Source organism: Harmonia axyridis, chromosome 1 (assembly GCF_914767665.1).
Source record: "Harmonia axyridis chromosome 1, icHarAxyr1.1, whole genome shotgun sequence".
NCBI lineage: Eukaryota > Metazoa > Arthropoda > Insecta > Coleoptera > Coccinellidae > Harmonia > Harmonia axyridis.
Genome location: NC_059501.1, coordinates 40,310,306 through 40,454,484, shown reverse-complemented (window position 1 = coordinate 40,454,484; position 144,179 = coordinate 40,310,306). Strand labels below are relative to the sequence as shown.

The 144,179-nt window shown below is 35.9% G+C and overlaps 6 protein-coding genes across 6 annotated transcripts; 3 read left to right on the top strand and 3 right to left on the bottom strand.

The window, feature by feature from the left end:
- The first annotated feature begins 47,749 nt into the window (after positions 1-47,749).
- Positions 47,750-51,958, top strand: LOC123688751. The gene has a single exon (XM_045627404.1). The coding sequence runs from the start codon at positions 47,750-47,752 to the stop codon at positions 51,956-51,958; it is 4,209 nt and encodes a 1,402-aa protein (XP_045483360.1).
- Positions 51,959-68,449: 16,491 nt separating this feature from the next.
- LOC123688722 lies at positions 68,450-69,190 on the bottom strand. Its single transcript, XM_045627364.1, has one exon. The coding sequence runs from the start codon at positions 69,188-69,190 to the stop codon at positions 68,450-68,452; it is 741 nt and encodes a 246-aa protein (XP_045483320.1).
- A 449-nt stretch (positions 69,191-69,639) lies between these two features.
- On the bottom strand, positions 69,640-79,329 carry LOC123681031. Its single transcript, XM_045619197.1, has 2 exons — positions 78,489-79,329; positions 69,640-70,119 (listed from the first exon to the last, which is right to left on the bottom strand). The coding sequence occupies exons 1-2, from the start codon at positions 79,113-79,115 to the stop codon at positions 69,640-69,642; spliced, it is 1,107 nt and encodes a 368-aa protein (XP_045475153.1). The 5' UTR covers positions 79,116-79,329.
- LOC123681038 (protein unc-13 homolog C-like) lies at positions 70,127-71,297 on the top strand. Its single transcript, XM_045619211.1, has 2 exons — positions 70,127-70,773; positions 70,975-71,297. The coding sequence occupies exons 1-2, from the start codon at positions 70,265-70,267 to the stop codon at positions 70,988-70,990; spliced, it is 525 nt and encodes a 174-aa protein (XP_045475167.1). The 5' UTR covers positions 70,127-70,264; the 3' UTR covers positions 70,991-71,297.
- A 33,120-nt stretch (positions 79,330-112,449) lies between the features above and the next one.
- On the top strand, positions 112,450-113,394 carry LOC123688706. Its single transcript, XM_045627341.1, has one exon. The coding sequence runs from the start codon at positions 112,450-112,452 to the stop codon at positions 113,392-113,394; it is 945 nt and encodes a 314-aa protein (XP_045483297.1).
- Positions 113,395-128,782: 15,388 nt separating this feature from the next.
- Positions 128,783-143,536, bottom strand: LOC123680989. The gene is made up of 9 exons (XM_045619143.1): positions 138,886-143,536; positions 138,676-138,827; positions 136,140-136,349; positions 135,354-135,563; positions 134,566-134,775; positions 133,980-134,183; positions 133,761-133,874; positions 130,274-132,292; positions 128,783-129,783 (listed from the first exon to the last, which is right to left on the bottom strand). Exons 2-9 carry the CDS (start codon positions 138,815-138,817, stop codon positions 129,551-129,553), a joined length of 3,342 nt encoding a protein of 1,113 aa, XP_045475099.1. The 5' UTR covers positions 138,818-138,827; positions 138,886-143,536; the 3' UTR covers positions 128,783-129,550.
- Between the last annotated feature and the right edge of the window lie 643 nt (positions 143,537-144,179).

Genomic DNA, 144,179 nt, shown 5'->3' with positions numbered 1-144,179 from the left:
ATGATCGTACTGGCCTCTCTTATATCAAACCACTGGCGTAGATTTCGCAGCCAAGAGAATCTTTTACGCCCGACGCCTCTTCGTCCTTCGATCTTTCCCTCAACGATTAATTGCAGAAAAACCAACAGCAGCTGAAAATGGCATTAACCGCATCCACTTACACCCTAAGGGGGCGGAGGGGGGTCAACCCATATAAATCAAAATGTCATATCTGAAAATCTGAACATAGAATCGATTTCATATTTTGTAAATATGCTTAAAACCAACAGCAGCTGAAAATGGCATTAACCGCATCCACTTACACCCTAAGGGGGCGGAGGGGGGTCAACCCATATAAATCAAAATGTCATATCTGAAAATCTGAACATAGAATCGATTTCATATTTTGTAAATATGCTTAAAACCAACAGCAGCTGAAAATGGCATTAACCGCATCCACTTACACCCTAAGGGGGCGGAGGGGGGTCAACCCATATAAATCAAAAGGTCATATCTGAAAATCTGAACATAGGATCGAACTCACATTATGGGGATATGCTTAAAACCAATAGCAGCTGAAAATGGCATTAACCGCATCCACTTACACCCTAAGGGGGCGGAGGGGGGTCAACCCATATAAATCAAAAGGTCATATCTGAAAATCTGAACATAGGATCGAACTCACATTATGCGGATATGCTTAAAACCAATAGCAGCTGAAAATGGCGTTAACCGCATCCACTTACACCCTAAGGGGACGGAGGGGGGTCAACCCATATAAATCAAAAGGTCATATCTGAAAATCTGAACATAGGATCGAACTCACATTATGCGGATATGCTTAAAACCAATAGCAGCTGAAAATGGCGTTAACCGCATCCACTTACACCCTAAGGGGACGGAGGGGGGTCAACCCATATAAATCAAAAGGTCATATCTGAAAATCTGAACATAGGATCGAACTCACATTATGCGGATATGCTTAAAACCAATAGCAGCTGAAAATGGCGTAACCGCATCCACTTACACCCTAAGGGGACGGAGGGGGGTCAACCCATATAAATCAAAAGGTCATATCTGAAAATCTGAACATAGGATCGAACTCACATTATGCGGATATGCTTAAAACCAATAGCAGCTGAAAATGGCGTTAACCGCATCCACTTACACTCTAAGGGGGCGGAGGGGGGTCAACCCATATAAATCAAAAGGTCATATCTGAAAATCTGAACATAGAATCGAACTCACATTCTGGGGATATGCTTAAAACCAATAGCAGCTGAAAATGGCGTTAACCGCATCCACTTACACCCTAAGGGGGCGGAGGGGGGTCAACCCATATAAATCAAAATGTCATATCTGAAAATCTGAACATAGAATCGATTTCATATTTTGTAAATATGCTTAAAACCAACTTCTTCTTCTTTGAGTGCCGTCTCCTCAACGGAGGTTGGCGACCATCAACTGGAATTCCTCTCTGTCTCGTGCCAAATGGATGATCGTACTGGCCTCTCTTATATCAAACCACTGGCGTAGATTTCGCAGCCAAGAGAATCTTTTACGCCCGACGCCTCTTCGTCCTTCGATCTTTCCCTCAACGATTAATTGCAGAAAAACCAACAGCAGCTGAAAATGGCATTAACCGCATCCACTTACACCCTAAGGGGGCGGAGGGGGGTCAACCCATATAAATCAAAATGTCATATCTGAAAATCTGAACATAGAATCGATTTCATATTTTGTAAATATGCTTAAAACCAACAGCAGCTGAAAATGGCATTAACCGCATCCACTTACACCCTAAGGGGGCGGAGGGGGGTCAACCCATATAAATCAAAATGTCATATCTGAAAATCTGAACATAGAATCGATTTCATATTTTGTAAATATGCTTAAAACCAACAGCAGCTGAAAATGGCATTAACCGCATCCACTTACACCCTAAGGGGGCGGAGGGGGGTCAACCCATATAAATCAAAAGGTCATATCTGAAAATCTGAACATAGGATCGAACTCACATTATGGGGATATGCTTAAAACCAATAGCAGCTGAAAATGGCATTAACCGCATCCACTTACACCCTAAGGGGGCGGAGGGGGGTCAACCCATATAAATCAAAAGGTCATATCTGAAAATCTGAACATAGGATCGAACTCACATTATGCGGATATGCTTAAAACCAATAGCAGCTGAAAATGGCGTTAACCGCATCCACTTACACCCTAAGGGGACGGAGGGGGGTCAACCCATATAAATCAAAAGGTCATATCTGAAAATCTGAACATAGGATCGAACTCACATTATGCGGATATGCTTAAAACCAATAGCAGCTGAAAATGGCGTTAACCGCATCCACTTACACCCTAAGGGGACGGAGGGGGGTCAACCCATATAAATCAAAAGGTCATATCTGAAAATCTGAACATAGGATCGAACTCACATTATGCGGATATGCTTAAAACCAATAGCAGCTGAAAATGGCGTAACCGCATCCACTTACACCCTAAGGGGACGGAGGGGGGTCAACCCATATAAATCAAAAGGTCATATCTGAAAATCTGAACATAGGATCGAACTCACATTATGCGGATATGCTTAAAACCAATAGCAGCTGAAAATGGCGTTAACCGCATCCACTTACACCCTAAGGGGGCGGAGGGGGGTCAACCCATATAAATCAAAATGTCATATCTGAAAATCTGAACATAGAATCGATTTCATATTTTGTAAATATGCTTAAAACCAACAGCAGCTGAAAATGGCATTAACCGCATCCACTTACACCCTAAGGGGGCGGAGGGGGGTCAACCCATATAAATCAAAAGGTCATATCTGAAAATCTGAACATAGGATCGAACTCACATTATGCGGATATGCTTAAAACCAATAGCAGCTGAAAATGGCGTTAACCGCATCCACTTACACCCTAAGGGGACGGAGGGGGGTCAACCCATATAAATCAAAAGGTCATATCTGAAAATCTGAACATAGGATCGAACTCACATTATGCGGATATGCTTAAAACCAATAGCAGCTGAAAATGGCGTTAACCGCATCCACTTACACCCTAAGGGGACGGAGGGGGGTCAACCCATATAAATCAAAAGGTCATATCTGAAAATCTGAACATAGGATCGAACTCACATTATGCGGATATGCTTAAAACCAATAGCAGCTGAAAATGGCGTAACCGCATCCACTTACACCCTAAGGGGACGGAGGGGGGTCAACCCATATAAATCAAAAGGTCATATCTGAAAATCTGAACATAGGATCGAACTCACATTATGCGGATATGCTTAAAACCAATAGCAGCTGAAAATGGCGTTAACCGCATCCACTTACACCCTAAGGGGGCGGAGGGGGGTCAACCCATATAAATCAAAATGTCATATCTGAAAATCTGAACATAGGATCAAACTCACATTATGGGGATATGCTTAAAACCAATAGCAGCTGAAAATGGCGTTAACCGCATCCACTTACACCCTAAGGGGGCGGAGGGGGGTCAACCCATATAAATCAAAAGGTCATATCTGAAAATCTGAACATAGGATCGAACTCACATTATGGGGATATGCTTAAAACCAATAGCAGCTGAAAATGGCGTTAACCGCATCCACTTACAACCTAAGGGGGCGGAGGAGGGTCAACCCATATAAATCAAAAGGTCATATCTGAAAATCTGAACATAGGATCAAACTCACATTATGGGGATATGCTTAAAACCAATAGCAGCTGAAAATGGCGTTAACCGCATCCACTTACACCCTAAGGGGGCGGAGGGGGGTCAACCCATATAAATCAAAAGGTCATATCTGAAAATCTGAACATAGGATCGAACTCACATTATGGGGATATGCTTAAAACCAATAGCAGCTGAAAATGGCGTTAACCGCATCCACTTACAACCTAAGGGGGCGGAGGAGGGTCAACCCATATAAATCAAAAGGTCATATCTGAAAATCTGAACATAGGATCAAACTCACATTATGGGGATATGCTTAAAACCAATAGCAGCTGAAAATGGCGTTAACCGCATCCACTTACACCCTAAGGGGGCGGAGGGGGGTCAACCCATATAAATCAAAAGGTCATATCTGAAAATCTGAACATAGGATCAAACTCACATTATAGGGATATGCTTAAAACCAATAGCAGCTGAAAATGGCGTTAACCGCATCCACTTACACCCTAAGGGGGCGGAGGGGGGTCAACCCATATAAATAAAAAGGTCATATCTGAAAATCTGTACATAGGATCGAATTCAGATTTTGGGGATATGCTAACAATCAATAGCAGCTGAAGGTGGCGTTAACCGCATCTACTTACACCCTGAGGGGGTGGAGGGGGGTCAACCCATATAAATCAAAAGGTCATATCTGAAAATCTGAACATAGGATCGAACTCACATTATGGGGATATGCTTTAAACCAATAGCAGCTGAAAATGGCGTTAACCGCATCCACTTACACCCTAAGGGGGCGGAGGGGGGTCAACCCATATAAATCAAAAGGTCATATCTGAAAATCTGAACATAGGATCGAACTCACATTATGGGGATATGCTTAAAACCAATAGCAGCTGAAAATGGCGTTAACCGCATCCACTTACACCCTAAGGGGGCGGAGGGGGGTCAACCCATATAAATCAAAAGGTCATATCTGAAAATCTGAACATAGGATCGAACTCACATTATGGGGATATGCTTTAAACCAATAGCAGCTGAAAATGGCGTTAACCGCATCCACTTACACCCTAAGGGGGCGGAGGGGGGTCAACCCATATAAATAAAAAGGTCATATCTGAAAATCTGTACATAGGATCGAATTCAGATTTTGGGGATATGCTAACAATCAATAGCAGCTGAAGGTGGCGTTAACCGCATCTACTTACACCCTGAGGGGGTGGAGGGGGGTCAACCCATATAAATCAAAAGGTCATATCTGAAAATCTGAACATAGGATCGAACTCACATTATGGGGATATGCTTTAAACCAATAGCAGCTGAAAATGGCGTTAACCGCATCCACTTACACCCTAAGGGGGCGGAGGGGGGTCAACCCATATAAATCAAAAGGTCATATCTGAAAATCTGAACATAGGATCGAACTCACATTATGGGGATATGCTTAAAACCAATAGCAGCTGAAAATGGCGTTAACCGCATCCACTTACACCCTAAGGGGGCGGAGGGGGGTCAACCCATATAAATCAAAAGGTCATATCTGAAAATCTGAACATAGGATCGAACTCACATTATGGGGATATGCTTTAAACCAATAGCAGCTGAAAATGGCGTTAACCGCATCCACTTACACCCTAAGGGGGCGGAGGGGGGTCAACCCATATAAATCAAAAGGTCATATCTGAAAATCTGAACATAGGATCGAACTCACATTATGGGGATATGCTTTAAACCAATAGCAGCTGAAAATGGCGTTAACCGCATCCACTTACACCCTAAGGGGGCGGAGGGGGGTCAACCCATATAAATCAAAAGGTCATATCTGAAAATCTGAACATAGGATCGAACTCACATTATGGGGATATGCTTAAAACCAATAGCAGCTGAAAATGGCGTTAACCGCATCCACTTACACCCTAAGGGGGCGGAGGGGGGTCAACCCATATAAATCAAAAGGTCATATCTGAAAATCTGAACATAGGATCGAACTCACATTATGGGGATATGCTTTAAACCAATAGCAGCTGAAAATGGCGTTAACCGCATCCACTTACACCCTAAGGGGGCGGAGGGGGGTCAACCCATATAAATCAAAAGGTCATATCTGAAAATCTGAACATAGGATCGAACTCACATTATGGGGATATGCTTAAAACCAATAGCAGCTGAAAATGGCGTTAACCGCATCCACTTACACCCTAAGGGGGCGGAGGGGGGTCAACCCATATAAATCAAAAGGTCATATCTGAAAATCTGAACATAGGATCGAACTCACATTATGGGGATATGCTTTAAACCAATAGCAGCTGAAAATGGCGTTAACCGCATCCACTTACACTCTAAGGGGGCGGAGGGGGGTCAACCCATATAAATCAAAAGGTCATATCTGAAAATCTGAACATAGGATCGAACTCACATTATGGGGATATGCTTAAAACCAATAGCAGTTGAAAATGGCGTTAACCGCATCCACTTACACCCTAAGGGGGCGGAGGGGGGTCATCCCATATAAATCAAAAGGTTATATCTGAAAATCTGAACATAGGATCAAACTCACATTATGGGGATATGCTTAAAACCAATAGCAGCTGAAAATGGCGTTAACCGCATCCACTTACACCCTAAGGGGGCGGAGGGGGGTCAACCCATATAAATCAAAATGTCATATCTGAAAATCTGAACATAGGATCAAACTCACATTATGGGGATATGCTTAAAACCAATAGCAGCTGAAAATGGCGTTAACCGCATCCACTTACACCCTAAGGGGGCGGAGGGGGGTCAACCCATATAAATCAAAAGGTCATATCTGAAAATCTGAACATAGGATCAAACTCACATTATGGGGATATGCTTAAAACCAATAGCAGCTGAAAATGGCGTTAACCGCATCCACTTACACCCTAAGGGGGCGGAGGGGGGTCAACCCATATAAATAAAAAGGTCATATCTGAAAATCTGTACATAGGATCGAATTCAGATTTTGGGGATATGCTAACAATCAATAGCAGCTGAAGGTGGCGTTAACCGCATCTACTTACACCCTGAGGGGGTGGAGGGGGGTCAACCCATATAAATCAAAATGTCATATCTGAAAATCTGTACATAGGATCGAATTCAGATTTTGGGGATATGCTAACAATCAATAGCAGCTGAAAGTGGCGTTAACCGTATCCACTTACACCCTAAGGGGGTGGAGAGGGGTCAACCCATATAAATCAAAATGTCATATCTGAAAATCTGTACATAGGACCGAATTCAGATTTTGGGGATATGCTAACAATCAATAGCAGCTGAAATTGGCGTTAACCGCATCCACTTAAAACCTAAGGGGGTGGAGGGGGGGTTAACCCATATGAATCGAAATGTCATATCTGAAAATCTGAACATAGGTTCGAATTCACATTTTGTGGATATGCTTAAAACCAATAGCATCTGAAAGTGCCGTTCACCGCATCCACTTACACCTCAGGGGGGTCAACCCATATTTTTCAAATCAAATTATCAAATCAAATATATTTTCAACCAATAGTCTGTACAAAATTTTATAACTATAATAAACTAAATTAGATTAAAATTTCCATGGACAGGCGTGAATCACCTAGGCAATGCCTGTTTTGTGTCCTTCTCACCCGTCTGTAATGGAGTGAAAATAATAGTACAGACCTGTGCAAAAAACAAATAGTACTCCTTAGTGCACCCAAAACATAGTAAACGGGATCATGAACAGCGATGAGGAGGAGACGAACAACAATAACAACATTAAAAAAAACAAAAATTCAAATGGGAAGGTGAAAATAACATGTTCAACGGCAAATGCATACACACCACGACTTCATCTAGTAGATATCAAAATCAGAACCATACTCGCCTATATATTCTTTAATTTCTCTCTTGAATTCTTCGATCCTACTGATATTTTTTAATCGAATTGGGAGTAGATTATATAATTTTGGCCCATGGAAAAACACAAACCTTTGTGTATGGCTTTTATGAAAAAGCGGTAATATAAGCTGTGAACTTTCAGCAAATCTAGTTTTTACTGTTGGAGGAGCTGTGATATAATTTTTTCTATTTGAAAACATCCACACAAGACAATGATAGGTATACAAACATCTCAAACTAAACAGCCCGGTTTCCGAGTACAACTGAAGAGTCGGAAATCGCCTATCCCTTCTTGAAATAATCCTGATCAAGGTGTTTTGGGCAACTTGTAAGTGATACAAACTGTTACGAAAAGCGCCCCCCCATACGATAATGCAATATCTAATTATAGATTCTGCTAGCGACTTATATACCAGAAGTAAATTATCGCGAGAAAGGATATCTCTGAGAGTATAAAACCTATACATTAAGAGTCTTATCCTCTTCAAAACAAACTCCGCCTGACTGTCCCATCTCAAATAATAATAATATATAATAATAATAAGTTTATTCAAAAATTTCAAATTTGAGTAAGTAATGTTTTTTACATGTCAAGTATAATTTGGTAAAAGATATTCTCGAATAAACAAGTATCCACTAAGGCAGAGCCTGTGCGTGGGCGAGTTACCTATTCTAAAACACCCATAAACACCTGTACAGGACACTTCAAAATAGGGTTCAGTTAAATTTCCATGTAAAAAATATATCTAAAATTATGGTGTAAAATTTGCTAATATAATAAAAGTTTATAATAAATAATAAAAGTTTATTTTACCCAACAGGAAATTTCCCAAAAACGGGGTAACATAATGGCAATGAATAATATGAACAATTATCCAAACAAAATTACACATTCAATGATACAACAATAAACAATAACCGCCCCGAACTAAAAAAACAAATTAAACTTAAGTTCATCAGCAGCCCTGCACAATCGATAGACCGGAGCCTGCTCAAGTATGTTAGTCCGAGGTTTAGGGAGTCGAAAAGTTGATGTGGTCCTCGCTTCAATTCTTGGTACACGAATGTCAACCCTGGACAGTAGATGAGGTGAATCAATTCTTCCAGTGACAAGCTTTTGCGCAAATTTAGCGCACTGTTGCTTCTGTCTCTCCTGTAACGTTGAAACTCGCATCTCCCGCATGATCTCCGACAAATCCGCACCACGTTCAGGATACCTGCCGGTCTTTCTATATTCAGCACACTTCAAGAATTTTCTATGAATGCGTTCAAGTGATGTTAGGTGGGAACTGTATATCGGAAACCAAACCAAGTTGGCGTACTCTAACTTGCTGACGACAAGAGAAAAATAGAGACTTCTGAGGACTGAAACATCAGGGAACTCCCTGGAACACCGGAACACAAAGCCTAAAGATCGACTAGCCGAAGAACAAAGCTCCTCGATGTGAGGAACAAAGCTGAACGTCGAATCAAATAACACCCCCAAATCGCGAAACCGATCTCCACTAGCGATAAGACAATTACCAATAGAATAATTGAAGGTGAGAGGACGTAAGCTTCTCGTGAAAGTCAGCTTAAAACACTTTTGTATATTTAAAATGAGTCCATTGCGCGAGCACCAAACATTAACTAACTCCAAGCTGGGCTGGAGCAGCTCCAAATCAGCAATTCCGCGTATCCTCAGGTAAAGTTTGAAGTCATCTGCATAGGCCAAGGCTAAGCAACTGAGACGAGCTAGAAGATCGTTGATAAAAATTATGAATAACAATGGTCCAAGATTAGATCCTTGCGGCACACCAGATGACAGACAAAATTCAAAAGACTTGAAGCCATTATAAAACACATGACTCATTCTTCCCTCCAAGTAAGATCTCATCAGGTCGACATATGCTGGACTGAGGCCAAAAAAAGAAAGTTTATTCAGCAACATACGGTGATCAACCGAGTCGAAGGCTCGTGATAAGTCTGTATAAATTACGTCGACCTGACCTCCATCATCCAGAGTTTCCGCGATAAACTGCGACAATGTTGCCAAATTCGTGACCGTAGACCTGCCCCGCATGAAACCATGTTGCATTGCTGATACATTTGGTCTAACATTATGACTGATATTAGCGTATAAAGCTTCTTCAAATACTTTAGCAAAGTTACACAGCACAGAAATTGGTCTATAGTTCCCTACTTGTGATTTATCGCCTTTTTTGAAAATCGGAACTACTCGGGCTCTCTTCCAAAAGGTGGGAAAAATGGAAGTACGCAAGCTGACAGAGATGATGCGATGTAGAGGCTCAGCAAGCACAGTGCCACAGTTTCTGATGAAAAATGAGGGTAGCTGATCGTCACCAGCAGTTGTTTTATCAGGAAATTTATCCATAATAGATCTAATTTCATCTTCAGTTATATAGGGCAAGACAACTGGAGGGAATTGGGAGAATGGAGTTTCGCTATAATCCCTGACTGCGTCTGGCATACGAACGTTTGAAAAATGCTTTGCGAACAAATCGACTATATCTCTTGGATCGTCATGTGATATTCCGTCGCTATGAAATATACCAGGAATTCTTGTGCCACTCTTCCTATGGTTGATGTATCCCCAGAAAGAGGAAGGATTTGACTCCAAATCACCTTGCACCTCAGCCAAGTAATCGTCGTACGCCTAAGAAATTCCAGACTTGACCAACGACCGCAAACGCCTGAAATCTCGGAGATATTTAGTTCTTCCTGTGGACCGCCATTTTGAACGATAATAATTCTTTAATCGGATGTTGCGCCTCAAGTCAGGAGTAAACCACACTGGAAAGCAGCGTTTCCCAGAGGCATAAGTCACAGTAGGTACATGATCTTTTATGACTTCGAACAATTTATCATAAAAACAGCGCAGAGCGTCATCAACATTATTGAATGTTTGGAGAATATTCCAATCAACGGAACCGAGTGACGAACGCAAGGCCGGAAAATCAGCTTTCCTGAAGTTATAAAACGTATTGTTGCGTGTTGGAAAATTTATTTGGCGTTTAAAGGAGCTTCGGCTCACAATAATGCTCAGCGCGGGATGATACAGATCCTCCGGGACAAAGGGCGACTCAGAATGAACCACAGACACCTCGACAGTATCTCCTGCAAGGACCAAGTCAAGCAATTTTTGGTCTCTGTTGTAGATGAAGTTGAACTGCTGCAACTTGAGGAGGTCACAAAAATTTCTGAGCAGCACCGACTTAGGACAAGAAGGCCCAACACTAAAATTGGGAATATTAAGATCGCCGATTAATACGACCGTCTTTCCAAGAAAGCTCATCTCAAGGGCAGATGTGAAGGTCTCGAGCTGAAAGACAGAAACATCAGGAGGAACATAAACCACGCATATGATGAAATCGTAAGGACAAGTACACTGACACAAAACCACATCAATCAGCGGAACACGATCAGTCAAGAATTCAGTATTCAACGTTTTGTAAGAAATATTATCTGAAAGTGCAACCAGCACTCCTCCTCCACGAGATCTGCCGACCCTGAGAAACTGTCTGTCACAACACACCACACTATATCCCGGCGGAACTATCTCGCAATCAGTCACCGAGTCACCAAGCCACGTCTCACCGATACAAATAATGTCATATGTATATTCACAGGCTGATTTGAAAAACTGAGGTAATTTAGAATTGAGCCCCCTGGAATTCTGGTAATAAATAGAAACACCAGGACGCTCACCGGCCGAAACAGAAGAAATATTCCTGTTGGAAGATACTAGTTTTTCGAGCCAGAGCTCACTATCGTAGGAACACCCCCTACATGTTTTATTTTGAGACCAGTCTCACCCTCGGCCACGCGCAGCTCCATCTCAGCCTTAACAGCCTTAAACATCCCCATCTGCTGTGGAGTCCTGTCCGGAGTTATGAATACTCCCGCATATTTATCCTTGACTTTCTGAAACCTGCGCAACAACATTGAAACCAACTCCGGGGAAGACAAACGCACCTTTATGGGACGAGATCGTACCTGTTTGGTGGGATCGAATTTTCCGAGTCTGATGGGAGTAACAACTTGATCAGGAACATTACACTCCTTCAACAGCGACTGCACAAGCGCCACGTCCTCCCTTACCTGTTCCAGCCTGCTGGAGCCCCCCTCAGAGCTGCCATGAATTACTACATTACTAGCACGTTTTGTTCTTTCAACAACTTCCGCAATCACCTGCTCACTCGATGGTACCGGCGCAGGCAACTGTGTCACGGAAACATCCACCGCGCCAGCCCGTTTCAGCTCGCGTATCTCATCCCTCAGCTCATTAATTAACTGAAAGATCTTGGGGATCTGATGAAGCCCCTGCTCACACTCATCACAGAGGTATTTTACCCGTCTTTTCGCACTCGACCGTAAGTCAAAGCATTTCAATTCTGCCGCAGTAAGCTCAGAACAAGCGAGATGTACAGGTCTATTACAGCCATCGCACCTGACAACCTTATCCACCTCCACTCTAATAGTGACATTACACTTTATACATGCCATAGTGGGCATCAAGTTAACTTTCAAAATATACTGGTGAAAAAAGGAAAAACGGGGACACCCTTCACAACGGCTGGGCCGATAGCCGGTGACTAACAGACACACAAGAGGGCCACGGAAAACACAAAGCAGGAATGGAATGGTTACACCAGTATTAAATAAAAAACAAAAATAGAAAGATAACTTCGCAACTAGATTTGAACAGTATCCAATAATACGATACCAAAAATGAACGTACCCCGTATACAAAGAACGAGAAACGCACACCAGCTGACACAGATATGATAAATAACTGGTAGCTAGGTACCACACGTGTCACCGGAGTCTAGATATTAACGAAACGAAATAAATATTATGAATTCGACAAAACAAAAGTGGATTAAACAGTGAATTATATTCTGAGTTTAATATCAGATATATTGTATAGGTACTTGCCACCACTTCTGTCTCGAAACAAACCAAAAATACTAGAATTCACACCATGAAAATCAAATTAAACGGGAGCAATCACTATTACATGTGCATCTCATGAACGCAAAGCAACATCATAATCATAATCATAACATAATGAAAGTCTACTAAATATAATAAAACAGGGATAAAGAGATACATGTAAATATTGAAACATAAATATCACAATTTAGGTAACGAACAATAATGATAAATAGATCTATAAGATATTGTACTATTCTAACACTTAAACAATGAATGGACAACCATACGTTTTAAAGAAAGAAGATAACATCTAGTCCTTTTTTTGAAGGAGTATATGTTTGAGACTTCTTTGATTTCAGTCGGGAGAAAGTTATAAAATCTACTAGCCAAAAAAATATGATTTCTCTGTCCTATTTTCGTTCTAGATGATATCATTCTCAGAGAGATATTCGTTTTTAGACGAGTTTGGTAGTTATGGCTGATGAGTGGTAGATTAAATCTGCTTTTGAATTGTCTTATCACAACTTTATAGAAATAGTGCTGACGCAAATCAAGAACTTCCGTCTCCGCAAATATCCGGTCGGATGAGTACCTGATTGGTTTGGATGATATAATTTTCAAAAATCTTTTTTGAATAACTTCGAGATTGTGCAAGTGTGCATCTGCTGCTGCCCCCCAAGCCAAAATACCATAGGTAAGTCGTGTTTCCACCAATGCTTGAAAGAGAATTTTAAGATATTTGAAATCCAATATTTGCTGAAAGTGTTTGAACTTATAAAGTAGCGAACGAAGAGTTTTGCAGACCTGCACCAGATGTTTATCCCACCGAAGATGACTATCAACTATAATGCCCAGATATTTCACGTTATTGGCTCTTTGTATCGTAATGGTTTCCTCAGAACTTATATCAATCTGTAAAGTGTCATATTCAGGAAGGCCACTGGCGTAACAAGAAAAGGGAACGAAACAGGTTTTCTCATAATTTATTGAAAGCACTTTTTGGCCAAAACACTTGATTAAATTTCCCATATCTCTTTCTGCTTTTTCTTTCAACCCGTTCCAAGTTTCATCCTCATATATGACGATAGTGTCGTCTGCAAAACTGGAAACCGTACCGGAGCTATTGAAGGTAAGTATGGAGTTTATATAAATTATAAAAAGTACTGGACCTAGTACAGTTCTTTGTGGTACTTCATATCTTATTTTTAGTTTTTTGCTCAATGTTTCATCAATTTTAACACATTGTTCTCTATTAAGAAGGTAAGTTTCCAACAATTCAAGGGCTTTTCCTCTAAATCCTAGATCCCGCAATACCTCCAACAACTGTGTGTGATTGACAGTGTCGAAGGCTTTTGCAAGATCTAAAAAAACACATAAGGATGGTCTGCCTTTATCCAAATCTTCATAGATTTTAGTTGTAAGTAAGTGAATTGCATCTTCTGCAGATTTACCATCCCGAAACCCGAATTGTCTATTTGATATCAAATCATCTTTTTCTATATACTGCATCATTCTTATTTTTATAACCTTCTCCAGTATTTTCGATAGATTACTTATAAGAGAAATTGGGCGATAGTTACCAGGGCTTTTTTTACAACCTTTTTTAAATAGAGGTTGGACAACACCTTCTTTGAAAATTGATGGAAAATGGCCCTCTATTAATACTTTGTTTATCAGATGTGTCAGCGGACTTGCAATTTCATTTCTTATCTCTTTCACTGTTTCCGATTTGATTCCATCAATTCCTGGTGCTTTATTGGATTTAAGGGAGTTGATTAGATTTATAACTTCTCCTTCATCGGTTGGCCGAAAAAACATAGACTGACGGGACGAATATCTATTCAGAGGAGGAGTCCCCGGAAGTATGACCTGCCTGGCAAGATTTTCACCGACACTTATATAATAGTTGTTAAAAACATCAGAAATTTCTTCTCTATTATCTGTGAGTTGGCCATTTTCATCCATTATCTGTGCTATCCCCCCATTATTTTGCTTTTCATCAAATGTTTTTATTGTGTTCCACAATGCTTTACTACTATTTTTATTGTTTTCAATTTTTTCCCTATAGTAATTTTTTTTCTGGTTTTTATCAAACAATTCAGTGTATTTCTATAGTTCAAATATTCCCCCTTCAAAACTGTATCAGACATGTTATTTTTGTACTCCCTGAGTAATCTATCCCTTTTGTTAATGGACCGCACTAGGCCATCAGTAATCCAAGCTTTCCTTTTGATAAATTTGTGTTTGATTTTTTTTGTGTTTTGTATTTTTCTCAATTTTTTTCTTCAACACGTCGAGAAAGAATACTGTTGCATCATCTATGTTATCAATTGACACGAACTGTTTCCAATCGAAATCCTGTAGGTCTTGTTTCAAACCTGGATAATTGATACATTTTGTCATTTGTTTACGGTGGTTTCGCTGAAAATCTTTATTCATTTGTATTTTTGCCATGATAGTGTAATGATCGGTTACGTTAGTTTTTATCACGTATGAATTGATATTACCGTTTTCTCGTTTTGCTTTAATAAAGAAATGATCCAAGCAGGTTCCGCTTCTTGGTCTCGTAACGTTATTGATGTACGACATAAAATCAAACTCGTAAAAAATATTCAAATATTCGGCAACCGCTTGATCTTCCTCTGAAATTTTCACATTCATATCACCCGCAAAAACATGGTAACTGCAATTTCTAGATGACGTTTTTAACAGATAGTCCCTGAGTTCCACAACGAAGTCATTCACATCATTTGCAGGCGATCTATAAATAGCTGAAATTAAAATATTTTGTTCAGCCTTGGATTTTACCTCCAATTCAACAGACTTGCATCCTCCAATATTTACTATTGAATAGTTGAAGTCGTAGCCATTTTTTATATACACAACCACGCCATCGTTTCTGTTAACATCACCTTCATTGTAAATCATATAATAATCATCCAAACCGAACACTCCCAGGCAGGGTAGCTTGAACGTCTCTGTTAAGATGATACAGTCAAACTGCTTATGAACTTGAGCTAAATAGATCTTGAGTTCATCCAAATTTTTGGAAAGACTGCAGATATTTTGATGTATTATATTAAATTCTGGAATATTTTCCAGTTGCTCCGAATGTAAGTTAAATTCACTGAAAGAATCAAACTCTTTAGCTACCTTCACTCTATATTCGTAATCGCGTATGTATGGGTTCATCTTTCGGCAGAAAATATTCACAGATAGTGAGAAATTATGAGAGAAATCAACCACGGAACAGAAAACTGAAGTCTTAGTACTGTAGAGGAATCATTTTTGCGCCTAATTTTTGTTTACTGACCTTGTTCTTGGCTTATCCTGTGTCGCTTTTAGGTTTGGAATCGGTTTTTTTGTTGTTGAGGCCTTGGGGGTACTGGGAGCTTTCGCTTGTTCAGGAACCACTTTCTTCAAAGCATCGATCGTGGGAGTGGAAGGTGCACTGTTGTGTCTAGGCTCCAAGTTTTCGTCTCTCTCGAGGTCTTCAATTCCATATGCAATTCCGTTAACGATGAGTTTGTTTCCTTTTATGAAACAATCCTTATATTTCTCCTCTTGCTTGGCAAGAAAGAGATGCTTCCTCAATATTTTAAATTCTTGTCTTTGGTTATGGGTTAGGTCGTTAGCTATAGATATATTTTTTCCCTTCAACTTGTTGCAACTCTTGAGAACCTCTCTCTTCTTGGGATTTGAGTTAAATTCAATTTTTATGGGACAATTGTCTGATTTTCCCAGTGGATAGAAGTCACCAAAATCACTACCTTTCAGATCAACACCAAGCAACTCCTTCAGATCCTTACATAGACCTTCCGCCGTAATCTCTTCTCGTTTTTTTTTCAGTCCGAATATCAATATATTTTTCTTGTTCTGAACTCTTTTGAGGTTTTCCACTTCTTCTTTAAGTTCCGTATTCTCTTTCTCAAGTTTTGACACTGTATTTTTAAGTTGCTCTATTTTCAGCTGAAGTCGAGCCTCACTAGCTTCTATACAGTTTTTTATGTCGATGCGGGTATTTAGGATCTCCTCTTTGATGTTTTTGACCGCAGCATCCAATTCTAGCATTTTACTCAGTGCCGTTAGACGTAGTGTATGGTCACCTTTATAAATCGATTGTGGTTCTTCTGTATGAATCGTTGTTTACGTTTTTTGTGGGTGAATTCTGATTTACACTGCTGAAAGTGTGAGTAGTTGGTTTCATTCAGGTGTAATATTTGCACGCTTCTTATGTATCACAAGGACCTTTACTATTATTCCAACTAAATATCAACTCTGAATATTTTCCTTTGATTTTATCAAACTTGAATTCGAACTTCTCACGAGAGCTGACTAAAACACCACAAACACTACAACATTAAGTTTAGAATATGCTGGTCAATTATCAGGTTCAAGTACTCAACAGTGGAAGTCTTCTCAATTGAATTACACTGACACAATGAATTGCGAGTGCAGGTGGATTCATGTATTTTTAAAATACCTACAGGCTGATCACTTGATAGGAGAGAAAATGCAACATATCTAGTCTTATCCACATTCAAGCTCAAAAGATTATTGCTCAACCAAATATGCAGCCTTCGAAGATCCTCTTCAGCAGCGCGATAAACACTCTGCCAATCCCTTCCCGTGACACAAAGTACTGTGTCATCAGCATAGCACACGATACTTCCATTTAAATTTCTTATTCTAGCTATATCGTTTATATACACCAGAAATAAGATGGGACCTAAGATAGTCCCCTGGGGTACTCCAATATCCACCACCGAAGCAGCACTCCGATCTCGACCAACTTTCACCCTTTGAGTTCTGTCACACAGGTAACTTCGCATAAGTTTCAAAGCATGTCCTCGAATGCCGCATTTGAACAATTTAGCCAACAAGATGTCATGAGATACAGTGTCAAAAGCCTTCGCCAAATCCAGGAAAACGGACAAGCACTTCTCAGAAACATCGAGGGCTTTAACGATTTTTTCAGTAAGATCTAAAATCGCGTTTTCCGTACTAGATTTTTTTATGAAGCCGAATTGACGATCTGTTATAATATGACATTTATCGAAGAAAGAAGTCACTCTTGTTTTCAGAGACTGTTCAAAAATCTTAGCAAAGGCATTGATCACAGATATTGGCCTATAATTATTCAAGTTACCCCGACAACCGCCCTTAAAAACCGGAGTAACGCTGGATTCCTTCCACTGGTGTTTAGTACCCTGACTAAAACATAGGTTTATAATATGGACGATGGGACTTTGAATGAACTCATTGATGTTTTTTAACAATTCAGAAGAGATACCGTCCGGACCTGAGGAACAATTATTTTTGAGACCAGAAATCAGTGCAGCAATCTCTTCCACATTTACAGGTTTTAGATAAAAAGAAGATACTTCAGATGACTCTTTTAGAAAATCACTCGGCAAACTACAGTTTCCAACACTCTTTACCAAATTTACACCCACTTCTTTAAAATGCTCACTAAATAAGTTTGCTTTCTCGCGATTACTTGTGACTTTCTCACCATTAATCCTGTTAAAGGAGGTGCTCTCCAGGGTGTTAACAGATGGATCATTACCTGAAATATCATTTATTATCCTCCAAGTTTGTTTAATGTTACCTCTAGCTAAGTTTAGTTTATTCCTGTAATATTCATTTTTTGTTAACCTTATCAAATGATTAAGGCGATTTCTAAAACATTTATACTGATCTTCAAGTTCCTTCGAATAATTTTTTAAGAGTTTTCTTTTCAAAGTATCTCTTGTTTTGATAGAGTTTATCAATCCAAACGTAATCCAAGGTTTCAACTTAATAATCCTCTTATTAAATAATTTATAATTCACGGTTGCGCTTTCAACATGTCTCAATAACTTAGAAATGAACACATTATAAGATTTTTGACTATCATTACTTGAGAGAACCTCCTCCCATTCTTCTGATCTAAGAATTGCTTTAAGTTTACTGAAATCGATTCTTTTATATGATTGACATCTATCCTGTCTAGGTTTCGACAATTTAAATTGGGCCACGCCCAAAAGCACCGGAAAATGATCTGTGGTATTGATATTAATGACGTAGGGCTTAAGTTCTATTTTATCATTCGAACAATTTTCCTTTCTGATGAAAATATGGTCAAGTATAGAGTTTGAGCCATTGACACTTCTCGTGAACTCATTTATATACGAAGAAAAACCATTCTCCGCCATCAAATTTTGATACCGATTTGTGTGTTGAGAATTCAAATTCAACAAATTTATATTTATATCACCCATAAATAGCTCTAACGTTATTGAAATGCTGAAAGAAACTCTCTAAATCCCCTAGATAAATCCCACAATCGGTAGAAGGAGGTCGATAGGAAGCTGTTATGCCAATATCACAATTTTTCTCAAAGAGGCCTACGTGGAATGAATCAAAATGTAGATGTATATTTTTTTCAGACATAAAAATTGGCGCATATTCAGTTCTTATAATTTCTATATTCGTCTGTAATGAATCAGAACTTTTATTTTTTCAAATCCAAATATGGTCAACATTTTCATCTCTAACGGACATTCTCTAAGCTAGTAAATCACTCAAGTATTAATATTACTCATAATACATTTGTTTCGGAATTCCTCATTCAATGCAGCTGTAGTGAATGCATAATTCACAGACATCTTTTTTCATTTCATTTTCGAATAAACATCTTTCATGAAATATTCTCAAACATAATTTACATTTTCTAGAAATTTCGTTTCGGGTACTTCCACAGATGAGGCAAATGTTCTCTACCGATACAGAAGACTTCAAGATGTCGGTCTGAAATTCCTTTCTGAGCTCATTCATATTGGCACATTCATTCAGAGATTCATTTTGTATTATCTGCTTGAAAAAGTATATTATATAAATACCACAATTATTGGCATAATTTTGTTTCAAATGTTTCCTACTTACGATTTTCCAACTATTGTAATTTTGTAGTGACTCCAGTTGTTTACTCTTTTTCAAATATGAACTACATGTGGAGAGTTGCTCGCCGAATGGATCTAAGTACGTGAATTCTTTTTTAGAGATACTAATTTCGATTGCGCACCAATGATTACCATTAACTAACAGGGGTATGTAAAGATGTTCCTTCACAATCTTGAAATTTTTAAGAAATGAATGTTCTGGTTCGTTAAAAATGAACTGGGCGTGAAGCCCAGCATCAATAATTCGATAAACTCCCTTCGTATTAATCATGTTCAAAATGAAATCTATTACGGCGTCACTTAGCCAATGTGTACCGTTCAAAGTCAAAAAATCAGCAAGAGGTAATTTTTTGTGGAAGCCATCTAGAATCGATACTATATAACCTCTTCCATTGGGAAAATCCTCATAATATGCATGATCTTTTATGAGGCCATTATCAAAAAAGTTGTATTTCACTGTTTTTGATTGTATTTCATTATAATGTATCCTTTCGGAAGATTTTTTACAGAGTTTACAAATGAATTCTCCTGTAAAAGTCCTATCTGGTTCGCATATCTGATGCACCCACATATTACATGCATCACATTGTACCCAATCGGTGGCGGTTGTTTCTAACGACCCTTCTGAACAGTACTGACAAATAAGCGTACTTGTTTCGTTCGGGCCTAGTGATTCTTCTTTTGGTAATCCTTCCTTGCGAGGAAAGTTTTTCAAATGCCGTCCTTCAAAATGTCCATTATAAATTGCCCTTCTTCTTCGCCATGTTACATGGTTCTGTCTGTGATTACGTCCTGTCAGATTACTCTTTGGTATTACGCAAAGTATTTCTTTGTATCGGGACAACACTAATTCTCTAGACGTTCTAATAAACCGTGAACATTTCCAATTCCTTTCTCCTCTTAATATATTATTTTTCAACGTATTGAAGTGATTTTCAACAGGAGCATTACTAACCCTGTCCCTATCAAATTTTTCCAGCAAAATCGCTGACCACAGTGGTAGGAATGGGATATATTTTTTCAAAATCAGTTCGTAAAATTTGGGGTTATAATATTGGTTCATTGAGTCATTCACTAGGTCTATTTCAATGCAATATTCAATCTTTTTAAAATGTATGAAGAAAAGGCTCTTCTTGAATAAAGAATCACTTGAAGGCTCCTGCGCTAAATTAATTTCAATTGATTCCAAATCATGCCCTTGATCTCTAGACATACTGTGATCTTGATCAGTGATTATCATTAACAATTTATCAATTGATGTTTGCACTGACGAATTATGATATGGACTGCATAATAAAATGAATATATTTTCCATCCATTCTTCAATTTGTTTAAAACTTTTCAGCGTCATACAGGCAGCCATCAAATCCTTCAAATGATTTCTGATATTGAATTGACTTATTGTATGTTGTTCAATGTCTTTACAAAACATTTTCACAAAATGTGCGCAACAAAGGTGAAGGGAAATCATGTTTTCTTTGCACATACCAGTTACATTAAAAATGTTGTTGAAACAATAATTGATATATTGGATTAATGGCATTTCACAAAATTCCAGTGATAACGCATTCAAACTGGCTAAGCAAAAATCGGTAACAACACCAGTGAAAGTTGGCCAAGCTGAATTTTCTTGAGCAAAATGCTTGAAATCCGCAAAAAGTTTACGTAGATCACTTGTTTAGTGTGTCCCCGAAATTAATTCCATTACTGGAAATATTCGTTTGTTACTAGTCTGAATTACCCCAGAATAAAGATAAACACGTTTGCATTCTTCATAAGGCTTTCTTATGATAGAACCTGTTGCATCGAAATGCAATAAGAAATTGGAATTATTGGTCCGTTATTCATATTTGAGTACTTGCAGTTGTTCTTTGCTGAAAAGTTTAACCATGAATGGAATGCTAACTTCTTGTATATACTCGCCATTACATAACTGCATCTTACGTAAATCGTTCCAATCATCTACATCCCTATCCAGATGTCTTTTTGCTTCGGACCTTATCTTTCGTATGGTTGTATCAGATTTGATATCCTGAAGGTTGCCCGCCTTGATCAACATTATGTTCGCTTGCAGGAGAGATTTTTTCTTGAATTCGGATGGCTTTCAAAGAAGCAATTTCTTTTTAGCCCTGAACCTCTCGTGACCTTTAACATAAGTAGTAACTAACTTTTCGTGATAGTAATCTTTAGACGAACTACATACAGTAACAAACTTTTTGGACTCTACTCTCATTCTAAATTTTTTGCAATTTCGCTTGTTATGGATGCAATAAGCTAATATGAGTATGTCCCCATTCTTCAATATTTTTTTATCTTTAATTGCTAAAGAACAAGTGTTATTCACATATTTTCGGATTCTGTTTCTTAGATAATAGTTCATATAGTTGTTATCAGTGGATTTTTCAAATAAATATTTTTTATGTGTGTCAGGTATGTCAAATTTACCCTCAAAAACTACGCAATTTTTATATGATAAAATTTTCCTATTTCTGCGAATATGGTTAGTACTCCCAAAAGGAATAAATTCTTTCACTATAGGATCGGAAAGATGCAGATCGTTCGATAACTCTAAAGAGTTAATGGTAACTTCCTTATAATCAATAGCTCCAATTTCAAATGATAAGGCACTGCCATTAGACATTTTTTGTATCGGAGATACAGATTCGTCTGAGTTTAATTTATTATCAATGACAATTCCTTTTTCAGGAGTTGAAGTAGGAACTAAAACTGCATTTTTATCTTGAGTGCTCTGATTCTCGTATTTCATCGAAATGCATGAATTTAAGGTATTAATCACTTCGTCTTTATTCCTCTTTATATAAAGACATAATATGCTCGGAAATATATTCAATTTGAATGACATGGCTTTTATAGAGTCATTACTCGGGTCAATGAGCTCATGATAGTTATAATTTCCATTATTTATTTTTACATATTCTAATATAGCCGATAACACGTTATATTTTTTAAAAACCATCTTCTTAGCTTTGATTTCAAATTCTCTTGGACTGAGGAATATAAGCAAATTGGAAATATTTGGATTCAAATGAGTCTGAGAATAATAGAAATCAATAAAAATAAACTTGAGTTACAATTGAAATGAATATCCCATAAAATTAATAATCAATATTACACAAGAATGAAATAAAGAAAAAAAAATTATAGATTCTAAAACAGAATGAAAAAATTCGTAATTAGAAAGAACGATAATAATGAAACAAAAACTGAAAATATATGGAAAACGAACTAAATACTGTCAATTCTGAAAACTAAAAGAAATGGAAATATAAGGCTTTTCAGCACAAAACAAAAGAAAATCCTAAATGAATAAAAAACCTACAAAACTGTTGGAAACTCAATTATATTCGACAATTGTCGAGATATCTAGGTAGACCAAGATATTAACTCTTAAAAAAAAATAAATCGTGCAAAGAATGATACTTCAATAGGATGAGCACCAAAACATAAACAACAGGAAGTTATCGAGAACTTGTCTTCGCCTACTACCACTATTCGCATAAAATCCGAGCTGCAACCTTCCTTTATATCGGCACGGAGGAACGTCAGGCATAAGGTAAACTTTAGCCCCGGTGCACACATCCGACATTTGCAGTTCCGACACCATTGCGGTGTCGTACGCTAGTGTGCATGCTCCCATTTGATTCTTTGTTCCACAGCCCGCTTGATGGCAGTTACGACGGCGGGTAGTGTGCATGCTCCCATTTGATTCTTTGTACCACAGGCCGCAAGTACGACACAGCAACGGTGTCGTAACTGCAAAAGTCGGATGTGTGCACCGGGCCTTATGCGGCGCGCGGTGGTCCGGTTCAACGTTATTAATCGCTCGTTCTCTGAACGGACCGCTCTATAATTTCGTTACAATGTCGGTTTTTTCGAATTTTGAGCTCGAAATGGTCTCAAATGACAGTGTTTGACTCACTGATGACAAATCTATGCTCAAATTCGATTCTATTCGTTCGTCCGGCTGTATATGTGATACGATATCTATTGAACGGGAGTAAATGAAAACTTGAAAACTATCTCGAATCCCTCGGCTGGGTTCATTATTGGATGAAATCTAACTGGGGTTTCGAGAAGATGACCGTTCGAATTTTGAGTTCCTGATAATTTCAAAACTTCATCAATTTGTCAAAATGAAATCTGCATTCAGATGTGGAATATAAATTTCAAACTTCATACAAAATGTTATTTTGATCGCGTCATCCAATCCAGACAAAATTGTTAGTGCTAAGAAAATTCGGAATTAATATTGAAAAAATTACCGCTAATCTGAATTCGATTTTTAGATATGACATTTTGATTTATATGGGTTGACCCCCCTCCGCCCCCTTAGGGCGTAAGTGGATGCGGTTAACGCCACTTTCAGCTGCTGTTGGTTTTAAGCATATTTCCAAAATGTGAAATCGATTCTATGTTCAGATTTTCAGATATGACATTTTGATTTATATGGGTTGACCCCCCTCCGCCCCCTAAGGGTGTAAGTGGATGCGGTTAACTCCACTTTCAGCTGCTGTTGGTTTTAAGCATATTTCCAAAATGTGAAATCGATTCTATGTTCAGATTTTTAGATATGACATTTTGATTTATATGGGTTGACCCCCCTCCGCCCCCTTAGGGTGTAAGTGGATGCGGTTGATGCCATTTTCAGCTGCTGTTGGTTTTAAGCATATTTCCAAAATGTGAAATCGATTCTATGTTCAGATTTTTAGATATGACATTTTGATTTATATGGGTTGACCCCCCTCCGCCCCCTTAGGGTGTAAGAGGATGCGGTTAATGCCATTTTCAGCTGCTGTTGGTTTTAAGCATATCCCCAAAATTTGAAATCGATTCTATGTTCGGATTTTTAGATATGACATTTTTATTCATATGGGTTGACCCCCCTCCGCCCCCTTAGGGTGTAAGTGGATGCGGTTAACGCCACTTTCAGCTGCTAATAAAAAATAATAAATAAAATAATTTATTCGACCTTAGGTTTTGAATAAACAATAATCACAGAGACATATTATGTCTGTTCGTGATGATTCAACTTAGTACTAATCCTACAACCTAAAACAAAAATCATTCTAAATTTCTTAAATAATCTTCATTGCCAGGTTAAACGTCTTGATCGGGAGTAAAGTGTCACTGTCGGGAGTAATGTCTGTCACATCCGGTGTTATGTCTCTTCCATTTCCATCATTTTTCACTATCTCGTCGATGAGCTATTTATTATTCTGAAATTGACTTCTCTGCCTGTCTCGAATATCCACTGCTTTGTCTGCTTCTTGAAAGTACTAAAATTCTTTATTTTTCTGATGTTCTCTGGTAATGTTGCATATATCCGTGGAGCCAAGTATGCACCACTTCGCTGGCCAACTCTTTTAGAGGCTATGGAACTCTCAAACTGTGACGTCTTTTCTCCTGTTGAATAGGGATGGTTCCTCAAATTAACAGGAAGCTTTCCGCTGAAAATGTTTGTAAGAATTTCCATTGAGAATAATTGATAAGGTTCCAGCATTCCTGATAATTGATAGATCTCATTGCTTGGGAAGATCAGTGGTTTACCATACATAATTTTCAAAATCCACTTCTGCAGAGTTTCGACTTTATTCATGTGGGCGTCATACGCGCCTCCCCATCCTATTATACCATATGTTAACTGAGACTGCACCAGCGAAAAGTATAGTTGTCGTAAGTGGGGAATGTCTAGATATTTTTTTAGATATCTGAATTTATACAATAGGCCTCTTAGTTTCTTAACAACGTTGTTGATATGTTTATCCCATCTCAGATTTTGATCAATGGTAATACCCAAGTATTTGATCTCCGTTGCTTCCGGTATATAAGTTTCCTCATCAACTCGCAGACATCCAAAATTGGGAGCGCCAGATCTGTAAGACACGAACGTAATGTACTTTGTTTTCTCTATGTTAAGTGTCAGTTTATTGTATTTGAACCAGTTTTTAATTTTTTTAAACTCCACCTCTACCATCCGCTTTAGCCCCTTCCAAGTGCCGTTCGTGTAGAGGATCGCAGTATCATCCGCAAAACTGATGATTTTTCCATTCTGTCGCATCAACAAAAGGCTGTTCATGTACACCAAGAAGAGGACAGGTCCGAGAACGGTGCCCTGGGGTACTCCAAATGTCACAGACCTAGATTTGCTTTGATACCCTTCTATTTCTACTATTTGCTTCCTGTTTTTTAAATAACTCTCAAACAGGTCGTATGATTTACCTCGAAACCCACACACGTACAATTTTCTGAGCAGCTTTTCATGAGAGACAGTATCAAATGCCTTTGGCAGGTCAATAAATATGCATAATGCGGCCCTCTTTTGATCCAACAACTTATAGATCCCATCTGTCAACTCGAATATGGCATCCCTTGTTGATTTGCCTTTTCTGAACCCATGTTGACTTTCTGCGATAATTTCATGTTTTTCTAGAAACTGCGTCATCCGTGTTTTAATGATTTTTTCAATAATTTTACCAAAGTTTGAAATGAGAGAGATGGGTCTATAGTTTTGAATATTGGTTCGACTTCCAGCTTTATGAAGGGGTTTTATTATAGCTGTTTTGAATATTTTTGGAAATGACCCTTGTTCGAAGCAGAGATTGATCAAATATGCGATGGGTTCTGATACTTGGTCCTTAATTTGTTTAAGAGTAGTAGATCTTATCCCATCAATACCCGGAGCTTTTCCCTCTTTAAGGTCGCTTATCACTTTTTTCACTTCGGTTGAGTCTGTGGGATAAAGAAAAATGGTTTCCTCCAGAAAATTCTCATGCTCCTCAAATTCCTTAGGTTCCCTTATTTTATCTGCATATTCTTTTCCAATTCCACTAAAATACTCATTGAATGCCTCAGCAACGTCCTCCCTTTCTGTTACTTGACGACCTCCCACCTCTATGTGCGATATATCCGTTTCAGACTTTGACTGGTTGCATATATCACTCACAAAGTTCCACAGTGCTTTCGTAGATGATTTAGTTTTGTGCATGTAATCTTGTAAATGTCTCTTTTTCGCTGTTCTTATAAGTCTGTGTAACTGGTTTCTATAAGCGATATACTCCAGTTTGAGTTCTTGATTATTTGGGTATTTTGTGGTCCTTAGATATAATTCATTCTTTCGGTTTATAGATTTGAGAAGTCCGGTCGTAATCCACCCCTTCTTACCAGTTTTCTTAGTATTTATTCTTACTGTTACAGTGTTTTTGTTAATATATTTATAAATTTTTGTGAACAGTTCCGTCGCAAACTTATCAACATCTAGAGTGTTCTCTGAACTGTACCAGTCAATTTTCTCCAAGTCCGTTTTTAATGCATCATAATCTATATATTTTCTAGTTTTCACATTTTGTTGTTGATTTCGTAGTTCTGAACCTTTAAGACACAATATAATTGGGTAATGATCAGTGATGTTAGTGTTTACAATGAATGACTTGACTTCATCAGCCTGAAGAGGGTTCTTTGACTTCACAAAGAAGTGGTCTAAGCATGTTCCACTTGATGGTCTAGTGGATTTATTAATGTACGAGACAAACCCAAAAGAGTCCACTATGTTTAAATATTCAGCTATGAAATCATTATTTACCAAAATATTAATATTTAAATCGCCTGTTAGGATATGATAATCGGCTCTTTCAGTTCTTTCTAAGTATTTATAAAGGTTTATGTTGAAAACACTAGGACAGGAATGCGGAGAACGGTATATACATGTTAACTTTATGGAATTTTCTTCTGTCTTCATGTTTACTTCAACTGCCTTGATGTCGCCAAATGCTATAATTGAGTAGTCAAACTGCAAATCCTCTCGTACAAATACAATGACTCCGTCGTTTCTATTGTATACCCCTTCGTTGTAGATTGTTGAATAACCGACCATGCCAAATATCTGCGGATCGCTCACCTTAAATGTTTCAGTGAGAACTATGACATGAAATTCTTCTTCCATATTCTTCAAATGAATTTTTAGTTCGTCTATATTCTTTTCTATACTTCTTATGTTGATTTGTAAAAATTTGAGATGATGCGACAAATTATAACTTTTTAGGTCGATGAATTTACTTAAATATGAAGTTTCATGGGTATTTATCTCATAGTCCCTTATATAGGGATCCATTGTTCTCCAAAAAAAAAAAAAAAAAAAAAAAATCTATGGAAAAACAAACAAAAAAGAATAGCTTCCGGATATTTAATTGTTCTTGTCTGTTGTAGACTTGTGTCGCAGTTTCATACCAATCAAATTATCCTTTGTTGGGGATTTCTTCCTATTAGTAAATATTTTTCTGTGTGTAGATAAATGTGGCGTAGAAAATTTTTTATCCCCGCCGTTTTTCAATTTGTTCGATAGTCCCGACTCTGATTTCAGTTCGTTAGTGTTCGATTCATCTTTCTCAAAGATAATATTGCTAGTTATTGTAGGTGTATTTGGAGCACTGTTCGATTTGGTTTCCTCCTCTGGACCCTCCAGTTCCTCCAGAGTGTACGTTCTTTGACCAACAAACAGTCGGTTTCCTCTTATGAATGATTTTTCCGTTGAATTTGCTCTGGCTTTCACTAAATATGCTTTCAATTTATTTATCTCCTGGCGTTGTTGTACCGTCAAATCGTTCGAAACTGATACATCTGTGCCCTTCAGACTTTTGACGTGTTCGAAGATGAGCTTTTTATTTTGATATGAGCAGAATTCTACCTTCACTGGACTGTTTTCACCTTTGCCCAAAGTATAAAAATCACTAATTTGTGACGCGTCAACACACACATTCAATAAGCGATTCAACTCTCGGCAAAGAAAGTCTGCCGTTAAGTCAGACTCCCTCCTTAATCCAAAGATTACTATGTTATTTTTTCTACACCAACGTTCTGTTCTTTCTAGCTTTTCCTTCAAACAATTGTTTTCTTCCTCTAATGCCACATTTTTATTTTTTAGATGTTGTATTTCTAACAATAACCTAGTTTCCGTTGCTGAAATGCAGTTCTTGACCTCTTTTCTCGTATCTCGTATTTCCTCCAGAAGTTGTTTCAGTGATACCTGTTCCTCGTTTGGCATTATCAACTTATTAACGTTTATTAGTTTCCCAATTTGAGATTTTTGGTCTTATTTTATGGATAATTTACAAAGGACACAAGCTTCACTCCACTGAGACCGAACAGGGAGACTTTACTTTATAACACATACAGGAAGGTCTAGGTTCAATAAGGTTATAAATTACAAAGGTAACATGCAGAGGAAAACGACCAATAATCTACAAATCGTGCAGTGTATGGAAAACTATACTCCCCAAGGATGATCCGATCTATGTGTAGAACAGATGTCACGCCGATGGATACACGAAATGCGGCAAGCAAATCCCAACCTTATAACAATCTCAAGATATAAACAATATTATTTCTACGTAAAAAATCTTACACGCAATACTGTTGTGTTGCCAACTGAAATCTCACCCCGATCAAAAAACTCCTATTCGTTTAGGTACTCACGTAGATATAACGATCGAGAAAACACTAAGAAATCACCAACTCAAATATTAAGCAACTTGTTCTCTCGATGCTACAGATTGAAATGAAATGCTGTTGGTTTTAATCATATTTCCAAAATGTGAAATCGATTCTATGTTCAGATTTTGAGATATGACATTTTGATTTATATGGGTTGACCCCCCTCCGCCCCCTTAGGGTGTAAGTGGATGCAGTTAATGCCATTTTCAGCTGCTGTTGGTTTTAAGCATATTTCCAAAATGTGAAATCGATTCTATGTTCGGATTTTTAGATATGACATTTTTATTCATATGGGTTGACCCCCCTCCGCCCCCTTAGGGTGTAAGTGGATGCGGTTAACGCCACTTTCAGCTGCTGGTGGTTTTAAGCATATTTCCAAAATGTGAAATCGATTCTATGTTCAGACTTTGAGATATGACATTTTGATTTATATGGGTTGACCCCCCACCGCCCCCTTAGGGTGTAAGTGGATGCTGTTAATGCCATTTTCAGCTGCTGTTGGTTTTAAGCATATTTCCAAAATGTCAAATCGATTCTATGTTCAGATTTTCAGATATGACATTTTGATTTATATGGGTTGACCCCCCTCCGCCCCCTTAGGGTGTAATTGGATGCGGTTAACGCCACTTTCAGCTGCTGTTGGTTTTAAGCATATTTCCAAAATGTGAAATCGATTCTATGTTCAGATTTTGAGATATGACATTTTGATTTATATGGGTTGACCCCCCTCCGCCCCCTTAGGGTGTAAGTGGATGCGGTTAAGCCATTTTCAGCTGCTGTTGGTTTTAAGCATATTTCCAAAATGTGAAATCGATTCTATGTTCAGACTTTGAGATATGACATTTTGATTTATATGGGTTGACCCCCCACCGCCCCCTTAGGGTGTAAGTGGATGCTGTTAATGCCATTTTCAGCTGCTGTTGGTTTTAAGCATATTTCCAAAATGTGAAATCGATTCTATGTTCAGATTTTCAGATATGACATTTTGATTTATATGGGTTGACCCCCCTCCGCCCCCTTAGGGTGTAAGTGGATGCGGTTAATGCCTTTTTCAGCTGCTGTTGGTTTTAAGCATATCCCCAAAATTTGAAATCGATTCTATGTTCAGATTTTGAGATATGACATTTTGATTTATATGGGTTGACCCCCCTCCGCCCCCTTAGGGTGTAAGTGGATGCGGTTAATGCCTTTTTCAGCTGCTGTTGGTTTCAAGCATATCCCCAAAATTTGAAATCGATTCTATGTTCAGATTTTGAGATATGACATTTTGATTTATATGGGTTGACCCCCCTCCGCCCCCTTAGGGTGTAAGTGGATGCGGTTAATGCCATTTTCAGCTGCTGTTGGTTTTAAGCATATTTCCAAAATGTGAAATCGATTCTATGTTCAGATTTTGAGATATGACATTTTGATTTATATGGGTTGACCCCCCTCCGCCCCCTTAGGGTGTAAGTGGATGCGGTTAATGCCATTTTCAGCTGCTGTTGGTTTTAAGCATATTTCCAAAATGTGAAATCGATTCTATGTTCAGATTTTCAGATATGACATTTTGATTTATATGGGTTGACCCCCCTCCGCCCCCTTAGGGTGTAAGTGGATGCGGTTAACTCCACTTTCAGCTGCTGTTGGTTTTAAGCATATTTCCAAAATGTGAAATCGATTCTATGTTCAGATTTTGAGATATGACATTTTGATTTATATGGGTTGACCCCCCTCCGCCCCCTTAAGGTGTAAGAGGATGCGGTTAATGCCATTTTCAGCTGCTGTTGGTTTTAAGCATATTTCCAAAATGTGAAATCGATTCTATGTTCAGATTTTGAGATATGACATTTTGATTTATATGGGTTGACCCCCCTCCGCCCCCTTAGGGTGTAAGAGGATGCGGTTAATGCCATTTTCAGCTGCTGTTGGTTTTAAGCATATTTCCAAAATGTGAAATCGATTCTATGTTCAGATTTTGAGATATGACATTTTGATTTATATGGGTTGACCCCCCTCCGCCCCCTTAGGGTGTAAGAGGATGCGGTTAATGCCATTTTCAGCTGCTGTTGGTTTTAAGCATATTTCCAAAATGTGAAATCGATTCTATGTTCAGATTTTGAGATATGACATTTTGATTTATATGGGTTGACCCCCCTCCGCCCCCTTAGGGTGTAAGAGGATGCGGTTAATGCCATTTTCAGCTGCTGTTGGTTTTAAGCATATTTCCAAAATGTGAAATCGATTCTATGTTCAGATTTTGAGATATGACATTTTGATTTATATGGGTTGACCCCCCTCCGCCCCCTTAGGGTGTAAGAGGATGCGGTTAATGCCATTTTCAGCTGCTGTTGGTTTTAAGCATATCCCCAAAATTTGAAATCGATTCTATGTTCGGATTTTTAGATATGACATTTTTATTCATATGGGTTGACCCCCTCCGCCCCCTTAGGGTGTAAGTGGATGCGGTTAAAGCCACTTTCAGCTGCTGTTGGTTTTAAGCATATTTCCAAAATGTGAAATCGATTCTATGTTCAGATTTTGAGATATGACATTTTGATTTATATGGGTTGACCCCCCTCCGCCCCCTTAGGGTGTAAGTGGATGCAGTTAATGCCATTTTCAGCTGCTGTTGGTTTTAAGCATATTTCCAAAATGTGAAATCGATTCTATGTTCGGATTTTTAGATATGACATTTTTATTCATATGGGTTGACCCCCCTCCGCCCCCTTAGGGTGTAAGTGGATGCGGTTAACGCCACTTTCAGCTGCTGGTGGTTTTAAGCATATTTCCTAAATGTGAAATCGATTCTATGTTCAGACTTTGAGATATGACATTTTGCTTTATATGGGTTGACCCCCCTCCGCCCCCTTAGGGTGTAAGTGGATGCTGTTAATGCCATTTTCAGCTGCTGTTGGTTTTAAGCATATTTCCAAAATGTCAAATCGATTCTATGTTCAGATTTTCAGATATGACATTTTGATTTATATGGGTTGACCCCCCTCCGCCCCCTTAGGGTGTAAGTGGATGCGGTTAACGCCACTTTCAGCTGCTGTTGGTTTTAAGCATATTTCCAAAATGTGAAATCGATTCTATGTTCAGATTTTGAGATATGACATTTTGATTTATATGGGGTGACCCCCCTCCGCCCCCTTAGGGTGTAAGTGGATGCGGTTAATGCCTTTTTCAGCTGCTGTTGGTTTTAAGCATATCCCCAAAATTTGAAATCGATTCTATGTTCGGATTTTTAGATATGACATTTTGATTTATATGGGTTGACTCCCCTCCGCCTTCTTAGGGTGTAAGTGGATGCGGTTAACGCCATTTTCAGCTGCTATTGGTTGTTAGCATATCCCCAAAATGTGAAATCGATTCTATGTTCGGATTTTTAGATATGACATTTATATTCATATGGGTTGACCCCCCTCCACCCCCTTAGGGTGTAAGTGGATGCGGTTAACGCCATTTTCAGCTGCTATTGGTTTTAAGCATATCCCCAAAATCTGAGTTCGATCCTATGTTCAGATTTTCAGATATGACATTTTGATTTATATGGGTTGACCCCCCTCCGCCCCCTTAGGGTGAAGATGGTTGCGGTTAATGCCATTTTCAGCTGCTGTTGGTTTTAAGCATATTTCCAAAATGTGAAATCGATTCTATGTTCAGATTTTTAGATATGACATTTTGATTTATATGGGTTGACCCCCCTCCGCCCCCTGAGGGTGTATGTGGATGCGGTTAATGCCATTTTCAGCTGCTGTTGGTTTTAAGCATATCCCCAAAATTTGAAATCGATTCTATGTTCGGATTTTTAGATATGACATTTTTATTCATATGGGTTGACCCCCCTCCGCCCCCTTAGGGTGTAAGTGGATGTGGTTAAAGCCATTTTCAGCTGCTGTTGGTTTTAAGCATATTTCCAAAATGTGAAATCGATTCTATGTTCAGATTTTTAGATATGACATTTTTATTCATATGGGTTGACCCCCCTCCGCCCCCTTAGGGTGTAAGTGGATGCGGTTAACGCCACTTTCAGCTGCTGTTGGTTTTAAGCATATTTCCAAAATGTGAAATCGATTCTATGCTCAGATTTTTAGATATGACATTTTGATTTATATGGGTTGACCCCTCTCCGCCCCCTTAGGGTGTAAGTGGATGCAGTGAACGTCACTTTCAGCTGCTATTGGTTTTAAGCATATCCCGAAAATCTGAATTCGATCCTATGTACAAACTCTCGGTGATCACCCTTACCATCACATGGTGCAAGTTGATTCCATAACTGCTTCTGTTTCTTGATGTGGCTTAATTAATTGTGGCTCAAAATCGGTTTCCGATTACTTCCTCTCAATCGTATGAGCATTTACAATGGCTTAAACGTGACTATTCAATTTTGTTTGCATCGGCATCCGCTCAATTGTACAGTGGCGTACGAATTATTCAAGGTCAAATTCGGCTAACTCATTCGGCTGTTTTCACACCGGTGTCCATACTTGGGTGGGTGGAGTATTTGGTGTTATAGTTGAAACATATTCTCTCCATGAATTTTGCTTGCTCTCTTTCAGTACTCTTCTAGCAAAGGCTTTGCGTTTTTTGAATTCAACTAAATCTACCAAGTTACGGGTTCGTCGGTATCTATTCAAGGCGGTTTTGCATTCTTTTACAGCTGTTTTACAAGATTCGTTCCACCACGGAACTACTTTCTTGGTTGGATTAATTACAGTCTTTCCAATGTTTTTATCTGCGGATGAGATAATAGCATCATTGAGTTGATTTACGGCAATATTGATGTCATTTGAAAAGTTTGTATTTATTAATCGTATGTTGACATCTTCTCTGAAGAGTTCCCAATTGGCGTTGTGTATTCTCCATTTTATGAGATTGTCTTCAGGTTGGGATTTGTTGTCTGTAATTATTATTGGGAAATGGTCACTGTCGTAGAGGCTATCAAGTGTATACCAATTCAGGGAAGGTGCAGTACTAGGGTCACATAGGCTAAGATCTATTGAAGAGAAGGTTCCTGTCGAAATGTTGAAGTGGGTATGTTCTCAAGTATTGAGGATGTTGATGTCGAGATCATTAATCACCTTTTCCACTATCTTTCCTTTTCCAAATGAGGTTTTTGAGCCCCAGATGGTATTGTGCGAGTTGAAATCTACTAAAATGTATGGGGTAGGTAGTTGATCTACGAGGTTGACTAGCTCAGCATAGGTGGGGTTGTGGTTTGGGGGTATATAGATACTGCAGATTGTTAGTTTTTGCGGACACCAAACGCAAACAGCTACTGCCTCAAGTGTGGTATTGAGTTTAAGTTCTGCATGGTACAGCTCTGATGAGATGAATACGGAAGCCCCTCCGCTAGCTCTGGTGTCAGTATTCCTCACAAAGTGGTAACCGGCGTAGTTCTTCAACTTCGGGTCATGATTAGACTTAAAATTAGTCTCTTGTAGGCAGACGATATCCGGGGAGGTTTCGGTGATGACTTGCTGAATACGCTCTAAGCGAGGGTAAAAACCATCGCAGTTCCACTGAACGAGCTTGAAGGGAGATTATTATGATGTTTTCACCGATACAGAGGTGCAGTCGGATAGACCATCCTCATTACTTGTTGTATCAAGGCTTTTGAGACTCTCAACATCCACTGCATCATCCTTTAGTTCATTTCAATTTTTTTTCGATATTCTAGTTATTCTATTCTTAACTGATCTTTCTAAGTGAGGATAGATGTTATGAAGGTCTTGGAGAAGCAATTTCACATTGTTTGTGAATCTTTTGGTTCCAGAATACGGAGTGGAACTTCCATAAGAATTTTCTAAAAATGCCACGAGATGGTTGTACGGCAGATTAAATGATCTCGGGTCTTCTTGGTAGGCTTTGGCTATCTTATCCTTTGTTGGTTCACTCAGTATATTTTCATCAGCTGGTGTCTCTAATTTGCGCTTCTTCTTGGTTCTTTTGGTACCAGCATGGTCGGTAGCAGGAGTCTTGGGTGGGGGCATAGAGTTTTCTTTTACGAGCATAGGGTTTCTTCTTCGTTTATGATTTCAGGATCGGGTTCTGGTTGACTAGTTCTGTCACTTGCAGATAAAATTTCTGCAATTCCTCTCTTTATGGGTCTTGTCTCTTCATTGTGAGGTCTCACTGGGGACAAAGTAGTTGTTTCCATTTGAGCGTAGGTTTGAGATGTTGACACAGGATAATCATTGTGTGAAGGTTGTGAATTAGGGCAGCTCGACGCAACATGGCCAGACTGTCTACAAATGAAACATTCCATTTTATCAGTCGACAGAAAAATACGATTTTCGTTACCATCGTGTTGAATAAGAACAGAGGTTTGCAGTTCGAAAGTATCATTTGGGGGAAAGATGTAGGCTTGTCTACGAAAACTGAGAATGTGGGAGTATTCATCACCGGGGATACCGGCCTTAAGAAATGACACGGGGGATGCAAGTTGAAATCCAAGATTTTTCATTACTTCGGTAAGTTTTTCATGTGGAATGCAGGGAGATACATTTCAAATAACGATTCTTTTGGTTGGGGACACTAATCTTCTGATGTTTAGATTTATATTTTCAATGACTATCGATGGGTGAGTTTGTATTAATCTGTCAACCAGTTCTTTGTTAGCTAAATAAATGCAAATCCTGTTGTTCGATATTCGAGAAGCGAAGGAAATGTTCTTGGGCTGGACAATTTTACCAATTGCTTGGACATAGTCGTGAAGTTTCAAGCTTTCTTCAGAATGTAGCACTATGGCTTGATCCCTTTTTGGAAAGTTAACTTTCGGTATTGTTTTTGCTGCAGATACATACGAAGTACTTTGAGAGATTGTAGTGTTTCCTGTGTTTTCTGACATTTCGGGAATAGAAACGTTAGTGGGTTCAGATGTCATTATCAATGCCCTTGTAGTCAAGAGCTATTGAGATTTCTATATTATGTTTTGTTAAGAAATGAGTATATGCAAGATTAAATACACCATATTGTAATGTGTGTTGCCTGTAGTCAGGAGACAGGCGGTGGGCCTGGGTTGTATTTCCAACAACAATAAGAATGTGATGGAACACGGCAAAAAAGTGACTTGTTGGTTTACCTGAGGAGAAGGTAAATCAAAGATATCAAGATTCTGGTTTGAGTTCGTAGCCACAAAATCACAGATTAACTCGAAAGTGAATCGATATTTTGACAGCACTTTATCAGGAATTAATTACTATAATAATAAACACCGGAGCGATGTGAACACCAGGAGCGTAGACTCGCGAATCTCCCTTTTTATAGAGCGGTTTTATAATAGCGAACTTCAGCATATCTTGGCAAAGAGGAAATTTCATGGAGTTATTTATGATATAGCACAATATTGATGCAACATGTTTCACTGTAATTTTGACAATACATGTTGGAATATCGTCATATCCACTGAAATATTTATTCTTCAGGTTTAGGGATAGCTGTATTAGTTCCTCTACATTTACTGGTCTTAAAAACAGTGACTGGTTATTCTCCGCTATGTTACACTCAAAAGGTCATGTTGCTTGTCTACTAAATTTCTGACTACCTCAATTAAATGTTCATTGAAATCGTTTGACAATGACATCCTATGCCTGAATACCTTGTGATCCACCTGATTGTTCTTTCCTGTCAGTTCTCTGCATATTGTCCACATATATTTCATTTTGCAGTAAGATTTTTTGACTCGATCTTGGAGCATTTTTTGTTTTTCTTTTTTTAAAATTGATCATAATATTTCTTGGTTTCATTGTACTGAGTTCTATAAGATGGTTGAGTTGTGAAAAGCAATAATAAAATATCCAGATGTTGTTTGATTTCCTCAATTTCTTTACTTTTTTGTATTTTTTATTTTTAGTTGTACGTATCAAGGTAAGTGGAAAGCACTGGTTGAAAATATTTATATAGTTGTTGATGAAAATCCGCCACTGTTCATTCACATCTCTTTTGTCAATTGAAAATACATTCTCCCAGGATTGCAATTTAAGTTCCTCTATAAACTTATTCTTAGATTCATCAGAAAATAATCTTTTGCGTTCAGCTTTGACTTTGCTGCATTTTTCTACAGTGAACTCTAATTTCTGCCCATAATGGTCGGATATATGAGCTACAAGTATTTTGGCTCTCAGATTATACTGTATGTTCGTGAAAATGTTATCCAAGCAACTTTTCGAATGATCAGTGACTCTGGTATCCTCCATGACTGTTGTTCTTATGGAATAAAAATTAAGTAGGTTTAGAAGACGGTGTTTATTATTATTTCCCCTAATCATTTCAATGTTGAAATCCCCTGCTATGAAAATAGTCTTACCAGGCATTATATTGCTGGTTAATATGCTTTCTAGTTTTCCGAAAATTCCTCAATATGACCACTTGGAGGTCTATAAATGCAAAGTATAATAACATTTGTGTTATTTATGCAAAATTCAACAGCAGAACATTCAAACTCACCCAGTACAGCGCATTCATCTGCTTCCTTACATGCTCTTCCTTTTATAGAATTATTTATGTAGATCGACGAACCTCCGTGCTTTCCCTCTTCTCTACAAAAACTGAAAATAAGCCTGAAGTTTTTGATTCCTATCTGCTTAATTTGTTCTCTTGATTTCCAGTGTTCTGTAATATATAATATCACAGTTTCTTTATTTTCATTCAACAGTTGTTTCAACTTGTCAACACTATTCCCTAATGATTGCAGATTTTGATTGATTATTCCAAAACATCTTTATCCTTTTCTAATTCCTGTCGTGAAATCCCTGTTTTCCCATTTCCATTGTTTATAAAAAATCTGCACCTGGTTTGTACTTTTGGAAGAGTCCATAATTAAATCTTTTTACTCCTGCGTTTTGAGGCCACAAGGAGGGATCATAAAGTTCATCCTTTTTTTCAAGAGGTGCAGTCAACAGAAAGCTTTTCAACTGTTTCGAATCACTTGGTAGTTCTTTCACTTTAATACTCTCATTGGCAAACGACGAGTTTTTCCTTATATGTTGTTCCACTTGTTCAGCTGTGACATGTCGTTTAATTCTGTAAAGGTATATCCATGCTCTTCTTTCTGCTCCAACAAAACCCGTTTTCTCCTCTTCTTTAGATACCCTTGTTGTTCCGAGTCTCTTAGGACGTCTTCGTTGTACCTTTTCGAAACCCTCTTCATCTCTATTTGGTTTATTTATTTTTTCTACCAGGTAACGGTTGCTGGTAGATGGTTCTTTATTGCCGCTAGTTTGGAATTTCAACATATAATTACGATGTTCTCGTTTGGGTACTTTGAGGTTAATATTTTGTTGTTGTTGTTGTAGTTCTATGACACTTTCCTCGTCCTCAGACATTTGAACTACAATTTCTGGCATTATGTTGCTGTCACTAATTTTCTTTCTAACTGCATCTGAATATTGTGTTTCTGTTTTTTTATCATCTTTTTTTCAATTTGTTCCATTCTTTGAAGTAACAATCTATTATTTGCTTTCAAAACTAAGTTGTGTTCTTTCAATATTTCAATTTTATTAGTAGCTTCTAATAGTAACTTACTGAGATACTCGATTTTCAATTCCAAGATTTTCCCCTTTTCCATATTCAACTGCTAATCAGCAACTTCATCACAACATTGGATGTACCTATGATTGATAATTTTAAAATTTTTCCTTTTAACGCACGAACTGTGGTATAAACCATCACAATTTATACATATTTGAGCCTTGCATACTTTTTTAGCACCCTTTTGAAATTATCTCTCAATAAATTCAAATCTTCTTCGCCTTTTTCGCTCTCGCCATCACTCAGGTCATCTTCGTTCGACGCCATCTTAACATATTATGTAGCCTTAGAATATAGATAGAAGGAACGGAAAGTAAACATTTGTGCTCGATCCCGAATACAAGAGAGATGGGGGTTTAGTGTCACCAATCACAATCGAGCTAGCTGATTGTGTGAGTGAGCCATAGGCGTGGAGAATCCTGATTTGATTGATGAATGCTCTATCAGGAATCTTTTTTCAATAACTTTACAATAGCTAAATCATTAAACTGAGAAAAACATTGACCCGTTTGAAACCGTGTTTCAAAAGGGTTAATTTTTTTTTATGAATAAATAAGATTGTAAACTATTTTTGAGCATGAATTGATAATTTCGAAATTATTGATCAAATTATGTTACGCTACTGCTTTAGTGACCCGTCAGACAAGGAGTGACGAATGTTGGCATCAAAACAAATGCATCAGTAACAAGGCAATTTCTGTTCCTCTTATTAATGTTCTAAGGGTGTAGCCCGTTCAATATGAACAGAAAAAAATATTTTAAGAGCATTCGTCTGTATAAATATATCAAGCAGAAATTTCTGCATCCAATTCAATATGGTTTATAATATTATTGCTAAGATCAGGTTCATGAGTCAGTAAAATACCATATATGGTCCTAGAGACTGTATTATAATTATACTGTTTGTTGCATTTTCCCTATATTTGAACCAATAAAATGATGTTATAATAATCTTACCAATATAAACTGCTCTTTGCTCCCACACAGCACCGCACTGTATAAGGATGTAAAGGAACAGGGTATAAGGATTGAAATGGAACAAAATGGGACTTATACAATGCAAACTGACCTTCTAATGGACTGTTATCCTACTATATTTAAAATGTCCGTTAATTACACCAAAAACCGTTATAATAAACACCGTAAACTTTATATTACCAAACCTTAACTTTTCTTTCCGACCGCCGATACATACCATTACTTAATCTGACAAAACATACGTCTCGAATTCCCAGAATGCGCGACGTTGCCAAAACTAAAATCATAATAACTTAAAAAGGGCTAAAACATACCCCCCGCCCTGAAAACTCAATTTCAGTCACTTTGAAATCAAATACCTTTCAATAATGAACTTGTCAAAATCATCCACTATAAAAAAAAAATTCACCAAAAAAAGAAACAAAAACTAACCTACCAAAAAAAATATATATATAGTAGTCAACTCTTCTGACTACTGGGTCGGTAAAGGACATACCTTTACTACAGGTCGTGTATAGGTACCTTTACTCGTTTTCAGCGTTACATTACGGAATATACCATCTTTTCCGGGATGGACCGCTGTGACCAACGCCAATGGCCAATGCAGTGGTGGCGAATTTTCACACTTTAATATGGCTACCGTGCCAACTTCAATATTTGAGCATTTCAAATGCCATTTCTCCCGAGTTTGTAAAGTCGTTAAATACTCTGATTTCCAGCGCTTCCAGAAATCCTGAACCATCTGGTCAATCAGTTGAAAACGATCAAGCCTATTCAACTTGATATCCGAAAAATCATGCGATGGAATATATTTTAATGGTGACATTGTCAAAAAATGTGAAGGTGTTAATGCTTCCGGTGCACTTGAATCTGATGACAGACGACAAAGAGGGCGTGAATTCAATAAAGCTTCAACCTGCGTAAGAAGAGTGCTGAACTCTTCAAAAGTTAGTATCTGAGTACCTATTACCTTATAGATCAGATTCTTAGCCGATTTAACGTTGCTTTCCCACAAACCGCCCATGTGGGGTGCCCCGGCCGTATTAAATTTCCACTCAATACCATTCAAGGCTAATTCATTTTGAAAAGAAGTTATAAACTGATCCGAATTAACAAATTCATTAATTTCGCGAAGAACTTTTTTAGCACCCACAAAGTTAGTGCCCCTATCTGAATACAGAACATTACAAGTACCCCTTCGAGATAAAAACCGTTTGAAGGCTTGCAAAAAATGATCCGTAGATAATGAACTGACGAGTTCCAAATGAACTGCTTTAACGCTCATACATATAAACAAACAAACATATCCCTTATACACTTGCGTTTTTCTATTTTTACCGAGTGATATTTCGAACGGTCCAAAGTAATCTACCCCCGTTTGAGAAAACACTTTTGTAGGATTCACTCTTGAAACAGGCAAATTCGCCATTAGAGGATAATTATTTCTGGGCTTTAACCTAAAACAATGATTACAGGCATGTATTTGCTGTCGTATAACATTACGACCACCCACTATCCAATATTTTTGTCTCAACAACGCTTCTAAAAGAAATGAACCTGTATGGAGATTTATTTTATGATAGTATTGAATTAATTTTACTGTAAAAGGATCTTTGCCTGGAAGTAGAATAGGGTGTTGGCTAGTAAACTTGAGCGAAGAATTTTCTAATCGCCCCCCCACCCTGAGAACTCCATCTTGGATGAAGGGAGTCAATTTGCGTAATTTTCCATAGATCTCTTTTTCTGATTTCAATAACCTTATTTCCGATCCGAATGCTTTATTCTGAACAATTTTTATCAATACGATCTCCGCTTTTTTCAAATCATCTGCTATAATAAATTTTCTCTTGGGAAGCTTCTTCAAAAATCTAAGTACCCAAACCGTAATCCGTAAAATAGACATCCACGACGAAACTCTCGAAAACATTGTGTGAAACGATTCATTCTCTACATTTTGAATAGATACATAACACCCAGTATGCTCTATTTCTTTTTTAGAATCTCTTAAACAAGTCTCGCTAGTGATAGGCCACTCTCTGTCTGAGGATTGTAACCAAATTGGACCGCACATCCATAAAGGATTATCAATTAATTGTGACGGAATACAACCTCTAGACAAAATATCAGCGGGATTTGTTACTCCGGAGATGTGAAACCATTGTGCTTTTGGACAATTTTCTTTTATTTGGCATACCCGATTCGCCACATATATGTCTTTTAGAAATACAGTATTCAACCATTGAATAACCGTCGAAGAATCTGAAAAGGCTATTATTTTCGAGATGATAATTCGTTTTTCATACTCTTCTGTAACACGTTTTACTAATTGGGATAAAAGTACAGCCGCAGCTAATTCCAATCTAGGAATTGTAATTAATTTAGTCGGGGATACTTTAGATTTTGCGCATAATAAATTAACAACGATTTTACCATCATCTCCGATTGTTCTCACGTAAACAACCGCACCGTAACCATCTTTACTCGCATCTGCAAAAGCAATCAACATAATAGGAGACGTTGTCACAACACCAGAATGTCGTGCAAACTGAAATTGCTCAAGTATCTGCCATTCTTTTCTCAATATTGACCAACTTTTCGATATATCCTCCGTTACATCATCATCCCAACCCAAAGTCCGTTTCCACAATTCCTTTATCAAAAGTTTTAAGTGTAATATAAATGGTGCAAGAAGTCCCAATGGATCATAACATCGAGCCACAGTGGACAATATTATACGCTTCGTACATTTTGAATCTGGAACTTGAAAGAAAAATTTTAAATAATCCGTCTCCGGGTTCCAGTACATACCCAAAATTTTTGTGTCCGTTTTAAATGTCACCGAATTTACAAGTTGTTGATCATTAGGAATCAACTTCAATAGATCGAGAGAATTAGAAGACCACTTAACTAACTCGAATTTTCCTTCTGCGAATAATGACACTGATTGTGAATACAAATTGAATGCTTCCTCTTCCGAAGGAATGCTGCAAACCAAATCATCTATGTAAACATCTGTCGAAACTATTTTCGTTGCTAAAGGATAACTACATCCATTTTCTTTTATCAATTGCTTTATAGTACGAAGAGCTAAATATGGACTTGATTTCACCCCAAACGCTAAACGATTAAATTCAAATACCTGAACCGGATCATCAGGACTGAAACGCCAAAGCAATCTTTGAAACCTCCATTGATGATCAACTAATTTTATTTGATGATACATTCGTCGAATATCCGCTGTAATCGCTATTCGAAACAACCTAAAATTCAGCAATAAAGAAAATAAATCGGTTTGTAGTTTTGGACCACCATGTAAAATGTCGTTCAACGAAACATCATTATCGGATGATGTACTAGCATCTAAAACTACACGAATTGGTGTACTCGAACTACTTTGCTTAACAATGGCATGATGAGGAATGTAATACGCAGGTTCCGAATCTTTTAAATATTCATCCTCAACCAAATGCATATAACTGAATTGCTTCTTTCATTATCTCATTATAACTCAAACGAAACTCCGGAAATTTCGCCAACCTTCTTTCTAATGAATAGAGCCGAATCAATGCCGTTGTCTTAGAATTACCCAAAGTATTCGGAGAATTCTTAAAAGGAAGCGCTACCGTGAAACGTCCCTCATAATCTCTACTAAAAGATGTAGAAAACAAATTTTCGCATATTACTTCTGCTGGGTCCGGCAAAATATTCTTTGGAACTTGTTCCATCTCCCAAAATTTATTAACCAAGTCATTTAACCGACACTCCTCCCTTAAACTGAAGAATACACCGAACTCTCCCTTTGACTCTAACTTACGAACCTTTCCCATAATCATATGACCAAATACCGTTTGTACCGCCACTGGAGATCCCGATGCTGATGGTACCGAATTACCCACAATAATCGAGAAAAAATCCGCCCCCATAATGCCATCAACTTCAGCCGGTTCGTCAAATTTTTCATCTGCCAATTGTATATTTCCAAAATTATTTAAAACACCGCGATCAATTTTGGCTATTGGAAGTTTATCCGTAATTTTATCTACTAAAAATGCCTCAATAGATTATTTCTTAGTAAAATCATACCTAGACGAAACAATAATACTTGTAAAACCTTTAATTGAATTTGAACTGAATCCAACCCCATGAATTGACGTTGAACATTGTGAAAACTTCAATCCTAATTTCTTACAACACCTATAAGTAAGTGAGTTAACTTGACTGCCACTATCTACTAAAAACCTAGCTGTTTTCAAACCACCCGAACCGTTTAAAACATTTACCACAACCGTCGACAATAAAACCGTATGAGTATCCCGATCACCCAAAGCAGTAGCACAAAAATTGTTGGTTGAAATCAACGTATTTGTATTCGAATCCGATTTCGAATTTGGATATTTTTCCAGTTCACCCTGTATACGTCCCAAATGTAGGAAGTGGTGTTTTCTGGAACACTCTGAACATAATTTGTCTGAAGGACAGTTTCTTACCCCGTGATTTGGCGATAAACAATTATAGCACCAGTTGTTATCCCGTACTGTAGCATATCGTTTAGATGGCGACAGTTGTTTAAATTTATCACATTTACTCAACGAATGTTTCCGATTACACAAAATACATATATTCGACCGATCCATTCCTACACAAGAATTATTTTGATGTACAAAAAAGGATTTCGAATTACGAGTTTTATAGCTATCACCTCTACTAATGATTGATTGCTGATTTAGAGCCAAAATTTTCGATTGTTCCTTCACAAACTTAATCACATTTTCATAGGTAGGTATTCCATTACCCCTAATAGTCATTTCAAACGATCTCACCGTATCAGAATCAAGCTTAGAAAGGGCCTGATGCATTAAAATGAAGTCCGACATATCATCTAATTTAAGCTTCTTCAAAGCCTGTACCGCACAATCAAATTTTTCCAAAAATATATTGAGACCCTTAGATGACTCACCCTGTATCGATTTGAACTCTAAAATTTGGCGTAGATAATTAGTTGCAAGAGCGCGCTTATCCTGATATTTTTCCACAAGCGAATTCCAGATGATTTCATAATTTTCTCCAGTAGGAGCTAATGAAGAACAAATAGCCAACGCAGAACCTTTCAAACGACCTACTAAATAATTCACTTTATCAGTATCCGTAAGTAACTTATTTTCATGTATCAAACTCTTGAATATTGAATAAAAGGTTTCCCATTCTCTAATATTTCCCGAAAATTCCGGTAATTCAATCTTCGGTAATGTAGGAAGATTACGTATCAATCCCAAACTTCCCTGAGAATCAACATTAACCGAAGAAACATCTTTTTGAATTTGTTCTCGTTCTAATTTAGCCGCTGAAAATTGTATGTGACAACACATTTCATCAATCGTTCTGAATATATTGAAATCTGGTTCGAACTCATCATTAATTTCAAAACTGAACTCTGTTATATCGTATATTATTTTCAGTAGGTCATTCTTTGTTGAATTGATTGAACTGACCATTGTTAAAAATTTAGTTTTAGCTACTTCACTTGTTAATGATTTTGACAAATCCAATAAATTCTGCAGTATCGAAAATAAAGATTCTTTCTTAGCAATAAGCATCTTAATTTTCCGTTCAGTTGACGTTCCACCCATTGTGTTGGAAGTCAAGTGCGCAGAATACTCGAAAACTAACCCCGCGAGTCTAAACTGTGAATTGAATACTTTTGTGTACGCTTGGCAACAAGGCTTACTCTGGGACTCGAATCGTATTTGATAACCGCTGAAAAAATACAAAAACTACCGCACGTTTTTACTTCGCTCAATACCGTATGAACGAACAAAATAAACTGAATTAATATTTCCGAATACAATTAGGAATGAAATGAAACTCTGTATACCGATTTAAACCTAAATAAATGTAACCGAAACTTGACTTAAAGTTCAAAAAACCCGTGCTCGAAGAACCAAAAAATGTTGCATTTTCCCTATATTTGAACCAATAAAATGATGTTATAATAATCTTACCAATATAAACTGCTCTTTGCTCCCACACAGCACCGCACTGTATAAGGATGTAAAGGAACAGGGTATAAGGATTGAAATGGAACAAAATGGGACTTATACAATGCAAACTGACCTTCTAATGGACTGTAATCCTACTATATTTAAAATGTCCGTTAATTACACCAAAAACCGTTATAATAAACACCGTAAACTTTATATTACCAAACCTTAACTTTTCTTTCCGACCGCCGATACATACCATTACTTAATCTGACAAAACATACGTCTCGAATTCCCAGAATGCGCGTCGTTGCCAAAACTAAAATCATAATAACTTAAAAAGGGCTAAAACACTGTTGTATTATTATTCTTGTCCTCCCTATGTACCGAAGTACCCCTCAGAAGCTCAATGATCTTGTGTGAGCTTAGAGGTCAGTTATGTACTGCGTTGACTTTGTTAATGTGCCCTTATGCCACCTTAGGCATAGCACTGTTAATTTTATATCCAACAAATGTAAAATAACAAACTAAAGTTATATGGAATATTTGTGATTTTTTTTCAATACAATCTATTGAAAGTTTCTAAAAAAATATTGAATTAATTTCACGGCATTCAGACAATTTTTCAATTCTGGAAAAAATACCTTCCCGAGCGGGTAGGAAGATTTGATATGTTAATATACAGACGTTAAACCATTATTTCTCTAGAAAAAGTTGAAATGGAATTTGAAAGAAAAGTTAATGATACAGATGAAGAAGTCAATATAATTTTGCCAATTTAGAATAATGTTTAGATTTATTGTTTTATATTCTATCATTATGTTCTTTCGTACAAGAAATGCGCATTCTTGATATTGAGTAAGCATTGAGTGCATACTTGGTTTTGATGTTCCTTACAACCCATCACACTTTTAGGTGAGAAATGAGATAACCTTTGCAATACTTCCAGAAGGCAATTTCTGTTTAATTCTCTTTAAAAAATGTCTGATATTTGTTTTTCTACTTCGTGCAAACAATTTATTATCTTCTGTGAGGGAAATGTTAAATACCCTCTACTGATATTTTTTATAAATGAATTGAATTTCTTATTTCCCTTTCCTATGATTGTATTTATGCAAATCGGACAATCTGTGGAGTTTTTAGTCTTTCTTGCCACATATCCACAAAATAAGCAAATGCTTCTTCCACTTCTTCAAATTCCGAAAAATTTCCCTCAATTTATAGATCAAAAGTGAACTTTTTTTCCTTCCTTTCAGGTCTCCAATTTCAAGAAGAGATTTCATCATGTCCCCACCTTTCATGTTACCCCCTAGGTGGTTTTATGAGGGAATACAGGGACATTAGACGAAATATTTGGCCAACCTGTATTGACTCAGGATGGCTATTACAACCTCCAGCTGCCCTCATATTCCCAAAGAAATGCTGAAAGTTACAATTATTGCTGATAAGCATTTCAATAATAACCAAAATTACCTCCAAATGGTCTTGGTTTAGCCTTGAAGTCATCAAGTATTTGAAGTCTAATTCAGATAAATATCTGCATAAATCTAGAGTGCAGGATACTGTGGCTTGAAATTCCTCATATGTTGATTTTGATATAAAAAAGTGAGGGGAGAACTCTGCTTCCATAAATCTAAATATACTGAGAAAGTATCCAGTTCCTGTAAATTAATTTATGGAAGTTATTAACATGTATATGAATTAATAATTAATAGTTAATAATAAACATTCTTATCCACCCTTGTTTTTTTGTCTATTGACAAGAAACCAACAGTGGGTTAGAGTGTTTATTACTAACTATTAATTTGAAATTAAGTTCACAGTTACTCAATATCTCAAAATGTGGAACATGGATATGAGTTATTTTATTTTTTTTTGTCAGTTCATTAATATCGAACAAATGAAATTGAAAATTCATGGTTATTCTGTTCAGTTTTCTCAGTGATGCAGTGCCAACTTCTTTATTGTAGATATTATTTTAAATGATAATCACCTCATATTCTTCAGAGTTTAGTTTTAGACCAGTATTAGGTTGTGAGAAATTCATGATATCAATTAATTTGTTGATCCTCTTGCAGAATGCTACTGTTGTGTTACAGTTTTATATAGTTCAATAGTCAGTTGGCTTTTCAATCATTCAAATATGAAAAAGTTTCCATAGTAATAGTAAAAGTTGTTATTCTAAGTTAAACTGTTTTTGTATAAGTCACAGCAGTAAAAAGTTATTTATTAGCCAAAAAATAGTAATTATTAGCCGACGTACAATAACATTTGGTCCTTCGAGCAAAAAACTGCCTAGTCCGTGGAAAAATAGTCAATAAAGTATTCGGGAATAATCATGTCTGTCAGAAGAAGTGGTAGGAAGAATTTGGGAGTACCTCCAGTAAGATATGGGGATGATAGCCAACCCAAAGCAATATCCGAACCACAAATTATTCATCGACGTGAACCCGAAGAAATTCCAAAAGATCAAGAGGTTTTGAGTGAGAGAAAATCATTATCATCGAAAGCCTTATCGAAGATGACGAGAACCAGCACAATCCGAAGACGAGAACTAGAAATAGAACTTGAAGCCCATCGCCGGATCGTGCAATTGGAAAAGTCACTCATTCTGAAAGAAACTGAACTGAAAAAAGCAGAGTTGAAAGAACGACAAGACTTAGGACATTCTGAATCGTCAGAAAAAAGAAGTGAATGTGGAGATCAAGAAACCGAAATATGTTACGCCTCCAAATGCAGAACATATACTGCAAGTATATGTCGCAGTAACTTCAAGCAGTTGGATTCAGACAGAAGATGGGAATGGGTAAAGAAAAATAAAATTTGTTTCTGTTGTTTGCGTAACAATCATCAGATTAGGTTTTGTAGAAAGAAAAAAGTGTGCAACAAAGATGGTTGTGATGAATTCCATCACAGCTTACTCCATCCAAATCCTCCGAGAGAATATATTGCCACAGCACCAATTTCTGAGACTGAAAATGTGAGTTATCATACAAAAGACACAGAAAAGAAAGTTTTATTGCGCATAGCTCCTGTAATTTTAAAAGGACCTGAGAACGAGGTTCATACATATGCGTTATTCGATGAAGGGTCCACTATTACCATGATAGACAAAGAGTTAGCCTCATTTTTGGGAGCAACAGGTCCAACTGATCCTTTGAGAATGTGCTGGACAAATTCAATTGTTAATGAAGAGAACGATTCTCAGAGGATCAACTTAACTATCAAAGGCAAAAATGAAAATAAAGAATTTTTTATGACGAACGTAAGAACTGTCAGCGATCTGAATTTACCAACTCAGACAATTAGTTACGAGAAATTCATGAAAAAATGGAATTATTTGCCACCAATTAACCTTCCAGACTTAATAGATGCGCAACCAAAAATATTAATCGGGCAAGACAATATTCATTTAATAATTGCACGTGAGGTTATAGAGGGTGGAAAAAATTCACCAATATTGTCTCGTACTAAGCTTGGTTGGGTTGTTCATGGCAATATGATGCACCGTGGCCGTGTTGACAATGCATTCATTTTACATGTCGATAGGGATGAAGAATTGCATGAATTAGTTAAAATGTCTTCTGAAATTGATAGCCTTGGAGTGAAGATGGAAGAGAAAATATCAGTAGAAGAAGCTAGAGCAATGAAAATAATGGAAGAAACAGCTAAGAGAGTCGGAAAGAGATGGGAGATAGGCCTTCTATGGAAAGAAGATGATGTTAAAATGCCTCAGTCGAGGTCAGCAGCAGAAAATCGTCTCAAAATGATGGAAAAGAAATTAGCCCGGAATCCAGTATTTTCCAAGGAATATTTAAACAAATTGAATGAATATGAAGGCAATGGGTTTGCAAGAAAGGTCATAGATATGGAAATACAGGATGAAAAATCATGGTATCTACCTCATTTTGGAGTTGTGAATCCCAAAAAGCCTGGAAAGGTAAGATTAGTTTTTGATGCTGCCTCTAAGGTAAATGGTATCAGTTTAAACGAAAAATTATTAAAAGGTCCTGATTTTTTAAATTCCTTACTGGGTGTACTCTTCAAGTTTAGACAAAAGAAAATTGCATTCACAGGAGACATCAAAGACATGTTCCACAGAGTATACATCAGAGAAGAAGATAGAAAATTTCAAAGATTTTTGTGGTGGGGAGAAAATGGACAAACGACGGAATATGAAATGACAGTGATGATTTTCGGAGCAGCTTCTTCTCCAGCTTCTGCACAGTTCATAATGAGAAAAAACGCGAAAGAGTTTGAAGAAGAATTTCCTGAAGCAGCAAGGGTAATTTTAGAACAGCATTATATGGATGATTATTTAGATAGTGTTGATTCTGTAGAAGAGGCATTAGATTTAATAACCGGTGTCGAAGAGGTTCATAAGAGAGGTGGTTTCCAAATAAGAAATTGGACAAGTAACTCCAAAGAAGTTTTAAAGCTGATTCCGATAGAAAAAAGAACAAGGGAATTGAAAGATGTAGAAATAGAGAAAGAGCTTCCAACAGAACGTGTTCTAGGACTTCACTGGAATCCGAATGAAGATTGTTTTTTGTTCAAAGTCGAACCCAAGGAAATTATGAAAATTTTAGAGAAGAAAGCAACAACTACCAAAAGAAAAATGTTGAAAATTGTAATGTCAGTTTTTGACCCTCTTGGGTTTCTATGTCACTTCACTGTCAAAGCAAGAATTTTGTTACAAGAAATTTGGAAAATGGGTTCTGGATGGGACGACAAATTAGAACATTCGGTAAATGAAAAATGGCTCAAATGGTTGCAAGATTTAAGAAAAATTGAAGGTGTGAAAATTCCTAGATGCTATTTGGATGATAATACGGAACGTAAAATACAATTGCATACGTTTTGTGATTCCAGTTCGAAAGCATACGCCGCAGTTTCGTATTTTCGAATTTTATCATATCAAAAAATTTATTCCAATATCGTTATGGCAAAATCAAGAGTAAGTCCTCTGAAAACCTTATCTATCCCTAGATTAGAACTTCAAGGGGCAGTGCTGGGAGCTCGTTTGGTTAGAACAATAAGAGAAAATCACAGTATTCCTATAAGTCGTCAGTATTTTTGGACGGATTCCCGGACAGTAATCAGTTGGTTGAAATCAGATCCTCGCAAACTTAAGCCATTTGTGAGTCATAGAGTTAATGAAATATTGGATATATCTGAAGAGAATGAATGGAATTGGATTTCAACAAAGGATAATGTAGCAGATGAAGCAACTAGGGATAATATAAATTGTGAATGGTCGAAATTAAGTAGGTGGAACATTGGTCCATCCTTTCTTAGATGCGATGAAGACACGTGGTTCAGAGAAAACGAAATAGAGATAGACAAAGGAGAAAATGAAGAAATGGAAGAATTTTTCAGGGAAATGAAAGAAGAATACGTTGCTCTGACAACGGAAGGAGACAATTCAATTGAGTCTATTCCGAAAATTGAAAGGTTTTCATCTTATATTCGACTCATAAGGTCAACTGCCTGGTTGTTGAGAGCAATTCAAGTTTTCAGAGGTACCATAATATCGTTATCTGAGTTATTACCAGATGAAGTAGACAGAGCTGAAAAATTATGGTTTAAACTTGTACAGGAAGCATGTTTCAGGGAAGAAATTCGAAGTTTAAAGAATAAGAAGCCTGTCGATAAAACGAGTAGACTTTATAAATTATCGCCAATGTTGGATAGTGAAGGAATTGTAAGGATAAACGGAAGAATAGGAGAATCAGAAGATATCTGTTATGAAACAAAATTTCCAATCATTCTTGATAGAAAGCATTATTTTACACGTCTTTTGATCCTTCATTATCATAAAAGAGCCAGTCATCAGGGACAAGAGTTGGTTTTGAATGAGTTACGACAGAAGTTTTGGATTTTACAAGCTCGAGCTGCTGTCAGAAGTACATGGAACTCTTGCTATAGGTGCAGGAATTTCAGAGCGAAACCCATAGTCCCAGAAATGTCTCCACTCCCAAAATGCAGGGTAAGTGCCTTTGTAAGACCTTTTACTTTTACAGGTATGGACTACTTTGGTCCAATGAATGTCACCATTGGCCGTCGATACGAAAAACGTTACGGGGTTTTATTTACTTGTATGAGTATTCGAGCCATCCACTTGGAGATTGCAAATTCTCTAACTACCGACTCCACCATTATGGCCATCAGAAGAATGATTGGACGAAGAGGTTGTCCTAAAAAAATATTTGCTGATAATGGTACGAATCTGAAGGGAGCCGAGAGAGAAATAAAGAAGGCGTTGGAGGAAATGAACGAAAATCAGATTTTAGCCGAAATGACCACTAAGGGAATCGAGTGGGTAAGGATACCACCGCTTACACCACACATGGGAGGTTGCTGGGAGAGGATGGTGAGATCCGTAAAAACGGCCCTATCAGTCACTCTCAAAGAGAGATCGCCAAAAGAAGAAGTTTTGTCTACACTTCTCATCGAAGCTGAAAATATAGTAAATAGTAGACCCTTAGTCCACGTTCCAATAGATGCCGCAGATGGAGAAGCTTTGACGCCGAATTATTTCTTATAGGGACTTCAAGTGCTTCTGTAGTTATTATTTTAGTTAATACGCAGTTTAAAAGAACTGAACTGAACGCAATATTTTTATTACAACTTCTACTAATGACATCAAAACAACAACTGTCAAATGTTACATAAGGTAACTCAAAATAATAAATAGCAGGAGTGTATATTTAAAATGTATTAATTCCAACACTCCTCCTCACGAACTGCTTGAGTAGAGTCCAATGCCTTTTAGTAACACAAAATGACGATTTCCATTCAAGGATTTTGTTAAAATCTCGGCTAACATTTCATCGGTTCTTTTGTAGCCTATTTGAATATCACCATTCTTCACAAGATCTCTTATGAAGTGTTCTTTTATCGATATATGTTTTGATTTTGAACTGACAATCGGATTATATGCCAATTTTTGTGCAGCTTGATTGTCATTGTGAATCAAAATAGTTGTATGATGGCATCCCATATCATTTATCAGATTTTTGAGGTGTACTGCTTCTTTTGATGCTTCTGTAAGTGACATGTACTCAGCTTCTGCTGTTGATAATGCTACGGTTCTTTGTTTCCTCGATTCCCAACTGATTGTGGAATTGGCAAAAATAAAACAATAACCAGTGTAGGATCTTCTATCAATTTTACATGCACCCCAATCTGCATCAGCATATCCGATTATGTCTTGTCCAGTACTCTTGAATTTTAGTTGAAAATTTTTTGTACCTTGTAAATATCTCAGTACACGTTTTGCAGCAGTCCAATGTTCTAAACTGTAGCAGTTATTAAATTGGCTCAAATAACTGACTGCAAAAGATATATCTGGTCGAGTTGCTGTTGATAAGTACATCAATGCTCCAATTAGATTCTGGTAGGGAATATTTTCCAATTTATCTGGGTTTCCTTTTTCCAATTTCAAATTTTCTTCCATGGGGCTCTTTGCGATTTTGCAATTCGACATACCAAATTTGATCAATACATCATTGATGTATTTCTGTTGGTTAGCGGTTATAATGTCACAGTCTTGTTTGAATTCAATTCCAAGACAATAATTCAAAGCTCCCAAATCTCTCATATCGAAACTTGTCAAAATTTGCTGTTTTATGAAATTGAAAGTGTTTTCACTGGATGTTGCCACAATCAAATCGTCCACATATACTGCAATAATGGCTTTTTCTCCTCCTTCGCGGTATATGTAGATACATGGATCTGCATCTGATGATTTGAATCCAATTTCATTCAATTTTGTATCTAACTTTTTAAACCATTGCCTTCCGGCTTGTTTTAATCCGTAAAGAGCTTTCTTGAGTTGACACACTTTTTCCCTTGAATTTTTTTTAAAATCGTCCAACATTTTTAAAGCTTTCAAATAAAAATCTATATCATCTTTCATACTTTCTTCCAAAATAATATCTTGAAGATATTTTTCAAAATTGTTCGTAATTTTCATAAAAATTTCTTCTTCTATTTCACCATTTAAAAATGCTGTGGTGATGTCTATTTGATTCAATTTTAGTTTTTCTTCTGCTGCTAGAGCTAATAGTAGTCTTATAGAGCTTAATTTCGCCACAGGTGCAAAAGTTTCCGTGAAGTCAATTCCTGGACGTTGACTGAAACCTCGTGCTACTAATCTTGCCTTTCTTCTTTCTAAACTTCCATCAGCATTGAATTTTTCTTTCAATATCATCTTATTTGCAACTATATTTTTATTTTCTTTTTTCTCAGTAATTGTCCAGGTACCATTTCTTATGTGGGCCCGTATTTCATTTTTTATAGCTTCGTCCCATATTTCATCTTTATCTTCTTCAGCATCCTTCTCCCCAAAGAAATATGTAACATAATCTTCTGTCCATTTAGGTGCTTGAATGTTTCTTTTGGGTCTAACTTCTTGTTCTTCTAGAATTCCTATTTCTTCTACGGATTCTCTCTGACATTCTTCTTGATTAACCGGATAACTTTTTTGCGTTTCTTGATTTTTCTGAGTGGTTCTATCTATTTTTATGTCAATCTCGAAGTTTCTGTTTTGCTTATCTTCTTTTCCCACTTCTTGTTCTTCTTGATCATAATCTGTTTCATACTGAATTATATCATAATCATTTTCTTTCTTGTAAAATTCAGACATTTTGTTGTCTAGTATTCTTACATCTTTTGAAACTACGATTTCTCTTTGACGTGGCATCCATATTCTAAATGCTTTAGATTTTTCCGAATACCCCATGAAAATACCTTCTTCTGAACGTGGTGAAAACTTTCTTCTATTTGGTTTTTTATTCAATACAAATGCTTTAGATCCGAAAACATGTAGATGTTTGACTGATGGCAAACGATGAACCCATTTTTCAAATGGTGTTTTACCATCTATTGCTCTTGATGGTGATCTATTTATTAAGTAGTTAGCTGTGTTGATGGCTTCGGCCCAAAAATTTAACGGAAGTCCAGCTGCAATCATTAAACATCGTGCTTTATCAAGCAATGATCTGTTTTTCCTTTCAGCAATACCATTCTGCTGTGGCGTGTATGTACATGATAATCTTCTTTTGATACCATTTTGCTTCAGAAATGTTTCGAATTCTTTATTGACATATTCACACCTTTCATTATCACTTTGGAGAAATTTTATTTTTCTGTCGTGTTCATTTTCTACCTCACTTTTGTATTCTTTGAAGATCTCTAGAACTTCATTTTTTCGTTTAAGGAAATAAATTTTGCAATATCTGGAGTATTCATCCGTAAACGTTACAAAATATTGAGAACCACCATGTGACTTCATTTTTATTGGTCCCCATACGTCAGAATGAACTATTTCCAAAATATTTTTTGTTTGATTTTCTCTTGGAGGAAATGGCAACCTCGTCATTTTTCCTTTTATACATATTCCACAATCATTCAATTTGTCTGATGTATTAAAATCTAAACCATTTACTATGTTTTTATTCATAGCAGATTTAAGATCAGTTTCATTAATGTGACCTAATTTTTCATGCCACAACATCATTTTAGGTGAATAAAATGAAATTTCTTGTTCATCATTGGATGAAATTTCACTCTGTATGTAATATAAATTATCTTTCCTTTGTGCTTTCAGTATTGGTTGCCCTTTTTTATCTTTTATTATTGCATTATTCTTCTTAAATAACACCGTGTATCCTTTGTCGGTAATTTTGCTAACAGACATTAAATTAGTTGTAAGATTTGGTACGTAAAGTGTATTTGGCAAGTTTATTATCTCATCTTCATCTGGAAATGTCAATGTGACTTCGCCTTTTCCTTCTATTGGTGTTGTTTGGTCTTCTGATGCCAGTTTCAAACAATCGTTTTCGGAATTTTCATCAATTTCTCTGAACATTTCTTTTGTAAAACAAAGATGGGATGTACACCCACTATCGAGGCACCAACTATTTACATGTCCTTTCTCATTTCCAGTGGCTAGATAAATTTCTTCGGTGTTAAAAGATTTAGGATTTTCATTCTTGTTTTTAGCCCTGCATTCTATGGTTCTAACGACCACAATTTTCACAGTTTGTTCTATTTTCTTGTCGGAAGGTTTTCTTCTTAGAAAATCTGTTTTCTGTTCCAAAATTTTTGAAACCTTTATTTCGATATCTTCGGTTTCTTCCAAGATGAGCTTCTTCTCCATGATTATTACTTGGATAAGTTTTGGTCCTGGCTTCACTTTCTTCTAGAATTTTTATCTTTAAATTTTCTGGTGTAGGTAAATCATCTCTGGATTCTATGGCTATTCGGAAATTTTCAAATGACACAGGAAGAGAGTATAACAACATAATACTGAGTAAGTCATTGTTAATTTGGATATCCATTTCGGATAATTTATCTACTGTATCAGCAAACTTATTCAGATGTTGCCGAATATTGTCCCTTTCATTCATTTTTTGCAAAATTAAACTTTTCAATAATGTTGCTTTACGAGCAGGTCCTTTACTTTGGTAAATTTTGCTCAATGTATCCCAAATGTCTTTTGATGTTGAACAGTTTTTAATCTGTCTCAGTTCATTTGGTGATATTATTAAAATAAGTTCTGATTTTGCGTTTAAATCATCGTTAATCCATTTATTTTTAGTCTCTTCGTCTGCTGTGTCACCGGGTTTGATTTTCTTTCCAGACACATAATCCCATAAACCAGCTCTTGTCAAAATTGCTTGTGCTTGAAGCTTCCAAGTATCATAGTTATCATTTTTCAATGATTCTATTTTATAACTTGTTGATGCTTGAGCCATTTTCTTCGATTTCTTTTATGATATTTCAATTTCTCGAATTTTACGTTCTTTATTTGTTCAACAGTTGCAAAAAAACTTTGGTCTTTTTATGCAAACTGAATGCCTGGGCCCATAACCTGTAGTTATTATTTTAGTTAATACGCAGTTTAAAAGAACTGAACTGAACGCAATATTTTTATTACAACTTCTACTAATGACATCAAAACAACAACTGTCAAATGTTACATAAGGTAACTCAAAATAATAAATAGCCGTGTATATTTAAAATGTATTAATTCCAACAGCTTCTCCACTTCCTTGCCTCTTGTCGGAAAGAGATCTAGTTACGAGAAAGCAGTGGAAGATATCCCAATATTTTTCAGACTGTTTCTGGAAACGTTGGATCAGGGAATATCTTCCAACTCTCACAAGAAGGACGAAATGGCACAAGAAGACGAAAAATTTAGTCGTAGGAGACGTAGTAATGATAATCGATGGTGACTTGCCCAGGAACTTCTGGATGAAAGGGGTGATCGAAGCTGTTTTTGTTGGAAAAGATGGACAAGTCAGAAGCGCCGACGTCAAAACAACACTGGGAACATACAGAAGAGCAGCTGTTAAATTATGTCCCCTAGATATTCAATGAAGTTGTTGTTTTATTAATTTTTGGGGGGGAGAATGTTACAGTTTTATATAGTTTAATAGTCAGTTGGCTTTTTAATCATTCAAATATGAAAAAGTTTCCATAGTAATAGTAAAAGTTGTTATTCTAAGTTGAACTGTTTTTGTATAAGTCACAGCAGTAAAAAGTTATTTATTAGCCAAAAAATAGTAATTATTAGCCGACGTACAATAACATGTTGCATCCACATTTTCAAAAACTTTGTTGGATTGTTATTTTATAACAAAAAGCTACTAAAAGGAACTGGTATCGTTATAACTGAAGATTTAACTAAAATCAATCATGAACTCTTGAAAAGTGCCGTAAATAAATTTGGAAGAGGAAAAGCTTGGTCTAATCATGGAAGAATTTATTTTAAATTAAATGGTAAAACTAAAAAACTTCTATCTACTGAAAATCTGAAAATGTAAATTTTATGTATTGTAGGAATGGAATATATTTTCGTTGGTGCATACACATACTTTCTTTTTGTTCTTGAACAGCTGTTTGTTCTTATTCTTTTTATATTTAACTGCTTTTCACTCATATTCCTTTGAATTTTCAAAATATATTTATTTATTTTTTTTTTTCATACATAATAAAGTGGGATAATTTCTTGTACTATAAATAATTCCTATTTTGTGTATAACTTATGTAGAATGAAATGAGAAAATTATCCATTGCCTTTTACAATGTCAGGTCACTTGTACCTCATTTTTCCGATTTTAATTTATTCTTGACTAGTCAAAAATATGATATTTTAGGCTTGACCGAGACATGGTTGTCATCAGATATTTCTACAAGTTTGGTTAATATAGATCAATATAACTTTGTGAGAGTTGACAGAGTTGGACGAGGTGGGGGTGTTGGAGTGTTTATCCGTTGTGGGTTGGATTTTGAGGTCTTGCTTGGGGAGTCTTTATCTCATCTTGAACATTTATGGCTCAGAATTAAGGTTGGTGGAAAAAATATTGTAGTGGGAACTCTATATAGACCACCTAATGGTTCAATCTCACAATTTTTTGATAAAATCGAAGATTCAATATCTAATTTTTATTCATTTGGTCACGATGTTGTTTGTGGTGGCGATGTAAATATTGATTTTCTTGATGTGAATGACTCAAGGACAATAAAATTTAATGAAATAATCGACATTTTCAATCTGAAACAAATTGTCAATGATGCCACACGGATAACTAAAAACTCTTTCACGTTGATTGATATCATTTTGGTAACTTTTGGTGATAACTGTAGAGCGGGTGTAGAATCTGTGGACAATATTTCTGATCACAATTTGGTTTTTTGTAATATAAATATTATATGTGAACATAAACAAACAAAAATATTCAGGTCAAGAAATCTACGTAGTGTTGAACAAGAGTTGCTTCAAGAATTTTTGTTGATTACACCTTTTAATAATATTCTCAATATTGATGATGTTGATTCGAAGGTCTCTTGTTTCACCGAACTACTAACTGCTCTATTTGATGAAGTTGCGCCCTTGCGAATATATAATAGTGAAAGAAAAAGAAATGCCTGGTTTACTCCAACAATAAAAGAAATGGTGAAACTTAAAAATAGGTTTTTTCGTAAATATAGAAAAACTAGGACACCTGAAAGTTGGGAAGGCTACAAGCGAATGAAAAATCTAGTTACTAAAGCTATCAATCGAGAGAAAAAAGCTCATCTCGTACATTGTCTCAATAGTTCCCAGACTGACACAAAGTTATTGTGGAGAAAACTAACAGAATTAGGTATTTATCGCAAAGTCAATAACCATTCATTGCCCAACAACCTAAAAAGCCCAAATGAAATAAATGATTTCTTCTTGCAGTATACACGTTATGAAGAACCAGATGATAATAATAATAATAATAATAATAATAATAAGTTTATTCACCATACTCTGATTAATTATTATTCTAATTCACTTTTGATGGACTTTGATGAAAAATTTGATTTTTGTTTGACAGATGAACAGGAAGTTTCAAAAATTATAAATAATATAACATCCAATGCCACTGGCCCAGACCAGTTGAATATCAATATGATTCGCTTGTGCTGTCCCTTCATTCAACCGTATCTTGTAAATATTTTAAACTCCTCTATTTTGGCATCGGAGTTTCCTGCGACTTGGAAGATATCGAGAGTCTTACCAATACCCAAGGTCAATAACCCGGAGCAATTGAATGACCCACGACCTATTTCCATCTTATCCCCTTGTTCAAAAATTTTAGAAAAACTCTGCGCGATTAGAATACGAAAACACCTAGATAAGTTCAAAATCTTGCCCGAAAGACAATCTGGATTCCGAAAGGGATACAGTTGTTGCACGGCTCTGTTGGATGTAGTTGATTCTATACTGTCTGATATTGATTTGGGGGCGACGTGTGTGTTGACCTTGCTTGACTATTCCAAAGCCTTCGATAGAATGAATCACGATTTGTTATTCGCAATCTTGATGCATATTGGGTTTTCAGTTGATGCTGTAAATTTCGTTAAAAGTTATCTGATAGGTCGAAGACAATATGTGGAAACGGAAGAGGGTAATTCGGATATTGGAGTTGTGGGAGGTGGTGTACCGCAGGGTTCAGTACTGGGCCCTCTGCTTTTCTGTATATATACATTTTACATCACGTGTGACATACAGTACGGTAAAGTATTTCGATATGCTGATGATATACAGGTCTTACATTCTTTTCATTCATGTGATGCCAACAGAGCAAGTTCTATAATAAATACTGACTTGAATGCTCTTGCAGAGACCTCTAAAAAACACCAACTTTTGCTCAACCCTAAAAAAACGAAGGTTCTCATATTCGGAAAAAACAAGCAGCATGTTTCTGCCAATTTAGAGATCAGATTGAATAATGAAATTCTTCCGAGCGTAAGGTCCGCCGCCAATCTGGGTGTTGTAATAGATACGGAATTGAGATTCAGTGATCATGTTTCATCGTGTACACGCAAAGCCTTTGCGAGTTTGAGGATGCTTTATCCTCACAGGCATTCCCTTACAACTAAACTCAAGATATTGCTGACAGATTCTTTGGTTTTGAGTCATTTTAACTATTGTGACGTAGTATACGGTCCATGTCTCACAAAAGCAGATAAGAATAGGATTCAGCGGGTTCAGAGATCTTGCCTTCGATTTATTTATGGAATACGTAAATATGATCCGGTAATTCATAAACTGAAGTGTTGCAATTGGTTGGATATGGATAGAAGACGAGAACTTCATTCGGCTGTGTTGTTTCATTCCATCATAGTTCACCAGAGTCCACCTTACCTATACAATAAAATACGTTTTCGATCTGATGTACATAATCTCAATTTGAGGCATAGGGGACTGATTTCACCACCTGCTCATTCAACAGCGTTGTTCACTAGATCTTTTTCTTACCAAGTTTACGCTTTGTACAATCAGATACAGAATGACTTCAAGGATCTCGGTCTAGCCAAGTTTAGGTACAGGATGAAGCAATTGCTTCTTGGACGATTAGTGTGAGGTGCAAGTGGTATGATTGCATGTTTTCATCTTTTTTTTTCTTTATTAAGTGCATGGAATTATGGGGGAACTTTTTTATTTTTTTCATGTAACTTGTGGAACAAACAGTTTGTGTGAATTTGGAGCTTAATTTCATATCAGTTTTTACTGCCTTAAGCTCCGGTTTGCAGACGTTATTTTTTTTTTTTTTAGCGTTATATTTTCTTGAACATTTATCTGTTATGTAATACTTCTGCAAATAAAGAAATTTATTATATATATCCAAAGCTACAGCTGTTGTATTACTGAATATCTAGAAAATGAAGTATATTTTCATTTCTACCTAGTGACAAAAATTTGATCCTACCTGAAATGCTAACCGAGAATTGATTTTTTCTCCATACTTTGGATAAATATGACTACATGTCAATTTGTGAGCCATTTTGAACATTTTTGTTGACTCATATACAACCAAGTTTTGAAAATGCGCAAACTTCACGCAACCTCCTGGAGTCTGGAATAATGGAGTGTGGTGATTTTAAATTGAAGGATATTATATTGATGTAACCTGAAATTTTTCTTATTTTTCAAATTATTGCTCAAACACTTGACGAGGTGTGGAAAATCAGAACACATCCTTAGAGTGCGGGTTTCATCCATGGGGTGCTCACACCCCACTGGTGTGACTGGTGTTCTCTATATTTAGATGTTTCCACATTTTCCTATTCCAGCTTGCCCAATCACTGGTAATAATGTCTATGTAGAGACCCGCATTTTCGCATAAAATAACACATTCAAGCATTATTTTTGCTAAAATTTCGCCTGATATATCACCCCCGCTTAAAAAGAAAGCCGATGCTTGGAGACCATGACCTGCAAATGGCTGAGACATCATGACCAAAGCATGATCTCCAAGACTATTTTCCATTTTATGTGGGGTGTGACGCCCCGAATCGATAAAACCAATGAATTCCATTATGTTTTTAACGAATTTTTTAGAAACTTTACACTCGTCCACAAGCAGCATCCATGTCGCTGCCACACTTCCATAGGCTTGGTTTTTTCTTTCATAATTTCAAAAACTTCTGTTCGGAATCCCAAAAGAGCCATTAATATTTCTGATATATCTGAATAAAAGAAAAATAATTTAAAGTTTTATAACTCTTTATGATAGAATTATCGCTGTAGATATTCACCTTGAAAGTGTGCTTGGACATGGCAATGGTAAAATTTTTTTTTCCCTAATGTGATTGTATAATTTAGAACTTTTGATTTTCATGAGGATGCAGGAATATACCCAATCAAGAGTATGACGTACTCCATTCTTTTTACAGCGACGTGAGATGTAACAAGCTGTAACCATGTTCTTCTGAGCCAAAGGTAGATCTTTAAGAAGTCCAGGTTTTTAGTTTCATTTTTTTCCCTTTTCAATCTGTTAAGGCCAAATTCATTTTTTAATTTGACAGACGAGTGAACAGGAAATCAAAGGAGTTTCGTTTTTTTGATAGTTCTGAATTGTCAAGTTTTTCTAATAAAAAGTTATTGAAGAATTTCACATTTGAATTTACATTTGGTCCTTCGAGCCGGATCTGAATCTGTGGTGGACCTGTATTCGTTCAGATTTGCCGATTTGCCATCCAGAGGTTGCTCCGCGAAAAAGCTACTGAAATCAAGATGGTGGGAGGGGCCGCAGTGGTTGAAATTCCCTTCATCAGAATGGCCGAGTCAGAATTTTAGTTTTAATGAGGAGGATATAAAGAATGAAACACTCAAAACTTTAGTTTGTAATCTTGATTTCGCAGATTCTGGTTGGTATTATTGTTGAAGATGTTCTCAAATGTTATATATAGTTTATCACATAGAGTAATCTTTGGAACAAAAACTAATCAACTGTCAAATTAATTAATGTAATAAGAATCTTTTCTGTCAGAACCCAGATACTTTTAATTGAATAAATCCTACAGAATTACATAGTTTTAATAGGTTATGGGCCCAGAACGCTTCTGGAGTGTTTTCTGTAGATGGTGAGTGAATTAAAAGTTTAAGAAATGGATCTTATTCGCCACATCAAACATTTGAATGGGGAAACTGATTGGCCTATATGGAAACATAAAATAAGAGACTTACTGGACTATCATGAAGGAGCTCTAGAAGTTATAGATGGAAAATTAGTAAAACCAGTTCATCCAGGATTTGACGCTGAATCGGAAGAACTGAAGATATACAAAGAAAAAGTAGATTTGTATAGAAAAGCAAACAGTTATGCAAAATCTATGATAACAAGTGCTGTAAGTGATGTGGTATATCAGAAAATTATGGACAAAGAGAGTGCTCGTGAAGCATGGGTGTCCCTGAATCAGCAATTTGAGGCTACGTCTCAAGATCAAGTATTTCATTTATGTACGGAATTCTTCTCATTCAAGTGGACCAATAGTGAAGATGTTTCCACACATATTGCCAAATTGAAACGCATATTCAATGATCTTAATAATGGTTTGAGAACCAAAGGAGAAAATGTTCTTCCTTATGATTATCTGTAAAATTCTTTATATTCTTCCGAGTTCATATGAAACTTTCCGTTCAAGCTGGATGCTTTTAACAAAAGACCAAGACAAAACGATAGATGAATTGTCTGTCCAGCTATGTATGTATGAACGTAATTTCACAAAATCTGAAAATCAGGAAACAAAAGAAAATTTACAAGAAGCTCTAGTTTTCAACGCAAACAAAAGCCAAGAAAAACAAACTGCACAAGGTAGGAAAGAATTCATGAAGAATAGTTTCTGCAACTATTGTAAGAAGAAAGGTCACTGGGTTAAAGTATGCAGAAAATGGATTGCCGATGGTAAACCACCGAAAAATAAGCATTCCAACACTACCTCCACGAAAGGTCACACTTCAGTAAATGTAAGCATGTTCACATCTGATGAGGCAAATATTGCTGAAGAAGACGGTAATACTTGGTGGATAGACAATGGCGCCACTAGACATGTAGCTAATTCACTGGAATATTTCATGGAGTACGAAGAATTTGAATCAGTTCAACAAATAAGAGCAGCTGGTAAAGAAGTTCTCAAAGCTTTAGGAAAAGGCAGTATAAAAGCTAACTCAAATGTTGGTTCGACGAAAGCAATTACTTTACGTGACGTATGGTATGTGCCAAATATTTCCAGAAATTTATTTTCAGTTCTTGCAGCGCAAGACAAGAACTTAAATAGTATTTTTGAATCAACTGCTACACACTGTTCACTGAAAATAAATGATGAGATAATGGTTACTGGAGAACGATCCATAGGAGGTGGCTTATTCAAAAGCTCAATTAACCCTGTAAAGAAAATGCCTGATAGTGAAAATAATGTATATCACGAACGATGGGGACATCAGGATATTCGCCATGTACAATCAAAACTCAAGAAAGAATTGAATATAAATGTTAAAAATGAAAAAGTCACTTGTGAACCTTGCATATTTGGAAAAGCTCATCGTTTGCCTTTTGGTACAAGAAACAAAGTGAATGAACCAGGTGAACTTATTGTAGCAGACATTTGTGGACCGTTCGACAAATCTTTTCAGAAGAAAAGGTACCTGCTTGTCATCAAGGATGTTTATACACAATATCGGTATGGATATTTCCTAAAAGAAAAATCTGAGGCAAAAACTGCCTTAACAGAGATGTTATCACATTGCAGGACCTTGAATCACACAATTAAAGAAATGTTGAGTGACAATGGAGGAGAATTTGATAACCAAGAAGTGAGAGTCATTTTGAAACAGAGGAATTGTTCAAAGACTCACTGCACCATACTCTCCTCAGCAGAATGGAAGCGCAGAGAGGGAAAATTGGACGATAATAGAGATGGCCAGGACGCTGAAAAACTCGAATCCTGAAGCTGATTTTCATCCTAGTCTCTGGGCTGAATTTGTTAACACTTCAATTTATATTCTCAATAGAACTGGAAAGTCATCAGTAGATGGTGTAAGTCCATATGAATTGTGGCATGGTAAAAAACCCAGAATAAAACATTTGAGAATAATAGGTTCGAACTGTTATGCTCTTGTTCCTGCACAAAAGAGGCGTAAAATGGATAACAAGGCCGTTAAAGGAAATTTAGTGGGTTATGATGGAGATGAACGATATAGAATTTGGTTGAAGAAAGAGCGGAAGGTAATTCTTTCGAGAGATGTTACTTTTGATGAAGAATTGAGTATATGTAACCAAGTTAAGAGTCCTCCTGAAGAAATAATTCAAGAAAATAACGCAGAAAAAAGTGAAAGTGTTCCAGAATATATACAAAGAAGTAGCCTGAATAATTCAGAAGAAACCATAGAAGATCGAGACAGAGATTTTCAAGCTGATATTGAACAAGATATTAACGAAAGAAATGAAGAGAGTGAAGATGAAGAAAGAAGATATGATCTCAGGAACAGAAGTTCTATTCAAACTCCGTCATATTTAGGAGATTACGTCTTATATGCTGAAGAAATATTTCAAGCAGTTGGTATTCCCGAAACATATCAAGCAGCATTAGCGAGTGATGATCATGAAAAATGGATAGAAGCAATGAATAGTGAGTTCAATTCATTGAAAGAAAATAATACTTGGGAATTAGTTGAATTGCCCAAAGGTAGGAAGGCACTACCTTGTAGATGGATATATAGGATCAAGATGAATCCAGATGGAAGTGTAGAACGATTCAAAGCCAGATTAGTAATTAAAGGGTATAATCAGCGGCAAGGCATAGACTACAATCAGACCTTCAGCCCAGTAACAAGACTAACTACTGTGAGATCGATTCTCAGTATTGCAGCAAGTGAGAAAATGCACTTGAGACAATTCGATGTTTCAACTGCCTTCTTATACGGAGAATTAGAAGAAAATATATACATGAAACAACCTGAGGGTTTCAATGATAGATCTGATAGGGTATGTAAATTAAAACGTAGTCTTTATGGCCTGAAGCAAGCACCTCGCTGTTGGTATAACCGATTAAATCTATATTTGAAACGTTTGGGTTTCAAAAATAATGACGCAGATTCTTGCTTATATATTCGTGCAGTAGACAATCGAAAAATATTACTAGCTTTATATGTCGATGATGGACTCGTTGCTGCATCATCAAAAAAAGGATTTGGACCAATTTATGGATGAATTGAAGCAGGAATTTAAAATAACCTACAAGCCAGCCAACTTTTTCTTGGGACTAGAAATCACAACTGATCCAGAGGGAGTCATCAAAATAAGTCAGCAAGCATATGCGAAGAAAATTTTGGAGAGGTTTAATTTCTCTAATTGCAGACCTGTTTCGACTCCAATAGAAACAGATTCGGAGATCCTCAAATCAGGGAAAGTTACTGAAGGTACAAACTTTCCCTACAGACAAGCAGTAGGTGCATTGATGTACCTCATGGTTGGTACTAGACCAGATTTGGCATATGCAATTGGTTTTCTGTCGAGAAGTCTGGAAACCCCAACTAATGATCATGTAGTGAAACTGAAAAGAGTTTTCAGATATATTTCTGGAACAATGAATTTTGGAATTGCATATAAACCAGGTCTAGCTAAAGAATTGGAATGTTATAGTGATGCTGATTTTAGTGGATGCACAAAAACTGGCAGATCCACTTCAGGAGTTGTTATTAATTTTGCAAAGACAGAGTATTGTTGCTACTTCAACATCTGAAGCGGAACTTGTTGCTCCGAATGAAGCCACAAAAGAAGTGATATGGTTGAATAGACTATTCTCAGCTATTATCAAACTAAATCACATTCCAGTACTGCAAATAGATAACTCTGCAGCGGTGAGATTAGCGCAAAATCCAGAGTTTCATCACAGAACAAAGCATATTGACATAAAACATTTTTTCATAAGAGAAAAGGTTTTGGAAGAAAATTTAGCTGTTCAGCAGATAAGTTCTCAAGAACAAGTTGCTGATGTTCTTACTAAACCTTTGCCCCGAACAAGATTGTTAATAATGTGTTCAAGGATGGGACTTTCTTAATTTTTGTTTTGTGAGTTATAAAAACTATTCTAACAAGGGAAAGTGTTGAAGATGTTCTCAAATGTTAGATATAGTTTATCACATAGAGTAATCTTTGGAACAAAAACTAATCAACTGTCAAATTAATTAATGTAATAAGAATCTTTTCTGTCAGAACCCAGATACGTTTAATTGAATAAATCCTACAGAAGTACATAGTTTTAATAATTATAAATATTTTAGTAGATTTTCTAAGGTTGTTCGAATGGTTGCTTGGATGAAACGTTTTATTGACAATTGTAGAACTCAGAATGACAAATTACGAGGTGAATTAACGGTTCTGGAACTTGATTTGGCTGAACTGATAATTTTAAAATTTATTCAAAAAGATGGGTCTGCAGATTCGGACAATCTTAAATCGATTAATTGTTTATTGCCATTTAGAGATGAATCTGGGTTACTGAGAATCAAAACAAAATTGATTTACAAAGAGGATTGTTTAGATTTCAGATATCCAATAATACTTACCGCTTCACATATTTTAGTTCATAGACTCATATTCGAAGTACATGTTAATACGTGTCATGCTGGAGTTCAAATTTTGATGAATACTCTGAGGGAAAAGTATTGGATACTTGGAGGACGTCGAACAATACGATCAGTTATTTCAAAATGTATTCGGTGTAAAAGGTATTCCACAAAGCACTTTTCTGTTGGTCCTTCATTTCTTCCCGAGACTAGAGTTCGTAATGCATGCACTTTTGAAGTTGTAGGTGTTGACTTGGCTTGTCCACTTTTTGTTGAAAATGGTGTAAAAGTATGGATAGTATTTTTCACTTGTGCAGTTTATAGGGCTGTCCATCTTGAACTAGTGTCCACATTGTCTACAGAGGTCTTTTTACAAAGTTTCCGCAGATTTGTAGCAAGAAGAGGAAGACCGAGTATCGTTTATAGTGATTGTGGGAAAAACTTTGTCGGTGCTTCAAATCTTCTAGAAAAAGTCGATTGGGAAGAAGTTGTCAAGAAGACAGCTGTTGAACGTATCGTGTGGAAATTCAACCCACCATCTGCAGCATGGTGGGGTGGCTGGTGGGAGCGTCTCATAAGGTTGTTGAAGGAATTATTGCGAAAAGTGCTAGGTAGAGCAAATTTGAATTACGAGGAACTTTCAACTGTGGTCTGTGACTGTGAGGCTGTAATAAATGGAAGACCAATTTCATATCTTTCTGACTCTGAACAAATTTTATCGCCTTTGACTCCCGCAATGTTTTTAAAAAATATAAAAGAAACTGGAATTCCAGATTTTGAGTTTTTAGATCAGGAAAGCCTTAATCGAAGGATTAGATACAGAAATAAGCTGAGTTTAGATCTGAAAAAACGATTCAGGATAGAGTACTTAGGTGCTTTGAGACAACATTATAATCAAAAAACAGAAACAAACATAAATTTGGGGGAATTAGTGTTGATCGGAGATGATAATAAGAAACGCATAGATTGGCCTTTAGCAAAAGTGATTGAAATATTTCCTGGCAAAGAAGGTGGTATTCGTGTTGTTCGAGTTCGGACTGAAAAAGGAGAAATGTTAAGACCGGTCCAAAAAATATATTCACTCGAAATAGGTAGTAGTGACACGGAAGTCTCATCCTCGACAAATCCATCTTCCTCCAGTAATGTTTCTGAGAACACAGCAACGAGTACAGGTACACTCAAAACTCGAAGTGGACGATGTATTAAAAAACCCACCAAATATTGTTTATAGTGAAGATTGATTGCAATTTATTTGAAATTGCAAGGTGGTAGTGTTGCGTTTTGAGTTGAATTGATTTTGATTTATTTATAGTAGGCTTTGATGAAAGTTGTCAGAATAAAAAAATAAAAGAGAACAGTCACGTTATTTCAAAGTCCAAAAAAGATTTGGTATAATTTCCACTTTTAAGCACAATTTTGAGTTTTTCTATTTGAGAAAGTTATATCAATGTGAAATTCTTCAATAACTTTTTATTTTAAAACTTGACAAATTCAGAACTATCAAAAAAACTAAACTCCTTTGATTTCCTGTTCACTCGTCTGTCAAATTAAAAAATGAATTTGGCCTTAACATTTCTCCCCCCCGTGAAGAACTTAAATCTTCACTAAGTGGTCGGAAGGATGCACAGCTTCGTAACAGGTCTTTTATAAATGCCTTTCTTCGTTTGAATTTTTGCCACCCTCACAATACCATAATTTCATTGGTTTTCTCAAAAACGATGGTCCGCTAAACCAATCTCCATCTTGTTTAAGATTAATATTTTTCAATTCTTTGGTAGCCTGATCTGCTACATTTTCTTCAGAAGGAATCCAGTGCCACTGGAAAACATCTGTATTTTCATGGATTTCTCCTATTCGACATGACACGAACATAGGAAACCTTCTCGACTGGGATCTTATTCGTTTAAGTACCACCAATGAATCAGTCCAATAATGTGTTTCGCGAATTTTATATTCAACTTCTTCCCATATTTTCTTGGATAGTCTGCATGCCAACACTGCTCCTTGTAACTCTAATTTGGGTATGGTTTGCTGAGTCAATGGCGCAACTTTATACTTAGCAGTAACAAAGCAGACATGTATTTCATTATTATCCTCCTTTTCTTCTGTTCTGAAGTAAGCAACAGAGGAATAAGCTTTATCACTCGCATCACAAAACACGTGCAGGTCCACTTCTTTTACACAAGAAATGCTTGGAAAGTAATATCTGTCCACTACAATAGGAGCCAATTCTTTGAGTTCATGAAGCCAGTTTTGCCACGCTGGTAATAACGTCTCAGGTATTTCTGAATCCCAATCCACGTTGCTCCTCCAGATATTTTGCATCAATATCCTCGCCTTTATGATCAAAGGTGCCAAAAACCCGATAGGATCAAATATTGACATGATGATCCGCAAGACCTCCCGTTTCGTTGGTGCTATTGATCCTGAAGTTTTTTCAATAGGAATTTTGTGAAAGTTCAGCGAATATATAAATTGGTCAGTTTCTGGAGACCAAGACAATCCAAGAACTCTTTCGATTTCTTGTGAATCAATTTTAATGTTTTTTTCTGATTCAGCACGAAGACATTTTGGAATTGATTCTAGAACCCTCTTGGAGTTATTAATTCATTTCACCATTTCAAAACCAGCTTGATTATGAACATAAATTACATATCTCACTCTTTGAATAGCTTCCTCGTCTGTGCTACATGAATCCAAATAATCATCAACATAATGTTGTCTCTTCATTGCTCTGCTTATTCCTGGGAATTTATCTTCGAAACATTCAGCATTCCTGTTCTTGATGAATTGGGCTACGGATGGAGAAGACACGGCATCGAAGATCATAACATTCATTTCATAAACATCCGGAATTCCACCAAGGTTATTTTCATCATGCCAAAGAAATCGTTGGGCACATCGATCTTCCTTTTTATCAACACTTGGTGAAACATTTCCCTGATGTCCCCACTAAATGCAATTTTTCCTTGCCTAAAGCGCCATAGAACGGAAACCAAGGAAGGAACAAAGTCTGGACCTTGTAGTAAAAAGTCATTGAGGCTATATCTAAATGATCTTGCAGCAGCGTCAAAGACAAGTCTGATTTTACCGGGCTTATGGACGTTCCACACTGCAAAATGTGGTAAAAACCAGTTTCTCGGATTTTCTGTGATTTCCTCTAACTCTAATTTTCTTGCATAACCCTTGTTGATGTAATCCTGGATCCTTTCACGGTACTGCTTTGCAAATGCACAATCTTTCTTCATTTTCCTCTCCATACAGGAAAGACGGTTGAGTGCGTTTACTTTGCTGTCAGGAAATGCGACATCCATATTCATCGCATATGGCGCGTGGCGAGTAGTCCTGTTTATTTATGCTCCGTACCTTATAAAGTTTTCGAGAAGTATATAAAATAAACTAAGTCAAGAAAATTTAGAAATAAGTTATATTGCTGGCTATTATTATTAATTGATCAGAATGGGCCCAAAAATCACCAATGAAATAAAAACATCCATGAAAGAAACATTAAAGGAAATCGTAAGTGACGACGAATTTATCGATAAATTATTATCGAAGTTCACAGATAAGATCCACACCTTGCAAGAAACCATAAATAAACAAGAAACATTAATTCAACAGCTGGAAAATCGAATCGATCAGTTACAACAGGTCAGTAAGATGAATAATATTTGCATATACAATTTAGATGAGGAGATTGAAGAAAAAACATCGGAGCAAGTAATTAATCTACTCAATAATAGGATGAAAATTAACATTAAGAAGGAAGACATAATCAAGGCGCAGAGAGTTGGCGTGAAAAATGATAAAACTAGACCAATTATTGTGAAGTTTGAGAAATACCAGCATAAAGCCATGGTTTTAAAAAATTGCAAATTACTGAGAGGAACAAAGATTGGAATAGCTGAGGACTTGCTAAGAAAAAAAATTCATCTTTATAAAGAAGTCACCAAGATGTATGATAGAAAGTTAGTTTTTACTCATTTCGGTGATATATTCTTGAGAAAAGATAACCGCATTAGAAAAATAAAGGACATTGCGGATTTAAAATTACTCAAATCTAAATAAATTAAAAAAATTTCTTGTTGATATGTGATAATACACTTGGGATAAATATTGATATTTACTTTAGTTGTTTGATTTTTTTCATAATATTGTTTTTGTGTTAGGTACGGAGTCGCTTGATTTGATTGGATTTAATTGCATATTAATCATTTACATTTATGTCACTGGACTATTTTAATGGAGTGGATGGGTATGGTAGTCTGGACACAGAGATCTTTGATGGGATTCAGAAGGTAAATTATTTTTCTGAACAAGAGAATTTCAATATATTGCACTTTAATATTCGTAGTATACGTAAAAACTTCGATGAGTTAATTTTATATTTGGAACAAATAGAATTAAATAATATTGATATTCTTGTACTATCTGAAACCTTTAGAGTGGATAACTTAGATCATTTTAAAATTAGAGGCTTTAACAGTTTTTATAATGAATCGTTGAATAATAAAAATGATGGACTAATTTTATATGTCAGAGATACAATAAATGCTAAATGCAATAATAGTATATATCATGAAACAACTATTCTGAGATGTATCTTTAAAGTAAATGGTGAAGATTACGGCCTGTCTGCCTGTTATAGATCGCCTAATTTGAACCTCAGCAGTTTCTTGGACGATTTACAAAATCATTTCGGTCAAATTGAACCACTAAAAACTGAAATATTCATAGGGGATTTAAATATAAATATTAAAGATAAAAAAAATTTCGAAGTTAATACCTACTTGAACGTTTTGTCTGAAAATGGTTTGTTTTCATGCATCAATAAACCAACTAGGGAAAGTGAAGTCTCCTCTACCATAATTGATCATTTATTCTTTAAAACAACTGATTTAGATAATAAAAAAGATAGCATAAAACCTTTTATCATTCGGAGTTCAATCACTGATCATTACTGTATTGGTTTAAGTATAATTAATAAGAAAATATCTGATGAAGTAAACAAAACACATAATAAAAGGGAAATTAATCATAATAAACTATTTACAAAACTGAAAACTGAAACGTGGCGAGGAGTGTATGAAGCAGATAAATCTGTTGAAACAATATATGAAATTTTCATTACTAAACTGTTGTCAAACGTGAACCAATGTACAATTGAAAATCAAATTAACAGCAAAAATAAAAAAAGGAAACCTTGGGTTACGCAAGGTATCGTAAAATCGATAGAACATAGGGATAATTTAAAAAAACAGTTGATTAAAAATTACACTTCTGAATTAGCAACCAAATATAAAGAATATAGAAACTTTTTGCATAAATTAATAAAGATAACCAAGAATACATACTATATCAAAAAAATTTCAGATTATAAAAAAGATTATAAAAAACTTTGGCAGACTATTAATTTGATAACTGATTCCAATAGAAACAAGTTTGGTCCCAGAAAATTTAGTATTTTTCAGAATGACAAGTGTTGCGATGGAGATGAAGCGGTTGCAAATGCTTTCAATGAATTCTTTACCAACATACCTATGAAAACAAAAAACAGCGTCGATCAAAATCTGGACCTACCAAACTCTGTCAGCCAACCTATGAAACATAATAACTCAATATTTCTTAATCCTGTAACGGAGGATGAATTGTTTTTGCATATCAAGTCATTGAAAGCTCACTCAGCACCCGGCGAAGACGGAATTGCGGTAACTTTAATTCAAAAATATCAGAAATTTTTAATTAAACCATTAGTTTATATATATAACAAGTGTATAGAGTCAAGTATGGTACCGAGTGCATGGAAAATTTCAATTGTTACACCAATCTTTAAAACTGGTGATCAAAGTCAACTTACAAATTATAGACCAATATCGGTTATAAGTAACTTTGCAAAAATATTTGAAAAATGCATAAAACAACGGTTGGAAGATTTTTTTGAGGGGCATAACATTTTATTCACCAATCAATTCGGCTTTAGAAAGAAAAGATCTACGGAAGATGCAATATTCGAGCTGATAAAAGATGTTTACATACATAATTCTAACAACAAAAAAGATTTGATGGTTTTTTTGGTCATATCTAAAGCATTCGACAGGGTTGATCACAACATTCTTTAGGATAGATTGGAAAAATTGGGTATACGGGGGGGCCCACTACTTTTATTGCAAAATTATTTAACGGGTCGAAGACAAAAAGTAAAAATAAATGATAAGTTCAGTAACTACGCATCAATTACCACGGGGGTACCACAGGGCACGGTATTGGGTCCTATACTCTTCCTGGCGTATATAAACCAAATTGGCAGCCTAATCCCAGACTGCAAAGTGGTGTCATATGCTGACGATACGGCTCTTCTGTTTTCTTCTAATTCATGGAAAGGAGTATATAATTTGGCAGAGATTGGTTTAGAAGCGATATATCAATGGCTAGGAATGAGTAGGTTGGACTTAAATTTTGAAAAAACAAAGTTCATGACAATATCTCCAACTAATGCCAATCAACCTAAAGCGGAGTATCTTACTATCCATGCTTCATCTTGCAATAATAAAAAAACATGTAACTGTATAAAAATAAAAAGAACTAAAACAATAAAGTACCTGGGAATAATTGTAGATCAAAATTTGAAATGGAGTGAACATGCAATATATTTAACATCAAAAATTCGCAAGATAATGTACAAATTTTTCCAACTTAGGGAGATATTGGACAGAGAATTAATACTCCTGTTGTATCGATCGCTCGTTGAGTCCATCTTGAGATATGGCATTGTTGTTTGGGGGGGTCTATACGACGCTAACCTAAAAATGTTGTCAACATGTCAGAACAGCATTCTGAAGATATTGTCTAGTAAACCACGAAGATATCCAACATTAAAACTATATGAAGAACTAAATATCTTAAATATTAGAAATCTGTATATTCTTTCGTGTTTGACTTACTTGCCGAAAATATATAATTGTTTTCCTGTAATTTTACATGACTATTCTACCAGAACAAATATAAGTGAACGTTTATATATGCCTGGAGTAAATAATTCTTTTTGCTCCAGGTTCGTAACTTTCTTTTTGCCGAAATTCTATAACGTGCTTCCAAGCACATTGAAAGAGTTGATTATGAGAGGTAGGAATAGAAGACTAATAAGATCTTTTATTGAGGAGAATAAAGAAAGATTTGCAAAAGTGTTTTCAAACTAAAAAGTATTTTAGTAGTTGATTAAAAAAGAAGTAGATTATAACAATAAAAAAAAAAAAAAAATTCATATTCATAGTTGCAAACTAACAAACATAAGTGCAAACTCAGAGATTCCAGTTACACCTATTTGTCCATTATCGATCTCCTGGACTGCCATCCCAAAAGCTGCTTGTTTCAGGCGTGTCATATATATTTTTATTTTCAGCATGAGGGTGATCCCGGCACACAAATTCTTAAATTTAGGCTGGATCACTTTCCTCAATATTAATTTTGAGATAATGAACTTAAATGAAATATGTAATCCATTTGGTGGTGAATAAATTTATTATTATTATTATCGACTTTTGCCTATACGCGTAGGATTTCTCCTCGCCGTCGGCTTCTCACTCCTCGCTAAGAGGAACATTCACTCAATCCCAGATATTTAAAATATCAGAAGGGCAGAGCTCGGTCGTGTCCGGTCCTTGTGGTCCCCTGGGTCTCTTCGAACTTCTGGTCCTCTTACACGCGATCCTTGGACCTGTCCTTCGCTTCCTAGGAATTTTCTCACCGTCCTTGCAGTACCTAAAAGAACAGCTTTTTGCATTATATTACATATATACTCACTAAGTCCTAGTTGCTTGATATTTCTTTTGAGATTTTTGGGTACTATTCCTGTTGTTGAGATGATAATTGGAATAGTTCTCGTTGATATCATTCCCCACTGGCGCTTTATCTGAAATTCGAGGTCCCTATATTTTGAAATTTTTTCGACCTCTTTTTGACGCATGTTGTTGTTATTGGGTATTGCTACGTCGATGAGTATTGCTGCCTTTTGATGTTTATCAACTAGCAATATATCTGGCCTGTTGTGAGGGACTGTTTTATCAGTCAAAACTGTACGATCCCAATACAGTTTATAGCGTTCGTTTTCCAGTATGGTTTCCGGTCGGTATTTGTAGTGTGGCATTTTTTCAGAATTAATTAGTGTTAATTTAGTTGCCATTTCTTGGTGTAGTATCTTTCCTACTGCATCGTGTCTCTCTTTATATTCATTTCCTGCAAACATTTGACATCCTCCCGTGATATGTTGGATTGTCTCATTCGTTGGACACCCATAACGGCATCGATCGTCAGTAATTGTTCGATCCTTTATGATATGCTTGCAGTAATTTCTTGTTGAGATCACTTGATCTTGGATGGCTAAAAGAAATCCTTCCGTTTCTGGATACATCACACCTGATGTGAGCCAATAGTTCGACGCTTCAATGTCGACATGATCCTGGTTCACCTCGTTGAAATGTCGTCCATGTAGGGGCTTTTCTCTCCATCTTTGCAGTTTTTCTTGGATTGTCTGGTGGTTGTATGACAATTGCTCCTTGTGCAGTTGTAAAGGTGTTGATTCGTCTGCTTCACACAGTACTTTGTAGATCTCTGACGTGCCTGATTTGTCTTTAAAGTATGTTCGTAGGCATTCAATTTGACCATTGGCAAGTTCCATGATGTCTAGCAGACCTCTGCCTCCTTTATTTCTCGGCAGTGTCGTCCTCTCAATGCTACTTTTCGGATGATGCTTGTGTGCTTTCGTCATCAAGGTTCTCATTTTGCGTTGCAGGTTTTCCATATCTGTTTTGGTCCATGGAATGATACCGAAAGAGTATGTAAGAATTGAACATGCATATGTGTTGATGGCTCTCGTCATGTTCTTGCTGTTGAGGTTTGTTTTTAAAATTTTGTTGATTCTCCTAATGAACTCAGTTGTTAAGTCTTCCTTCATTCTTTGATGGTTTATTCGTCGGTTTTGTTTAATTCCTAGGTATTTATAAAGATCGTCCGATTTCATTGCTTCTATCTCCTGTCCATTGGAGAGAGCTATCGGTTCATCTTGGATTTTTCCACGCACTACGCTAATCGTACGACACTTGTCCAATCCGAATTTCATCCCCACGTCTTTCGAAAAATTTTCCACCAGTTCGACCATAATTTGCAAGTGGTTTTTGTTGCCTGTTATAAGTTTTAGGTCATCCATGTATAGCAAATGATTGAGTGCAATCGTATTTCTATTTCCTTTGACATTGAAACCTTTTTCAGTAGCATTCAGTTTTTTAGAAAGGGGGTTCAGCGCCAAGCAGAACCATAAGGGACTCAATGAATCTCCTTGGAAAATTCCCCTTTTTATTGGAATCTCTTTAGTAGTTATGTTCGCCGTAGAGAGTTCGATATTCGTTCTCCAGTTGCACATTGCATACTTCAGAAAGTTTATTGTAATTGGATTGATCTTGTATATTTCCAAAATTTTTGTCAGCCACCCATGTGGAATAGAGTCGAAGGCCTTCTTATAGTCAAAATATGTCATAAAAAGATTTCTGTGTTTTTTAAAGGCTTGGTTACATATGATGGAATCTATTATCAGCAGTTCCTTCGATCCTAGTGCATTTTTGGAACATCCTTTCTGCTGTGCTGTCATTATGTTATTTGTCTCGCAATGTTTGTAGATACGAGATGCTATACATGAAGTGATGATTTTATATATTGTTGGTAGACATGTAATTGGTCTGTATTTTGATGGATCCGCTGTATTTTGCAGATTCTTCGGTAAGAGGTAAGTGGTCCCTGCTGTTAAAAATTTGGGCATTTCCGTTGGATTCCTTATAACATCATTTATGGTTTCAACTAGCCTGTCGTGTATACACCAAAATTTCTTCAACCAAAAGTTGTGGATTCCATCTGGGCCGGGTGATTTCCAATTGTGTGTGTTTTTTAATATTTCATGGAATTCTTCTATGGAAACTGCGTTATGCGGCATGTGTTCTATTGTCTCACAGGATTTCTCTTCACTTCTTATCCAATCAGCCTGGGAGTTGTAGGGGGTTGGTGTAGCCAGTTGATCTGTCCAAAAATTCTCAATATCCTCGACGGTTGGATAACTTCCTGGTGTTGCTGACATATTATTGTTTAACATTCTATAGAATTTTCTTTCGGAGTTTTCAAAAATCATATTATCCTGTTTTCTTCTATAGCTCTCATTGTATCTTCTGAGTCTTTCGGAGTACACACTAAGTTTTTGTTTCAGTGTGTCTAAAATTTGTTGAGCATTTTCATTGTTTGGATCATATGTTGTATGTTGCCGGTGACGATCCATTATTATATTCACCATTTTTTGTAATTTTCTAGACGGCGAACCTTTTGCAAATTGGGTGAGCCTGCCAATATCTTGGCGGATGCTATGAACTTTATTTTCTAGCCTTTTTTGCCAATGTGGTTTATTTTGTTGTTTTTCTCTGGCTGGTTGCTGACTTTTAGGTTTTGGCTTCACACCCAGCACTGTTGCTATTGAAAATGCTGCACAGTATATGATGAGGTGTAATGATTCGAGATCATGGTAGTCAGAAAGATACTTTGGTATAATCTCCTTGTTGGTCATGACCAGAAGATGAGATAGTTTCTTGGATGTCCTCAATCTTGGTAGAATCGGTCTTCTCAATGGATCTGTGCCCTCGAAATCTATAACGCATCTATTCATTGTGGCAGATAATCGCTCCAGTATTTCTCTTTGGTCTTCTTCTGGATTTTCGACGGGTGCAGCATATATATTCCGTCGTTGAGCATCACTTATTGCTATCACATCTGCATTGTTTTGTTCCTCAGTGTTCATTTGTGCATTGATGTTGTGTTGGTTTTCAGCACAATCGTAGTTTTCTTCAATTGTCGTTTCGTTGTTAGTGAAGTCTCTATTCTGTAGCCTCAGTTGGACTTCATTTTTTATGATGTTAAGTCTCTCATCGGGTACAAGTTTATTTCTCAATATGACCCGGTATTGGTCGGCTACTCTTTGCTCCGAAACTTGGAGTTCGGGATAGTTTCTGTGGAATTCTGCAAATAATTTTTGCCGGTAGCCTATTTTATCCTCTTCCATATTAGTCACTTCATAATATATGCGCATGATCGTTTCATTTATCGAACTTGTCCATTTCATGCGTCTTCTTGGTAGACCTGCTTGGGTGAGTGCTGGTTGTGGATCCTGCGCAGCACCTTCAGCGGTCGGAGAAACTCGTGTTATTCTTCTCCTAGAATGTTGAGATTGTGGAGGCGTAGCATTTTGTTCGACAGACGCCCGTCTCCTTAGCACTCTGTCACCGACGTCCCGCATACTGTCATGTCCAGCGCCGGCTCCAGACACGCCCTGACGAACCTCAGGCAGCGGCTCTATATTCCTATTCCTCAAATTCACCATCATTCATGGGTTCCTCCGTGTCGTGGGGGAGACGGCCTTTGATCGCTTTTTACGATCCGCAGAGCTACGGTGGGAGAATTCTTGAGCTGCTTTCCACACGGCTTCGTCCGTTACCCTGGACAGGGACCCTTCGACAGGTTTCAGCTTCCCGGGTCAGGGAGCTCCTGGAATCTGCGGTGGGCAGGAGTCGATTCAACTCTCCTGATAGGTGAATCGCTAGGGATTCACCTACCGCTACCCCATTATTATTATTATTATTATTATTATTATTATTATATTTCTCCAAAGGTGTCCAATTTCCCAACGGTTACCAATTCTTTTAGCTGTGCTATTCATGATTTCAAGTGCTTTGCGATCTTCTACTGAGCTGATGATTTTTTCATTCACTCCGAAAGCTTCTAACTTGAAACTATCTTTCACCATACGATGGAGTTCATCATCTTCAATATGTCGGCAACACAGAGTTTCATGATTCATTTCATTTCCATCAGTTGAATCAGTGAGTGCTCCATGAATAGTCCAACCTAATTTGGATTTGGACACAATAGGTTGATTTATTCTTGGTTGTATAACCTGACGTGGTATAATTAGTCCGCAATTGTCTTGGCCAATGAGAATTTCTGGAGTTGCATTCTCCACGGCCTCTAGAATTTTTCGGTTCAAATGTGGGAAATTCGGAGACAAAAGATCTACATTGATTTTCTGGTTTGGTATACTCAAGTTTTTAACAGTCCTCAAATTTTTCAGATTATAGAAGATTCGTTTATTGCTGTCGGCAGAAATATCAACATCAACCATTTTCGATTCATCCTCGAAATGGGTAATGTTATTTGTCCATTGAAAACAGAGTGGAACGATGGGTCCAGAGAGGTTCAATTTCATAGCTAAATTTTCATCCATCATCGAGCATGTGGAGCCTTCCTCGAATAAGGCAAATGTCTTGATTTCATTATAAGGCCCACGAAGTATAACTGGTGCTATTCTCAGCAGAGTTTTTTGATCTACATCGTTCAATTTCACACAAAATTCACTCGAAGCTGCTGTTTTATCTTGTAAAGTTGGATATGAGCTATGGATCTCTTGCCAGATGAAGAAGACTGCTATGCTTTCCTTTACAACCCATTATACCACATCTCGTTCTGAGGAAACATTTATTAGCCATGTGGCCCAATTGGAGGCATAGAAAACATAATCTCAAATTCATAACTGATTGTCTTCTTTCTGGTATAGTCTTCTCTATGAATTCACCACATTCCTCTATTTTATGATTCGCTCTCTTGAAAAATACACAAACTTTGGAATTTTCTGCCTTTCTCGGCCCGGACTTTTTTGAAAAATTAACTGTTTCTTTCCTTGACATGTGTTTACTTCTCTGGAATGGATTACTTGTAGAAGCCATAGAATTTACCTCTTCTTCGTACCAATTTGCAAAATCTTCAAGGGATGTTGGTATTCCCTGTAAATCTTTCTGATATTTATATTTTCCCCAGTTGTTCTTTTGTATGGTGGGAGGTTTTTCAACAATATTCACTAACATTTCCGGATTGAACAAAAATAGTGAAGAATTAACATTTCTCATCGTGACCACCATATTAGTAACTGCGTTTGAGAAAAAAATACAGGATTCCAAACTGTCTTCTTTTACAGGGCTGATTTTCTTCACTTTTTCCATGAGAGATAGAACAATCCATTCAGGTCTACCAAAATTCATCTCGAGCATATTGATTATCCTTGAAACATTGCTCGGAGATATTAGAAGAGCTTTAACAGTTTCCCTAGCTTTTCCCTTGAGTGCTCTATCAAGACGAATGAGGTTATCCTGGTCTGATAATCCAAACTGTTCCGTGGATCTTTTGTACTCACTGAAAAAATTCGGCCAATCTGTGAGTTCTCCTGAGAAATATGAGAGTTCTTTCACTTTCTGTCTCATCAATAACTCATTCGTTTTTGCCATACTTACAATACACTGATACATTGATGGATTTTCACAAATGTCTCTGGATTGTGAGCATTGTTCATCGTTGTTACATTTTCTTGCATTCTCAATCCAATTTCTTATGGAAAGTGGATCTTCGTAAAGGTCTTGAGAGGATAGTGAATTGATGTCACCATTCGTTGAACTCTTGGTTTCTATGATGTTTTGCTGAATTTACATTTCTTTCAGAACATTTTCTCTTTTTCTCTCAATGGCTCTCAACTTTTCCTGAGTTTCTTGTTCATCAAGCTCCTTCTTCTGCTGGATAAGCTTGAGTTCCAGATTTAACTTTGAAATGCTTGACTTTCCCGAAATTACAGATTCTCCCGTCTTTGTGGAATCACGTAACAAAGGTTTGAAGCAGGGGTGAATTATATCTGACCTGGTATTTCTTTCGTCCTTTCGGGCAACAGTTATATTTTCCATCGATTCAGCAGAAATAATTTTGCTCGCTACACTTTTGCAGTTCTTTTTCATTCTACTGGTATTGGCATTACCAATAGGAACTGCATTCAATCCAAGTTCAGCGTCTCTCATTTCTGCCAATCTTCCCGGCGGAACAACCTTGTTTACCCGACGACTTCTGCGAAATCCCGTGTCTTCCGTTTCACCACCATTATCTTCAAGTGTTACTTTCGACTGTTCCATAGCGTGTTCTATTTGATTATTCGAAGGACCAAATGTAAATTCAAATGTGAAATTCTTCAATAACTTTTTATTTTAAAACTTGACAAATTCAGAACTATCAAAAAAACTAAACTCCTTTGATTTGCTGTTCACTCGTCTGTCAAATTAAAAAATGAATTTGGCCTTAACCCAATCTATTAATGACATAATCTAATGTTTTGTTTCTATTTCTCAAACAAATTTCTTTTTTATTTGCTCTTCTAGATACCAGTCTTTTTTTTTTGTCCTTTATCCTTAATCTATATTTGAAACTAGTGCAAGCGGTACATTCTTTTGCATTAGCAGAAACAAATATAAAATTAACATAACAAGTAATAATATGAAACACAATTAACTAAAGACATAAAAAATAATAAGGGAATACAGAACTCCTATACAATATATTACTAAAGAAACTTCAGTCATTTTCAGAAAATGTAAACCGTCTAGGTTTTCTTATTTCTCTCCCACATCTAGTGCGGGGTGGACTATTACTATTTTCTGCTTTATGAGCAGGACTGTGAATTGCATTAGACGATGCAGGCAAACTCAAATTTTCATCAGTAACAGATAAATTAGGTTTGATATGCGGCTTGAAAATATGTTCTCTATTTCTACGATACTCTACACCCTCGGGTGTTTTGACCATGTATGATCTTGGAAAAGGACATATGTTTACAACTGTGGCTGGAAACCAAGGAGATGAAGGATTCTTTTTATAATAGACATCATCTCCTATATTCAGATTGGTTAAGTTCCTAGAACATCTATCATGATACTTTTTCATCTCTTCCCCTTTCTCTTTCAAATACGTACCATAATGATCATAATTGATAACTTTTGGTTTGAGACTATTTTCTGTTATGGGCAACTTCATTCTTAAAGGATGAGACATTAAAAGTTGCGCAGGTGAGTATCGTCAATATGTCGTTGCCGAATGAAGACGTACTAGAGAATCGCTCCGCGATTTCTCGTAAGAATGTAGATCAAGTGGATAAATTGTGTAATTTTTGTAATAGAAAAGTGATTGATTTCGTTCGATGTTCAAAATGTATCGAAATTTTTCATCCGTCCTGCCTAGTTAGAGATGCAAACAGAGGATCAACTGTGTGCCAACACGAAGCCATTAGATCCGAAGAAATAATGTTTATTCCCGAAGATTTACGCATGGAAAATAAACTACTAAAACAACAGGTAGAATATTTGAATGAAAAGAATAAAATTCTATATGAAAACAATAAATTGTTGCATAGTGTTATAAAGAATTTCATTAACAGCAATATAAAAAATAATGATAAACAACAAAAAAAGACGAATAACATAAACAACAAAGAGGTCATTTCCTACGCCGACAAAGTATCAGGTGAAGGAAAGAGAGCTGAATTCAAGAAAGACGCAGAAGTCACAGAAAGTCGTAAAATGACACATTCCAATTTGAGGTTAAACAAACAACAACAAACAGTTAACGTGAATGTAAACAAAGAAATGGAACAAGATGAAAATTTTAGTGAAGTGAATGGAGAAGAATGGAAGCAAATAACATATCAAAAGAAAAAAATCAGACCGTCTAACCCCATGAAGTTGAAGAATGAGTTAGTCTGCAATGGATCAAAAACAAATAATCAAGAAAATACTATTTCAGGTGCTACAAAAAGGAAATGGCTTTATGTAGGAAGAATTGCAGGAAAAGATGTAAAGGAAGAAGATGTGGAAAAGTTCTTGAAGAATACTGATGGACTAGGAGATATAATAGTGAAAAAACTTGAAACAAAAGGTTCAAATTCTGCATTCAGTGTAGGTTTAACAAAAGATGAAGATTATAAAACTGTATACAATAAGGATTTCTGGCCAGCAGGTGTAATACTGAGAGAATTCTCATTTAAAAATTTTTTTTTCAAACAGAAAGGGAGCAAATTCAGGCAAGTAATAGATTCCCAAAAAATTTCTGTATAATCCAACAAAATGTTCAAGCCTTAAGTACAGCGTTCAATAAATTTAATTTAGTAATAAATAAAGAAAAACCTGATCTATTCGGAATCACGGAACATTGGCAAGATATTAATGAACTTACAGCATTCCATTTTGAAGAATATGAATTGGCTTCAAGCTTTTGTAGAAAGAAAGGTAAACATGGGGGTTGTGCTCTATACATACACAACTCCTGCACTTTTAATGAGAGAATCGATATAACAACAATCAGTGTTTCCAATATTTTTGAGTGTTCAGCAATCCAATTCAACTTAGGATCAACTAGAATTATTGCAGTTTGTATTTACAGGTCTCCTCAAGCTGATGTTAACATATTCTTTGAGAAAATAACAACCATTCTTCAGAAATGTTTACAGGAAAAAGCAGAAATTCTAATAATGGGAGATTTCAATATAGATATACTTTCTGATAACAATGAAACACGTGAGTTTATTTCTATTGCAGAATATTTCAATTTAAAGTTCACTATCAAAGAGCCTACACGTTTAGTCTCAAGATCATGTTTGGATAATTTCATAACGAATATAGAGGGAGATACAAAAGTAACTGAAAATCATATATCGGATCACGCTACCTGTGTTTTCAGGTTTGCTCAAGATGTAAATGAAGGTATTAGCAAGACAAAATACTTCAATCGAAAAATAAATGAAGAAACAACAGCAAAATTTCTAAATTGCCTCTCAGAACAAAATTGGCAAGATATTTTTGAATTTGAAACACATGAGGTGAATGAGATGTGGAACAATTTTGAAAATAAATTCAAAATTTTATTTAATGAATGTTTTCCTTTGGTGAAAAGAACTATAAGATCAAAATCTAACAAATTTATAGAAACTCCAGATTTAAAAAAAATGAAAAATGTTTTAGATTATTTACTGATTGTATCAACAACAAGACAGGATTTGAAGAGCAGTTACAACAGAATGAAGAAGAAATATGATAGGGCTATCTCAGAAGCAAAACGTGCTCATACAGGCAAAATAATAGCAACGTCAGACAATAAAAGTAGGGCAACATGGAGATTAGTAAATTCATTAACAGGAAAAAAACATAAGAACAATGAATGTCCCATAAAAACAAATAATCCTAAGCAATTGGCAGAAGAATTCAATGAATTTTTCGCTAATGCTGCACCATCGTTAGTTAAAAATCTCCCTATGAAACCACCACATAAAAATAAAAAACAGAAAACCATAAAAAACTCCTTTTTTGTCTTTGACATTACAAATGCAGAGGTGATGTCAGCCTTAAAGAAATTGAAGAACACTAATACATGTGGTTATGATGAAATTCCAGTTAGCTTGTTAAAAAATTGCATCTCTCAGATAGTATCTCCATTAACACATATCTTGAACTGTATTTTTAAGGAAGGAATTTTTCCAGATGCTCTCAAGGTAGCTATTGTGAGACTCCTATTCAAGAAAGGAAAGGAAGATGAATTTGGGAATTACAGACCAATAAGTCTACTTAGTTCCTTTTCAAAGATCATTGAAAAGGTTATAGCAACCCGTTTAATAAATTTTTTCAGGAAATTCAATATAATTTCAAACTGTCAACATGGCTATATGAGAAATAAAAACGCAGAAACGGCCATGTATGAGCTAACATTGGCAATATTAGATGCCTTGGAAGGGGGAGACATTACCTTGGGCTTGTTTCTGGATCTATCGAAGGCCTTTGATTGCGTTGACCATCGAAAACTTTTGGACAAGCTTGAAATGTCTGGTATTAGAGATAAACAACTTAACCTAATGAGAAGTTATTTACGAAACAGGCTACAGAGAGTGGTTATATCTAAAGATGGTGAGAAGTATTCCTCAGAAGGCATTGATGTGAATGTGGGCATCCCACAGGGCAGCATACTGGGACCACTACTTTTTCTAATATACGCTAATGACATAGGCCTAGTACTACCTGAAAATTGTGAACTCGTAAATTTTGCAGATGATACTAACATCTTGCTGAGGTGTAACAACCTCCAAATATCAATGGACTTATTCAGTTCGGTGATGGATGAGATAAGCAGCTGGTGTTGTGAAAACAAGCTAATCTTGAATATGCAGAAGACTGTTTGCACCTACTTCTGTACGAATAGATGTACACAAGTATTTCCTAACGCTCTGAGTTGCAAAGATGGTGATGTCAACGTCAAGGAGGTGGTGTCTTTCTTGGGTATTGCAGTTGATAAAAATTTGAAATGGAAGGATCATGTTGAACTGCTGGGTAAAAAGTTGAACTCAGTGATTTATACACTGAATTTTTTGAAGAGAATGGTTGATGATGATGTGCTGAGGACGATATACTTCGCCAATTTTCAGTCGTTATCAACATACAGCATCTTATTTTGGGGTAGTTCCAGTGTCATGAATAGAATCTTCTTGAAACAAAAATGGGCGATCAGAGTAATTACTGGTAAAAAATATCGAGAGAGTTGTAGAACTCTTTTCAAGAAGAACAAAATATTAACTATTCCTGGTCTATATATATATCGATTAATGTTATTCTTTCATAAGCATAATGACTATTTTTTCAAGTACAAAAATCACAATAATACAAGACGTATGTTTCCTTGGTTCTTTCCTGATCATACTTTAACTTGTTTTGAGAAGCATCCATTATATATGGCAATAAAAGTTTTTAACGTGTTACCAAAAAAATTGCAAAATATTCAGGTTTATAATGTATTCAGAAAGGAGATATAAAACTTATAATGAATTGTGAACCTTATGATATTGAAGAATTTTTTAATTTTTGTAGTTAGCTGAGGGTAATTTGACTTGTTTCATTTTTGTAACATGAAGTTGTTTTCAATTATTGAAATAAATATATCTATCTATCTATCTATCTATCTATCTATCCACATTCTAAAGGACTATTTCTGTATTGTAGTAAACCAATGTATGGATCTGACTTATTGTCAATACACTTATTGAAAATACCCTTAATAGTTTGTACTGTTCTCTCTACTAATCCATTACTTCTGGAATAATGTGGACTTGAACTAAGTTGTTCAATATTCCAATCTTTCAAGAATGTTTGGAACTCTATGGAAGTAAATGGAGGACCATTGTCCGACATTACCATTAATGGTATACCATGTCTTGCAAACATGGATTTTAAAATTCCTATGACTTCTTTGGCAGTGGTATTGATCATAGGAGCTAATTCAAAATATTTTGAAAAATAGTCAACAAGTAAAATATACATTAAGTTATTATATGAAAAGAAATCAATAGCTACTTTCTGCCATGGTAAAGTAGGTAGCTCATGTGGTAATAATGGCTGCCGACTGTTAGCTCTGCGGTATTTAATGCAAGACTGACACTGTTCTACTTTATTTTTTATATCTGCAGACATGTTAGGCCAATAGACCGCTGAGCGTGCTTGCTTCAAGCATTTTTCAACACCTAAATGACCTTCATGAATTATATTCACAATGGTTTGATGCATTGATTTCGGAATCACTACTTGATTTCCTTTAAAAAGGATACTATCAATGCTGTGAATATCTTCACGCAAGTTATAAAAGCATTTGATATGTTTTTCTACCTGATTCTTTGAATTTGGCCAACCGTTTTTATAATAATTTATTACCGATTGTAGTACTGAATCCTTTTCTGTTGCGGACTCAATTTCTTCAAGTTTCTGAGGAGAAACAGCAAGATTATTCAAAAGAAAATTAGCATGAATACGTAAATCTTCTCCTAAGGAATCAGTAATATCTGCTGGTTCCGCAGGGGCTCTACTCAGGGTATCAGCAATATATAAATATTTTCCCGGAGTATATTTAACATCCAGATCATAAATTTGTAGATTCAACATCATTCGTTGCAACCTTGCTGGAACCTCTGCAAGAGGTTTCTTAAATAGACTAACCAATGGTTTATGATCCGTTTCTACATCAACTCTTCTAAAATTATAATCGTTCATTCCAACGTCCTCCGTTAGTGAGCAGTCATCGACATGAGGGTTACAACAAGAATCCACACAGGTCAACCCAGAGTAAGTCGCAAATTACTAATTATTCCTGCTGCTAAAATTGTGGACTTGTTCATAAAGAAAAATGTCCAGCAGTGGATATAATTTGTCATAATTGTAAAAATAGGGGTCATTTTGCCAGATACTGCCAAAGCCCCAAAATTAATTCCATAAAAAAATGTCTTAAAACACAGATCGCATACTCGTTGTAGAGTTGTCAACTGTACATAAATATAAATATATAACAACGGACAGCCAAGCCACGCTGAGATCCCTGGAATCGTGCTGTCAGGGGTCTCTGTTGACTTGGGAGTGCCGTTACACCATAAAGCAACTGGCCAGAGGAAATAAGGTGACTCTACTATGGGTACCAGGGCACTGTAGGGTTGAAGGAAATGAGAGAGCGGACGAGCTTGCAAAAAGTGCATCAAGGTTAAGACCTGCTGGACCTGAGCCTTTCTGTGGGATAGGAAAAGACCAATACAAAGCTGCGGTCCAGCTATGGGAGTTGAACAGTAGGACAATCCACTGGACTAACACTTCTAGACTTGCTCAGGCAAAGAAATTCGTTTAGATTTCACCTACTTACACCAGAAAACTCCTGAAGCTGTCACGAGCGGAGCTTCGGGTGATGGTGGGACTGCTGACGGGGCACTGTCGGTACAAACATCATTTGTACCGTATGGGTAAGTCAGCAGACGAGATTTGCAGGCTCTGTGGATCGGAAGTAGAAACGTCTGAACACTTGATATGCAAGTGTCCAGAGCTGGCTGGCCTAAGAACCATTCACATGGGCAAGCCGGTCCTGGATACCAGAGAGGTAATGGCCAAGGCCCCTAGGGAGGTTGTCAATTTTATTAACGTCGTTGACGACCTCCCTGGGTTTCTATGAATGAGTAGGGTAGTAAACAAAAGATCTGCATGGTCACAGTTCCCGGAAGGCTTACCGAAGCAAAACGACCCCAGTTCAAATAATAATAATATTAGAAAGTAAAACCAAATGGTCTACATGGAAATTCAAACTCTCTATTCTACTTAGAAGTGTACCAGGTGATAATGAGGTGTTAGTGTTGAAATCAATGATTCTCTTTTACATTTTCCCTAATTTTTTTGGTATATTAAATATACTTAGTAGGTGTATAAGGTCAGATAGACAAGTTGTCATTAAAAAGTTGCGTTTGATGAACGTATTTTTCATAATTCATTTTTCTTTCTGAAAGCTGAAGATATTCCTGTTTCACAGTTATAGAAATATTTTCTTCAAGTCCAAACTTCAACAGGTTATGGCCTCAGTGCCGCAGGACTAGTGAAAAAATTTCTTTTTTTTTACCGAAATTTTGAGTTGTCAACTGAACTGATCAGTATTCGAATTTGCGTTTTGTAAGAATAGACAGTTATGGAAACAACAAGAATCAAAATTGGTCTACTTGAAGGAAAATCTAACTGGACGACTTGGAAATATAAGTTGTGCATTCTACTACGAGGAATTCCAGGCGTGATTGATGTCATAGAAGGTAGAATTGGGTCTCCAACACCTACGGCAGCAAACGCAAGAGCAGAAGATAAATCGAAGTATGAATCCAGTTTAGCATTTTTCACGAAAGCAGATAGTAATGCACTTCTAATCATGACAACCAATATGACGGAGGAGATGCTTCAGAAAGTTATCTCAATAGCACATGAGGTATGGCTAGAACTGCATAGATTATACGATGGAAATGCAGAAGATAAGACTTATGATTTATGTACGCAGTTTTTCAGTTATAAGCGACAGCCTGGATATGACATTGCCACTCATACGTCAAAACTGAAAAATTTGTGGAATGAACTACAAGTTGAGATTGCCAAAGATAAAGAAGCAGCCAATAGTTCATGTAAATGTAACTTGCCAGAGATTTTACTTATATGTAAGATTTTGGGTACTTTATTTGTTCAGGTCGAGCGGGATGCTGATGGCAAAAGCTGAAAGAAAAATCGACAATCTCACAAATCAGTTGTGAGGGGGCGTTAAAGTAAAGAATTACCCAGTTGTGTGCTCACGAGAAAGCATTGTTGATCAAAAGTGAATACAATCAAGAAGCTTTGATTGTATAAGGTGTGTGAATAAGTCTTTCCCGTTTTTTTTCAAATTTTGAGCCTTTATTGTGAAAAAATGGTTACAAATGAATTATTGAAAGTATTGGCCATCGCTAGCTACAACTTTTCCCCATCTTTCTGGCAATATACGAATCCCACCATTGCGAAAAAATTCGACCGGTTTGGCCTCTATCCAGTCATTCACCCATTTTTGGCTTCCTCGTAGGAATGGAAGTGCTGGTCAGCCAGGCCATGCGTCATCGATCTGAAGAGATGGTAATCAGACGGAGCAATGTCTGGACTATACGGCGGGTGGGGTAAGACTTCCCATTTGAGCGTTTCTATGTTTTCACCGGCTGTGCAACATGTGGGCGAGCATTGTCATGTTGCAAAATAACTTTGTCGTGCCTGTCGGAGTATTGTGGCCGTTTTTCTCGCAGTGCGCGGCTCAAACGCATCAATTGTCGTCGATAGACCTCGCCTGTGATCCTTTCATTCGGTTTCAGAAGCTCATAGTAAACCACACCTAGCTGGTCCCACCATATACAGAGCATGAGCTTGGCGCCATGAATATTTGGCTTGGCCGTCGATGATGATGCATGGCCGGGTAGTCCCCATGATTTTCTTCGCTTCTGATTATCGTAACGGATCCACTTTTCATCGCCAGTCACGATACGATGCAGAAAACCCTTTCTTTTATGTCGCTGAAGCAGCTGTTCGCAAGTGAAAAAACGCCGTTCGACGTCTCTCAGCTTCAGTTCGTACGGCACCCAATTTCCTTGCTTTTGGATCATTCCCATGGCTTTCAAACGCTTGGAAATGGTTGTTCGGTCAACTCCCAATGCTTCAGCAAGTTCTTCTTGCGTTTGACACGAATCTTCATCAAGCAAAGTCGCCAATTCTTGATCTTCAAAGATTTGCGGCCGCCTGGAACGCTACTTGTCTTCCACGTCGAAATCGCCACTTTTGAAGCGTCGAAACCATCCGCGAACACTTGAATCATCGACACAACCTTCTCCATAAGCTTCCTGAAGCAACCGATGCGCCTCGGCAGCAGATTTCTTCAAATTGAACCAATAAAGTGGAACTTCCGCAAATGACGTCGACTCGGCTCAAATTTCGACATTTTCACGATTTCAAAAATTTATGATGCGAAAAAATTTCAACTAATGTGTTAGTGTGGAATTGTTGACAGATGAATAAGCTTTGATTATGACATATGTAACCATTAAATACTCGCACAGTATTGGTGGCGCCATCTCTTACAAAAAACGGGGAAGACTTATTCACACACCTTATAGAAAAAGCTAATTCAAGCAAATCAAAAATGAAGCAGAAAAAAGGTTTTATTTGCAATTATTGCAAAGCACCTGGACATATAGTTCGCCACTGTATGAAGTGGCAATCTGATGGCAGATCTCCGAAACCAAAAAAGAATACAAGCGGGATACAGTAGGGCAAGGCAGTAATGTTAATATGTCTCTTCATGCAGTGACCATTAGCGTACTTTCTGTCGATTGTGATCTAGATAATTGGTTTGTTGATAACGGTGCAACAAATCATATCACTAATCGAAATGATCTCTTTGGAGAATTCAAGTCATTCGATGAAACTCACACGGTTACCACAGCGAATGGAGATTCCAATGTAGCTAAAAACATCCAATGAAGGGAAATCAGAGAAATTCACTCTAACCGATGTTTGGTATGTTCCTAGTATAAAGAAAAATCTAATTTCTGTTCTGTCTGCACAAGATAAACATCCTAATAGTGAATTTACTTCAAAAGCTGAAACGTGTTGCCTTATAATTGATGGACAAGTGAAACTTGTTGATGCACCAAGCCGATATGGTGGATTATTCAAACTGTCTTCGAAAAATGTTATGTCAGCTACAGAAATGCAAGTGAATCTGATTTCGAATGACAATTATACTCGTATATGTGTGTGATCGGACCGTTTCAAGTTTCCCTGAATAAAGCGATCTGAATGTCTGCGAAATTGAATTATTTTGATTCAAAAAATAGTTCTGTGTACCTGTTTACTGCTTGCCTAGCCAATTCTGCTTAATATTTCTGATTTCGCGGTGAGATTTCTTTGTTAATCTCCCGAAATTATTTATATCATTTGTAAACAAAATATTCCCAAATTATTCATTCGGTGGATCACCTGGGATTCCAGCTGTTCGATTCTTATCTAAAGGGTACCGTACGTGTTCAGATTTCAATCAAGTATGTCAAATTCGAAAAAAGGAATTACATTGGAGAATGTTCTAGAGGAAATATTGAATTTGAAAAGCGAGTTGAAGAACTCCCTTGCAGCAATTGACGCTAAAATAGCTCTGAGGCTGGAGACTCTGGATCGAAGAAATCGTGAATTAACGGAGGAAAATTCAACACTAAAGGAAAGTATTGAACGATTAGAGAGAAAGAACAACAAAAATAATCTGATAGTCTTCGGTGCAAAGGTAGATCAAGAAAAACCCCTAACTGCTTCGGTTTGCGACTTAATAAATTCTCACCTTGATTTGAATATAACCGAATCGGACATAGGTGATGCCTATGAATTGGGTAAAGCCGAAAATCGCCCGATTAAGATTGAATTTTTGTCTTTTCAGAAAAAGCGGCTTATATTGGAAAATAAGAAGAAGCTCATTGGAACAGATTTATTCATACGACAAGATCTCACAAGCAAGCAAAGGGAAGAGCAAAGCACGCTGAGAGCATACATGAAGCACTTCAAGGAGACAACTTCGGACGAATGTCATATAAGGGGAAATAGATTGCTCATTGGAAAAACCAGCTTCACGATTTCACAGCTACAAAGTTTAGAATCTGTGGAACGTAGAGAAAATAAAAGCGCCCCCTCAACACCTACCACACCTATTGTAGTGGATAAAGAGGTGCAACAAACACCCTCACTAAAGGGAGAGCAACAAATAAATCCATCATTTGGAGCAGTGAGAAAGCTTAGAGAAAAACAGCCAGGACGATCACAGTTGATTACTCGCTCTAAATTCCAGAAAAAATAGATCTCATAAACTTGTTGAAATTTTTTTTTTGTTTGTTGTTGAAGTTGTTTGAAAGAGGAGAGAAAAGGGTGATTTAGAGCAATGGACTCTTTTTTGAGAGATTTTGACCCGAGCCCTCCATTGTCGCATATGGTTGAGAATGTCGATGCCTTGGAGTCACATATGGCGAATCCAACTTCGTTTTTAAAGATCTTCCATACAAATATACGTAGCCTTTCGAAGAACAATGATGAACTTTGCCTATATCTCGGTCAAATTGGGGAGGAATTTGATGTTATTGTTTTAACGGAAACATTCCGGGTGCAGGACTTGAAATTATATAATAAATCAGGCTACAAACTCGTATATAATGAAGGAAATGTGAATAAAAACGATGGAATTGTAGTCTATATCAGGGATTATATTCAGCATGAATTTTGTATCCGAATGATTTTTAATGTCAGAGCTATTGAACTTGATCTAAAAATTGGCAATGTTACGGTGAAGATAACATCAATATATAGATCTCCCACAGAAAGTCCTGATGAATTCAATATTGGACTTGAAAAATATTTGAGGAGTTCACACAGCTGCTCTTATCATGTAATAACAGGTGATGTTAATATAGATCTGCTTTCTGACTGCGAATATTCTGAACATTATGAGAATGTCTTCACAACGTATGGGTTTATATCGTATATAAATAGTATCACCCTACCAGCAAGTGGAACTTGCTTAGACCACTTTCTTGTGAGAGCTAGTGTGGAATCCCAAGATGTGAAGATTCTGCCTTTCATCATCAATTCAGACATTACTGACCATTTCCCGATTGCTCTATTATTAGCTGATGAGAAATTGAAAAATACGAAAGCAAAAGTAAAACAAGAGATCAAGAGGTATATAGATTATCCAAGACTTAGAGATGATTTGGGGGAAGATGTGTGGACAGATCTATATCAGTTGAAGGATGCAAACTCTGCAACAAACTTATTCGTTGAAACTCTTAAGGCAAAAATAGAAAGAAACACCACTGAGATTATTAAACATGGATCTAAAATACCGCGGAAGAAATAGATAACGCCAACACTCCTCAAAGAGATAGCTGAAAAGAATAAATTATATAGGGAGGTTTTGAAGAATGCAGAAGATGAAGAACTCAAGAGAGCGTATGGACTGAAAAAGAAAAAACTCCGTAAAGCCATCGATATCTCAAGAAGGGAATATATAGATAAAATACTAGGAAAAGATGGGAAAACGAGTGAGACTCTTTGGAAATTCGTCAACGAGATTTGTGGAAAAAAGAAAGAAGAAATAAGGATACCTAAAATTAGAACCGATGGAGGACAGATGGTGGAGAATCCGAAGGAGATAGCTGAAATTTTCAATAGCCACTACACAAAGTTGGGAAAAGATTATGCTGACAAGATAATATCACCCGAAGACTTCAGTGACGATAGTGAGTTCATAGAGAGGACCATGTTCATGTATCCGACAGATGCAGCGGAAGTGGGGTCTATAATAGACGAATTGAAAACAAAAAAAGCTGCTGGGTTTGATGGAATCGGTGCCAAAACTCTGAAGGAAATTAAGAGTTGTATATGTAAGCCTTTGTCGTACTTGTCGAATTTGTATTTCGAAACTGGAATATTTCCGGATGTTTTGAAGGTGGGAGCTGTCAAGCCGATTCACAAGGGCGGATTAAAAATGGATGTTATCAATTATAGACCCATCACGGTAATATCTAATATTGCTAAGGTTGTTGAGAAACTTCTTGCCAAGCGAATGAATGGATTTCTCGAAAAGTTCAATATAATATCGCCCAATCAGTATGGATTCCGACCAAATCGATCCACTCAGGATGCAATCAAGGAGATAACATCGTTTATATATGAAAGACTTGATAGTAAAACACCGACTATTGGAGTATTTGTCGATTTGTCGAAAGCTTTCGATACTGTATGCCATAGGAAACTACTCGAGAAGCTGTATCGGTGTGGATTTAGAGGAGTATGCTACGATTTGTTTGAAAGTTACTTGAATGATAGACAGCAGTTTGTTGAGGTGAATGGATTCAGAAGCTCCATGAAGAACATCTCATATGGTATCCCTCAAGGTACAGTACTGGGACCGATTATGTTCACCATATACGTGAACTCGCTGTTAAAGAAAAAACTGAAGGGTCGTGTAATCAGCTTCGCAGATGATACAGTACTCCTATTTGACGATGATACTTGGCAATCCCTGAAGATAAAAGTGGAGGAAGAGTTAACTGAGGTCTGTAAGTGGTTTAGATTCCACACATTAACTTTGAACGCCGAAAAGACTGGCTATATGATATTTAATTCTTACTCTGGCCAATCACCAGATCTTGGTAGCTTGATGGTTTCTCCTGATGTGAAAATACGCGAACAGAAGACTGTTAAATATCTTGGAATTAATTTGGACCAACATATGCGTTGGGATCATCATGTGGGATGTATGGTGAACAAGATAAGGTTTCTGTTGGGCCGGTTCGCCATTCTGAGAAGATATCTGAATTTCTCGCAGCTAAGAACCTTATATTTTTCGTTAGTTCAGAGTCAATTAACTTATGGTATACTTGGTTGGGGTGGAGCTCGCGGTTGTCACCTAAGAAAGGTGGAAATTGTTCAGAAATGGGTCTGGAAAATTATTATGGGCAGAAAGAAAACCTATTCCACCTCAAGAATATATCAGGAATCCGGAGTCATGACTGTGACCCAGCTCTATGTAATGCAAAGTATTATCGATGCTCATAAAAATAACAGTACACTTCAAACTTGTCAGCATACTTATGGCACAAGATCCCGCCAAAATGTTATCGTTCCCCGTGCAAGAAAGGCAATAGGACAAAGACACTATACGTATTTATCCCCCAGGTTGTATAATTCTGTTCCCAGCGAATTCAAGACTATCTGGAATCTCAAACGTTTCAAAACGAAAATAGTTGGTTGGATACTGCAAAGGGGTAGCGAATTTTTCCACGCCATCATAAATTCGAATCATGTGTGATTTCCCGTATAGTTCTGGTCATCGAGAGTGCATCAAATGACATTTTTCTCCTTTTGTGACTGTGCTCTATCGCTCTTTTTTTTATGTTATATATGCCTATTTATTATGTTCCTGCTTTTGAAACCAAAGATCTTACATGTGTACCTATTATGTTTAGTTGTTGTGCTAAAGTTAATTAAAACAGGTATTATACATATTCGTTATAATACCTCCATTTATGTTTGTTCTCAGCTTGAATAATTTAACATCTGTATTTATGTAGCATATGTCAAGAATAAACTTTATTATTATTAATGTATGGCAATTATATCACGAAATACTTGGCCATCAAAATAAAAGGAACATAAAATCTGTTATATCACGCGAATTGGGTATAAACGTGAAACTGGACAGTGAATTATGTGAAGAGTGTATATACGGCAAAGCTCATAGACTAAAATTTGGAACTAGAGAACATGCAAAAATGCCAGGTGAATTCATACATTCGGATGTACGTGGACCTTTTGTGAACTCTCAATCGGGATATCGTTATTTTGTCTTGTTCAAGGATGATAACAGTCGTTTCCGTTATGTTTATTTCATTAAGGAGAAATCTGATGTCCCTGATACGCTAAAAATCATGTTAGCTGAAGGACATGTAGTCAAGGAGCTCCTTAGCGACAATGGCGGTGAATTCGAGTGAAAGACAACAGAATGGAGTTCGGCAGAGATTAACAATGCCTTACACGCCGCAACAAAATGGTTATTCTGAGAGGGATAATCGAACTGTTGTTGAGACTGCAAGGTCAATAATGCACGCACAGGAGGATTTACCACAGTATTTATGGGCTGAAATGATCAACACAGCCACATATATTTTGAACAGGTCAGGTGTTTCCAGTATCGATGACAAATCTCCCTCCCTATGAAGTATAGTTCGGCAAGAAATGTAGTCTGAAACACATGAGAATAATAGGAACTATTTGCTATGCTCATATTCCAAAACCTTCTCGTAAGAAGAAGGACAAGAAGGCTGTCAAAGGTATATTGATTGGTTACGATAATCATGACGGCTGTCGCATATGGTGTAAAGAAAGCAAGAAACCTCTACAACAAGCAGTAACGACATATGACTCAGTGGAAGAGGAAAGAAGGAGCAAAGGCGAGTCGATGCAGAATGAGGAAAGTGAAGAGGAGTATTACCAAGAGGAAAATGTTCAAGAAAACAGGCGGGTTGATTTAGAAAATGAGGTAGAAAGTAGACAATTGAGAGACAGGTCGGAAATCAGAAAGCCTGCTAAATTCGATGAGTTTGTCATGAGCGTGTCTACAAACATTTTGGAAATCAAAGAACCGTTGAGTTATGAAGAAGCGGTAAGAAGTGATCAGCGGGTACAGTTGTTAGAAGCTATGGAAAATGAGATGAAATCACTAAAAGAAAACGATACTTGGGTTCTGGAAAAACTACCAAACGGCAAGAAAGCTATCCCTTGTAAGTGGGTTTTCAAAGTCTAAACAAATCCGGATGGTTCAGTGGATAGATACAAGGCTAGACTTGTTATAAAGGGTTTCTCCCAGAGAAAGGGTGAAGATGACCAGACATTCAGTCCCGTGGCGAAATCTGGTACAATTAGGGCGTTATTGAGTATCGCAGCTAACGAAAATATGTCTCTGACTCAATTTGATGTTTCAAACGCCTTCCTTTTTGGAAAATTAGAAGAAGACATCTTCATGAAACAACCAGAGGGATATTAAGATGGTTCGGATCAAGCGTAGCCTCTACGGTCTCAAGCAAGCACCCAGATGTTGGAACAAGAGATTCGGAGAATTTTTGACCAAACTAAATTTCCATACGAGAGATGATGATTCCTGTCTTTTCGTAAAGAGACAAGGAAAATATATAGTGTATGTATTACGTAAATGATGATCTCTTGGCTTCAAATAATGAATCACTGAAAGAAGATTTCTTGAGAAATCGGAAAAGTGAGTACAAAATCACAATGAAACCAGATTCCTATATTTCCTTGGGTTGGAAATAGAGAGGAAAGAAGATGGATCAATCAGAGTGAGCCAAGCAAACTATACAAGAAAAGTGTTAGAACGTTATGGAATGAGAGACTGTAGGCCAGTTTCTACTTCTATAATAAATGAACGAAGTCAACAAGGGAAGGAAGAGGAAACTAGTTCAGAAGTGGATTTCCCATATAGGTAAGCGGTAGAGGCATTGATGTATCTCATTACTGGCACTAGACCCGATATCGCTTACGCAGTTGGTTTTGTATCGAGAACTCTCGAAAATCCAAATTTTGATGATTGGATCCGAGCCAAACAAATATTCCGTTACCATCAAGGCACCATCAACTATGGAATCACCTATAAACCTCATCGGCGATGCAGGCCATGGTGGTGACGAGACTACAGGGCGTTCTACTTCAGGTGTAGTTTGTTTGTATGCTGGTGTAGCGGTGTCGCGGCTAAGTCAGAGGCAGTCATCAGTTGCCATATAAACAACTGTTACAGTTTTATATTAGTTCAATAATTAGTGGGCTTTCCATCGTTCGAATATTTCTATGTTATAGTTTCCATAGTTACGCTTTCCCCCGATAGACCTCATGGTGGCGGAGGTGTGCTTTCTATATAAGGTTGGCACAAGATTACCGTGTAACAGAAGAATGGCCCGGAAAAAAACATATAAAGCATGGCAAAAAAGGTGGAAGGAGGAGACAAGGACGGCCAACTGGACAAGACGACTGAACAGAAGCGTAGAGAGATGGATGGAGTGTCAGCATAGAAGAACTGGATACTATTTTACCCAGTTCTTGACAGGCCACGGCTCGTTTGGGACCTACACGCTCAGGATAGGAAAGACAGATTCTGACGAGTGCGAGATGTGTAAAGTCCCGGACAGATGGGAGAGAGACAGAAATAGTTTCAAAGAGAAACTGGGAAGACTCCCTGGTCTAGATGACGTGGTGGACGAGATGCTTGAAAACAAAGAAATATGGGAAGTGCATTATGAGTTCATTACAGATATAATGAGGAAGAAAGAGATAGAGGATAGGAAAAAACAACAGGAGACAAGGTAGAGATCAGATCACACCGAGTTACGCACCGTAGGGTTAAAGCCTATTTCCAGGTAGCGACGATACTCGGGAAAAGAGGAGGGTGGTTTAGTGAGCTGAGAGTCCCACACAAATCCGCAGCAGACATGGAATGTGTCAAACAGCAACACAAGGCCCGCTGCGGAGAAGGCATAAGCTTCCCCCTACCTCAGGCCCGAAAAAAGTTTCCATAGTTACAGTAAAAAATTGTCACTCTAAGTAAAACAGTTTTGTATAAGTCAGAGCAGTAAAAGAGTTATTATTAGCCAAAAAAAAATACTTATTAGCCGAATTATAGCGTACAATAACATTTGGTCCTTAGAGAAAAAAATTGCCTAGTCCGTGGAAAAATAGTTCAACAAAGTATTCGGGAAATAATCATGTCTGTCAGAAGAAGCACAAGGAAGAATTTAGGAGAGCCTCCAGTAAGATATGTGGATGATAGCCAAAGCAATGTCCGAACCATATATTATTCGTCGACGTTCAAATGAACCCAAAAAAATTCCAAAAAATCAAGAGGTTTCGAGTGAAAGAAAATCAGTATCATCAAAAGCCTTATCGAAGATGACGAGAAGCAGCACAATCCGAAGACTAGAAATAGAACTTGAAGCCCAACGCCGGATCGTGCAATTGGAGAAGTCACTCATTCAGAAAGAAATCGAACTGAAAAAAGCTTTTACTGATAAAAATCTTGTTCTAGGTCTGGCAAATATCCTGAACATCTTTTGGGTAGTGAGACAGGGACAGAAGACAGCGATGGAAAGAAGAAACTACACCAGAAGAATGAGGAGAAGAAGCAGAAGGTGAATTATGAAGAAAAAATTAAAGCAAAACAGGAAGATCATAACATATGCAAGTTTTCATCAAGACAGTCCATTCCCAAAGAACTACCAATATTTTCCGGAGATCCAACTGAATGGTTGCAGTTTGTGACTGACCTTCAGGAAACCACTGAAATTGCGGCTTCAGTGATAGGGAAAATATTGCTAGGATCCAGAAATGTTTAAGAGGAATAGCTAAGAAAAGTGTTCAAGCATTATTGAATTTCACTTGTGAAGTGGATAAAATAATAGAAACACTCGAAAAACGGTATGGGAAGTCGGAGTTCATTATTAACGACTCGCTCTGCTCGCCGAAGGGGCTCCGCCCCTTGGACCCCGTCACTATGCCGGTAGATCCTTCACTGGGTATCCCTCTAGAAAATAAAAGATTTTTTTCGGAAACCTTGTATCGTTAGCTGATTTCAGACGATTCACTCGGTATACTATGCTGATTCTAGGGTGGAATTCTGTATGATTTTTTTTCCTAGAACATACCGTTTGGCCCTTGTTCACATGAAAATATTTGATGCAAATAACTTTCCATGACGACAAATCAAGGGCGGTCCTAGCCTTCAATTTTGAGGGGGTTCGCCGTTATGGGCTTCGAGTATTTCTATGGGACCAAATCCCAGATTATACCGATATCAAGCCTTACCTCTCAAAAATATTTATATTTAGATATTCATATGAATATTTATATAAGGCGTACAACTTTGCGTCCGCCGTTTTGCAATAGATGGCTGTAACGGTAAGTGGTAGTAGAATAGTTATTTATAATACAAGTGCAGAAGGCATTGATATTCTTCCACGAGTTCAAAATTCAAAAACGAGCCACGAAGTGGCGAGTTTTTGAATGAACGAGTGGTAGAATGAGCCTTCTGTTCGAGTATTATATATTATTTTCTCTAATTCATTGCATTCTTATTGAAATTAATGAAATATTTCCATAAATATCATTTAGTGATGTTTGGCTTGAAAAATGTTGGTTGGCAGAACTGATTTTTTTTAAGGCAAATTGATGAATTGGCGGATAAAGCCGTGGCGGAAAGTTCGGAGTACCAACATATAATAATGAAATATAACCATGAAAACTGTGCTTTTCTGATATATTCTCGCACGATTTTGTTCCACAAGATGTGGAAGAATGAACGGAGTAACCACAGAATTAGAGAAATAAATATATCGTAGATGTCATACAATAAGTTTAGGTATTTGTGAACATAACGCCATTGACATGTTAGTCGATTTGTGTCTGCATCATAAAGTTATTCACGACTAACCATGTTAGCTTACGAGCCAAATTCTCGTCATTTGCGGGAGGTTTCAATTTTCTACTAAAATATGAAAAAATCCGCGGCTGAGGTTCATCGAATGCTTTCAAATACCTATAGTGAGAACGATATTGGTGGAAGAACGTACCAACGATATTGTTTATGTCTAGGTTTAGTTATTTTCTGGTACATCTGTAAAATGGCTTGTTCCGTTTGATTAAATAAATACAGAAATAGATGAGTGGTTTCAACGCTTCAAGAATGGTGATTTTGATTTCGAAGACCAGCATCGCGGTGGAAGAGAGAAGTTTTTTGAAGATGCAGAATTGGAGGCAATAATTGATCAAGATTCATGTCAAACGCAACAATAATTGTAGGATCAATAGGAGTGACACTAAAAGCCATTTCAAAACGCCTGAAAGTCATAGGAATGACTCAGAAACAAGGAAATTGGGTGCGGTACGAGTTGAAGCCGCGAGGTGTTTGAACGACGTTTATTTACTTGTGAACAGCTGCTTGCAAGACAAAGACGGAAGGGGTTTCTGCATCGGATTGGGACTGGAGACGAAAAATGGGTTCATTACGATAATCCCAAGCGCATGAAATCATGAGGATATCCTGACAATGCTTCCACATCGACGGCCAAACCGAATATTCACGGTTCTAAGGTCATGCTCAGTATTTGGTGGGACCAGCTCGGCGTAGTATATTATGACTGAAAGAATCACAGGCGATCGTTATCGAACGCAATTAATGCGTTTGTACCGAGCATTGAAAGATAAACCGCCGCAATACAACGAGAGAGAAGATGAATTGATTTTACTGCATGACAATGCTCGACCCCATGTTGCGAAAGTAATCAAGATATACTTGGAAACGTTAAAATGGGAATTCCTACCCCACAACCCTACCCGACGTATTCTCCAGACGTTGCTCCCACGGACTATCTGCTCCCACGGACTATCACTTGTTTCAATCGATAGCACATGGCCTGGCTGAACAACACTTCCGATCTTATGAAGAAGTAAAAACTTGGATCGATTCGTGGATCGCTTCAAAAGATGACCAGTTTTTTCAATTCGTACGCTGTCCGAAAGATGGGAGAAAGTAGTGACCAGCGATGGGCAATACTTTGAATTATAAATGTATAACCAGTTCTTTACAATAGAGCCTCGAATTTCGCAAAAAAAGTTTTACCCTTATGTATTTGTTGTATTATAATACCATTATTTACTTATCAGGGTTTTAACCATTCAGGTAGAAATTTAAAAAAAATAGATTGTTCAATATGAAAAAAAAAAAGACAATTGGCAACTACATCACAAAATCTAATTTGGTCTTCAAAACTTTGAACCCTTTGAGAACCTTGTAATCACAGCGTCCTCGTCAACATCAATGTCCCTATGAATGTTCAGGAGGACAAAATACTCCATAAAAATGGAAGCAAACTACTAAATATGTCGTTTTCCACTGAATCTTATTATTATCCTCTATGATAGAAAAACTTTATTCAAATCAACAGAATTTTCTCACACCAAAATATCACAGCGATATATATCGATATTTTACTCTTACATATTTCGATACATTTCGATAGTGTCAGAAAATATCGATACAATATATAGATATCGATAGTTTTCTGACCTTTGCCCATCCCTAGTGTGGATTTGCCGAACGCAGTCATAACCATAAACAAAGATTTCTCTATGACCATAATTGTCAGTCAAACTCAGACGCATGTCTTAAAATTTTGTTCGAATATAAATCGTATATTGTATTCTTTAATAATGAATAAAAAATAACCAATATCAACCAAATTCTCAGATCTCATTTTTCAAGAAATGGCAATTTCTTTCTTTGAAGAATTTGGGAGAAATGAATAATCAAAATGTGAGCGTCAGTCTTTCAAGAAAGTTATTCATGCTTATAGGTTTGTAAAAAATTTTTAGAGAATATTGAATAATAATATAATCCCAACATTAAGATTTTAAATTACCACATTTCTTCTTTATAGAGACATGTATGATGCATAAGTCCAAATTTAATTGATGATTGGGTGGGAAAAATTGACAAAAAAAGTTTATGGTTGTTAGTTAAGTTGTAATCCTTTTTATGGTCCTTTTTTTTGTTTATTTAATAGTTACAATAGACAATTATTAGCATATTTTTCTCTGAATTTCAACTTTGAAAGAAAATTTGTCATTTTATGTCTTGCCGATGAAAATATTGATATTCTTGTAAGTCAATTCAAAATGAATAATAGATATATTTTAAGGGCTATCATTCCATTGGATATTTACTTGTGAGCCCTAAAATGAAGTTACATTTATTCAATTGACTCATTAATAGAAATACTACCTGAAATAAAGAAATTGCATTCAATGTTTATATTCAGTTTTGACAAATATTGAATTTACATAATCGTTCGATAAGATCTATGAAAAGACCTACAGTGAGATTTTTGTTTTAGGAATATTCAGTATAGCTGTAATAAACAAACTGAAAAGAGGCAGAATGAATAATAGATCTACCTTTCCGATACCCATATCTGAGAAATCAGGTTATAAGAAGTCCCTCATTTCCAAGGTTTATCAATACATTTTTCAGTTGAGCAGCAAATTATTCTTCTTTTCCATATTTTGTGAGGAAATACAATATAATTGCAACAATTTGAAGGTCCTATTGGAAATTCCTGACGAACTAAGGAGTTTATTAGTATCTGAAGATTGTATTGATGCTATGTTATAGAACGAGACTTGTGGCTCTGGGTTTTACTCAGAAGTGAATTAAACAGGGCAATTTATGTCCTATATAGTAAATAAAATTTTGATAGATATAAGTTTCAAAAGATCAACAACTCATCATAGTATTTACATAAATCAAAAAATAACTGGCTTACTATTGTTGCATTGTACGTGGATGACTTTTTTGTTTTAACTAATGTTAATTCTGAATGAATTTTCTGATAGAAAATTTTATGATAAAGAAATTAGGGGAAGCTAAAAAATGATTAGGGTTGAATATTACTAGAAATTATGGAAAAAGTAGTAACGCTATCGATTATATTCTTCAAATATGTATTGCAATAATTCAACATGTCTGATTGTGAACATGTGAAAACTAAATGGAATTTGTTATTCAACAAAAGAGAGTTGTAATGATGAACCATATAAGAAATTAATAGGTTTATTAACATCTTTAGCAGTATTGACTACTCCTGATATAGCATACTCTGTTAATTTCTTGAGTCAATTTAATAATTATCTCATTGTTGAACACTAGAAAAGTGCAAAACTCATCTCAAGATACAAAGATCATTGATCAATTTTTACTTCAGTCAAAAGGAACTGAGTATTTGAAATCGGTACTAAAATTGTATCGGCCAATACTATTGACCCATATTAGTGGGTTCGATATCTGACTTGATTTTTTCAAATGTTAACTTTGGATCTGAATCAATGAATAATTTAATTTCTACCAAAATGAAAAGCAATGAATAAATCAGTAGGATAGCATTTTTGAAATGGCCATATAGCACCTATTTCCATAACGATTAAAAGATTGGAAACTTTAGTGAACAAATAGGTAGGTATCTACATTTTTATACAAATTTGATCATTCATTCATGACATGGAAATTTTCAATAAATAGTCTGCTTTTTAAAGTATTTTATACCTTCATTGAATTGCTGGAAAATTGATACCAATTTCGAAAGTGACTGCCATTTTAAAATTCTTCATATACTGAATGATCCTTCAAGATTTATTTCTGTCGTAACATTTTGACTAGTATTTCAACTGATATATTCCATACGTTATTGAAATCAATATCTTCAAAGTACTATTCAAAAGACTTATAATGGAATTTAGAAGAATATATCTTTCTCAATTTCATAGTCATATATGATATGATGCATAAGTCCAAATTTAATTAATTCACATCTAAAGTGAATGTTATTTTTAGAAATATTCAGTATAGCTATAATAAACCAACTAAAAAGAGACATAATGAATAGACTTGCCTTTCAAATACCCATGGCCAATGTTACCTCATAAGCAATTACCTATAATATCTTATCTTGGTGAAACCTTTTTGAGAAATCAGGTTATAAGTTTGAGAGTCTCTAATTTCCAAGGTTTATTAATACATGTTTCAGTTGAGCGGAAAATAATATAACAGGGTATATATAGTTGAAATTATTAGTATGAAAGATTTGACTTATTCATTATAAATTCAACAGCACTGCACTCAAATTCTTCAAAAATGGAGTGGTCACTTATATTTTTGCACTCCTCTGTCGTAGAAGTGTATATTTTAGATATTCAAAAAACTCATGGAAACTTTTGACTGTTATCTGACTAACTTGGCTCTTTTTTTCCAGTAATAAAGCCAATTGTGAATTATCTATAAGGAGTCTTTCTATCTGTTTAATACTGTTTCATAGTAGCATAACTTTTACTCCAATCCAAGACTGAATTGATGAATGAAGCTTCTGTTCTCTTTGGTAGTTCCATCTTCTGTCGCAATAAATTCAAATTCTCACGAAAGGAAATGTAGTTTTATAGATTGTGGAAAATAAACGAAAAATTCCTGAAATAAAGTAACATTCATCCAATTAATTCCAAATAATACAAACTCTTCAAACAAACCTGAATTGAGGAAAATGCATTCGATGATATAAATGTTCATTTCCAAATTTTGACAAATATCTATCGAATTTTTGATTCGCCGAAGACTTTGCATTTTATCTGTCGGCATTTATTTAAATATTGAATAACAATTTTGGAAACTGCAAACTTTTTCAAGAACTTTCATATATCGAAATGGAATATTTATTATTAACATGACACTGACAGCCAAATTGTCCACAGATACCACAGAAATATGGGACTTGAAATGTCAAAATGATCCGAAACACCCCGTATACTCGAAAACCGCGGGGAGAATCGAAGGTTTGGGATTTTTCCCGGGATCTCCAGACGATTTTGAGGGGGGTCTTATTCTTGTCATTTTTGCTCTAGATGGTCCCGTTTGGGCTGTGATTTTACGTTTAAAGTTTGACGTATATGTGCAAGCGGTTTTATATATACTTAGATTTGATAGCTTCTATTAGAAAGTTTCCGCAATTGCGCGATGATAAATTAGAACCTTTATTAGATCTCTCCACAGCAGTTCAGAATCTGTCAGTAACTTTCACTTTTGAAGTGGATAAAATAATAGAAACACTAGAAAAACGGTATGGAAAGTCGGAGTTCATTATTAACGATTTGATAGCTTCTATTAGAAAGTTTCCGCAATTGCGCGTTGATAAATGAGAACCTTTATTAGATCTCTCCACAGCAGTTCAGAATCTGTCAGTGACGGTGATAAGTCTCAACTGTCAATAATATTTTTGCAATCCACACCTACTGTGTGAATTGTCTAAATGTCAAAACTGAAAACATCAATATTTCAGATTTTTTTAATTGGTTCGCTGAGATAGCAAATGCAGCATGTTGTGTTCTAAGTTATCCGAAAACTGGAAATGAAAGGAAGAAAAAATACGTATGTGCCGCCAGTGAGGAGAACTCTACCCGCAAATTCAATTGCCTGTTCTGCAAAATGGACAATCATTGGACATATACTTGCAGTAACTTCAAGCAATTGGATTCGGACAGAAGATGGGAATTGGTAAAAAAAATAAAATTTGTTGATTTAATTATTTACCCTGTTCACTTTTAATTGTAAGATACAATTTGATTTCAGGGTTGATACTGAATATATTTATTGTTCATGATAGAATTGTCATTTGATAGGCAACGTTTCGGGCAGTGCCATTTTTCAAGCCTTCTCATTTATAAACACATTCTATCTTTGTTTCAACAACTCATTTCGTCGGACGTTATTGTGTTAATGTGATTTCCAGATGTAGACTTCTGTTTTATAATTCACAAACCGCGCTCTGCTACCATGTTGAAGTATAATAAACAAATCTTATCTAGATTAAAATAATAAAAATTGGAAATCGTTTTTGTGACAGATTTATTCAATCAATATCACTCAACTTTCTTTTTTTCTCTTGAACTACTATGATTAAAGAACGAATCAACAAGTTCTATGTTGACATACAAATATTCAATGCTCTAAAACTTCAGGCTTCAATAATAGCCATTTCTTTGTTTGTACTCTAGCTCTTGCAGATCCCTCATATTGAAGTCATTCATTAAGTCTTTCTTGACTTTTCCTATTTCTGACAGTTGCTTTGATGTGATGAAAAAAAATCAACATAGACATATATCATTGTTTTTGTACCTTTATCTGTTGATACCTACAAACAAGGGTCAGCTTGTGAAGGTTGAAATCCAAGAGACTTTAGTTTGGTATCCAATTTCACAAACCACTGTCGACCTGCATGTTTCAGTCCATATATAGCTTTTCTAAGGTGACAAACATTTTCTTCTTCATTTCTTTTTAGGTCTTCCATTATTTTTAGAGCTTTTCTGTAAACAGTGATGTCTTCTTCTTCACTTTCCTCGATTATAATCTCATATAGATAATTTTCCAATTGTTTTGGCATTTCCATATGAATTGTGGTATCTATGTCACAATTAAAGAAAGCCGTTGATACATCAAAGTGATGAATTTTCATATTTTGTTCAGCAGCAACCCTCAGCATCATCCTAATGGAACTCAACTGTAGCGAAAGTTTCAAAATAATCGGTTTCAGAACGCTGGGTGAAACCACGAGCAACAAATCTTGCCTTCCTCCGATCTAGTTCTCCATTAGCTTCATATTTCTTCTTTAGAACTATCTTCGAACAAATTGTATTTGGTTTATTTTTCTTCTCGATCACATTCCAAGTGTCGTTCAAGATATAAGCTTTAATTTCTTCTTTTATTGCATCTTTCCACCCCAGAAGTTCAATGGTATATTGGCTTCTATCAATAGACAACGAGCTTTTTCTGCTAATTTGCGATTTTTCCTCTCAGCTCGACCATTTTGTTGAGGTGTGTATGTGCACGACAATCTTCTCGTTATACCATTTTTTTTGAGATAGTCATCTACTTCACGGTTACAATATTCTTTTCCGTTATCGCTTTGTAAGCACTTTATTTTCCGGTCAGTGATATTTTCAACTTCTGCTTTATATTCTTTTAACTTCGAAAGGACTTAATTTTTTCGTTGGGGAAAATATACAAGAGTATTACCTGAAAATTCATCCACGAAAGTTATAAAATATTTAGCACCAGTATGAGAAGGTTCACGAATCGGTCCACACACATCTGATGAAATAATTTGTAAAGGTTCTGGAGTCAATTAGTGATTTTCGTTTGAAAGCAGATTTTAGATCACTTTCGTTGATATGACCCAATTTTCTGTGCCAAGTTCTGAAATGATATTGCACGTTGCTGATATTTCTACAACACTTTTATCGCCTTATTTTTGTTGAAATACACACTATTTCCTTCATCTGTTATTTTGGAGACTGATAATAAGTTAGCCGATAAATCGGGAACGAAAAATGTATCGGGCAAATTAACGATTTCAGAAGGATTTAGAGTTATTTGTACCAAACCATTTCCAGATATCGGTGCAGTTTGATTTTTCGAAGCTAATCAGAGTTTTCCTAGACTTTCTTCGGTCAAATTTTTGAGAAATTTTTTATTTGAATATGGGACATATGGGAAGTTGATCCGCTGTCCAGATACCAAATATTTGGATTAGGTTCAGGATTATCGATGGTTGCAAGACTTCTATGATTAGTCATAAATGTAGCTTCTTTCTTTCCAGATCAGCAGTCTGAAGTCGAATGACCGAATTTATCGCATTTTCCACAACGAGTTCTTGAAGTGTTATCATTTCTGATATTTTGTTTTCTTCGAAACTGCTTTTTTTATATTTGCCTTTATCGTAAAATGCACTTTCTTTCGTCTGCCCAGTATCATGATCTCTCCTTGATTCATTTTCTTCTAATATTTTCACCTTCAAAGCTTCAGGATCAGGTAAAATATCTCTCGACTCTATTGCTATCCGAAAATTTTCAAATGAGGATGGTAGAGAATAAAGCATCATTATACTGAGGAGTTCTTTCGGAACACTTATACTCATGTCAGCTAATTTATCAGCTGTGTCCATGAAATTTGTTAAATGTTCACGAATGTCTTCATTTTCACGTAATTTTTGCAAGATGAACTGTTTTAATAATGTTGCCTTCCTTGCAGAACCCTTACTGGCGAAATTACTTTCAAGAGTATCCCATACAGATTTAGAGGTTGTTCTTTATCTGTTTCAGTTCATTTGGTGAAATGATCAGAATCAATTCTGATTTAGCCGATAAATCCTTCTTCTGCATGTTAATCCTTCTTCAGCATCTGCAGGGATTGGAGTTTTACCAGTCACGTAATCCAATACATCATTTTTTGTTAGGATCGCATTGTGATTTCATTGGAACTACTCCAAAGGCATCTGTGGTAAAGGATTGTTTCACCATTTCATAGAGTGAATCGTCGGACATTCCAGAACTGCAGATGTGGAGGGAATATGCCTGTTTTTCTTGTCTGATACAGTTTCCTCCGTGAAGTATCCACCCAAGATTGGTTTTTGTCGCAATGGGAAGATTTTCGGTGCTTTGAATGACTTTTCTGGCTACAGTGAGGCGTACATTGTCTTGACCCAATAAAATCATAGGGCGTTCTCCTATTTCGTGGAAGGGAATTCCTGACAAATAAGAATACCTTTCCCAATCGGATTTTAGAATCTCTTGAATGGGGAGAGCTAAATTCTGTACTGTTCTGATATTTTTCATACTGAAAATCTTAGCTATCAAATACTCCCGATATCTCAATATTTAAGCAACTTAAATCTTCATGGCGAGAGGCTAAATTGTTAGTCCATTGGATGCAAAGCGGTTGAGGTGTGCCACTCAGTCCCAATCTGTTAGCTATTGACTTGTCTACGAGTGTCACAGAAGAAGCTTCGTCACTGACCGAATGAGTGCGCCCCTGAGTTTATGATATATTATTGTATGTATAGAATGGGCACTTATCTGTGATAATTACTGTGCTATTGAGTTTTTGTTGATTTTTATATTTTTATTGAAATATGTTAAAAGAATATGATCTTGATTTGTGAATTTATTTGATAACTAGCTTACAGAATTAACCATTTTATTATTATTATTATTATAAAGCTACGGTCTCCAAAACAGTGTTGTTTCCATACAACTTCACTTTCACCATCTTCAACAAAATATTGCCTTCTCCATGTCCAACTGCACGCACGTTCCCATTATTTTTAAATTCTGTCTGGGTTGAATGGGTATCAGTATCTTCGATTGATCTTTGGGTATCTTTATGAAGCAGCTGATGATGGGAACGCTTACAACCATTGATGTTACACTGCCGTCTTGCTCTGCATTTCATGGTCTGGTGATTACGTCGGAGACATGAAAAACACAGTTTCTCTTTTGTAATAAACGACCATCTTGTATCAACGTCGTTAGAGGACATTTTCGAACAATTCTCTATTTTGTGTCCTTTTTCTGCACAATATTTACATTTCTCGTCATGATTTTTTATATCTGTCGAAATCAAAGTAGTTTATTGTCGTTTTGAAGAGAACTGAATATGTTTTGGTTTTGTTTCTATCTTGAAACTCTTGGAACTATTGACAAAACACGCTGCAGTTGCCTTTTCATTAATCCAGATGGAAAAGTCGTTTCCCTTTTTCGCATAATTTCTTCTGCGCATTGAGTTTCAACGAATCAGGTAGTTTTTGAACCAATTCTCGTAGTATTTGCGGATTTTGGAGGTGTTCAAAATGGTCCAATGATTTGATAGTAGCCACGAGACAGCAAACATGATTGGAGAGGTGAATCAAAGTATCCATGTTGTTTTCTTTAATTGGTGAAAGATTTCTCACCTTCGTGATGAGCCCCTCGATGATTTGGTCAGGTCTACCAACTCTTATTTCGAGTGTCCTCAAAACTAAATCAATGTTATCTGGGGAGGTTATTATTACTGATACTGCAAGCTTGGCTTCACCTCTTAAACATTCTGCAGTTTTATCATCATTTCCTCTGAAAAATATTCGCATAATTTGGAAATATGCATGAAGTGTGAAATGAATGTTGGCCATTCTTCGGAATTGCCGTGAAAAATACGCAAATCTTTGTCCACAACTTGCCTTGTTGCAAATCTATTTGGCTTTGGAGCACTAGCAACAGACTTTATGGCTTTACTGATGGTATTGCATAATTGTCTGATTTCAGATATTTCTTCATTTCCCTTTTTTTGGCTGGATTTCATCTTTGGAGGGCGAATGCAAATCATTTATCCATTTTCTTGCCTTCTATAGAGAATGGTTTTCATTCTCTGGCATCTGGCATTCAATATTCTGTACTGATAACTGAGATCGGTCCCCTTGAAGTTCTTGAATTTCAGTCTCTCGAACTTCATTTTCTAGTTCTAAGATTTTTAGCTGATTTTCTAGCTTCTTCATTTTGATCGCTTGTCTGATCTTCTCGACTTGTCTTTTTTCACGAAGGGAAACACTATCGACGTCTTTGGGTTCTAGGCATCGACTCTACTTGTCTTTCAGGCTTGAGTTCACCTTGTTCACTTCCTCTCGTTTGTCCATTGAATTATTTGTCTGAATTTCATCTATATTTTGGCTCTGAACAATTTCTGATTTGTTCGACATGACACTGACTGAATGTCGTCTTAACAATCCAAAAGCAGGTGGCCACTGGGGTTTAGTTTACCATGGGTACCTGCAGTCTTTCTTGTATTTGGCATATCTCAAAACTCCTCTGGAACTGCTTCTTCACCAAAAAGACTTGTTAATTCAGCTCGAGGGATCAATGTTTCTTCGTCTTATTATCAAAGAATGTCTTGAGTTGTGTTGAATTTTAACTTTTATTTGACTATTTTCCTTTACAGTTCAATTGAAAAAAAACTCCAAAAACTATTTATGTCAAAAACTGAACTGCACCTCTTCTGATCAAACTATATGAAAGAATTCATATATGTACAGACTGAAGAGCAACACTTTTGATGCTCTGTATATAAGAAACATAATTTTTTGACGTTGTTAATATTTGAAGAAATTACATTTTTGATGTTGTCAGTTTCCTGAATATATTTTACGAGAAAATAGTTATTTGAAGCCTTCTTTGGAGCCATATTTGTTCACCATTCTCTATATTAGACGTCTTTGTTCACCGGGTAGGTGTTCTTTGGAGACGAAACAATTTGGCGACCGTGACAGGACACCTTCAGTAATAGATTATGGAGAAGGTGAAGATGCTTGAGACTCAGAGAGCATCATGTACTCGAATTTATGATGCGGTGATCACACTGCTTGGTGAGAAGAATGTTAATTTCATTGAAATTCGAGGAAATGTTCGAATGTTGGATCAGAAAATTGAATTGATTGCTGATTTGGGCAGACAATTGTTAGATCATCTCCTAGAGTCAGAAAGCAGCGAAGAAAGTGCTTTGCTATCTGGAATTGAATCAGCAGATGAGTTTTTGAAAAAATATCATGAACTCAAGTTGATTGTTGAGAGTCATTCACCGAATCATTCCGATGAAACAAGTAACGGTATCATACCGTTGTTCTACCCATACGAAGCGTAAACTGAAGTTTATTTTCGAGAGCTGTTAAAATTGGTTCTGACTAGTATTGGGAATAGAAATAAGCTTGGTTTTTTCTATGATAAGCTAGATTCCCCGTTGCGATCATTGGAAACTCTAGATGTGACATCAGATACATGCGCAGCAATGTTGTACCCACTGATGGAATCTTGGCTCCCCGAAGATTTGATTAGGGTATGTCAAAGGAGTAGTTATTATGATGTTGAATTCACTTTTAAAATACGTTTGTATAACCTGATGATCTTTCTTAGAAAGGAAGTTAAAGGAGAAAAGGTTGTCGATTGTCCTCCTGTGATAAATGCTCTTCCAACAGCATCTGGACTGATGAATAACAAATTCCAGAAGAAATGCCACTTTTGCAACGGAAGTCATTGCAGTGGAGATTTTTCAGAAGCAAGAAATTGGACACTAGCTGATCGTAAAAAGAAATTGATTGAACGGGGGTGCTGCCATCTATGTCTTAAATATGGTCACATTGCCAGAAAATGCAGAGTAAATTCAGTGATTGATGAAACAACTACGAAACTTGTACCTGCTCCAAAACAGTCAAATGTAGAGAATTTCCTTTCGAATAATACATATGCAGAGGTGTTTCCACAAACTCTGACAGTGAGGCTTAATGGATTGAATAAATCACGAATGCCACGAGTAATCATTGATAATCAGTTGCTTCTGATATGTTATATGAATCTATTCGACGAGAAGAAATGGTGCATGCCCTCTTTGGTGGCACGAATACTAACGTTTGCAACCATCATTGTAATCGAATTCGATTGAGTAGTATCCACGACGACTATGCGTGTAACTTCGAAGCTCTAGACCAAACAGTCATCTGTAATAATGTTACTTCTGTAAGGCAAGGACCTTGGATGGATGAGCTATGTACATTGGGAATAGAAATTTCAGATAAAAAAGATGGCCTCGTTGATATTTTAATTGGAGCTGATTTTGCTGGAAAGTTACTCACTGGAAAACGTCATGAACTTGAATGTGGACTTGTGGCATTGCATACGCTATTGGGATGGACAATCATGGGCAAAGTTACTTCGAATGAGCAATCTATAAATTCCTCAATGCTGGTTGTTACTTCCATGTTGAGTAGAGACTTGGGCCCTGCCGACTTATGGAGTCTTGATGTCCTTGGAATCACCGATCCATCACAAAAGAAATCAGAAAAAGACACGGAGAAAGCTGTAATGGAACATTTCTTGGAAACTGCTCTGAGAAAGGAAGATGGAAGATATGAGGTGCACATGCCGTGGATTGAAGGCCATCCTCCATTACCCCACAATTTTTCAATGGCACAGAGATCACTCGAACATTTGATGAAAAAATTGAACAATGATAGATATCTCCAGGAATATTCTCAAGTTTTCAAAGAATGGTTGGACGAAGGAATTATTGAAGAAGTTCCAGTATCAGATCTCCAAAATCAGGGACACTACCTACCTCATCGTCACGTAGTCAAGGAAAACAGTACTACAACAAAAATCAGGCCTGTTTACGAAGCTTCTGCCAAAGAAAAATCTCAACCATCATTAAATCAGTGCTTGGAAAAATGTATCAACCTAATAGAACTTATTCCTTCAATTTTGATCAAATTTCGATTAGGCAATATTGGAGTAAGATGCATAGAATACTATGCATCTTAGATTGGAGTAATTGCTGACATTATTATTATTATTTGAACTGGGGTCGTTTTGCTTCGGTAAGCCTTCCGGGAACTGCGACCATGCAGCTTTTTTGTTCACTACCCTACTCATTCATAGAAACCCAGGGAGGTCGTCAACGACGTTAATAAAATTGACAACCTCCCTAGGGGCCTTAGCCATTACCTCTCTGGTATCCAGGACCGGCTTGCCCATGTGAATGGTTCTTAGGCCAGCCAGCTCTGGACACTTGCATATCAAGTGTTCAGCCGTTTCTATTTCCGATCCACAGAGTCGTCTGCTGACTTACCCATACGGTACAAATGATGTTTGTACCGACAGTGCCCCGTCAGCAGTCCCACCATCACCCGAAGCTCCGCTCGTGACAGCTTCAGGAGTTTTCTGGTGTAAGTAGGTGAAATCTTCACTGTTAGAAATCCGTTCATTTCTAGTAGGTTTTAATCTAATGTCAGTTGTTTTGTATTGAATGTCAAATGAATAAATGTTTTGTCATTGCTTCAAACACTGTTCATCGTTATATATACTTATTAAAAATAGTATATATATCCACTATAATACAATATTATAACTGGTTATGGGCCCAGCGCCGATGTTCAACAGTATTTGAAGAAGTTGTTTTGGAATTTTTTGAATTTTGTGCAAACAGTTCTATATAATGACACAACCTGTGGAGAATACAAGTTCTTTTCCGACATTCACTACTGTTCCAGTAGTCTCTTCGTCTGTTCCAAATATAGACAAATTAGAGGGACATAGCAACTACGCATCATGGAAATTTGCCATGAAAATGAGTCTGATGCTGGAAGGTTTATGGGAAATAGTTACTAATGGAACAATACAAATACCTTAAACAAAGACCTCGATAATAAGGCTTTAGCGAAAATAAGTTTATGTGTGAAACCTACTTGTTACGTACATATATGTAAGGCTACCACATCCAAAGAAGCATGGGACGATCTGCAGAAAGCTTTCGAATCGAAAGATATGAACAGAAAGTTTGATTTGCAAAGACATCTGTTCAGAACGAAACATACTGACTTCAATTCAATGGAAGAATATATTGGCGATATAATGTCAACAGTGTACAAACTTGCTGATATTGGTGTTACCATTGAAGACGATTTTGTTGCTTTTGTTATGCTGAATGGACTAAGTTCGGAATATGAACCTTTAGTTATGGCTCTAACATATAACAATTTAAAGCTCTCATCAGATGAAGTAAAAACAAAGCTGATAGAGGAAGATGCGAGAAAATCATCTCAAGAAGAAAGAGATATTGGAGGAGCAGCTTTACATTCCAGAAATGTCCAAAGGAAAATCACAAAGAAATTCAAAATCAAATGTTATTCTTGTGGAGAAGAGGGACATAAAAAGCCGGATTGCCCTAAAGCCCTTTGCGATACAAAGGTGAAAAACAATTCCAGAAAAGAAACGAAAACTACTAATTGCACATTGTTAGTAACGGCAATGATGACAAAGAATTCAACTTCAGATTGGGTAATTGATTCAGGTGCTACATCTCATATGTCGATGAATCAAGAATGGATGTCTGACTTCATTGAGGAATCAAAAAATTATATTTTCATTGCAAATAATGATCGAATTCAATCTAATGGAATAGGAAACGTAACCATGGACTTTGATCAATATGGAGAAAAGGCTACGAAAAATATTTCCAATGTATTGTATGTACCAAATCTTTCTACAAATCTTTTATCGGTTAGTAAAATGACCGAAAAAGGCAAGAAAGTTTTATTTGATAAGGAGGGCTGTAAAATTTTCGATGAATCCGATTGTGATGTAACAGGAACTGTTGAGTTTACTGCCAGTTTGAAAAATGGATTATACGTTGCTGATCAATATATTGATTCAGTGAGGGCACTATCAGCAGTAACTTCAGATCATGAGAGATGGCATAAACGTTTAGGTCATCTGAATCGGAGAGGAATGAAAATGCTCAAAGAAGGTTTGGTTACAGGAGTAAATTATGTAGAAGAAAAAGACAATGTATGTATTAAATGTCTTGAAGGGAAACAGACGGTACAGAAATTTCCTACAAAGAAATCTAAAAGAGCTCGTGAGCTATTAGAGCTTATCCACACAGATATATCAGGACCTATGGAAGTTTCATCCTGGGGTGGTGCTAGATATTGCCTGATTTTCGTAGATGATTTTAGTAGAAAGGTTTTTGGGTACATGCTGAAGCATAAAAATGAAGTTTTATCCAAATTTAAAATTTTCAAAAGCTTAGTAGAAAACCAGACCCATAAAAAGATTAAGTGCATTCGCAGTGATAATGGAACTGAGTATATTAACTCCGATTTTAAGAAATTTTTAGAAATTCATGGCATCATACATCAAACAACAATTCCGTATACACCACAACAAAATGGGGTGGCTGAACGAACAAACAGGACATTGATTGAAAAAACTAGATGCATGCTGTTTGATGCTAATCTCTCCAAGAAATATTGGGCCGAAGCTATGAACACTGCAATTTACTTGAAGAATAGATCTCCAACTGCAGCAGTAAAAAATGCGGTTCCTGAGGGAGTTTGGTCAAATCGAAATATAGATTTATCTCACTTGAGGATATTCGGCTGCAGAGCTCAAGTTCATGTGAAAAAACATCTTAGAAAGAAGATGGATCCTAAATCATGTCAATATATGATGGTTGGATACTGTGAAAATTCAAAAGGTTATCGGTTGCTTGACATAAAAAATCCTAAGAAAATTATTAAAGCACGCGATGTAGTTTTCATTGAGTCAGAAAGAATAAATTTTCAAGATACTCAACAAAATAGTATTTTGAGTGAAGAAAGTGAAACGAGGGAAATTCAGATTCTTTCAAATCTAAATGAGGATAGAATTGTGGAAGGAAACCTTAATAACATAAGGAATGATGAATGCATATCCGAAGAAAATTTTAGCAATGAGAGGGAAATTCATCAGAATGAAATCACAGTTGAATCTCAAATAGAAAGACGGTATCCAGAGAGAGAAAGAAGACCAAATAGATATGATGATATGGAATATTCATTCTTTGCGGAAAATAACCCTTTCGATCCTGTCGATATTGCAGATGCTCTTTCAAGGTCTGATAAAATACTGTGGGAGCAAGCAATAGAGGAGGAACTGACGGCTTTAGCAGATAATGGGACATGGAAGCTTGTTGATCGTCCTGAAGGAAAAAATGTGGTGAAATGTAAGTGGATTTTCAAGTTGAAGAAATCTGCAGATGGAAAAACACAGCGTCATAAAGCTAGACTGGTAGCAAAAGGATTTTCTCAAAAATGGGGAGAAGACTATGGAGAAACATTTGCACCAGTGGTTAGACTTTCAACTATAAGACTATTGTTCGGGCTAGCTGTAGAAAATAATTGGAAGATTGATCACATTGACATCACTACTGCATTTTTAAATGGAAGTTTGCAGGAAGAAATATATATGGAGCAACCTCCTGGATTCAGTGAGGCAAAAAAGGCTAATAAAGTATGTAAACTTGAGAAAGCTATTTATGGTTTGAAACAATCCGCTAGATCTTGGAATCATAAAATTTTGAAGAGATTTGGAATGGAAGACTCAAAACCGATAAGTACTCCACTGGAAGCAAATCTGAAATTGGAAAAGGCTGATGAAAATGATACCCTGTATCCATACCATAATAATTGTCACAAAAAGGAGCACTGGAGTGCAGCAAAAAGAGTTTTGAGGTATCTTAAAGGAACTATGGACTACTGCCTATGTTTTCAAAAGACGGGAAAATCAATTCAAGGATTTGTCGATGCCGATTGGGGTGGATGTATTGAGGATCGTCGATCGTACACCGGTTCGGTAATGATTTTCGCCAACGCAGCTATTAGTTGGCAGTCCAGAAAGCAAAAAAGTGTTGTACTAAGTACTACAGAAGCTGAATATATGGCTTTGTGTGAGGGAGCAAAGGAAGCAGTATATCTCAAGGGATTGTTAACAGAGTTGTATCAAGAGTGTGAGACCATTAATATCTACAATGATAATCGAGGAGCAAACAAGTTAGTTTACAATCCAGTTTTCCACAACCGCACGAAGCATATATCTATCAGATATCATTATGTGAGAGAACTTGCCAAGATAATGAAATTTCTGTTCATTATCTACAGACAGAAGAAATGCCAGCAGATATCTTGACTAAATCCCTATTCAAGCCAAAACATTCATTTTGTGTTCATGAATTAGGATTGAAAATTATAAAATGAAGTTTATTTCCATAATGATATAATAATATTCTGATTCATTTTTGCCATTAGATTAAGTGAGGGTGTTAGAAATCCGTTCATTACTAGTAGGTTTTAATCTAATGTCAGTTGTTTTGTATTGAATGTCAAATAAATAAATGTTTTGTCATTGCTTCAAACGCTGTTCATCGTAATATATACTTATTAAAAATAGTATATATATCCACTATAATACAATATTATAACTTTCACGAATTTCTTTGCCTGAGCAAGTCTAGGAGTGTTAGTCCAGTGGATTGTCCTACTGTTCAACTCCCATAGCTGGACCGCAGCTTTGTATTGGTCTTTTCCTATCCCACAGAAAGGCTCAGGCCCAGCAGGTCTTAACCTTGATTAATTGCTGACATAAAAAAAGCATTCCTTCAAATCAGTTTTGTAATGATATTATTCAGTAGAGATGTAACCGGGGAGATGGTTCGTTGAGAAAAGTCAGATTGACATAGTATATTTTGGTACTGAATTGGAAATACATCTTTGTAGTATTAACGTTTATTTAATTGAGATAAACTCACAACATGGCGCAGTCGTGAAACGAAGCTACGTTATTATAATCAAAGGAAGAAGAAATGGAATTTTTGAAGCAACCAGCGTCAATGAGTATGAGTGGGGACTTGGGATCAAAGTGGCGGAAGTTCAAGAACAGTTTCACCCTTTACTTAGTTGCAACAGGGTGTAAAGAAAAACCGAAAGAGGTCCAGGCGGCGGTTCTATTACATTGTCTAGGAGAAGAGGTTAATGAAGTTTTGGAGACATTGGATTTGACAGCTGATGAAAAAACTGATCCAGATACGATATTTAGGATGATTAAGTATGGACTTGGAGTCTTACTAAATGGATTACATTTATATAAATTATTTGGATGTAGAATAATGATATTAGCTAGTTTATTGAATACTCTTTCGGTATTTGTGACGAATCGACATCATGCCCGGCAAGAAAATTTAAGAAATAATCAGGAACCAAATGAAGAAATTTTAGATTCACCTCCCATTTCGACATTATACCCTAGTTTAGCTGCATCGGCACCACACTGGACAGAAGGACAGAATGCTGGTAGTGCCACAGATCGTTCGTTACCGGTATAAACTTGTATAAACTAAAAGTATTGAGTGATGGACTAGAGAATAACGCGAATCGTCTAAAGACATGTTAATTCATACCTCTTCCCCCCCTTTTTACCTCTAACCTCCTTAAGGTTACTCCCGTGACTAAGAACAGAGTCAAGAAAGGACCAGAGTATCATTTCACTAGATAATCTTAGGAAGCAGTATTATGGAACCAGGAAGTGCCGCGATAGTGAAATTTTGAAATCCCGAAAAGTGAACAAACTCCATGCTGGAGTTAGTGAAGTGCATAAGAGAAAAATATTTCGAATTGATGTGATTGTTTTTGATTTTTTTTTTGTTTTATTACATATTAGGATTTGGATTTTATCTTTTTCATTTTATTTGAGTAAATAATATTTGATATGAATTATTGAATAATGTCGGAAAACATACCACCATAGACTTTAAGACCTTAGGGTAGGTAGAGATGATATAGTTTCTCTTTAAAGTTAGCTTTTGAAAAGTTTGGTTAATAGGTTTTTGTTTTATTTTGTATCTGTTAGTAAGCAGTTTGATATTGGATAATGATGAGTTTTTAGTTTGAGAATGAAAAATTTAAATTACTTTGAGCCAGTATCATTTTGATATAGGAGTTACAGTTATTGTGATTATTGGAGAGGAAGGACTATTAAATTAATAAGGATGAAAGTGAGGGAAAAGTTATGGCATCCGATGCCACAACTTTTTCGGATAAGGGTGTGATGTAGTAAAGCGGATATTTGAAAATTATCGAAATTATTATGCAGAGAGAATATACGTTAAATTCAAAAGAGTGATCGCGACTTGTTTAGACTGATCTTATTTTAGCATAAGGATGTTTTATTTTCCAATCAATGCTTTTCTTAGTAACCGTCTCACGGCGTTGGTGAAATCGATATATTTTTTACGGATAAGAAAAATAATAATAATCTTGACTTATCTGAGTTCGATACATGCGAAAAAACCGTCAGGGTCGTTCTCAGATGACGCAGCAAAAAGGTCTTAGGCGGAGTTGAAGTATGTTTCTTGCTGAGATCGACAGAAAAATTTAGTTTGAAGTAGAGGTAAGGACTCTTATTGAAAAAAGATGAAAAATGTTCTAACCAATGATCTAATTGACATGGTATCATGAGGAGTAGTTAGGGCGGTCTTGGAGAAGTATGATGTTAGGATTTTTTGTGGAGGTCAAAAGAGTTAGTCAGTATCGCTTAGGGTCTCTTATTGATAAAGGTTGAGAATTAGAACGTCGGTCGCGAAACCGGACTTAGAGCCAAGCAATTTCTTTTCAATATCAGAATAATATTTAATGAGGATAAGTTGAATAGACGGTAAATTGGTATATGTTTTCGAGATTTTTAGTATTCAGGAAAAGGGATTGTTTTGGCTCTGAGAAAGGAAGAATTAGGTCAGAAATAGAAAATTAGGGATTAATTTTTTTTGGGAAAAAGTTTAGAATCTGTTTTGGAATAAATTAGGTTGGATCGGAGTTCGCGGATCGGGAGTGAAGTGTTATATAAGGAATTACACGTTTCCGAGTGAACAGTTTGGAAAAATTAAAACTAGGTTTAGGCAGGGCCTAAAATACTCACCTAGCATCGCGGGATAAGGGCAAGTCTTTTGGCTAATTAATTTCATTTTATTTGTTGATGTTAGAATGTTTTTTTTTTTCGATGAAAATAAGTTTATTTGAGTAGTCCCGATTCTCCCAAATTCAAAGTTGGTATATTGTTTTGTTTGTTTGAATAACAGATTGTTTGAGACATTTTTTTTTGTTTTCATAAAATTTTGGCCGTTGAGTCAACATTTCAAGGGATATTGTAACTTTGGTTATTTTTCTTAATTATATTTAGTTTTAAAATTTATATTGATTTTCATTGACCCAGTAAACTAATCCTGTCCCTAGAGAAATAAATTCAACTAATAAGACCTGTCCATTAAAGCGACAGGCCGGACTCACATAACATCTTAGTGAATTTACATAATTATTAATTCTCCGAGACCTCTGGAAAGCCGCTCTTCCAGGGGTTAAAAGAACATCTCAACCGGAGATAAGTGAACGATTGGTCAACTTTCCCTGACCAACCCGTTCATGACAAATGGAAGCGACAGACGGGGCCACACAAGAAAAATACTAAAAACGTCAAAAACATAGAAAAAGTAAAACCCTTTGATAAAGAGAATAAGGAACTGACGAGTTTTATAAAGTCTTTACCGACTATGGAATCTCACTACTGCAGGGCTTCAACCAATAAAAATTACCTTCTACCAGAGTGGCAATCCAAAAACAGCCTCTATAGATTTTATGTGAATGACTGGTGTAAACCAAGAAATATCTCACCTTTGTCTATTACAACGTTTAACCAGACATTCGATTCTCACAACATTGCATTATTTCAACCAAAAAAAGACCAATGCGAGAAATGCTCTGCCTACAAGGAGAGGCACATACCCGAGAGTGAATATATTTCGCACATTGAGAGAAAAGAAGATGCTCGAATGGAGAAAGACAATGATAAAGAGAATGAAAGCTTGGTATTCACTTTGGATTTACGGGCGGTGTTGTTGGCGCCAAAATCAAAGGTTTCTAGTTTATACTATAAGACTAAATTATGTGTACACAATCTCTGTTTCTATAACTTTCGTAATAAGGACGGTTACTGCTATCTGTGGAATGAAACCGAAGGTGGCCTTAATGCGGAGGAATTCGCTACGATATGTGCTCGCTTCATCACAGAAAAAGTATTACCTACAGTTGAGAGGCGCAATGACGAACAACCCATAAAGATAATTTTATATAGCGACGGCTGTACATAGATATCAAAATAGAAATGTAACGGTCTCCAATGCGCTATTGAATGTTGCCATCAATGAAAATATTATTATAGAACAAAAATACTTGGAGGTTGGACATACCCAAATGGAGGCAGACTCCATGCATTCAACAATAGAACGGTTTCTGAAGAACAAAACAATAAATGTTCCTGCTGATTATTATAGAATATGTCGCGACGCTCGCAGAAACCCAAGCAAATACGACGTCACTTACCTAAATCACGGTAGTTTCAGGAACTTCAGGAAAGTACAGTTCTTTAAAAGTATCCGCCCTGGAAAAAAGAAGAGTGATCCAAAGGTAACTTAGGAATTGATACGGTTATTATTATTTTTTTACTTTTTTTGCGCTTTTCTTATTACAGGTAACAGACCTACGTGCCCTCAAATATCACGCTGATGGCCAAGTTTCTTATAAATTGCGATTTAAGGATAATTGGGAACTTTTGCCTCAAAGACGTACTAATGGCGTTAAGGTTTGTCAATTGAATGAATTGGATCAACTTCATTCAGAAAGATTAAAAATTAAAAAAAGAAAATTTGAAGGTTTACAAGCAATAAAACACATTTTGGCTGATGATTATCATCAATTTTATGATAATCTATCCTATGAATAATATTTATATATATATGTAACGTTTGAATATCATCAATATTAAAATTTGTTTCTACTTAAGCTCAATCTTTCATTCTAAAATTGAAAAAACTTCACAGAATATATTGTTAGTAAATCTGCTAAGTCCACACAATTTTATAAAACTAAGGATTGTCTTTGTAGAAATGCTGCTATCTCCACAATATCTGACTAGGAGATGGAGAAAATTGGAGTATTCAAATTATCCTTGGTAGGACGTTAAAAGAGACCAATATGGTATATTGGAATTCTTCAATTTTTTTATATAACCCTTTTTACATTTACTATACGGTTTTCTTGGTCTCCTATAAAATTGTTCAATATGGACATAGCAGATTTACACTCTTAGCAGACGTTATGTCCCAAGAAAATTTTGTGGAAGACTATAAGAATATCATGTATTCAACAGGTTTTATATCAGTCATAAATAAACCTACACGCCCTAGCAGTAAGACCTGTCTTGACCACATATTTATAAAAAGAACATGTACGCAAGATGATATATATGATAGCTGTAATTCATGCATAACGCAACACATAATAACCGATCATTTCCCAACAATGATATTTTTGAAAGTTTCAGTAAACAAATCAAAAAGCAAAGATTAACCAAAAATGAAAAACTATACTAACTATAAGAAGTTGAAGAGTGATCGAGGGGGAAAATTGTTGTAATATTTATCAAGGAAATGACGCAATTATGATGACTAATTCATTTATTCAAATCATAACAAATTATATTGAAAAAAACACACATAAGAAAGCAATAAAAAATAAAGATGTTGAACGGAAATTATGGATCACAGATTCTCTGATGAAGTTAATAAATGAAAAAAAAAATTATATTTAACACTAAAAAATGACCCTAATAACGAAATATTGAAAAATCAATATTCTAAATTCTAAATTCTAAAGAAATACAAAACAGAATAAAAATAGCTAAAATAGAATACATAAAAAAAATTGCTGAAACTAAAAACTCAGAATCCAAAGTTGTATGGGACCAGGTCAAGGCTGTCTGCGGTCACTCCAGAGCGGAAACATCGATAAAATGCATAAGAATCCATGGAAAAATTACTGAAAACAAAACTGATATGGCCAATGCATTTAACCAACATTTTAGTACGATAGGGTAAATATATGCGAGTAATATTGAAGATGTTGAGCACTTTGAGAAAAATGACCCTATTCAGGAGAAAACATTTTTTTTAGCTCCCAGACAGATTTGAAATAGAAACCATAATGGAAACGTTAAAGAAAAGAAAAGCTCCTGGGCACGACGGTATTAGGATCGAGACTCTTATTCAAATAAAAAAAGAAATTTCGGAACCCTTAACACATATCATAAACCATTGTTTCGTCACTGGATGTTTTCCGGACATATTGAAGTTGGGAGTTACCAAACCCTTGTACAAGAGCGGAGATAAGCTTGAAATGATCAATTTATAGGCCTATCTCATTGATATCCAATTTTGCGAAAATAATGGAAAAATAATATACAAACGCATGATGCAATTCCTTCTCGAAAATAAAATAATACATGAAAACCAGTACGGATTCATGAGCGGTAGATCTACTGAGGATGCAATCATAGAATTAACAACCAATATTTATCAATATTTAGACAAACAAATCCCTTCTCTTTGCATCTTCGTAGATCTCGCTAAAGTATTCGATACCGTCTAGCATAAAATTCTGTTGGATAAATTTGATAGATGCGGATTCCGAGGTAAGATTCATGAGTTGTTAAAGAGTTACCTATCCAATCGTAAACAAGTTGTTGAGGTCGATGGACAGAGAAGCGAAGAGAAATGCGTTACTTACGGTGTTCCGCAGGGCACGGTGTTGGGGCCACTTTTATTTCTTATATATATTAACAACTTATTTGAGGTTTCCTGCAACGGAAATATTATCGGTTTTGCAGACGACACCGTGATCCAATTTTAAGTAAATTCCTGGGATGAATTGAAGAGTAAAACGAAGAACAACTTTATGCTAGTGAAAAATTGGTTGCAGTATAATGAACTCACTCTGAATATGTATAAAACAAAGTATGTTCCGTTTGCATCATATGAGAGTGGCTTGCCAAAGTATGGAAACATTGATATAGACACAAATACCAGTATACCAGCAGCAAAAAGTGCAAATTACCTCGGTGTGATAATAATCGATTGTCATCTAAGATGGAATGAACACGTGAAAAACTTGACCAGAAAATTGAGAGGAATAATTTATTAATTATTAATAAATAAATTTATCAAAGCTTTAAAAAAAAATCTGTATGCAAGACAAATATTTAATAATGATCTATCTTGTTGAAACACTAATTGGTTACGGGATAGAGGGATGGGGAGGAATATACGATTGTCATTTAGACAGTCTGAATAAAGATCAAAAATGGATACTTAAAATTATATATATATATATATATATATATATATATATATATATGACTAACGTTGAGTTCCAAGACATTTTGTACATATGGATAGATTGTATACATCCGATAGTATATAGGTTCATTTCACCATATATAAGTTTAAGAAAGCTTTGGTAACATCAAACTTGATGTACTCTTTATTGGTCAATTTATATATCAATTTTTGCATGTAATGTCCAGTTCCGAGACCTACCCTAAAAAAGTTATTTTATGTTGGAAAGTTTTTTAGAAATTTTATTTTCGCAGTCACGTTTCCTTCATGAAACGCCCATTATTCCACAATTCGTTTTCAAAATCTCTTAAAATGAAGAAAAGTCGAGTAAGAAATATCAGTTGAAAAGTCATAACGAAACAAAGTACATGTATATAGGTTAACAGTGTTGATAGGACTTTCGGTGTCTGAAACACTTTTCTAACTTTGCCAACGTTTCGTAGACATATTTCCACTCCCTCCGGGCTGAAATTAATTCAATAAATGAACAAAGGTTTTTCTGTTCCATTTGGATTCCCCGTTTATTATGACATATCCCAATTGTTTCATAATTATGATTGGAATTTATTTAGCGTATCGTATTCTAAATCTAATTTTTTCTATGATATTGAATTCCAAAAATGACTTCCTTATAAAACAGTTCAACAGCAATGATCTTAACAACACATGACAAAAAAAGACAAGTACGTATACTGTGAATAAACATTTCCCTGTTTACCATAATATCAGATGAACTGTTATAAATATTTCATTGCCATCAAGTTTTCGATCATCATTCATTAATCCACTGAAAAAAAAAATACGAAAAATATGAGTACTGCTATTGAATGTTGGCTGTTAGCATCTGGGACTTCGGTTTATTGCTTAATCACTATGTAATATTCTACTTTTATCTTCATTCAGACATGTATACTATTCTGGATGAGAAAATTCGGATTTTTTATATTGGGTATAAACGAACTTCACGAATTGAATATTTTTGTGGAAAATATTCTTCTGATCTTGACTCTCTGCCAGGATTCATATAAATCTGAATGATTACTGATGTCAAAAACTTCACCCTCATCTGGAAAAATATTGGAAAAACTCTAAAAACTATGTAGTTGTTTCATATCTATCAGTTTATCGATCGCCTTCGAATTATCTCACTTCGCGTAAAAATACGCGATCAAAATGAATATACATCTATTTAATGGTGTTTTTGGAGACATCAGTTTCCCGCGAAATATTCAATGACGTAACATATCTTCTTCCTTCCTTCTATTCAGATATGTTATCAATTTATGGACGAGGGACACTAATTTCCGAAATTTGTACTTATGAAAAGGGGCCAACTCCATCCCATTCAGTTTTGAGCGCTCGCCTCGAGGTTTATCGCTTTATTATTTCGTCACAATGTCAATTTCCGAGTTCTCAGCAGTGAATAGTCCAAACAATTTAGCTCGACTCACTACAATTAATACACTATAACTTTTGAACTTATATAGGTACGCGAAATTTGCCGGGAAGGTTCGGATCTCGAATGCCGCAGTTGAGTTCGTTTAATAAGCAGAATCTGAATAGGGGTTCCGTAAATATGGCCGTTCGAAATTTTGTATTTTTTTAATTTCGAAACCACAGGCACATTTGCGAGGGAAATTTGCATTCAGATGTAGAATGACCATATAAAGCTTCGTGCAAAATATCTTGTTGATCACTTGATCAGAACCATAGAAACTCTGTGACCACAGAACTGACGGAGTTGAGATTTTGGGTATTGATATAAAATAGCAATGCTAAGCTCCTCGCCAAATTTCAAGCTGATCGCATAATGAGAACAATAAAAAATTAACCTCGGAGTCGACATAGAAATGATTGGGATATATTTATGTACCTCTTTTTAATGTTGAATTTCGGGACCGCCACCAGATGTCTTTAATACTTCTAGCGAATTCTCCAATTAGCGGCAATATCAAAGATGTTGTAAATCAATGTTTTCACCACGTCGGTTTATGAAATGGACGATGCTATTCCTCCTCTTATCGCATTTTTCACGTAAGCAGATCACTGGATTTTGTTGCTTATCCTTCAACCAAAATTGGAACGTGTCCCATCAATATGATGGTATATTCCACAGACTATTCAAATATGTTATTGGAAAAACTATCGAACCAAGGCGAGTAAACTTATTGAGGAAAAACAGTTTTTTCAAAAATTTTTTTCTGCAAATTTGACTGGTTTTCAAAATAAGTTCTACAGACAATTTATCAGCCTTTGTTTCCTCATTTGAACTTCCGATTTTCTAGAAAGTAGAAATTTTTTCTTGTAAAATATACTTCACAATATTTTTTCATATCTTTTGAATGCTCAATCGATTCTGAATCCGGATATGTAAGTAGAGTTGTTGTTTTATCAATGAAATTCAAATTCAATTCAAGTTGTCAATATCGATTATAATATAATCTGAAATATGAAGCCTGAATTTTCATTCAAAACTTTTAATATTTTCACTCTTGAAAAAAGATGTGATATTATAATATACCTATATCAAAAACAACAAAAATGCTGTGCGAAGAAGTGGGTGGCAGGCATTTTCAACACTTTCTTTGAATAGCATTTTTTGTTACTACATATTTCGAAAGTAACCCTTTTTTCCAAGAGTAAATATATTTATTGCTTTGAATGAAAATTCAGTTTCATATTTTCGCTCATGTTATATTCGAGAATTAATACTTAAAAATTTGACAATGAAATATTTATAGAACCATAGGCAATGTGGATATGAGTATACCTAATATGGAATCTGTATTATGTCAAGAACTCCACGGAATTTTTCGATCGTCTCCGTATTATATTTCTTCGCATAAAAATATGCTAATAAAATAAATGGGTTCTTAACTACATCTGTTCAACATCGTTTGTTTCAATTTCCTGCTGAATGTTTAATTGTCCTAGTTCTGTTCAGATGAAAAAGGTATTTCCTAACCTCGATACAAAACTCTAGAGGATCATTCGTCAGGTCGTTTGAAGAAAAATCTATGAATATATGTCCGGAGTTATGTCGTATCTGAAATCTGGGTGACGAAAATGCTATAATCCTGCTAGTTTTTCCAAAATAAAATTGTAAAGTTGGCTTAATGAAGGTTAATAATAGATATTTTGCTTGTAATTTCCCAATTGTTTTTCGTTAGATATGGTGAATTAATCATATTTCAAGCCTTTTTTCTTTGTCAAAACGACGATTGTATTCATATTTACACCCCATGGCGGCTTCAATCGTTTCTGTCAGCTGTTCCGTTTGAAATATCATATCCTCCATCGGATGTAAACAAAACTAATAAATCCTAGTTTTTGACGAAAACAGATTTTTTTTCAGGAATTCATAATTTACAACGAGAACCAATTAAGAAAATACAAGAAAACTATCCATTATTATGAATAACCTTACCCTCATTAAACCAAATTTACAATTTTATTACGGAAAAACTAGCAGGATTACAGACTTCGTGAGTCCCAGATTCGTAATCTACGACCAGAATCTGTAAAATTATTCAAATTAATACGCTATTTTAAATAACGCGATTGATACATACAATATAGAATTTTGCCGAGATCACAAATATTTGGAAAACTGTTGAACGGAAAATGAGTGAAAAAATATGTAAAAATATGCTGAATGTTCCTGGAATTGAAATACCCCAAAAAATATAGGGTATCTATATAATTTAAAACAATAGTCACCGTCCAATCCGCTTTTGTGTGACACCCCCTATATATTCTTATATACAGGGTGTCTCAGGTGGTAGGCACAAAACCTGTGTTTTTTATTAGGAAATACCCTATATTTCACTCCAGATTTAGGAAGCATGGTTAGAATGAGGCTAATTTTGACGTCTCATGTGCTCAAAATTTTCCGATTTTGAGATATTTCAATTTGTCAATTCGAGCATCTCTGAAAAAAACTCGATAACTCCGACGCAAAAAAATTTGGTGGAATGAGATTTTGGCTGTGAATACTAGAATGAAGGAATCAAATACTGTATATGGGTCATATAATTATTCAAAACTCTGCTGAGAATTTTCGAAATATCGTCATAGGACGTTTCGAATAGTGATGAAAATTGTGAACAGAATTGGTCTTAATATGAGGATTATTTTATTTTCGAAAATATATTTCATTGTAGTTTCGTTACAGAAATTGCATTTATGACAAGGGCGATCCTAGCCTTTAAATTGGGGGGGGGTCGCCGTTATGAACATTTTTTTGATCCTCTGTATAACCGAAAGAGCCTAGATTGAGAAAGTATTCTAATCTCAATTTTCAAATTTCTAGTCGACCCAGTTCCTCAGTAACTTCTTGATTGAACTTGAGTATTCCCAGTTAAAGGTCATAAAAATAAGGTGAAGTTAAATTATTGGGTAAAGTATTTTAAATAATGAGGAAGTCAAGGGAATCATAATTCTTTTCAAATTTAAATATCTTCTCTATATGTACGAAAGAGCCAGGAATGATAAATATTCTAATCTCCATTTCCAAATTTCTAGTCGACCTAGTTCTTCTGTAATATCTAGTTAGGAATTTCCAGTTGAAGGCATAAAAATATGGTGACAATAAAATATTCGGTTTTTCTTTGGTTTTTGATTAAGAAAAATAATAAACTTCAATTGTAAATGAAGTGTTTCGAAAGAAACACCATCTTGAAAAAATCTTAAGAATACAAATAAATGAATTTCAAAGGAACATAAATAAATCTCTAAATAAAACGAACAAATATAAATGAAAATAAATGAATGAAAATGAAGAAACATAAACAACTTTCTTGAAAAGTAAATAAATATATGAAAAAATAAATAAATATGAATAAAAACGAATGACTATGTATAAATTAAAAATATCACAAATATTCAGTTTGAAAATGAAAGTTTCTTCTTGGAGCCCTTCAGCTGATTGTGAATCCATGTCTTTATTTGTGGTGACGTGCGATTCTGAAGAACAGGAGTTTCTTTTATCACTGTTTGTATCACTTTCAAAGGAGGTAGAGCTTTTCTATTCATATATTCTCCGAAAATACGGAAAATAGCATCCTTCTCCTCTTGGGTCCACCTCACTCTTTTGAGGGTGCCAGATAGGGTATGGGCTATAAAAATGGAAAAAAGAGTTGAAACAATACACAAGTTTCAGTAACTTTTCAAGACGAGAGTGATTCTACTCTAACAACACAAGCAATTTTTTTTCTCAAACATAAATCGTATGATATATCAAGAGAATTTTTTTAAGAGACATTTATTCCACTCCGTAGTGATTCACTTGGTCCTAATGAACATGAATTGTTGAAATTCAAGTTCTTTCATATTATATTTTAGATCTGGAGTGGAAAAATTCAATATACTTCACGAGAGCCCTCGCTGGAGCTCAGCTGTAGATTTGTTTTCGATTGGTAATACTATAATATAAAATATAGTGATGAAATCACTATTTTACGTTCACGGCCGTACCAAAAAAAATTGCTTCGGGAAATGACATTAGTAAAGTCGAAATTTCAAGATGTTTTTGAAAAAAAAACTATTTTGAGGTTGGTGAATTGATTACAATTAGCAGTTCGAATGAAATGTAATTATGTATCTCACCTTTGCTGGAATTCCTCCTATTCCCCCCACTAAGATTTGGAGTTCCTCCTGTTGAATTGATTTCATTTGTAGGAATTGGTTCTTCATCATTGACAACCTCATTTTCGGAGTCATCACTGCTTGCATTTTCATTTTCTCCTTGAGCTGTTTGCAGGAGTTGTGAAATGCCCAAAATGTCCCTACTTATAATGGGCTGACGATAAATGCCCTTGTGTATCTTCTCCGAATGGCCCATGAAGTTCGACAAATCCACTACGTCTTGATTTTCAAGATTCAAAGTAATACACGTAGTGGCTATATGTTTCCTCAAATTGGTGCCACGTAGTCTTGTCGGGTGCTCAGCACCACAAGCTTCAGAGAATTTCCTCATCAAAGTGCAGGCACTCAGATGTGGATGCTTTTTTGTATCCGACCCTGGTGTACCGAATACATAAGGGTTACTCTTGTGGACCCTCATATTTGTTCTGTTTTTTATTATTAATTGGATGCACTCACATAAATGAGTATCCAATAGAACAGGAACCGTCCGATTCAACTTGCCCCTTATAGTGAATCGAACATATTTTTTTGCAATTTCTTTTGATTTCTCTGAAAGTGATTGAAATAGATCATTATTACTTCTCTCAATCGTTTCGTATTTTTCAAATTCGGTAATGCTAATTCTCTCGACTTCTCCAGCGCGTCGTCTATTGAAAACCTGGATAGACGTTAGCGTTGCCTCTGCTAAGTCTATCCAGGCCAATGACGAGAAGCAAATTTTCAATTTCTCAAGGGCGTCTTTTCTCTTCTTGGTCAAATAGTCGCTGAGTTTTTTTATGTCGCCCATTGTGGGTAGCATAACTGTTTTTGTTCTACTCATTTTCAGTTGAGTTTCAGCAACAGTTCTGTTTACATTTATGTTCACTTCTTGAGCGAAAACTTTCAAGAAATATTTAGCATTTTTTCGCATTTCTTCCTTGTGGTTTTTAATGCACTCTGTTATTAATAAATTGCCAATCTGCTTCAGCAGTGTGCCCAAACTGAACGCTACCGAAGGAGCTTCGAAGCAGTTCGTAGTTTCAGTGTACCGGGCACACATATTTATAGCAGATAAAACCATGTCTACAAATTTTGGGTCATATATAGAGGCTAAATTATTTATTTCCTTACTCAGTGCCTTCATTTTAATGAGGAAATTACCAATTAATCGTAATCTCTGCCTTATCATTTGGAAATGTCTCGGTTCTCTATATTTTTCCACCATTTTGTTAGCATAAATGATGATGAGTTCATCATATCTGATTGCTCTACATACATCATCCTCCCTCAGCGGTGGGAATAAATGATTTCTCACAGTTATTGATGCCATAGGATGTATTCTTGATGTGATTTTTTTACTTAGCAAATTTGGCAATCTTTTAATGTCGGAATCAATGCCTGTGCAGGATCTGAAATGCACTCGAAGGGTGGCTTTTGAGAAAAATCCCTTACAGTTTGCACATGCACTGTAATCCCTACCACTTTTATTCCTGCTGCTTTTAGGCCGTCGCGCCACAATCAGCTCACCATCATTTAAATTCTCATTCGTATTAAAAAGGAAATTTCCCCTTTTTCTTATCTGACCAATAATCTTGGCCCTTTCTACGTTACCTTTTGGTAACATAATAAATTTTTTCACCTCCTCCTCACCGCTGTGTTTATTCTCTAGGTGTCGTGAGATTTTTTGCTGTTTCGTATGGCAGTAGAAACAAAAATTTGCCTTCTTGTCTCCTTTTCTTCCGCGGGACTCAGTTACCATCATATTTTCATCATCGCACCCTGGTTCGTTTAACGAGGCAGATAAATGAACTTGGATGCTTTTCGAGAGGGAATTATTATTGGACTCATTCGGTTGCGTTTTCTCCTCAATATTCAGATCCATTTCAGATAGAAAGGAACATGGTGTTGAGCTCCGACTGCCATCTCGTGAGTTATCAGATTGCGTTTCTGAATAAGTAGATAAATTATAATCTGAATCATCATCAGAATTGTCTCCATAAACTGAAAATAATAATAATAATTTAGGAAAAACTTTGAAGTTATAAACATTTAGGTTCACAAGAAAGCGACAGCGCGATGTTTCATATTTCTCGAATTAGGGAACATATACAGTGTGTAGATAAAAAAGGGGCAAAATCAATAAGTGAGTTATTTAATGTTTTCTTATGATTTCACTCATGACGTCATTTATTTTTACAGGTTGACGTCATATTTTCTTTCAAATAACTACCCCATTTTTTAGCTGCTTTATTATACCTACTTACATGAGGTTGTGCAATAAGTTACGTTAATTACAATCTTTCACACCATTATTTAGGTAAATTGCAGAAAATGTGTGATCTTTTGAAAAAATTTGTTATCTACGGTTTCAATTGTGTACACCATCATTAAGGCAAGTTTGATAAAGGAGAGAAAATATTTGGATTAATAATTAGAAAAAAATCATGCTGTGACTCTGTGAAATATGGTCTTCATGAGCAATGTTACCATAAGATGGTTAATTAAAAACTTGAATTCACCTGAAAGAGCGTTTTGCTTGATAAGATTCAATAACACACTGTATAGAATGTATATAAATATTTATTATATTTTATTATTTACATACAGGGTGATTCACCGCGATGGCCTATTAGAAGTCCAACGTCCAATTAAATATTTGCATATGAAATAAACGATTGACAATAATTAACAATGAAACTAATTTAATTTCAGACTTGTTTCGAATGGTACAATATATACTTTTTATGATTTCATAACAACCATAACCTTAGAAATATTATGAAGATCCATATTTTTATTTTCTTTCAGGAAAGCTCAAGTAATAATTTCTCTAAGAGGTATGGAACATTGGGCAAATGTTGCAGGTCCCATTATTAGGAATTACTGTTCTATACAGGGTGTATCTTGAATGGTTGGCCTTCGCCTAGTAGTGAATGCAAGTCATCCAGGCCTTTCAGAAAAGTAGCTTGTTGCGTATCCCAACTGTTAGTTTCGGAGATACAGGGTGATTCAGGGAAAAATCTCAAAGATCTTATTATTGCCCTAGAAATATCAAAATAACATTGAACGCTCTGAAAGGTTGTTTGATGTGAACAAACCCACAAAATTCAAATAAAATCGGACTGCTGATTTGCGAGTAATGGTTATCCGAAATTGTAGCCGATTTTCATTAATCTTCCTGTACATTACTAACTGTCTTAAGATACACAACAAGCCACTTCTCTAAAAAGCCTGGATAACCTACACTCACCACTAGGCTATAGCCAACCACTCATGTTACACCCTGTATAAGCAAAAGATTCGAAAAATTTCGAAAGAAGGTTTTACAGTAACGATATCTGAACAAATATATTTTTTCATTTTTCAGTATAGATTGTAGAAACAAGTTTCAAGGAATATGGGTATTAATTTAATCAATTAATATTGCTCTCACGAAAATATATGCTTTTTCTGAGAAGGGTATAACTACCTGATAATTCTATCTCATCTTCAGGTTCCACTTGAACTGGTATTCCATGATGTTGCATAATACTCTGTTTGTTTTTGTCAACATTCATATCTGAAGCTTCCATGGTACTATTATCTGAAGCATAATATAATACCGTTTTAATTCAATGGCATGATAACAATGATCACACATAAATATACAGGGATATTCAAGGAAGGTTGATTATTATAAATGAAGTACCTTGAAATTCTGCATATCTGTCTTCCTCCTCTCCACAAACAGTGGAGAAAACAGTATCATCGAAGTTCTTCATAAGAGAAGTAGATGATCGGTTAATTTCCACATATTCTGTTCCAATTGAAAAATCATTGAAATCCTCATAGACTAGAGATTTTTCTGGCGATCTCCGCGGATTAAGCAATATATCTTCTATAATTATTTTCTCTGCAAATCAATAAAGATTCAATATCAGCCCTCGATATAGCTATTAGCTATCAGGTCACTACAGAGGCGTACCCAGGCATAAGCCTTGGGGAGGATATAGAAAAAATTGTTCGCATTTTCCTTCTTTTGAAGAAGTTTTCCAAAGAAGTTTGCTTACTCATAATAAGATTGTGTTATATAAGGTTGTTACATACAATGGATATTCCTCCTGGGGGAATATATCCCCCTTATCCCCCCCTTGGGTACGCCACTGCGTCACTATAAAATTAAAGTTGTTCGTGAATTGAGCTATAATATACATACATATATAATAGTTGAGGATGAAAATAAGACTCAAATGATCTTGTTATCAAAAATATGTGAAGAACAAGTAAGTAGGTACCTTGAAATGCTCCGTCACTACTTTGTTCATCTCTACCCTCAACGGTGGAAACATATTCATGGTTGATGGAGGAAGTAGATGGTCTGTCCATATCCACATATTTTTTTCCAATTTTTGAATCAGTGGAATGATTATCGCCTATAGATTTTTCTACTGATTCTCTTTGTTCGAGCGTTTCTTCTTGAAGAATCCTCTGTTCTTCTCTTTGCTCTGAAAATGAATATGGATTGGATATAAATATTTTATTGCAAACAGTCACTCAGAAAAACTTAATTGTACCCGTTGGGCAAAATTCGATGGTATTGAATAGTAGCCCTGTAGCCATAGGATCTAGGAATTATGGATGGCATATTTTCAACTTCGATTTTTAAAAGATGGATAATGACCAAAACCAATCCCTATTTATTTATTCATTAATGAGTGAAATCTCATTTTGGATTCAATGATTCATTTTTATGAATTTTTATAGTTAATGAATGCTAATTAATAACGATTCGTTTTGAGTTTTTGAAAGCTATATTTCATCAAAACACAATAAAATTGAAAGTTTAACTGACTTTTCATATAGAAAGAAAGAAATGATTAATCAGGTGACATAAAGAATGATACTTTATTAAACTTATATATTCAAATGCTTGATTCTGAAAATAGTGGAAACCCTAATTTCCGATATTTTTTGCCTTTTTACCGAATTTCAGCGAAAATTTGACCGAAATATTACGATTTAAGGTTGAAAATACGTGTCAAATGACCGTGTTATTGAAAATATTTCGAGAAAAAGTAAGTACCTTGAATTGCTTCATCACTACTTTGTTCATCTCTACCCTCGACGGTGGAAACATATTCATGGTTGATGGAGGAAGTAGATGGTCTTTCCATATCCACATATTTTTTTCCAATTTTTGAATCAGTGGAATGATTATTGCCTATAGATTTTTCTACTGATTCTCTTTGTTCGAGCGTTTCATCTTGAAGAATCCTCTGTTCTTCTCTTTGCTCTAAAAATTAATATGGATTGGATATAAATATTTTATTGCAAACAGTCACTCAGAAAAACTTAATTGTACCCGGTGGGCAAAATTCGATGGTATTGAATAGTAGCCCTGTAGCCATAGGATCTAGGAATAATGGATGGCATATTTTCAACTTCGATTTTTAAAAGATGGATAATGACCAAAACCAATCCCTATTTATTTATTCATTAATGAGTGAAATCTCATTTTGGATTCAATGATTCATTTTTATGAATTTTTATAGTTAATGAATGCTAATTAATAACGATTCGTTTTGAATTTTTGAAAGCTATATTTCATCAACACAATAAAATTGAAAGTTTAACTGACTTTTCATATAGAAAGAAATAAATGATTAATCAGGTGACATAAAGAATGATACTTTATTAAACTTATATATTCAAATGCTTGATTCTGAAAATAGTGGAAACCCTAATTTCCGATATTTTTTGCCTTTTTACCGAATTTCAGCTAAAATCTGACCGAAATATTACGATTTAAGGTTGAAAATACGTGTCAAATGACCGTGTTATTGAAAATATTTCGAGAAAAAGTAATTACCTTGAATTGCTTCATCACTACTTTCTTCATCTTTTTTAACAACGGAGGAAACATATTTATGGTTGATGGAGGAAGTAGATGGTCTGTCCATATCCACATATTTTTCTCCAATTTTCGAATCAGTGAAATTATTATCGCTTACAGATTTCTTTACTGATTTTAGCTGTCCAACCATTTCATCTTGAAGTACCCTCAGTTCTTCTTTTTTCTCTGAAAATGAATATAGATTCGATATGAATATATTATTTGTCACTCAGAAAATCTCAACTACAACCTTAAGAAAGGAATATAATGGATGGCATATTTTCAACTTCAATTCTCAAAAGATGAATACCTAATGTCCAAAACGGAATCCCTTTCTCCTTTTGTGTTCAATTCATAAGGGAAAATTCATTTTTGTTTGAATTGATTAATTTTTTCAATTTTTTTTATTCATATGAAATAAAAAATTTAACGATGTTGAATCCGGAGACCTTACTGACCACCAAATAATTTAATTATCAGAAGTTCACAAATTATCATAAATAGGCCCTTGGTTGATTTGCCGTGTGAAACTGAAACTTTTTATGATTTTTGTAGTTTTTAAAGAAATTTATTTATCATATTATATATCTTCGAAAATTGAAAAAACGATTTTATTTATTTTAGAAACATTTGTGGTTTTTAATAAACAACAATTATGTATTATAACTTCTAGACTAAGTAAGCAATAAGAATGAAATAATTATACCAATGGATTTTACCAAAAAAGTGACTGTAGTACTTTTCATTTCACGCCAATTTCCAATTTTCTTCTATAGCTTGAAAACAGTTGAATTTATTATCTGTTCGAGTCCGCAAATGTGCCATTCATCTTTTGCTAGCTCAAAAGTTTTCTGAGATCCCATCACTAGACAACGAATTTGGGACAGCCGATATAGTCAATTGAAATGTTTGGCTCTATATGTACAGGGTGTTTTATTATTAACTGGATTAACATATATGGTCGTGTAGATGACACCGGGAGAATAATTTTTGTCTTATGACATATTTTTTTTTTTTAACGACTTTATTCTTCAATTAGATACAACAAGGCGACATTTAGCTTGAAGCTACTCTTACATGTAACCTCATCATACCATAACATCCATGACCTAGCCGGGATTCGAACCCGGTACCTTCAGCATCACAGCCGTCTCCCAAACCACTGTGCTGCCGAAGGTAGACAACATATATCTCGTTTTCAAAGCGAACTTGAGACACAAAGGGTTCAACGTAATTTCTGAGCAATATTTTATTGAACATGATCAGTATGAACCTTTAAAGTTACGATTTCTGGTCACACCAACTTATTTTTTGGTGCTAAATTCGAAAAAGGTAAAGAACCCTGAAAAAAAATTTCAAACTGGCGGAAAACCTGCAATGTTCGTAATTTTTTTTTTCGGTTGTCAAATTGAATTTCATTTTCCGAATGAACTCAATTTTCCAAGAATTTCAATAAAAAAATCTTTATAAATCGAAAGGAATATAATTGTTGCATGTTTACAGGAAAAAATTATTCACCCGAAATTGATGAAATATTTCACGATTGTCTTGTTTTCATACTTTACACGAATATGAAAACTGAATCGAAAAATATCAAACCTTCCTTCATTAAAGCCATCCAAAATTCTCCTCCGGTCTTCTAACAAAATTGAATTATCCTTGGATGAGTTCAAATTTATAATTCACAGGTAATAACTCAAGGTCGAGAGTTCGACCCCTAACATAGATTCATTGGAATTACAGTGAAATATTTTTGTGATAAATTTTCATTACTATTTGAATTGTTTCGACAGCTCAATTTCAAACTTTTGGCCATCATAGCCCTACCAGTTTTTTTTTTCAATTATGCTAGAGGACCAAAAGAAAAATTTAGATGGCTTTAATGAAGGAACTGTTCGATATTTATCGATTCTTTTTTACTTTCGTGTGAGGTATAGAGATAAGTACAATCATCAAACATTTCATCAATTTCTGTTGATTTTTTTTCGCTTTAGATATGTAAAAAATATTTTGGTTCGATTTATGAAAAAATTTTCTCACAAAAATTATCTTAGAAAATTGAGTTCATTCAGAAAATTAAATTAAATTTAGCAACCGAGTTCTCGTTCGGAAGTTATCGTATAAACGTTCGGCCGGACAGAATCGAATTTGAGGATAGATTTGTCAACAGTGAGTGGAACCTTTTGAAACCATTTCCGGCTCGGAATTCAAAAACTACAGACATCGTGATGAAATGATAGAGCGATCAATTCGGATACAGGCACTCGAAAAAATTTAATTTTATTTTATCAACAATAAGTTTCATTTCGAAATTTCTGATTACGAAACAGGAGGTACAGGGGGTGTTATGGAACTTTGCAGTATTGTGATCAATTAAGAATATTCTATATTCAATTATAGTGGCAAAATTCATATGTATCCCTGGAGATTTTCAAAAAGAAATTTCATTCTAACAACTTATTTTCAATCGATAAAAAATAATTATGGGTGATAATATAAAAAAACAACTCACCTTTTTCTGTTATCAGTACTGCTTCATATTTGGCACCTCTATGTTTTACAATGCAGGCATTATTATCTCCTTTTTTCTTTGAAATATTTTTCATTGAATATATTCCGTAAGTCTGGTCGGGAAAATGAACTAGACCAAACATTTTTGCTTTCCTGGAAAACACAATTTCTTTATTTAACTGTCTCAATTAAGATTATCAATAGATCTTACCTTACAAAAAGATCGAAATATTCAAACACAAGTTTTCACTCCGAAATATTCACAACACAACCAACTTCAGATTAAAAAAATCGAATTTATCTGCTCGTCTATTTTCAGAGTTCTAATATTCACTTGGAGAAATTCAGAATAGATCTGTATTATTCCAACTGTTACTAGGCCCTAGTAACAGAAATTTTTTTATTATCTCGTCAAATGAGCGAGATTTTGCCTATATACGATGACATGAAACACCCGATATTGGTTATACACAAAAATCTAATACATTCAAATATAAATCGTTTTCAAGTTTTATATCTTCAAAAAAGTAATTTTAAGGTTGAAAAATATCGAATTGTATATTAAGCTCTTACCTTTAATAACTGAATAAACAAAAAGTCCTTAGGTCAAAGGCAAATATAACTTATAAAAAAACTTCAAACACCTTCACTAACTTCACTTAATAATTGAGTCTCAAAAACGTACAAATATCAGTCAGTCAGTAAGCAAGACCGTATAGAAATAGTGAAGAGTACTAGTATTATATAGTAATTACCCCTCCCAAGATTTTCAAAATATGAAATTTCAGAATTCTTGCAGAAACGAAAAACGAAATTTTTTTCCATAAAAATGAACCAATAATCATTTTACTTTCCTTTGAAATCTTCAAGGCAGTCGAAAATCGCACCCTTCAGAGTTTATTAGTTTATTATCGCTTTCAAGATAATTATTTTTATTTCCCTACGAGCACGTCTATTTTCGAGATTTATTATTATCCTTTGTATATCCACTTTGTCGGCGTTGCCTCTGGTTTTGCCAAATGTGATTTTTGTATTCGTCATCGGTATACGCCAGGCCAGTGATTCCTAAAGTGGTCCAGGTTATTGCAAAATATTCAACGCTTTCAAATAATAGCTACCTAAATTTGCATAACGGTCAAAAAAGTTATCCGTCTTTACTGAATTTTAAAGCCGACCCATAAAACGAACCGTAATTCTGTTATGGATAATGCCGACAAAGCATTATCAGAGGTGTCTACAAGCATGAGAGTTGCTAAGTACAGGTCCATTATGCATAAGATATTGTAATTACTGTATTGAATTCGTATAAGATCCTCTTTATTTCCGGAAAGCAATGTATTGATCGAACATCATTTCAACAGTTTCATCAGCGTGATCAGATTGGAATATGATGAATCTATACTGACGTTTGAATTGAGAAGTGCGTGCGTATCTACAAAAAATCACTTTTGGGATATTGATTGAACTTTAAATACTTTCATTTGTGCCATCTACAGATTAAATTTAATTAACATGCATTATCATTTATTTTTTCTTCATATTAATTCAATTGAATCTGTGGATGAAATGAAAGTCTTCAAAGACAAATATCCCAAATGTGCTATTTTGCAGATACGCCCTTTTCAATTGAAAAGTATATTATATTGAATATGAATTGATTCATCGGAACATTCTTGAGTCTAGACATTCCCAACCGTCTCGGTTAGATTTTTTGAAACTACTAAAATCTATCAAATGATTTCTTCCTATTAAAAACTTCCTGAAAATGCAATAATCTACTGAAAAATTGGATATCAACTAAATCTGGTCATACTGAGTTTCATTATATTTTGAGTATCTATTGACACTTTAGCTCAAATGATAGGTACACTGAAATTATCGTACAAAACGCTATTATCGTACATGCGATATCGTACATAGAATTGAGCAGCAAATTATCGTACAAAACGATAATTATCGTACGAACGGCAACGCTGTACTAGGGCTCTTGCAGCAAAAATTCGATAAGAGGGGGAATATCATCATCCACATCTTGAAGAAAACACCAGACGTGGTGTAAACATTTATTTACAACCCTTGTATTGCCGATAACTGGAGAATTCACTATATGGATTGAAGACATCTGGTTACGGTCCCGAAATTCAACATTAAAAAGATGTACCTATATCTGAATCATCTCTATACCGACCCCGAGGAGTCTTTTCAAGCCGGACTTTAATATTTTCAATATTCTGCTTGAATTTTATGTAGAAGCCTCTATTCACACGAAATTTTGCATGAAGATCAAAATTGATAATTTATATATTCAGGCAAAATTTCAACTCGAGCAAATTTGTTGTAACTTATATATTAGGTGTACATTTTTTTAATTCTTCTTGAATTTTCTATTGTTCTGTTTATGCTATCCGCACGAAATTGTGCACGCAGTCTCGAATGATCATTTTATGTATACACGCGAAATCTCCATCTGATCAGATCTGTAATCACAGAGATATCAAGTTTTTAATATCCAATATTCTTCTTGAATTTTCTATGGTTAATTTTTTATGGTTCTCATTATGCGATAAGCTTGAAATTTGGCGAGGAGCTTAGCATTGCTATTTTATATCAATACCCAAAATCTCAACTCAACGTCAGTTCTGTGGTAACAGAGTTTCTATGGTTCTGATCAAGTGATCAACAAGATATTTCGCACGAAGCTTTATATGGTCATTCTACATCTGAATGCAAATTTCCCTCGCAAATGTGACTTTGGTTTCGAAATTCACAAAATACAAAATTTCGAACGGCCATATTTACGGAACCCCTATTCAGGTTCTGCTTATTAAACGAACTCAACTGCGGCATTGGAGATCCGAACCTTCCCTGCAAATTTCGCGTATACAGGGTGTTTCATTGGGAAACGGAAATACTTCATAGGTGCTTAGTTGACACCAAGGCGATTCTGGAGATACCCCATTCATTGGGTCTTACAGTCTTCGTAGGCGAGATACAGAGTGTTTTATGCGTTTTGCCCGTTCCTTTCAGAGGCCATTTCAAACGAACCACCCAGTATATTTTCTTCATATTTGGCAAATATGTTCCTAATTGAGAGCCCAAACGTATCATGCAATAACCACCTCGAAAATTCAGGTCCTGGTTAACAAAAAATTATGAATAGTTTGAATCCTCGTAACAACACCCTGTACATCGGAATTTTGAAAATCTGTTTCGATATTCGGAAACACCACTAAAAACTAAACTGAGAAGTGTAATTCAAATTTTCGCGCAGACAGTTTTACTGCACACATTTTCAAAGTGAAAGTGAAGTTTTCAAGAACTCATCAGGCTTGTCGGCGTTCGCTTTACGTTGCCGGATTTCATGACCACTTGGGGTTCTGCATTATTATCTTTTCAATTCTCTAATCAGACTACCTCGGTAGTGCAGTGGACAGAGATGTCGACTGTGGTGCCGAAGGTACCGGGTTCGAATCCTGGCTAGGTCATGGATGTTGTACATGTCCGGTGATGGTTAGGTTAGAGGCTAATGACCATAGCAGTCGATGCCTTCAATGAAAGAAAAAAAAAAAATCTCTAATCAGAATGTTGATTCCTCAAAAATGGAATGCAAAATATAAGAAAACAATTCTATTTCATCACTTCCAACTGATCCTTCTTGAGAAATATAAGTTTCATTATTTCATACCACATTCCATTATTTTATGATATTCTTCATTTTTTATATCAAATTATCTAGAGTCGAGCGTGGGCGCAATCGAATTAAATAATGGTTCATCCTCATCATCCGATCATTACTCGATAATCTTAAACAAAAATGCCGAAAACAAAACAAAAATTAACAGGGCCCAAATATGTGTTCAACGAGAAGGCGGTGTTTTTGAACATTAACTCGATATTTTATAGCATTTTATCAAATCCGTCTGTTATAAATGTTTCCTATTAATACAACTGTCTTATTTTCACCTTTACGAAAAAATGTTAGATAAGCTTTGTTGCTGAGAATGTTATTACGAATCTAAATGCATGAAAAAATATAGGGTGTTCCATTGAAAAAATATCATTTTATGAAATATTATGACAACGCGTCTATTTTTTTTTTTTCGGCATCGAGAAGGCCACTGAGAATGCTACCAGTTTGCCCATTTAACCGACATCGTAGCATCCATAATAACAGAGTTGGCAATGGTGCCGACTCAATTTGGAACACCCTGTATATGAACATTCAAAATCTCAATTGAATCGGATCTGTAATCACGGCTCTATTTTCAATATTCTCCTTGAAACTTCTATAGTCCATTTGTCATGGTTTTCATAATCTGATATCCATCAGTTGTGTGGTCACGTAAATATTGGTCATTTTTTTGGTTATTCTTTTTTAATTTTCTATTGTGCTGATTAGATGATGAGCATTAAATTTTGCACAAAGCATTTAAATGTCATTTTCCATCCAATTGGAAATCTTTATCGCGATCGAAACTGCAGTTCCGACATCAACAAGAAAATGAAATTTCGAACGTCAATATTTACGGAAACCATAATCGGATTTTATCCATAAACGAACTTAACCGCGGCATTTCTGATCCAAACCTACTCTGAAAATTTTAAGTTTCTAAGACCTTTCATTAGAGAATTATCGTGTACCTATACGGCTGAACGGTCAGAGTTGAATTTGAGGACGGATTCGTCATCAGTGAGTCGAACCTTATCATTTATCCATAAACTTCTTATGGACATTTCCAATGGAAGACCCTGCATACATCACTTTTTTCAAATGCGAGTACATCTGCATCCCATAAGCAATAGAAAGGAATATCCACATATTATTTGCACAAATTCCTGACCCACACATTTCATGAAGAAAAGAACGAATGAAAAAAATATATATTTATTGCGTAATGCGAGATGATAAAAATTTCAACCGAAAATTAATGTCCCGAAACTCAACAATAAAGAGATATATTTCAAAAATATCGCCTGATATCCCATTGAACTGCGTACTACATATTGACATCTTATATTTCCTCATGTCATTTATACATATAGTGAACTTCTACTTGAAGAATTGAAATGCGAAGAAATAGTTAATTTCCCATCTAAAGCGGAAACTTCCACTCATATACCGAGAAATGTTCGGACCAATGGCACATTTAGAACCGAATGTCATTCCGATTCCGAGAAGAATATAATTTCATTGAGAAAACCATTTTCATTCCTTGTGCAAAGATATTTCTGACATGCGGGACAGTCGAAATCGAATGAATAGATTTTATAAGAACGCAATAGAGACGATATCAACGTGATAAACGTCCTGGAACTATGCAGTATATTAGGGTACTGGAAGTCAGCATTATACATATATCAGTTCCAAGACTGTCCCGGAACTATCATTTCGGTCCTGGAAGTCAACATTAGGCATATATCAGTTCCAAGACTGTCCTGGAACTATACATCGGTCTTGGAACTCGCGGTTAGCTGGTAAAAAATGTCTTGGAACTCGACGTTAGT

Bases quoted from the DNA above. Each gene is read 5' to 3' on its own strand.
- LOC123681038 (XM_045619211.1), top strand. From the start codon at position 70,265: ATGGGCCCAAAAATCACCAATGAAATAAAAACATCCATGAAAGAAACA.
- LOC123688706 (XM_045627341.1), top strand. From the start codon at position 112,450: ATGGTGCATGCCCTCTTTGGTGGCACGAATACTAACGTTTGCAACCAT.
- LOC123688722 (XM_045627364.1), bottom strand. From the start codon at position 69,190: ATGTCAATATTTGATCCTATCGGGTTTTTGGCACCTTTGATCATAAAG.
- LOC123681031 (XM_045619197.1), bottom strand. From the start codon at position 79,115: ATGATGGATGAAAATTTAGCTATGAAATTGAACCTCTCTGGACCCATC. The intron at 70,120-78,488 runs ATAATAATAATA...TATGCGATGAAT, and splicing joins TTGGACACCTTTGGAGAAAT to ATGGATGTCGCATTTCCTGA.
- LOC123680989 (XM_045619143.1), bottom strand. From the start codon at position 138,817: ATGTTTGGTCTAGTTCATTTTCCCGACCAGACTTACGGAATATATTCA. The intron at 134,776-135,353 runs GTACTTACTTTT...ATTCATTTTCAG, and splicing joins TAGTGATGAAGCAATTCAAG to AGCAAAGAGAAGAACAGAGG. The intron at 134,184-134,565 runs GTACCTACTTAC...ATTGATTTGCAG, and splicing joins TAGTGACGGAGCATTTCAAG to AGAAAATAATTATAGAAGAT.
- LOC123688751 (XM_045627404.1), top strand. From the start codon at position 47,750: ATGTCTGTCAGAAGAAGTGGTAGGAAGAATTTGGGAGTACCTCCAGTA.